We start from the raw sequence: 110,263 nt of genomic DNA, 5'->3' as shown, positions 1-110,263 counted from the left end.
TAATGCCCTCATGGTGATGGACACAAGTGAATGGAAGAGTGTGTGTTCAGTGTGGATGTTAAGTGTGGGTGTTCAGTGTGGGTGTTAAGTGTGCGTTCATTGTGGGTGTTCAGTGTGGGTGTTAAGTGTGGGTGTTAAGTGTGGGTGTTCAGTGTGGGTGTTCAGTGTGGGTGTTCAGTGTGGGTGTTAAGTGTGGGTGTTCAGTGTGGGTGTTCAGTGTGGGTGTTCAGTGTGGGTGTTAAGTGTGGGTGTTCAGTGTGGGTGTTCAGTGTGGGTGTTAAGTGTGGGTGTTCAGTGTGGGTGTGTAATGCCACATTGTGGAGAGAGTCTAAGTCTAACTTGGAAGAGTTACTATTATTTTTTCACCCTAAAGATTAAGTATAAGCTGTTTCTAAATTGTTCAATATTCATATATTCATTCCAAAAATGAATTGTGTTTTAGGTTGACTATTAAAATCTGTCCAGGGACTACAGATGAAAAATAGCCTCTTGGCTAACTCTGGCACATTTACAGAAATGTTCATTAATGTGCACTGTCCCTGTTAAATAAATAAAATAAGCACAGATGTTGTTGAAAGTAAATGTAAATAATGTAAAACTACACTTTACACAGAGGAATACCTCCTGTGACTGTTATATTATTCTACAGTTTATTATTTGATTCTAATTGTTGATTGGTTGTTTGTGAAGAGGGTCGTGATATTGTAGTTTTTCAAGATGGAGCAATTTTTCTAATGTATTTATCTGCAGTTTTTGTGTTATCTTTCATACACAACCTTCACCTGAAAAGTAGCTAGTAAAAAAATGCTACTAAATTGGTGTATTTCTGGAAAAAGTTCAAGATGTTTTTCTGAAATAGGTATTGCTAGGTTATATATATGTTGCGAACAAAGACCTAAAAGTGTACATACTTGATGAAAGTAAACATATGGGAGAAGACTGAGCTTTAGGCATTTTGTTGACAAACTAATCGATTGTCAAACACTCAATCCAATCAAACAATACAAGAAACGAGAATACATTCAGAAGAATAATGTTTAGTTGGTTGTTGCAAATGTTCAGGCTCCACCTGTCCAAGGGATACTTATCTAATGAGTACTTCCATAAATGATTACACTTTATTTACATCGTTTTTGAATGCATGCAGTTTACTTGTAATGGCTAATGGGTGTAAATGTTACAATGTGGTATTAGTGCTGTGTCTGGTTCCCAATGTGCTTTTGGCTGGTTTATCAAAGCAAAAAGGAACCCTATAATTCAATCATGTTATGATCTGTTGATTTAACAAAGTGTGTAGTTTGTTTTAGGAGACGTTAGAGCATGTAATCCCTAAATGTACATGTCATAATGCATTCATAATATTACTTTATTAACTAAACCGCACCATGCAGTTTTATTTGGAGAATATTATCTTCTCGCAATGCAAACTGCTGCTAAGTTTGCCTATATGAAAGCAAGTCCCTCTCTCTTTCAACTAGACAGTGCTATGCATTCAGTTCACCCACACTTTAAATGTTGGACCATATCTCCAACACCTATAAAAGGTGTGATTTCCGCAAGATGTCCAACTAGTTTCCTCATGTGAGCAGGGGCTATGATCACACCGGCACCACAATCTGTTTCACCGTGATGTCTTCTATTATCACTCCTCAGTAGGAAGCCAACCTGCCGCCAGCCGAGCTACAGGAGGCATGCATGCTGTGTGTCAATTGATTTAAAAACACGTCTTTATTAACTTAATATAACACGTTCTGCTCCTATAATATCCACTTCCTCTGACCATGTGTGCTACTGGTGGCAGAGGAGGGGAAAGGTGACCTGGGGGGCTATCATGAGCCACATTATGTAAATAAGGTGCAGGGGCATGTGCCAGTTAAACCGCAGTGCCGTGCGAAGTGAGACAGAAGCTTTGGACGGTAGAAGCCGGGGCCGTCGGTAGATGGCGGTAACCCAAGAAACCTGATCCACAGAGTTCTCGGGCACTCTGTCTCAGTTTGCAGCACTCGCTCTGAAGGCAGAGGAGCTGAACAGTTTGAAGGACATAATAGAAAAACGCAAAAACCCAGGAGAGCTCACGGCGGGTCCTCTCGAGCTTTGCGCGCAGCACTCCCGAGCAGGAGACGGAACGCTTTGCCAAAAAGAACAACGGGAAAACTAAAAACACCATGGAAGACAAATCGAATTCGTTCTCCAGCAACAAGGAGGAGAAGGCGGATGGGAATAATGTGTTTCAGAGGCAAGACTCGATACAGAAAAATAACACGGGGAGCCAGAACATGAAGGACCACGGCAACTCAGTGGGCTTCAAGGGGGAGCGGGAAGAGGCCATGGCCGGTTTTGACGATCTGGACGAGGAGGACAGGCAACATGGTTTTATGCAGAGGCAATTTGGGGCCATGATGCAGCCCGGAGTGAATAAGTTCTCCTTGCGTATGTTCGGCAGTCAGAAAGCCGTGGAGAAGGAGCAAGAGAGGGTGCAAACGGCCGGATACTGGATCATTCATCCATATAGCGATTTTAGGTAAGGGCTGGAAAAAACACCTGCTCACCCTCCCTCTTTTTTTCATCCACCCCTCCCGTCACCCGGGGGTCTGCAAGCTATACACTTTCACACATGACGCTCTGTCATCGGCAAAGCCTGCCCCGAAGCGCAAACGCTAATCTGTATTTAGGCAGTCAGGCTCAGGGCTTCACTGAAAAAATGTGCTCAGCGAGTGTCTGCGTTTCATTGCGGCATTTTTATTATAACAGAGAGGGACGCACTGAGGCTACAAAGGTGTATCAGTGAGATGTCCTTGGAAAAAGGATGGTGAATGTCAACACACAGGCGCACCTTCTCCTGATTGTTCCCCCGTATCACCACAGAGTCGGCTCTTCAGTGCGATATGTTCCCGTGTAGAGGTGACAGTACCTGGACACAATGTGACAGTGCCATTGCACCATCACGGTTGTAAACATTTCATTGTAGGCGGAGGTACGAGGCGACGGGCCTGTGTGCAAAAAAAATGCACAGAATGCGGTAAAATCGTGCAGGGAAACGATTAGGGAGAAAATGGCCGTTTTTGGAATTAATCAGTCTAAATTAATCTGGCTAACACTAGATAACACTTATGGATGAGTGATTTGTTTTTAGGGGGGAGTAAATGTAATGGAATGTGTTGCTCATCATGGCACACTTACTTCCTTGTCATTCATGCCACAGTGACATGGTATTTTATGGCTTGTCATTCTCAACATATAGTCCCATTGTTGTGAAGAGTGATTCTGTAAGTGGAAACTACATTTAGCCTGACTCTATTATCACACATTCATGATGAGTATAGTGTTGCAAATGAGTCTTGCCATTGTGAGTTTAGACCAACTGCTTCTAATGCGTGCTCTAATTTGTTTAAAATATATCTGGCAGAGCACAGTCAAATGGTAAACAAATGAGATCATGTACAGCCAGGACTGGTTCTCTACACGCTGCATGTTTACAGTTCACCACTCAACCAATTAAGCATCTCATCTGCGCCGGTGTCCCCTGGCACGGCTTGATGGTGACAATCATCCGCCTTTTCCATTGAAGCTAGTGACACGCAAGGGCACGTTGATCCCGCTGCCTGTAACACGGAGCTGTCCATGGTCCTGAACTCTGAGCAGGCCTGAGTATGCAGTACAATGTTTCTCTAAGCTTTAATGCATGCTCCTGGTTCTAATATAAAGATCTAAACTCTGCAAAACGTCACTTTTATGAGCGCTAAGCTTTGCCTCGCTTTTATTAGTACATTGATCTTAATGCAACAACATCACAATAGCTCTAACTGCCATTTCACTCAAAAATAATGCTAAGTCGGATGCACTGTAGCCCACACAAAGGCACACAGGCATATGCACATGCCCTTGTGCTCGCACAGATGTACGATGATGGTGGGCAAGGATTAGTAGCACAACAGTCAATGAGCTTAGCGGTCTCTGAAAACAATTATGTAAGGACATTGACCTCTCTCTACAAGATGGCTAAAAGGTTACAATTCAGTCATATGGCCCTTTTACAGCTGGCTATAAATTAGTTTTATTAAGTGTATGGCTGATCTACTGAATGCTTTTTTTGTTTAAGAGATAAAGAATTGAGGGGAAAAGTGCCGGGTAAAGGCTCCATTATGGATCATATCACTGTTGTACATATATAATTTATAACCATTGCATTGTCTTATAAATACGATACTTGTTGGGCAATCAATGGCGATTTTTGCAATTTAATCTCTGCTGAAGGAGATTTTCTTTCACTAACTCAGACTGTGAATCCCCCCCTAAGGCTCCTTCCTCATGACATTTTCCAAAGGGCATTTTTTTTATAGGATGTCCTTGTCCTCAAGCTAGTTTAAAGACAACCCCTTTTTGCAAGACAGATTGCCCCGTAGCTTGTACTTTAAGGTTAAATCCTAGTGCTTCAAGAAGCTCAAATACTGGTGCATAAATGATGGAGGTGCAAGGGTACACTTTGTTTGCCAGGTCTCCTTGTAATGTAGCTTTAAAAGTAATCTAATTCTAAACTGTAGGGCTTAACCTAGCCCCTTAATTAATTTACTTTGTTTGTACATATTAAACATTTCCTGGACCTTATTATTTTCTATACTGAGAGATATTTGTATGACCCAAAAGAGAAAACCCTGTAGGTTCTTTAATGAAAACTCTTACGTAAGTACAGTCCATGAATGACACCACTGTTCACACAGGCTTTATATTGCTTTGTGGGAGTGTTTGAAACTCAATATCCAACATATTCTTTGTACACAGTGGCTGCTTAAAGATTAATGGCAGGTTAGTAATATTCATTATTCATAGATTTTTAGAGAGGGCTCATGCATGGCATCATACACCTCAGGTTATTCTAAGGAGAGGCCTTTGTCGTTTGTTGTCTTCTTTCAGGCATTTTTAAAGAGGCCGTCTGTTTGGCCAAGACAGATGTGTGTGTTTTAGACGTTAAGTCATAGTTTATCAAAGTTTGAAAAAAAACTTGGCAATCTGTCAAAGTCATTTAACAATGACATGTTTTTCATCAGTTTGAGAATCCAGTGTAGAACATTGTAGTCGATTCAAACAAATACTACAAGTAATGCCCTCCCAGACATGGAAGGAAAGAGAATGATGTTTGGTTGTAGATCTGTACTCGTATGCTGTGTTTTTAATAACATCATCACTCACAGATGACTTTGACCGGAATGTATTTGATCTGAATCCCATTTTTTACACTCTATACATCACTCTGTACAGGCGTGTCACCTCTTGGAGCACGTTATACTCGTCACATTGCATATTGGATTGGGGCCGAAAGACTGTGCTGAGTAAGATTCTATGGGCTTCCCTCTGTTGCCTGGCAGGAGTGGTCTGACATTGATTATGATGGAGCACTTGTTGTAGGGTAGAAGAAATGAGCTGGCTTGATTTTGACCATTTTGTTAGCTCTTTGATGAACAGAGGCGGTACATTACTCTGTTCTGAGCTCAATGGGTTGTCTTTTTTGGGTTCTACAGCTCCATGCTCCTGTATTAGATAAGCCCACCTGGCTATAAAATGTCTGGCTTTTTGATTTTCTGTGATATATTTGTGGGTAAGAAATACTTATTTTTTTTAAATAGTCCTTGCAGGGTGCACACATCTGGCAGAGGAACCGATGCTGTGTCTGCAGTGTTGCTTCAAAGCCTATCTAATGTGTTTTGGAACAGTGATCCAGTGATTGCAGCTCCCACTTTAATCAATCAGAACAGCTGCCTGTTGGTGTGTTTGGGAGCATGTTGACAAATTGAGGAAGGATTCGGCATAAGAAATGACTAGCCGTAGTGCAGGGTACATCCTGATGTGAATGCATTGATGGGGAAAAACCTCAGGGAAGATATAGGCTGGAGCTGGAGGCGAGTATATGAGGAGAGCTCCATGTGGAGTTGAAGCGTCAATGGAGCTGCAGAACCTGAAGCAGGAGTGTGGCTGATAACCAAGTGCATCACTGGAGTAGGAGCTGCATTTACAGCTGTGCGCACATCCTCTTAGCTACTAGTTAAACTGGGACTGGGTGCTTTTTCCGAGTGGAGGCAATGAAGCAAGCTTTTAAGTCGATGATGTAGCAAGAGCAGGGCGCAGTCTTCGAGCTGTCGTTGGAGCTGACTGCATTGGCACACTTCGTGACTGGCTCTTTAAAGAGAGAGGGGACAACTCACTTTGCATTCAAATACCTGAAATACCCTTTGTTTTTCAAGGGTTGAGTGAACTCTGCTACATGCTCCTCTCTAATTCAGCAACATGTTTTGCTGCCTTCTGTTTTATAGTTTCAAATTCAAGAAGTGAAACACAATCTTTTATTCATTAGATAAGTGGGTGTGTGTTAGAGGTCACGTACAGTGGAAATGCCACCTACACAAGTCATGAGAGGAACAGAAATATCCTGGAGATGTGGGCACTGTGTGGGCTTTTGTTTATGTTAATGAGTGGAAAACATCATGCATTTACTTGAAATATTACAGTTTAACAGATGCTCATATTGTATTCCTGAGTGGTATAAGTATATTTCGTTTTTTACCCTTTAAATCCACATATAACAAACAAAACCCTTACATATTTTGTCGACTCGTGTCCTCAATTACATCAATGACTTTATTCTAGTTAATGAACTTGTATTTCAAACTTAGTTTCTTTTTAACTTTCTATCTGTTCTAACATTTCTCTTTTTTAATCTTAGACCAATTAAGCTATCCTAAGCTATTTCAGTTTTCCTCAGATCCATAGATTCCTAAAATAAAATAATTGTTTCATCTTTATTTTTTGTTCTTGTTCCCCTCCGATACGAATATGTTTTCATTGTGAATTGTTTTAAAGCAATTTAAAAGATGACTCATTGCAGATGTCATCACTGAAGCCTCATTTTAAACATATAGATGTTAATAAAAAGAATAACCCGTGACGCATACTGCTCTGTGTCCTTGCATGTTGGATGGAGGCAATAGACTGAATATTATACAATAGTGTCTTTAAGTATTCAACATGGCATGATAAAGGGTTTGTTTTTATATTCGCTTAGTCTATGCTCATTGAGATTGTTTCATACGTACCTACCATAAATACTTGAGGAATAAACAGCATAACATAATCCAAAGTGCATCATGTATTGTGCGTAGTTGTATCACCTAACGTATAGATTCAAGGCTCACCGTATGAAGAGTCCAATCCCTACGTCTATAGTTCAATGCCTGCTGGTGTAAAAATACCTATAGTGGATATTAAGAACCACCTGGATGACCCCCGTTTAGTTGGAGTGAAGACAATTATCGGACACATGATCTGTGGGTATTTATAAAGCCAAGGCCCTGTCTTAATTCGTTCAAACAGATCCATTACTGGGTGGCCAGCCAGACAGGCAGCCTGCCTGCCAGCCAGCCAGCCAGCCAGTCCATTTCCATCTTCAACAGCAGCAACGTACGGGCAGGCAGGCAGGCAGAGCAGAGGCAGGCAGCGATGGCGTCAGTGGAGAGTTTTTAGCACAAGATAGGATTCCTGAAAGCATCTATTTTCATTCACGGTTGCTCTGCCTTTATCGAGGCCCAGGACACTTCGTGAGAAGAGCAGGGTGCTGATGAATCACTTCTCTGTTCATCACAAGACAGAGGGCAGGGACATTATCACAGCAAGGAGGACCAAAGGGTCTCCTACTAAAGTCCTTAATACAAGGAAAGGGCCAGCAGCACATTTCATGCCCTTGAATAATAGTTGTACTACTTTCAGTAACTTTGGGACTATGAATAATAAAGATATTTAGGTAACAATATAAGCATATGGAGCTCTCAAAGCACGAGCTAATGCTACCTAATTCTCTTGTGAGGACAGCATTAGGCAAGACCTTAGAGCCTCTTCAAGTCCACAAACGATGGTGTTGAACAATTCCTCAGTGATTGTTAAGACCCATAGTCTACTCTAAATGTTAGATGGCAAACTGATAGTAAAAGTTCTAAAGTCAGACTATAAAACCACCGTCATGTTAGGCCACGTTAGCTGCAATATCTCAGCATATATCGGATGAATTGTCGTGTAAGGTTGTAAAGCAATTGAAGTTCCCCAGAGGATGAATCCTGCTAACAACCTGTTGATGTCTTGCCAACTATTATATGGATTATAATTCATTGTAATGACTTTGGCAATGCTGCTATAATCATGTCAAATGTTGTATCTGTCCAATATTTTGGTTTGTGACCAAATACCGGAAAACATTTCCATCATCCTTAACTGTACTTTATGTTTAGTGCTTATTAGACGTAGTTGAGTTAGCATGCTGATGTTAGCAATTGACTTCAAAGCGCTGCTCTCTTTAAGTTCTACCTAGACTCTATTACATCACTTTTTTTCTAGGTGTATTCTTACCCTTATAGCCTTAAGGTAGGAATATGCAACAGTTGGACGGCTTTCTACTCTTAGACAAACTCTTAGACGTGTAACCACATTATTTGGATTGAAATGCACATGTGAACACCGTCTGTCTGCCTACAACATGTTTTCATCTTTGCTTTACTAACGTATGCCTGTCTCTTTGCAGGTTCTACTGGGACTTGATAATGCTCATCATGATGATGGGGAATCTAATCATCATTCCTGTGGGAATAACCTTCTTCTCAGAGCAGACCACCACCACCTGGCTGGTCTTCAATGTGGCCTCGGACACCATCTTCCTGGTGGACCTGGTCATGAACTTCAGAACGGGGATCGTCAACGAGGAGAGCTCCGAGATCATACTCGACCCCAAGATCATCAAGATGAATTACCTGAAAAGCTGGTTTGTTGTGGACTTCCTCTCCTCCATTCCAGTGGATTATATCTTTTTAATAGTGGAGAAAGGCTTTGACTCGGAGGTTTATAAAACAGCCCGTGCCCTGCGAATCGTCCGCTTCACCAAGATCCTCAGTCTTCTGCGTCTGTTGAGACTGTCCCGACTCATCAGATACATACATCAGTGGGAGGAGGTATGTATATGTGTGTTTGTCTGTACACCTCAGAGTAGGAGATTTAAATACATGTAGAGTAGGACAACAATGCAGAGTTATGGTTGTTTAGATTTCTCTGCTGCATGGTGGTTCTCCGTGTGGGTTCTTCTCCCCGGCAACAACCTTGAAAGGTTAACCCACGGATATAATTGTGCAGGTTTAACGCTAATAGGTGCTGTCAATCACCACTGGTCAGAAGGCTTATCTGTTGATAAAAAGTAATAATGTCAGTTTCAGCTCATTGATGGGTGAAATTAATTCAGAATCCGAAATCAAAAGTAATTGCCTCCTTTTCTTTCAGGAAAAAATGCATTATAGAGTGGGTTATATGGATTTAGGGTATAATATAATGTACGCAGGAGTATAACGACGTGACTTTATAAAGGTAAGATAGATATTAAAGGCTAAATGAACTACTTGTGAATGTTTTGTTGGTGTGGCTGTACGAGATGGTGGATTTTGTGTCATCCTCAAGGTTAAACCCCAGCGGACATTACAGAGACTGATACATTATTACCCTCCATCGAGTCATTGCACTCTCTGACTCAGACTGCTTAACCGGGCTCTAGCCTTCCCGCGGTAACGATTTCATTACACACTGAAGGATTCCTCCCCTTATCCTGACTGTTCCATTCCAGCAGCTAGATACATTTTCACATCGTGACCGGGAAAAAAAAGCGCTGGCATCACGTTTGATTTAAAATGTAGTTTGAACTAAATGTAACCATAAATCTATTTAATAAGCTGGCTGCTCTTTTCTCCCCTCATCCTCAACGTCCTTGCCCTCACAGCTCCCTGTCCGCCCCTCACTGTCTGTCTCCCCTGTTGTTATAGCTGCTGTTATCCATGCTATTTGTTACAAGCAAATGGTGTCGTTGCCAGGGCTCAACCTGAGGTTGCATTCATTGGAGTGGACACACTGTATTGTGCAAGGATATATCAGTAACAAAAATGGTTTATTTACTGTATGAAGATGAAGCCATAAGCATTTATCTATAGTCATGAAGAGTATCTGGCCCGAGTTTGGCGTTAATAGTACAATTGTGCAGCGTTCCCATTTCCAAGCCCCCATAGTATGGATCAATGAACATTTCTGGAGCAGGAAAAGATCATCTTTGTGCTCGACTACCAATGAGGCAGCACACTTTTATACTGTTTATCGCTTATATTTCTCTGTCAGTTTAAAACTATCTTCTATTACCCTTAGTGCATCATGTGGCATTTGACAAACAAAAGCATTATGCATGCTTCAGCAGAGCATTATTCAACCGCCAGTCCAAATGTGGATTTACTGTATATATATACGCACAACGAAACAGACACACAAACCATATTCTGAAAGAGAGCACCATATGGATCTCAGTTGCTTGGTGTTATTGCACACAATGTGGGAAGTTGATTATTAATTTCAGATCGGGGCTGTAATGTATATAATACCGCTGTGCAGTTTGCAGAGATGTATGCAGTGGGAGGATGAGATGGTATGGGCCAGGTTAGAAACACAAATAGACGGTGCCCAAGGTTAATGAAAATCTGCAGTGAGCATACATTGAGGCAGGCAGTGCAGTATAGAGATGTGTCATAATGCTTGATACAACAGCAGAGCTCACTCCCTGCACTTCGTCTCACTAATGCTCAGTCATTCCTCTTTGTTTCCAATTGTCTCTCAGCACCATACCTTCCATTTAACCTTTGAAAATTCAGTATAGAAATGAAATAGTTATTTTGGCGTTTAACAGACACATCGAATAATTACACAACAGCGAATCAGACACATCCAAAGGAGGCGTGAGGGGAAAGAAAAGGCACTCGTGGAAACATTCCAAGCTGTCGTAACATGTTAGATGTAGGATGCAGGATTAGAGCTTTAACGGAGGGGCAAATGCAGTCCCCTGCTGCCATAGTGGGTTCCAAGCAGTAAACAATCATTACAACATCCCCGGGATGGACTCGATTAGTTATTCAGACAGCGAATCTCAACCATAAATCATCTTGCAGCCCTGCACGTCCGTCATTCCTTCATCTGTCGTGTGCCTCCCCGCCCCCCCCTTTTCACTTTGTCACCATCTCTTCCTTCCATCTGCGAAGTAAAGAGGGTTGTTATTTCATCAGCGCTGGACCCAGAACTAGGCTAAGTCAGATTTGTTGATTCGCCAACACACCATTTTTTTTGTGGTGACTTCATCTTCTTCCACTCTCAGGCCTTATACTCCAACTTATTCACTTGTACAGGAGCCACGTTTTCCTGCTTGATTGATACCAACTTATACATGTTTGAAAGATTTTAAAGATGAACCGTAACTAATTCGATAGTAAAAACATGCTTGTGCCAAATGGGAACATACTGCTATGAAGTGGCTGCTGGGTATTATATAAAAACAGCTGAAAATAATAGTATTAGTGCCCACAGAGGAACTGATGCATCTTATTTACATCTTATTCCCATTGTCACTCATTAGTAGAAGTAGATTAGTCCATCTGGCTGTGCCAATAGCAATGATGGCCAAAAGTAACCTACAGAATAGTTTCAATAAGCATTATTACCACCTCTTATTTTATTTAAAGGCCACTAGCAAGACCAGTTTTTGTTATAAAGGCTCTTACCCCAGCTTTTTTTCATTATGAACAATTATGGTAATTATCATATACATACAAAAATCCTTCATCAATTATCCAGTAGAATGCATCACAGCATTTACAGCTGCAGTTCATTTCAAATGACCTGTTTTGTGTGCTACTATTTCTATATATGTGCAGGGTTCTTTCTTTGTTTGTTCAATCATTTATTCATTTGTTTGCTCACACATAATTATTGCAATGCACGGGGCTTAGGGAAATTGCAGCAAACAGTGTGAAGGTCACGCAGGGCAGTAAATATACGCTCTGTATTCAAACACCACAATTTAAACAAGCACTGAACCAAATGGAGGCTGGAGCACGTTTCTACATCTACAAAGAAACGTAGTGACTTTTTCCTTATATTCTTGGGAACATGTGAGTGCCTAAATTAAATATTTGAAGTCTTTCTAAGTGGTGCCGACATGTTTCCACTGTACAGTTGGTGTAGCTTGACTCAAAGACATGTACAACCGGCATGTTACACAGAAAGTGTTTTAGGCACTTTGTAGTGATGCCAGAAAGGGCAACAAGGACTCTTCTGCCAAGGGAAATGCTTTTTCGAGGGCATGTTCTTTAGCCTTTTAGATATGATCTTGAGCAATTCAACTACCAATTAAACTTTTTCCTTACAAAAGTGTTTTGTAAATATTAGAATATGTTGCACAAAGTCATTTTAACCATGGTTCAATGTAACCTGAGAAGTGTTGCTTGTACTAATGGAATATCACTTGATTCTGGAGTTACCCTCACTTCTACTTTAGCATCTTTCAGCTCTTTGTTTTGGTTTTGAAGCCGCACATGTACAGTTTTTATTATCAATGATCAATCATTGGCTCTTTTACAGCATAACATCATCTAATGAAACTTCTTTATACTCCCTATATAGCACCAAACAGCAAACAGGCGAGGTTAGCAGGTGAACATGTAGCATTTATCAGCTACAACTCAAGATATCTGCCTCAAGACTCGGGAAACCGAGTGAAAAAAGAGAGTATATATTTAACTTCTATTCATCATGTATCCAGAAACTCCGAATAAAAAGAGTTCACATACATACAGTACATAAATAAATCCCTTATTAATAAGTTCCCATCTTAGAGGCCTACAGAAGACTTATTTTTAATCACTAGGGATTTAATAATTAAATCAAATAATGAAGCAGTTTTTATAATGGTCATTTTTTGCCCTTTCATCTTTAATTTCGCCGGCATTTTGAGATGTTTCAAGGGCACTTTTGCCCCCTGCTCCTATTCATTTCCAACCCTTCTTCCATCCATCCATCTTCTCCCGCTTATCCGTGGTCGGGTCGCGGGGGTAGCAGTTCCAGCAGAGAGCCCCAAACTTTCTTTTCCCTGGCGACATCAACCAGCTCTGACTGGGGGGTCCCAAGGCGCTCCCAGGCCAGCGAAGAGATATAAATGAGATATAATCCCATTCAACCCTTCTTATGTTTTAGCTAATTATCCCAACGACCTTAAAGTCACAGTTCTTTCCCCCCACTTCTGCTGCTACCTTTAGATATACATGAGCTAACGTTGGACATATTCCAGGATTTACATGTAGATACCAGTCTAATTTTGGGTAATTGTATTTAATTAAAACATGCAAAAACAAACCAAAGGGGTAGCATTTTCAAACTGCGGTAGAGAATCCCCACAGGTCCCAGTGCCACATCTGGCTCATCACAGCCACCAGGCCTCCCGCCAAATCCCAGCGCGAGCACAGGGGCTCAGGTTGGACGTGTGGCAGCAAACCAGCCCCCCCGAGGGTTGTTGCCCAACACAGACTTTTTCTGTTACTCAACAATAGTGTATACTCATCAGGAGTCTTGGTCTGTACAACACTGCATTTTGCTTACTGAAGATCAGGGATATTAGGGACTATTCATTCATCATCAAACCTGTACGTACTGAAAAAAGGAACATCGTTTTTTGTGGAAAATAAGTGCCACTCTTCTGTATAATCAGTTGCTTCTCATCAAGTCTTTTCTCTGAAGAAGAGTCATCAATGCTTCCCTGTGTGATGCTTCGTTGAAACTGCACAACCAGAGAGCTAACATCATTCTGGGATTGTACTGTTGGTCTGTTGTGACAAATGACTGATATATAGCAATATATTACAATGCATGCTTTATTCATAAACTAGCTGTAAGATCATGAGATATTCTCTCATCATTCTGAGGGAGATTCTGTCGTCTTTAACTAGGAAAGTGTTGTTCTTTGTGGCAGCTGATGCCTTACATTTGAATGATGGCACACACGTGTGTTTATTTGTTTGTGTGGGTTATTAAAATCGCACAGACTCTGCTCTATAACACACTGCAATCCTCGTTCACTCAATAATTAACAGAACATGCATAGATGCTTTTGACATATTTTGCCCCCAGTTTGGGGCTTGTTTTCCCCTTTAGTTAAACAGGTCGAGGTGTATCACATTACATGTTGACCGGTCATGTTGCTGAGTCAACTGTATTTTGATACTGTTATAACACACTGTCAGACATGGTGAGCTACACAATGGTTGCCTACTGCTTCAATTAGTGTAAACAAACTGCAGTAGCAGGACTTTTGGTTACAAGCTTCACTTTCCACCCTGCTTTATTCTAACTCTTACCCAACGTGCAAACGCCACTTCATTGATAAAACATACTGTAATTACTAAGGGCTGCACTTATTTTCTTTGCATGTCTGCGTCATCCTCTCATGCCATCATGTCATCACCATGGAATAAATATGCCCTAAAGCACCTGCCAATCATAAGCACAGTATGCAGCCTTGTGGAGTCTTCCCTGAATCCCTGATGTTGATTTGTGTCATGATCTCATGCATGCAATAAGAGCAGTATTAGATGTGCGTGACGCACGCTGCAGCTGCCTGTAGCAAGAGGCCGCTATGCTAACCTCCTATATAAGATAAGATAAGATGGACTTTTATTAGTCCCTCTTGGGGAAATTGTTTCTCTGCATTTGACCCATCCTAGTGTTAGGAGCAGTGTGCTGCCATTTTGAACGGCGCCCGGGGAGCAGTGTGGGGAACGGTGCCTTGCTCAGGGACACCTCGGTAGCACTTGGTCTTGCCGGGACTTGAACTGGTGACCTTCCAGTTGCCAAGCCAAGTCCCTATCGAACTAAAGTGCAAAAGTGACATCATGTGAGAGTCACTTCTCAAATTCAGATTGTTCTATTAACTCCTGCCTGGAAAATATACTAGTTGATGATTTGTATTTTCGTGCTGCCTTATTTTATTTCCGAGAGAGCATTAGTTTCCAATAGAGCGATCTTAAGAGTATGATGCAAAGGTCTGTTTCTTTATCGTGTCTGCAGCGAGACTCCGTTGATTCACAGCTCAGTGAGTAAATGTATCTAAAAGGGGAGAAGATGTGAGTGAACTGACCTGGGTATCTAGTTCACTGTGTGGGAGAGGAACATGAGTCCTTAAATACATCACGCTAAATAAATGAGGTCTCCACTGAAATAACCCATGTTATTGTGTGAAAGTCAACTCTTCCATCTTTAGACTCAGTATGTCAACACGCTGACAGTGGAGGTGTGAAAGTCTGCACCTCTTCACTGTGTCTTATGGTCTTTTTTAATACAGCAGGCTGAAATAAAGCCAGGACAGAAATACAAAGGTGTTTCTTGAAATACATTGTTGTAAAAATTGCTTTTCTTTACCTTATGTATACAGCTCTTGTTGTAATCTACAATGCAGATCAGATACATTTATGAAAGCAAACAGACATTTCACATCAAAGCTCAAGACAGGAATAGGTTGAAAAAGAGCTGCATTTTCTGTGTATAAATTACGTATTTGACAAACACACATGTGATGTTTTTGAGTAAGGGTTTATATTTATATAGATACAATTAACTGACAGAAAGCAGACGCATTGTAAGATGAAAAGGGAGATTACTGCGGAGGGGGCAATGCGTGCTAGTACACTTGCACCTCAGCAATAGAGTGTGGTGTCAAAGGAGATTAGTCATCTTGGTTTATAGACTCCTGTGGACCTGATTCACCTGTCCCTTAACGGGCCACGCCAAATCCTTTGTGCCTTGAGGCCTACGCCCTGGTCCCATGCAGGGCCACAGGTGCATAAACACACACACACACACACACACACACACACACACACACACACACACACACACACACACACACACACACACACACACACACACACACACACACATACACACACACACACACACACACACACACACACACACACACACACACACACACACACACACACACACACACACACACACACAGACATACACTCACAGAATGTGTGCTGAATCATGCATCAGATCTAAAGACAGATGGAAGTAGATAGAAAGGGCATACGGAGAGAGGAGGGCAGTATGTGTTACATTTATCTGTGTGTGTGTCAGCAACACTGATTCCTGTCCTAGGTTCCCCTGATTGATTTTCTATTCCGTTGAGCCTCTTTCTCTCTGTCCTTACTTCAATTACAAGCTGTAATTACAAAGGTTTTCAAAATATGACCCGGTAGTGTTTTTTGTCGGTTTGCGCATCGACCGCTGCTTTGTTTAAGCTGCACCTACCCTCGATTTATCACTGTGACCACAGCAATACATTACGCAAAGACACCATGGATCTTTATGTCTACAATGCATTATCCCAGAGAACAACACATGGCATTTATTGGAGGAGAAACTAGCCTCATTACCATGTTCTCTCAAATGGCATTTAGTTGTAGGACACATACAGTATTTAGGAGCAGGGATGAGCCGCTGGCTGATGACTGTATACAACTGTTTCCTGTTCTGTTCTGTTCTGTTCTGTGATGTGATGTGATGTGATGTGCGAGGCTGAGGATTGTTGTGGGACTGTGTCATGTCTATGTGTTGTGTGCATCCCGATATTTCATACCCTGTAGCGTAGACATGGCATCTTGCTAGCAAAGACCATCTTTTTCCTTCCTGAAATATACTGTGAATACCAACCCTGGACAAATAATGTAAATAATGAAACACATGTAGTGTTTCTGGAGCACAAATATGATCAGATAATCCTCGTTTTAAAGGTCTCCTATTATACTCTTTTTCATCAATATATTATAGGTCTCGGATACAAAACAAGTCTCTGAAGTGTTTTCCTCGAAACACCAAACAGATCATTGTAGCATTACCCATAATCCCCTCTGTTTCAGCCCTGTTTCAAAAGTGCTGATTCTCTGTCTGTCACTTCAGATGAAAATAAGGAGCCCCTCCCCACGCCCCTCTGAGAGAGATTTGATTAAAAAGAACACAATGGTGCTCTAGGAGGAGATTCAGGTGATAAGGTGGGGGGGGGGTTACCTTGGTTGGTGATTGGCTAATGGTTACACAAGCCAAAAAAAATGTATGACATCATAAAGTGGCCAAAATCTGATCAGCTCATTTTCAGACAGGTTTTTATAGAAATGGATCAGGATAAAAAGAGCGAAAATCTTTTTTCCTGGGGACACATGTTGATGTAGAAAAGACATGAACAAGTGCATTTTACACTATGATTTTACATAATGGGTGACCTTTAAGAATGTAGGAATGCGCACACACTGGAAGAGATTTATACTACCTCTGCTAGAAAAGTTGTAGAACCCTGGGTGTGTTTCGGCTTCAGAGCAGGTGTTAGTTAGCCTAGATTCTGTGTTGCACGAGGCACACGTAGTCAAGATGGCACAGCTGGTTGTTTATATTTAATGTGCCCCAACAAGATAAACTTGGGACTTTGGACATTGTTTTGTAAATCACACAGAGGTCTGGTTTGTCATTGGGCAAAAGGAGGCAGTAGCCTGTGCGTCATGGGTGGAGTTTTTTTATGCAAACGCACATTTGAAAAGCAAATCCAAGTCAGCTTTAGAGTTGAACAAAAACAAACTAGTTCAAAGGTTTGTGTAGGATTCTTATTAAGGTCCAAATGTTGCAGCTGGGATCAACTTGATCCAATGCTCAATGACATTTTGATGAGAAATGTGTAATTTGGATTTGGTTACGCACGAGTCTGGGGAGACATCAATCACTTCAGGGCCACCTCCATCCTGCGTGCAGCTGCAACCTGAGCTTCTGTCGGAGCGTGGCTCTGTCTGGGTCACCTGCCTCTGCTTTGGTGCTTCTCCACCGTTTGAAGTGACTTTGTTTATTTTTTCTTTTGTTCTGTATTTCACATAATATCCCTCCATCGGATTCAAATGTCTTTAACCCTTAAATGGGTAAGCACATATATTGGAATATTCATTGTTTTTCTAATGTATTTATAGGCACTTCAAAATATGACCTCTTTTTTCCAACTCACACTGTATCTCGTGAGATGCATTGCACATTTTCTACTATAAAATCTATATTACACCCATATTACACCACTGTTGCACACTATCTTACCCATGTTACACTTGGACAAAGCCTTTTAAAGGAATGTGTGTCCCAGGATACAGAAGCCATTAAAGGTTTACGGATCCGTTTCCATTTTACAAATCTCATAATCTAATATAGATTATCATTTTATAAAATGGATGCAAAATATGTGTTGCAGGTGTTTTTTTCAGCTCAATACTTTATGAGTAAATGATTGTTATTTTCTGATCCTGATGGTCTGATCCGGTGACTTTTAGTAGCCTAAATGCTAATTCAATAAAAGTTGCAGTGCGTGTTTAACCTGTGCTTTCCTGTCGATAATCTCACCAGAATAGAAACACCTACAAATGTAACTAAACTACAAAGGAAGAATAACAAACCTAAAATAATTAAGCTACAGCTTGTTGTTGTGCTGTGTGGTCCAGATGCCATCGACCAATAGCTCTGATTGGACAAAAACATAGTGCTGTAGAAGCACATTTGCTGTCTAGTGCTACTTAGCAGTTGGCTACGGAATAGTGACCTCACTGTTCCCTCTTCTTCACCCTTACATTTTTCATCAGTGTTCAAGCTCCATAGCGTTGTTTGTTCATGCTTTACCCCATTTGGTTGAGCAACTCTTAAAAACAGCTGCCCCCCCTTTTATGGAAAAAGGGAACATATTAGCATTTTCATGTCAACAAGGAGCATGTCTTACATCTTTCTTAATCAGATTCAGTCAAAGCTCTAAGTTCTGTCTCCAAATCATGTTGTATTCCACCTTACAAACTATGCGTAATGCTGTTGGGGGATACACAAGTGTAGTGTAGCTTTTTGTCGGTCATTTTCATAAACAGACTTGGGATCCCCGTTCATGGTGTTGCAGAGGATGAGCGGCAGGCTGTTGGAGGCGAAGCAGACCTTTGTTGTCTCCAGTGTTGGAGCTGCAGCCTGCAGGTTAAAGACCCCTGTCACATGTTTATGTGTGACAATCCGCCTGTCACATTTGACAAGTTGTCAGTGAGGAGGGGGACCTTTCCTTGTAAAGTGTCATAGCAACAGCATCATTGTAAATTACACTGGAGAGGAACAATTGTTTTCGTCTGTGTTACAATAAATAATAAAATGTAAGGAAATGTGCCCTATATTGTAATTTCTGTTACCGTAGTTGTCACTTAATTATTTGAGCTTCAGAGTGTGCATTGCATATGTTAATGGATTACAAAGGTACAAGTATCTTTCTCCCACAGATATTAATGTAGTACTATATTTAGCAGCACACAATTGTTGGGGCTGCACTTCTTACTTTTAGTGCAGCATTTAACAATTCATCATCTCCAAAACAAACATCCATCTCTATTCCTGTCCATTTCCATCTCGTCACCCTGACACACACACACACACACACACACACACACACACACACACAACACACACACACACACACACACACACACACACACACACACACACACACACACACACACACACACACACACACACACACACACACACACACACACACACACACACACACACACCACACACACACACACACACACCCCCACACACACACACACACACACACACACACATTCATTATCGTATTCATCACATTCACGCACACACAGCTTAATGGACTCCTCTAGTCCAATGTAGTTTCTCAGAAAGAAATGAAGGACACTGCTTTCCTTTCCTCTATTGCTGTCTGTGTTGTTGTCCTCTTTGTTTTAAGACACGGCTCCCTGACGATGAACATAATGTGCCTCGAATGGTGTTCTCCCTCAGCTCACTGAGGGGAAACTCACTCTTGGCCCCACGGGCTGGAAAAACCCGACCTCACCGCCTCAAAGCGAGTGTTTTCCTCCTCATCATCCCCCTGTAGATTTAACCCATTTCCCCACTGCCAAGCCACTCAGTGCTCCTTCTGCTGCTATAGTTGGTCTGGTTAACTGCAGTAGGGAGTATTAAAAGCCTCACCATCTGCTATGATTTGCTCATGTTTTGTTGAATTAGAGACTGGGAGTACTGTATACACAATTTAAATATAAGGTAATTATTGATTATATCAATAGTAATAGTAACCTTAATTCAAATGTAGCGGTTAAATTAATAGCTATTGTGTGGATTGGAGTTGGTGTGCAGGTGATGCTCTTTGTATATCAAATATTGACTGCACCACACATACAACACAAATGTGTATTCTAGATTTCTTCATTTATAGATCAAACAGGAAGACGGAGAGGGAGGCTAGAAGGCATTCAAGTGAGAGGAAATGTAGGTTTAAAATAGGCTGTATTGTCAACTCCCTTTTCTTCTAAGCCTAAAATACCAATATGTAGACATCCCTATGCTCAGTTAGGCCATTTATTTCCATTTTAGGATATGTATTGAAGTATCAGATCTATCTTAATGATATTTCTTGTTTGTTGTAGGATTAAAAATCACTAGTTTTCTTTTTATATACTAGATTAGATAAGCATTTACAACTACATTTGAATGAGTTTGTCATGTGCACAACAGCTCAATGCACAAATAGTTTAAAACAAATAATAAGATCATTAATTAGACATGCGTAACTACACTTTATACTTAATAGAAGTTGGCAGACGCTCTATCATGCTAACCTCTGTGCTGTTGTAGCTTCAATTAAAATAAACCACATGAATCTAAGAAACATGCTATTGGTGCTGTGTCTCCTCAACTAATATTCTGTCCACTGGGAAAATTGAGAAAAATCTGAGTTCATCGTGCTTTTATTAGCAACTGCTGGCTTCACAGGTCACTTTGTATCATAGTGTCACTGTAACCTGATATATGGCATTTGAAATGGTGTATACTCGTCCACTGAGTGCCTCTTGATATCTCTGTCTCTGTTTTTTCATCTTTTATTTTCACTGTCAGGCTGTCTCTCAGCTCGGCCTGTCATTTGATGTAAGATATAAACAGACGTGCATGCACAGTAAAGACGGAGAGACAGACAGGCAGTGACACCGAGAGGCAGACTGACAAAGAGAGAGGGAGAGTTTGTTCAAGCCAAATCTTATGCAATACAAAATAAAATGTGTTAAATCAGAATCAGAAACAGAAACAGGTTTATTACCAGGTAGGTTGACACGTACGCACAATTTGACTTGGTGTCATGGTGCATACATAAAAGTGAAAACAAGAATTAAAAATACAGGTAGAGAACTAGAATAAATATTAAAAATAATACAAAATATAGTCAAATATATAACGGTATTTTCATTGCAATGGAATGGAATAAAAAGGAATAAAATATGGAATAAAAATCGGCAGTAATAAAAAAAACTGTTTTCTAAAAGACAAGGGACCCAGGTTTTGCTATACAAATGACTAAATCAAGTAATACACACACTCAATGTTCTGTAACATAGCCTGGGGGTTTTAGCAGCCGCACAACAGCCAAACAAAACCAACATCTGCTTGGTCTTCTAACAGCTGTGGCTGTTTCTTTACTTTGTTTTCAAACTTAACTTTTTGACATTTATTGACAATAAGGATCATTTTCAGGATTTATATTAGAGTTCTGAATAAGAAAACCATATGGAGCTAAGATGTTGGGTCCGTCCCCGTGGGATATCCCCCTGCGTACACAAGCGTCCTCCTGCATGGTGTGCACAGTACAGTAAGCAGACAGATGACAGATATAGTCTTAGGAGGGGGCTGAAGTGATAAGTGTGGAGATTAGGCTAATCTGGGGTTATTTCTGTCTGCTGGGCTGTTGTTAGTGGTTGCTGTGTGTGTGTAGTAAGAGGTGTGTTGAGACCCTCAGTGTGGGGAGCATTGGTGATCCCTGGCTAGCTGAGAAACTAATCTAAACCAAAAAATCCACAACGTTTGCAATTTATATATATCAATATTCCAATTGCTTATATATAGACTATCAATAATAATAATAATACATTTATTTTGAGGTGCTCAAAGTCGCTTTACAGAGGTAGTTAAAAAAAAGGTCAACAATTAAATATAGTAAAAATCACATTAAAATCGAGCAATAAAACAACAATCACACATTAAAAGCCAGTTTGAAGAGGTGAGATTTTGTAAGTTGTATTCTGCACTATTTCTATTACATTCAATTTTATTGCACTGTTGGAGGAGCCTGTGACCTAAGATGTTCATCGTCATAACTACTGTACACTGTAGCTATGTACAAATGACAATAAAAGCCTTGAACCTTGAAACGCTCTTATGATCTGCGCACTCCTACAGACTGACTGATTCTCCATGATGCCTATAATGATCCCTTGGTTATTTAGAGTAGAGTCGAACAACACCACTCATGGCAGACATCCTGTAATGATGTCTTGTGCAGAATAATTAATTTGTAACTAATGAAGCATTTCGGTTTCTTCTACCCTCACTTCCCAGGAGTTAATGTTGTAGCGGATGGATTAACGCCTCTTCATCTATCTGTCGTAACGGCTGCTGTGATCATGTGGTGAAGCTGTTGTATCCCAACACAACCATTTGTATTGTCTGGTATATGAGCATCACTATAGCAATGAGCTATTATTACATCACAGAGAAGTGTTATTATGGATGTCCGTTTGTGAATACAGCGCAGATTAGATAGCGTATCATGTGTAGTTACTCCTGATGCTACAGCACAGTCAGAGGTATGCGGGACTAGATAATGTGTTGCTGCCTCTCTCCGGGTTATATGATTATAATATCATACCGTCCCCGTATGTTTATTGTATTATTGTTATGTTATACAGAACTTAATGGTTCTAACTCTGAGCCATTATTGTGTTTGCCTCAGTAAACAGAAAGTATCAATTCAATATGGATGACTCACTATTTGTATTTAACTTTGATTTAATTAGGAGATATTATGATTTTTTTCAATAGCTTCCCGGCAAAGACATGCAGCATCTTAATAACAATGTTGCAGACACAAAACACCACACAGTTTTAGAAATAATAACAGATTCAAATAATACAATATCCAAAATCATAATTCAGAAAAATAAAAGTCATTCAAATCAGATACTAATCAATTAAAAACATCCACAGCCAGATATGCCTGTCTCTAAATCATTTACATTTATTTAGTTTTGCATTTTATTTCAACCAAAAGGAGCAATATCCTTAAACACTATTTTTTTTCCTTCCGAATTCACAAATAGATATATTCGTTTTTGGAGAGATTACACACTTTTATTGAAGGATTTATATCCGTAAAAGAGATAGAAGCAGAACAAGGCCCTATAGATAGTCATATGCCAATGGTTCAGTCTATGGGTTTAGTCAGACCATGCAATCTGAGCACGAAAAGAACAACGAGTGAGGTCTGAAATCCTACAAGAGGCCGTCGTTGTTTTCCTGGAAGAGGTCGGAAGGGTCCATATTGCTGATGTTTGCATGAGCACAGCAGGTCACCCTGTGCAATCCAGTCAAATCCCTCCTGGGTTCTAATCTTCCCGACTGCCTTTTTAGCACAACCACACTTCCACTCCTCCATGACATTCACATCAAGACTGCATCTTCTTTCTTTCTCTCTTCCTGCAGAAAGATTTGGAAGAAAAAGTTAACAAATGTCGTGGTCTATACTATTCTGTATTGCCATATTGATAACAAATACAGAACTGTTCTGCAGTATATTGTATGCTTTCAAATGATAGAAATCTAATTATATTAAGTAGTGCAAACAAATCAAAATGTTTATATTTGATCTCCTCAAAGGATGTCAAACGACTCACTTAATGTCAGAGATATTTTGCAAAGAGTACGATTGGAAGATTACTACCACTCTACAAGCTAGACCCCTTAGTTCAGCATAATGTGATAGGGGTTGCTTGTAGTCATGAACAAAATAACACACATTACATTTCAACCTGAAGCTCCACTTGACTTTAGGGAGCTTGATAGTGAGTTTCAGATCAGTGCTTAACTGTCTGACCCTCGTTTTGGTTCACTCTCATTGAGTGGCTTTGGGCTAAAGCAGGCAGCAGTTTCCAGCTATAAACACTGTACACCACCTGCTCAGCACTTAACGGCAGAAAGCACAGTTAGAAATCTAGTGAGCATAGTGGAGCATATAGCTCTTTAAGAGATATTTCCCTTAATACTTGGTTCAGACCAAACACAGCGCTTAAAAGGAAAAATGGACTTCCATTCATTGGTTAACTAAAAACGCAACTCAACTAGAAAAATGATGTTTGGACGTAACTGCTGGATTTGTTTGTGAGCAAAAACAGGTGATATACTGTATGTCATGGTTGTGGCCAAAATGAACTAGCAGGAATAAATAACTCAGAGGTCATCTGAAATATTGTCTTACCTTACAAAATATATATACAGTATTATAAGACACTTAAACTGAATGTTCCATACAGGCAAGAAGTATTAAAAAGAATCATATCCAAATATATAACATCTGCAGACAAATATACTTACTGAAACCAATCATTGATAATTTTTTTATGATGTGTCTTTCTAAATATTTTAGAGTAGTTTCTTTTATAGCAGGCAGCAGCACCATTGATAGACGTAACATGCCTCTCCCTCACCTCCCTGTTATCTCTCAGCCCTGCTCTCCTCCTTTCCTCCATCATAGACTGACCAACAGCATCATTCCAGGACTTCAATCAGTGTCCTCAGCATAACTGTCCTGCTGAAACAGACTTGCATAAGCAGAGAATCGGGGTCATGTTTTCAAAACAGTTGTTCTCAAGACTACTGGCAAGTTTCTGAACAATATGTCCAAACACGTTCATTTGTTTTCCCACAAATGTTCTCATCGGACTGATGAGTTATCACTGAGGTGCTGTCTGTGTTGAAAGCACTGCTTTTGTTTGGAGATCTCAGTCGTGTGTACCTGTTTTCTTAAAGCTGAGCTGCTGTTGTTCTTTTGTAACCTCCGCTCAGGTTACAGGTACAAATCAATACCACATCAACCTCCTCCTCAAACATAAATACATTTTTATTCCCCTGACGCACTGAGCCTGTTCCTCGCATAGAGCAGACTTTTTAGAATCCTTGAAAGACATTTCTAAAAGAATATGCATAAATTAACTGCATACATTAATTGCATGCATTAATCCCCACATGGGAACATTAGGACAAAGGAAGGCTTAGCACACTTCAAAGATCACGATGTATAGACACTGATGGAAGAGGTATAGGGTTCTTCCATAAATGTATAAGTTAATGTTGATCATAAACACACAAGCCTTGAATATAATGCAACAAACATCATAAAAGTGGCCCCTGTGGCTGTGTGAGCGTCGGCCCCAGAGCAGGCAGCCTCTGCCAATGCTGCTCTGAATGGTTGAGCACAGATTAAGGCAGAACAGTAGTGTTGAGGTTATCACGCTCACACGACCAAAATAGACGCAGAGCGGGTGAGACAGCGGGCAAGGCAGCCACGCTCGCAGTACAGTGTGATGTGCTTAGTGGAAGAACCGGGGAATAGTGCTGACGGGAACAGAAGAATGGAAAACAGAGCGGATGAACTCCCGCAGGAGAGAGCCTTTCTTTTAACTCGTGATTGACACATTTCCAAGGGATTAGCTGTTAAATGAATGCATTGATTGATGGTTAGGGTATCAACATATCCTCTTTAACACAACACCTTCCATCTATGTTTATCGTACAGTTAGTGCATATAAAAGGTCTTCGATGTAAGCAGTATTTGATGATCAAGGATACGCTGAGGTGGTTATTGTGTTGGTTAGATGTATTCCTTAAGTTAAATCAAAGAAATTGCGCAGAATAAAAAAACAAGTGCAGCATAAGCAACCTGAAACATAAGGGGAGCTGGTCTATACAAAATAAAAGCCAATGTGGGTAACACTTGAATGTGTGAATTAGTTTTTGCTGTTAAGAGAGGATATCACTAAAGTTCTACACTTACAGTATAGTGGCTCATTATTAGCTCATGTATTGTCTTACCAATAAAAACCCTACATTTCTGTGCTTGACAAATGTTGTTCAGCAGCTTAAATGATGAACAAGCATGTTTTAAAATCTTTAAAGGTAAACCAAATAAACAACATGTATTATATTGATTATAGATAAATGCTTTGTATTCGTAACAACTATTGTAAATCCATATCAGGAAGGATCTATATCTCTCATTGATGGTGTACACATCTGCAATAGGGAAAAGTAACTGAGGACTGACTCAAGTGCTGAGCATTGAGGCATTTACAGGACACTTTGTTTAAGCACACCAATGCTCTATTCACTTCTAAAAAGAAATATTTTGACTCCACAATTATTGGAAAGCGTTAGTGTCTTTACACCGTCTGATTTGTCATAGAAATGATGCATTCAAAGCATGATAGATTATAAAAGAACTAGGATTTTTTTTAATATGCAGGTCTCCCTTGAAAAAGAGATCTATGATCTCAAGGGACCAATCTGATTAAATAAAGGCTTGAAATTAAATGAAATGAAAAATATTCTATCCAGCAGTAAATGAAGAAGTTAAAATAAGCTCAAGCTTGACCAGCTAATACATCTAGAGACGATGGTTACACATGATTGCATCTATATTTATAATCTAATAATATACAACTTGTATTATAATATTAGACCCTGAAAGAGGCCATTCAGCATAACGACTTTTTCTTCCATAGTATATATTTACTGGTAAAAATGATGTTCTTCCATTAAGTACTTACTAGCACTCATTCATGCTTTACTGAGCGTATCGTGGAGGACAAACAATGGCCAGTTCTTTCCAGAGTTCCCTGTGTAACATTAATATATCACTACTTGATTGCTGCCTGTGTAAAGACCCCATTGATCGCCACCTGCCTTTTAATTAAGTCTCTGTCTATGTATTACTGTTGGGCCTCATTACCTAAATGTGCTGCTGCACATCCACCGCTTTTTATTTAGAGTAACAATAACCCGCCTTGGAGAGATCCGAGTTCATTTATAACACCGCTGAAATGATTCTCCATCTTCTCGTGCCGTCTGCTCTATACTAGTTTGCATTGTAGACATAGTTGCAGGTTGATGAGCTTCTCAGAGCGTACTGTATGCTGCCTGAAGCACTAAAATAATGCCGACACTATTTATGTTCATTCATTACTGATATTATATATCAACATGATAGCGCAAAGTGCATTACAGAGAAGTAAATTGTAATTTCTTCCAGCAAACTGCATTTCTTTTGGGGCAGAATTGCACTGAAGTTGTTTACCAGTGTAAATCAAATAATTCATATCCAGGTTTTATCTGCTTAGGCAAACATTGTCTTCTTTTTGTTGCTTGAGGAAAACATGAGACTTGCTAAATCCAGCATAACATGATAATATGACTTTTTTAAATCCAAGTCCAGCCTTAATTTTGTGATTAAGCAACATCAAGGGAGATCCAAAAAGGAGATTTACAAGTTGATGTTAAGCGGGAGAATACCAGATTTTCCTGGAAGCTGTTTCTCCAGCCTTCAATGTAATAGCCAGTGGTGGCTTTAATCCCCTCAAATTAGTCCCTCGTTAATCCTCGCTAACCTCAAACAGAGGTCACTCGTGTCCAATTTGAAGATGCATAAAGAACACTTTGTAATTGCGTGTCCCACAGCTTGACGATGAGTAATTCTCCTGCATGCTCACAACAGATTCAAAAAGTCAGACAGCCGACCGCACATACATGAACCTGACAGATAGCAGTGGAGTGAACACTTTAAAAGTTGAAGTGACACTTGTTGAACACTTCTGTGAACACATGGGGTGACTTCTGCTGTCCACTGTCATATAAACCCTGTTTATTGAAGTGCATGTAAACACACAATACTTTCCAGATTGATATCCAAATCCCCATCTAGTTGATACTGGACAGATGAATATATGGGAACAAGCCAAATGGGAATGAGCCCTGTGTTGGCGGGACATGACCAGCCTGTGACCCTGTGCCGCTATCACATCAAACCTTGGCTGTTTGTCGCTCCAATATTCGAGGATTATGCTGACCTGTGCCCCTGCCCCCTGTCAAATGTAAGCTTTATTCACTTAAATCAAAGCTCATATCTTGCGTTGGCAACAGAGAGTACTGGTTGTGCTTTTGGCTCTAAGTCAAAGCTACCTATGTCCTGTTATCATGCACAATTAAACACTTCCTAAGAAAAGTTCTGGTTATTCAATTGGTAACTTTACGGATGTTGTTGAGATATATCCACTCCTGTGTGTGTGGTTACAGAACCCCTTCATGACACGCAGGCACAATCGTACACATTAAAAAACACTGCCCCAAGAACAATAGAGATGTCAAATTATACAAGCCAGGCTAGACTTTTAAAACCGCACAGAACACAAGGATATGTAGTTCAAAGTCACAGTGACAATATGCTTTAGTGTATGTAGCAAGTACATCACTAACAGCTTGCTAAGATGTCATTTCTTCTACTTGAAAAGATTTAGTAAATTGGCGCAAACATCTTCAGTAAAGGAAATGTTTTGGTTTTATTCTTCTTACATTAAAATATTATTCAAAACAATGGCAGCCCTGTATTTTAATATTCTCTATTAACATGATGTGCTGCGTAGACACACTGCCTTGACCCTCTCTGTGACTTCAGTGCAACCTTTAAACGCTCAGGAAGATTATCCCATATGTGCATGTTTGAATTTGTACAATACATTGCTATATGGAGACAAAGTGTTTATCCTAGGGGAGAATATGTCAACAGTGGTAACCACTAAAACATCTCACTGTTTCAAATATTTACAATTCATCCTCAAACAACATAGTGAAGGTTCTCCTGTGTATAATCCGTTGACCCTCGCCACTGCTCTTAATAATAATAATAATATAAATAGACCACATGTAATACCTTGTGGCAACCTTCTGCCACAAGCAGACTTTTCAAAACTGCCCCTGAAATACAATCCAAAATAAATCCTTTATTGCGTTAATGAGTTTCTACATCTTTCCTCTCCGCCCTCGGTGACTCAGCTTGACCCAAAGGTCAAGGTTCTTTCTGCAACCTTCTCACATACGTCACCTTACTTTCCCTTAAAGCCTGCGCCCCACTTTTTTCAAAATCTCTATTGTTGTGTTTTTTCGATTACGCATTAGTTGAAAGAGGAAAGTGCAGACATGCAGTCGACACTTTTTCTATTTCTGCCTGCTGTGAATAATTTGCAATTCAAAGAAGGACCAAAGTGCTACTTCCTGTTTTCCGGTCTTGTTACAATCCTCCAAGATTGTATGCCTTTATTATGCCTTGCTCTTTGTTTTCGTCGTCCCTTTGCCTCTTGGACTCTCCTCTTATGTCCCATAATTATAATGAATGTAAAGACTCACACACCCAACAGAGGGACAGAGAGCTCTGCTAGGTTAAGAATAAAGATGTAGGCAGCAGAGGAGATACTGAGTGCATTGATACAGCCATCCTGTAAGCTAGCAGCTAATTTTAGCCTGTGAGGGCAGTGCACTGTCTCCCTGTGGATGGGTTGCCCCATAGAGGGATCTGAGCATCAGCCCAGCCTCTTGTTCTCTCATCTGTTCTCTGTATGGACACTGTCCTTTGTGCAGAAAGGTTACTGGACAGCCACAATAGACCGGGGTGGAGAGATGTGGATTCAAAGAGCTTTTAAAAGCACCTGGGGTTTAGGGTGGTTTTAATGGCAGATTTTGCATACAGATGGCAAAATAGGATCAAAATTATGCCAGAATACATGTCAGCGCAATTTGAAGTCCATGTCCTGGCTGGAGTGATTGCAATTGATGAGAGGAGGAAGTAAGTATCCCTCGCAATTTGGTCAAAAGTGGTCAGTGTTTTTTCAAATTCTGAAGTATATAAACCAGAAAAAATGTAACTGGGGAGACAAATAATGTTTTTTGCCTTTTAAGATAAGATACAAGATAATATGTACCAAATTGGGATCAATAAAGTACATCTTATCTAATATCTTATCTTAAAAGGCAAGTACGACCAAGGAATGGACCTAGAGTTAAACCTGCTATATTACAGAATAAATTGTGTTCAAAACAAGAAAGTACTGCTTATTTCAAGTAAAGTATTTCATGCTGGATGTGCTGTACATATACACATAATGTGTTACTTCAACCTTCTTTGCCTGTCTTTTCATTTTAGTTTATTTATAACCTCAAGACATCGATTTGTCTTCCATTAACCACTTTGATACTCTGTTCAAACAATTATCACTAGTGTAGAAAAACACACTTGAAATAAAAAGTTTACTATTTCTCATTGGGTGTGATTTATTTGAACCTCATGATTGTGTGTGGGGCCCATACCCTGAGGCCAATTAAATTGTCATTACACTTAAATTAAGTAGAATGGGCCAATTAAAGAAAATGGAAAGCAATAAACTTAAAAATAGGTACTAATTATTTGGACTCTTCCATTCAGCAAATTAGCAAATGGCGCAGGTTTATTATGCAAAACCCACCAATCACCAATTTTTTCTTTTCCATATTTAACTTTTTTTAGCAGGATAAATTGAGCAGGATTCAGTGTGCGGTGATTATGGAATAACTAACCTGGAAAGAGGTAATGGGTTTCTAATGCTAATGAGAATTAGTGCCACAGCCACAGTGAGTCAATTCTCCTCGCCCCGATTGGATGTGAATGAAACCGCCTCACATTGCGCATAATGCTTATTCACCCTGCTGATGACTTTCTATTCTCAAATGTCCTGCTCTGATGGAAGATCCACACGGGCTCACAGAATATAAACACACGTACCGGCTGATTATTCCAGATGTGTGCACTCCCTTTATCATTCAGTGTGTTATGCACTTCACTCGCTCTGCATTACCGACTCTGTGCTGCGTGTGTAGGTCCTCCACTGGTCAGTTTGTTTTGGAAAGCAGCCATGTTGAATTATGTAGCTCACACACATGCACTTGTAGCTATGTAATTCTCTTGTGGCCAAACACGCACACCATGCCCTCCATTTCAAAGGTGACTTTGTACTTTGGGGCTCTTTTTAATCTTTTTAAAGGGAATAATAAAATGTTATACCGGAAATACCAATACATGTTTCCAATGGATAATGAATGTGTGTGTGTGTGTGTGTGTGTGTGTGTGTGTGTGTGTGTGTGTGTGTGTGTGTGTGTGTGTGTGTGTGTGTGTGTGTGTGTGTGTGTGTGTGTGTGTGTGTGTGTGTGTGTGTGTGTGTGTGTGTGTGTGTGTGTGTGTGTGTGTGTGTGTGTGTGTGTGTGTGTGTGTGTGTGTGTGTGTGTGTGTGTGTGTGTGTGTGTGTGTGTGTGTGTGTGTGTGTGTGTGTGTGTGTGTGTGTGTGTGTGTGTGTGTGTGTGTGTGTGTGTGTGTGTGTGTGTGTGTGTGTGGTGTGTGTGTGTTGCCTAACCTGATGTATGATCGGAATATCAATGCACGTTTTCACTAAACAAAAGATTCTCAAGAGGTCTAACCGAGCTCTCTTTTCTCTCCGGCAGATTTTCCATATGACCTATGACCTGGCTAGTGCAGTGGTAAGAATATTTAATTTGATAGGGATGATGCTGCTTCTGTGTCACTGGGATGGCTGCCTCCAGTATCTGGTGCCTCTCCTCCAAGACTTCCCCCCTGACTGCTGGGTGTCCCTAAACGGTATGGTTGTAAGTATTACACACTTCTTCTATTTTGTTTGTTATTTTTGGCATTTGATGTAAGTGAAAGAGTCATTGTGCAATTCATAGCTACATACATTGATATGGTGCGAAAAGACTGAGGCTACAGCTGCAGGTCTCACGGAAAATTGTGAAAAACATGTACAGTAGAAGACATGGAAATGAAGAGTTAGGATTGTTCTTGTAATGCAGTGTAAAACTATTGAGTGGTAGTGCTGCAGTACAGTGTAAGAGCAGGCAAGTATAGTATTCTAAAATAACCACATTTGGCTGCTTATCTCACACTGTTGGGAGATTAATTGGTCAAACAGTGTGTTGTCACTTTAATGGTACAAGTAAAATGTTTGAGTGCCTTTATTAGTGTAGAGACACACAGGAATGTGGGAAGTAGAGGGGTATGAAAAGAAAAGGTTTTTAGGATGAAGACTAACCGATGTGTTTGCAGATATGACACTAATACAAATATACAGTTTATTATAATGACAGGAGTACTGATCAAAACAAATGCTGCAGTTGTATAGGTTTGTTTTACTTTGTTCTCTCCTGGTGTTTTTTTATATACAGTACTGTCAGACTCATTTGGAGCTGGAGTCTATAAATAGGATTTGTAGGTACATTAGGGACATTGTTGAAAGTAAATTATTGATCTGCCAACTGGCAAGAAACAGAGCCTGAAGAGGCAGTGAGACAGATGTAACCAAATGAATCTACAGTGCATGAATACCAGTGCCACTGTTACAGTAATGTGATGCATTTTATATTTATTCATAGCTTCAAAACATGATTTGCAGAAACTTCCTAATGTATATTTGATTGGCCTTTTTGTTTAAAATATCCCACCTTTCCTAAAATATTTGTTCAAGTAACTACTGGCTCATAATCTATGTGGATATCCAAACAGAACATACTATTTGGAAGTATTTTGAGACCGCCTTTCATCGATATTTCCTCATTTATTTCACGTGTTATTCCCACCTCCATATCTCTCTCTGAGTTGGGGTCAATCGGACTGTGATAGTCGTCTCAGAGCAATGTGATAGTGAGGAAGTGTGTGTATGGGCCCCCAAGGGATATGCTGATTGTGAATGCTCACCCGGGGAAATGTTCCCCCTCTCATGTCCCTCTCTCTGACTAACATTTCTGTACTCACACACATGCACATGGACTGCTCCGAGGCTTCTGACTGGAGGTGCAAATGTCAGCTTTCCTCAACATCACAACCCATAAACAACTCATATTTGTACTTTAAGGCAATGAGTTGCCCAAGTGAGCCCAATACCACCTAGCATGTGTTACTCATCCTAAACAGATACTAGCCTTCTCTGTGTTCTTCTTCTCAGTGATACAAATTCTCACTATTCATCCTTGCCGAATGTTTTTTTTCACAAAGCAGCTACTTTTTAAACCTTTCCATGATAAACATTGCTCCTTTTTTTACCAGTGAGTTTAATTAGAAACGACTCCTTGCACTTGTGTTGCACACTGATCCCCTAGCTCAGTATGAACTCCCCTTGTTGTATGCAAATCAATACGAAATGGGAGTTGTGAGTAAGGCTTATTTGCTGCCCCCCCCCTAAATCTATAGTCATAGCTGGGGATTATGGCCTCTGAAACACAGAGCTCATACAGTAGGTGAGTTAAAATAGCTGTAACTGGTCAAATGAAACCAGAATAATTTGTGTGAAGTCTGTCGAGACTACTTTACAGAAAAGTCTCCCAGCTCCTCAGATATAAAGTCTCTAGTGACAGTTTCTCTCTGCAGCTGCAGACTAGCACACCTATATATAGCACCTCACACAGTCCCTGTGTTCAGGAGTCTGAAGGGGAAATAATGCTTTCAAATCTCAGCAGTTTCGCAACTTTTTGGATTAGGATTACCATATATTTCATGAATCTAGTCGAATCTTTTCTGCTTTTGATATTCAGGTAAAAAGATTGTGATAGTATTGACTACACAAAAGGATAAATCGATGAATTATTAGTCAATAGACAGAACATGAATCTTCTAAAGGCGAACAAAGAAAAGTTTCAGTTTTTTTCTTCACATTGAACAATATATTTTTGGTCAGTTACTCAAACAAACAATCCATTTAAATAGCTTCCTCAGACTGTAATCAAATGCAGACTGAATATAACATGATGAATAAATCATTTTGAGAGGATTACTGCCTGCACAATAAAATGCTACATCGTAAGAATATGGAGAGAAATAGGACTCAATATCGATGACAAATGCCGGTTTTGTTATTTTACATTATGCAAATAACCTAACTCTTATTGTTTTCCATATATACATATATTTTTCCATCTTTAATATTTCACTATACATACAAAAATGATTGAATTAGTAAACTAAGCTAAAACTGAATATTAAACCTAACACAAGGGTGCTTTTTAATTTAAATACTCATGGGAAATGCAGGTCACAATTGTAATTTTACACAAAAATCACACAGAAATTGAATAAAAAACTACAGAAGGCAATTACTAATTACATTGTTGTACTTATACAGTATGTTGGACTTAATTGTGCAGAACAAAATTAATTTAAAAAAAAGAATTGTGGAAAACAATCGACTGTTGCAGCCCTTAATGAGGCATATTGGAGGAAAGATCTTTTCATATGTGATTGTCAGCCGCTAACACTGACTCTGATTTGGTAGAATGAGCAATTAGTGGAATCTCTTCCCTGTGGATCCTCCCAGAAGAAGAGGCCGCTGTGCTGACTGCGGTCTGGCAAATCCAAAGTGAAAAGCCCCGTCCACATGTGGGATCCCTCTCCCCTCACCATCACAATGCATTAGAGTTCATAAGCTGGGAATCTTGATGAAATATCTCCCCTTCTGTTTGAATACACAATGACATTATTTAGGTGAACGTTGACTTCAAAAGGTCGTGTCTCATCTGCTCAAGAATGCCTGCTTGAAATTCAGATTGCATCATGTTTTGTTTCTGTCGTTGGCTTGGTACCTTCTGTCTCCAGCTGTGAGAAGGACTGCAGATACTGCTGAGTGGTGCGGCACAGAGTGTACGGCTCTTATCTCCTTTACTAATGGCCTGAGAGTAGCTGCTTACTCTTTAGAGGCTGCATTTTCTCAAACACCAGACAAGATAGTGCCGCTGTCGCTGTGTTGGCTCGTGTGATGGGATGTTACTTTTGTCTGCATGTACAGTGTAAAGATATGTGAGTAGGAACATGGGGCCACATGTGTGTGTTGTCAAGGTTTTGTGTTATAGAGACAGGGAGCTGAAAAAATAGCCTGCTAAGGATTCATTTCTCAGAGAGATTTACTGGCAGACAGACTGTAGGTTGAAGGACAAACAGAAAGTCTTGGCCTCACCGTGCGTACCACCCTCCAGTCTCTCCTCTATCCCTGCCCACCCACTGGTTTCACATCTCTTTCTTCCCAGACCTCTGTATGTGTCACTTCCAATAGTCAGGCTCAGTCAAGAGTTTATTCATTAATCAAACTTTTTCTTTTTTATACCTCTCCTCTCTCATTTCCCACACTTCCCTAGACACGATAAGATGAGGGTTTCATTGGCATTACAATTCTAAGCATATATTTCCCTAACATGGCTCCCTTGGTTTATCATTTGGTGCAGAAAACCTCTGGTTAACGGTGTCTAATGTATTATTGGCTCCCATGAAGATTAAATTAACCTCTTGCAAGGGTGGAAAGTAACTATGTATGTTTACTCAAGTACCACACTTAAGTACTATTTGACCTTATTGTACTTAAAGGTGGGGTAGGTAAGTTTGAGAAACCGGCTCGAGATACACTTTTTGTTATATTCCATGGAATGCCCTTAACATCCCGATAGCAATGAATATCTATATATTATATAAGTGCTTTGACAAAAAAACCATTAAAAAATGTCATCTGTGGAAGCCGTAGTATTGTAAAAAGCACGACCAATCATGTTAGCCGGCCCGGCTAAAATAACTGGATGGCCTACCTGCCAGTCAGCCTTCACAAACGTATCTCGTGCCCTCATTGGTCATGTGCGCGTTTGTGTGTGTTGGAGGAGGGGCTCTGTAAGGAAGTGGCAGATGTTCTCCGGTTGTGTATTTTCAAATTCTAGCGATCTCGAGCTGGTTTCTCCGAAATTACCTACCCCACCTTTAACTTGAGTATTACAGTATATGTGGGGAAAACTTCTGAAGCAATTGGAAACAGGACTCAGAGAGACACGAGGAGAGCTGGAGCTTTGATGGCAAACACTGACGGTTTATTTGGAGCTTCAGCCGGAGAATTCACAAGACATGTCACGGGCCACGAGTTGACCACAGAGTAGAGATGCCAAATCAATTATGACGAACTCTACTTCTGGTAGGAGGTTTTAACTAGTTTGCGGAGGGTAATCAACATTCTTCAATAGATAGACTAAACAGCTGGGGACACTGAATTACTTGTCGTTGTCGGTTATGGCTCGGGGTCATCTACTTCCAGAGAAGGATGTGTTCCAGGTGTCCCACAACAATGACTATCTCTGACCGAGAGTTGCCCTTTCATAAACTGGTAACAACAACAAAATTCTAGGGCAGCCCCTCCTTAAGGGAGATAGCGGCTGTCCAAGGTCAGAGGACATGCAGGGCAAATTATTCACTGACAGTATATTATGTTAATTTATACTTCTGCTCCAATACATTTCTGACATATTGTACTTTTTACTCACTACACTTATGTAACACTCGTAGTAGGCTACTAGTTACTTGTGACATATAAAAAAAACATGATACACGTGATAAGTTAATATGAAGCACTGTACTACCAATTTAAAACGACAACCCAGTATACTTATAAGTATATACAATTGGCTCCAAATTGACAACCTACAACATTAAAATGTATTTCTTAGTGATAAAAACAGGATAGTACAATGATAATCTAATACTGTGAAAAGAGCCATGCTGCAATCTGAGTACTTTCACTTTAATATTACAAGTACTTAAAGCTGATATTACTTCTGTACTTCTTGTTAAGTCACATTTTCAGAATTCTTACTTGTAATTGAGAATGTTCAGACTATAGTAATTCTCGCTGCTTGACTGTGAGTTTTGAATATTTAGAAATATGGGAGTGTTTCCACCTAAATTGTAAAGATGTCAAGCATGGCTGCTAAGAACAGTTTAAAAGGCACATTTGACAAAATCACTATTGTTATACGTGGAAGCTTTTATCATCTGGCAGCTTCTTGATACCAGACATATTACAGGCTGCTTTTGTGATCGAGGGTGTGCTAATCAGAGAAAGTGGTCCCTGCATACTTGGTTGCACATGATTGAACAGCAACAGAAAAAGAAGAAGTCACCTCACTCCTTAGAATGTCACTGTTGTTGTTGTTGTTGTTGCAGACATTTATTTATTACCCTTGAGAGAAAGCAAAAAGAAAGGGTTCAGAGCAAGGGGACAACTTGAAATTATATATTGTGAAATAAATTAAATATAAAGGGTAGTAAACACATCACGAAGCACATAATAACATGTTGGAGAGCCCCTGAATAAATACTGCCTAACCTACAAATAGAGGCGAAATGAATTGATTAAGAGATTAGTTGATCGACATACATTTAATTGGGAAGTATTTTAGGCAAGTTCATCAGTTCAAGCCTCTCAGATGTGTTGCTGTTTTTGTTTTGTGGGAAAGTTAGCAGGATAGTTTGGGATTTTGAACAAAACAAGAACTTGCTTAGGTTATTGCTTTGGTCATTTATCACTCTGCTCTGACAATTCATATACAGAAATGAATCCACATAATCCTTTAGAAATCCTAAATTGCAACACTATAACTATTACCAATCCGAACGTTCAAAGATCCCTGAATAAACAAAACAAACATAAAAAGGAAAATCTTTGGCATGCCAGAGCCCTGTACTACGAAGCTGGTTCAACCTAACCTGGATATGTTTGAGTTAGCCGGTTAGCCTAATCCAAATCATACGCGCTCTCGCTAAACAGTCCTACGACACGGGTTATCAAGTGGATCGCTCAAGCCAGCCGTGCCCTATCTAGTTAGGTGCGCGTTCACATGAAAGGGATGGTATTTGGAGCATTCGACCAATCACAAACATGGAGAAGCGTACTGACAGCGCAGCGTCATACTTCCTGAATGAAAAGTCAACTATAATATTAGACATATGAAGAAGTTAAACTTTAAACATCCATGACTTAAACACTTGATCCAGGATAAAAGCCACATAGTTGCACCTGCAAGGTGAATACAGCTGGTAAAAGAACAAGTGTTTGAATGCGTACATTAACAGGTTTATGATATCACTGCCCCGTCTAAAACACGATCTGACTTTAATTACATTTGACTCGAGTGTTTCGTCAACTTAATGTGTTGCTTAAAATAATACTTCTGCATACAGTATGTGACACTGTGAGTGTTGCACGGCCAGATACGGCTCAGCTGACTCAGATAAGGAGATATACGATACATTATGATGTGATATGCCGGGGACTGCACGTAATGTTACTCTGATCCGGTTACTTATGTTGTGGCAGATATTTAAGTAAGCTTTCTTAACGCTAATGTTATAATAGTCAGATTGCTCTGAAGATGGGAGGTGATATTCTATTAATGTTCACGTTCACAGAGTCGGTGATCTTTGCCGGCCGTCTTTCCTGCAACGGCAGCTTTTATGTATTTCCTTTCTCCTGTAATATGACTTGATCGCTTTAAACTCCGCACACTGAGCTCTGATTGGTCAGCAGATGGTGCTTTCACTGACTTGATCTCTTAGCCTGCAACCTAACCTGCTCCGGCCGCAGGTTAGCCGCACAGCATAAGTTACCATGGAGATCTAGCCTGCTAAAAAGAGAACCAGCTTCGTAGGACCGGAAACCCCGAGTTTTCCCTGAAGTTAGCCGGCTAAGCGAAAATCCTGCTTCGTAGTATACCCCCCAGGTCCAAGAAGGCTCCATCATTAGGACTACTGAGGGTCTTGAACACAAGACGAAGAGAAGAACAACCTTCACACTGAGCTGCACCACTGTGATTGTTTTCCTGCCAACGTACAGTTTGGTGCTCGCTCAGGCCAGCAGACCCCTGCACTTCCTTGCTAATGTGTTCAAAGACTGTTGCGCCTTATGTGTCCTCCCAGGGAGAACAGCTTGTAGTGTGATTACGTAATTGAAAAATGAATATTGTGCGTCACATCTTTTTTTTTTTTTCTCTCCAAAACACGGGACAGCTTGCCGAGTTATGTGATTGAGTAATTAGGACCAGTTAATGCGGATGTTTGCGCACGCTTGTTCTTTCTAAGTAAGGATTTAAAAATACACGCGAGGGGGGCATTTACCTGGAATCACACAGGAAAACACATTAAAGGAAATGTAATTTATTTAGCTTTTAATGACAAGTTAAGCTGCAGAGGAACTAGGATAGCTAATAAACAAATGTGCATCTGTCCTTAATCTCTAATCGTTGTAATTTTCCCTGTGAGCACTGGTGCTGATGAGATGTTGAATCCTGTCCTTAGCCGCTTTACTTCCTGTTGGGCTCATAGTTACTTGTTGTATCAATAACAATCACTGCTGTGGGTGACGCAACACTGGGACGATGATGAAGCATTGATTGCCTTCCCCGTCACATAACTGGTCACATCCTTTTTGACGGGACTGTTGGAGCCACCATGTTGTGACGAAATGCTCCCAAGTTGTAAAACCCAACAAGCACAGTCAAACACGGTCTAACTATTGAGATGTTTATAATACTTATGATCAGTTTAAAAAAATGCATGTGATAATAAAGTCTGAACTCACTCTAAGGGTGTACTTCTAAACATGAGATGAATATGCAGTATTTGATGTCACTCGTTTTGCTACGTCCAGAGTCTAATTATATTTAGAAACTCTGATAAACTGAATACATCTTCTGTTAGCCACATTTATTTAACTCCTGGGGATTGTAGAGAATAGGAAAAAAGTAGAAGCTGCATTTGCTGGTGTTAATACTGCAAAGACTCACTCTTCTCAAAGAACAGAGGCCAGCAAGAAATAACAGTTAGACAATGTGTGTACAGTATCTGGGAGAGTTCTTCACACGTTAAACATACTGTGAGAAATGACATGTTTATGTCAGTCTGTTGAAGAACTCCATAAACCAATGAAAGAAATAAAGTACTGTACTCTGCTGCTAAAATCATGATGCAGTGCACCAGACCTGGGGGGTATACTACGAAGCAGGATTTTCGCTTAGCCGGCTAAATTCAGGGAAAACTCCGGCTTTCCGGTCCTACGAAGCTGGTTCTCTTTTTAGCAGGCTAGATCTCCATGGTAACTTATGCTTAGCGGCTAACCTGGTACGGAGCAGGTTAGGTTGCAGGCTAAGAGCTCAACTCAGTGAAAGCACTGCCTGCTGAACAATCAGAGCTCAGTGTGCGGAGTTTAAAGCGATCAAGTCATATTACAGGAGAAAGGAAATACAGAAAAACTGCCGTTGCAGGAAAGACGGCCGGCAAAAATCACCGACTATGTGAACGTGAACATTAATAGAATATCACCTCCCATCTTCAGAGCAATCTGACTATTATAACATTAGCGTTAAGAAAGCTTACTTAAATATCTGCCACAACATAAGTAACCGGATCAGAGTAACATTAAGTACAGTCCGCGGCATATCACTTCATAATGTATCATATATCTCCTTATCTGAGTCAGCTGAGCCCTATCTGGCCGTGCAACACTCACAGTGTCACATACTGTATGCAGAAGTATTATTTTAAGCAACACATTAAGTTGACGAAACACTCGAGACAAATGTAATTAAAGTCAGATCGTGTTTTAGACGGGGCAGTGATATCATAAACCTGTTAATGTACGCATTCAAACACGTTTTCTTTTGCCAGCTGTATTCACCTTGCAGGTGCAGCTCTGTGGCTTTGATTCTGGATCAAGTGTTTAAGTCATGGATGTTTAAAGTTTAACTTCTTCATTTTTGACTAGTATTATAGTTGACTTTTCATTCAGGAAGTATGACGCTGCGCTGTCAGTGCGCTTCTCCATGTTTGTGATTGGTCGAATGCTCCAAATACCACCCCTTTCATGTGAACGCGCACCTAACTAGATAGGACACGGCTGGCTTGAGCGATCCACTTGATAACCAGCGTCGTAGTACAGTTTAGTGAGAGCGCGTATGTTTTTGGATTAGGCCAACCGGCTAATTCAAACATATCCAGGTTAGGTTGAACCAGCTTCGTAGTATAGGCCCCTGCTCTTAGTCACTTTCTGTAATTGAAGGAAAAATACAAACTCAAGGATTCAAACTAGTAATAATGCGGACGTCATTGCTGCATCATTCTTCGTCACTAAAGATCTCTTTGGTTCTCTCTCTCTGTCTGATAACAAAACCTGCTTGGGAAATGTTAGGACATGTAACACCTGCTTCCTCGATATATTGAATCACAGACAGGATTTATTTTGAGTTCAATTGGCTTTGATTCAGCAACCATTTGATACAATTTCTAGTCTTATACAAACCCTTTACAATGTCTCCTGTGTTAACAATGCTGCCTTACTATCATTTTGACAACATATTCCTCATGCTCCATTTTGAATGAATACCTTCTGAATCAATAACCTCGTAAAAACTAATAACCATGTTTTTTAGGAAACTACAATATCAACCAACAATTTGTATCCGTTTATTTCTAAATTGACACAGCATCAATGTCTCACCTGTTGAAATATAAGCTAATATAATTGTGGTATTAAATGTTATTTTTGTGTTGAATTTGAAAAGATTGCCATTTTCAAATAGCAAGAGCTACACTTTGTAGATGTAACTTTTACAATTGCTTTTAATGTATCGCACCACTAAATGTATTGATACATTTGACCTCAAGCAGTTCATTTCAGAACTGCTGACAGTATCATACGGTTTGGTCTGTTAAGATATCAAAACGTGTTTATTTTCAGACATCACTTAGCAGATCTTGTCTAATCAAATTTCATCCAGACACTTCATCTTTCACAACACTATGAACTACTGACACCAACACCTCCCTGTTATCAATTGCTCACAACTAATTCATAATAGGTAGTGACTCCTTATCAATTCACATATATATCCATTCTTTAAACAAGCAGGCAAGTAACTGTGGCAGATGGAAAACATGGTTGACATTTCACTGGGAGATTTCACCTGCTCCTTTTAGATTTCCTTAAAAAAAAGATGTGCTGTAATGTGTCCCACAATAGCGCTTTCATCTTATGCTCTATATAAGCAAACACCAGAAATGTGACACACAGAGCAACAAGATGTAACCTCAATTCCCAAGCCCTATATACACTATACTACGATGGGATTATATGACACGCTCATGCCGGGTTGACAATCACCCAACACATAGAAGGACACATAGGTCAAACGTGAAGTGAGTCACCTGGGCTTATCCGTTTTCATCTGGGAAAAACTATAATTCTCTGCTTTTCCATATGCCAACACAGACATCCTGCTGTGTTGCCCACCATCTCAACCACATGCTAAATGTACACATGAAAGACACCTAAGGCTCATGGCCGCACACATGGCATTTGTGCCCCTTACAAGGTTGGGTGGGTTTGTCCTTTGTGTGTAAATAGATTGTTCAGTGTGTTGTGTGCCAGTAAAACACAACACTCGCTACAATACTCCTCCTTTCGGTTTATATTGTGAAAAAAAAAACTGTGGATATTTTTATAGAGATAGTAGTTTGAACCCTACAGTGTTAATAAAATTGCCAACCGGACTGTTTGTTATTAAAGCTGGCAAGTGTAATTATCACATATTTTGTAATCAGTCTTTGGAAGAATAAACTAATCAGCATAGAGATGAGAATTGGTGAGTCATCCAGGCCAGATGATTAGCTGTAAATGTTCTCATTCATCCCAGTTGATGAACAGCGTGGAGTCGAGCAGAAATGCCGTGACAAAAGGAGGCACCAGCGTGTGCTATATTACAGTGTGGCATGTGGAACTATGTCAGCCAGCGAAAAAAGACGGGGATTAGTTCCTTTTTTCTCGAGGTTTCATATTTCTTTCACTGTTTTGGGTGAGATATGACTTCTGTACGGAGCGCCTCCTCAGCATCATTTTGTTCACAGGAGGTGAGGTTATTGGAGGAGTCAGCATCTTGTCTGAGAGAGGTGTCACATTTGTCTCCAGATAGGAAGTCACAGGGATTACAAATGTAACCTCGATAGGCCTGTTTTGGTTGCTAACGATGTCTCCGGGAAAAGAAAAAGGCATACGTTTGACGTGTACTGTATTAATGAGGAGTCTAAATCCTGCTCTGACTCCGAGACAATACTTTTCCTGAGGCTAAGACTAAGAAAAAGTCTGGAAAACAAAAAGCAATGAATTATTTATGTACTATTTGAAGTACATACAAAGCACCTCAGTTGGAAATCAGGGTTCATTATATTTTCATTGCATAGTAAAGAAGCAAAAGTCCTCTTTTCAATTCTCACATACTTACACAAAGACCAGGTACGCTCACTTAGTACATGTCCATCCCTCATAATAAATACTTCACTCTCCGTCTAGCATTTCGTCAAAAACTAATGAGCGATAAGTGGAGTCATAGAAGCTGATCTCGAGCGGCAGAATAGCACTTTTATCCGGCTGCGTCTCGGCGTGTTTCCCAGTCGGTAGCGACCGATCAGGTTCTTTTCAAACATCTTACTCTGAGTAATGAGACAAGTCCACGAAGAATTGGCTTCTGATAAACACAGCTGGACACATTATTGGATAGAGGCCTCATGAACCGACTGGAGATGAAGACTACTCGTCAAAGCCGCACAAGACGACGTTCTCACTTTGAGCGGGGAACACATGCGGTGAACGTTAAGAGGAATCACCCTCACCCAGCAATTCCCTTCGTTTGTAGTAAAGAGTATTAGTGACTCACTACTATGCATTTTCCTCTAGGAAGACAGTTGTTACATGACTGTCTGCTTCATGTGTGTGTGGTACTGTACCTTATTATTTCTGTTCCCCTGCCTCCAATGAACTGAATCCTCCTTACAACACTTATAAATATCAAACCTGAGAGCGAAAGAGGGGGAACAACGATATTTTTCGGAGTCCCTCGCTGTGGTGGTTGCCCAGAGCTTTAAGGGAAACAATTTCTCCGACATGTGTAAATAATGCAAGTTATTTTGGAGTACTTGCAAACATGAGCTGTTTCGCTCCCTTTGGCAAATGGGAAACAAATAAAGCCAGGTCCAGGCAAAGAGGGTATTGAAAGAAGAGAGGAAGAAAAAAGACAGGTAGAAAGTTCAGCCACCCAGCGAGGGCATTAGCTGTGAGGCATGAAGAGTGTGTATGGCACAGTGTTTGATAGAGATTCAGTGATACATCAAAGGAAAGTCGATCCATTCTTCCTGCTGGAGAGCCTTCCTCCCCTGCCTTGCCTTGCAGTAACTCCCCCACCCCCCTCTCTGTCTCTCCCTTTCTCCCCCCTTTTTGCCTCTGTCTCTTTCTTCGACCTTGCAGAACGTTTCCTGGGGTAAGCAGTACTCTTATGCCCTCTTCAAAGCCATGAGCCACATGCTGTGCATCGGGTATGGCGCCCGGGCCCCGGTCAGCATGTCCGACCTGTGGATCACCATGCTGAGTATGATCGTAGGAGCCACGTGCTACGCCATGTTTGTGGGCCACGCCACAGCTCTGATTCAATCACTGGACTCATCGCGCAGGCAATACCAGGAGAAGGTAAGCACCAAACAGTCATGTTATACCATGAAACACCTGATATGTGAACAAGATTGGGTTTATATGATATTGGATGTACTCGGAGGCGGTACGGTAAGTGTGTCACTTCCAGGTCTCCTGTTTGTCTGTGCTGCTGCATGTTTGTGCTGTTTATAGCTTACAGTATATTAGCCTAACTAAAGTTGACATTGCCCTTGGTCATGGCAGGAACTTCACCTTGTACATCCAATCACACATTTCTAAAGTTCAAGCACTCATAAATCTCCTTCTCTTAGCGGCTCTGGATAAATCCACAGTTGTTAACTCTCTTTTTGGTTTTGCTAATGGTAGCTAACGTAGCATCTCTGTATATATCCAATCTTTATTCCAGACTCAAGGTCCATATCACATAAAAAAGACAAAACACACATCAATAAATAAGATAAAAAGCTAAACACAAAACAGATAAAAACAAACAAATAAAAACATAAAATCAGTCCAATCACAGCGAGCCACAAATGCTCACTGTCTAGGCTGTTGCGCCAATGTCTCCAAATCATGGAAGAGAACCGAGTAGAACTCTTCACAGGGTTAATTAAAATCGAGATAACATGATTGTCCGAGTCTTCTAGGCGACACATGAATTTGTACATTAACTTTCTTTAAGGGCTTGACAAGTAGGTACCCCCAAGTTAACAAACAGCTGGCTGGCACTGTGCCATCTTGGTACCCTCAGCAGCAACCGTAAAGCATCAATGTATGCAACTTTTAGTTTGTGCATGCTTCTAGCCGTGTAGTTACTCCACAGGTGAGCCTTGTAGTTACTCCACAGCTGAGCCGTGTAGTTACTCCACAGGTGAGCCTTGTAGTTACTCCACAGGTGAGCCGTGTACAATGGTGTACAGAAAGCTTTAAAAAGTGATACCTTGACATCCATAGAGCACTTGTGAAACTTCCGCATTAATATGTTTGCCTGGGCATACAGTTTGCAGCGTTGTCTATGGATGTCTTTGTCATCTGTGAGATCATCAGAGATATAATGACCAAGGTACTTCATCTCACTGCACACAAGTAGAATGTTGCTACTGAGAATCAAATTAGGAAATACAGCCTTTTTATCCTCTTTACTTCGCACAATCATGATGCTACCCTTCTTGGCGTTATACTTAATATTAAAATCAATGCCATACTGGGAACAAGTCCTCAGAAGCTGTTGTAAGCCAGCACTGCATGGGGAGAAGATGATTAAATCATCTGCGTACATAAGGTGGTTGACAACAGTAGCTCCGATGACACAGCCAGTTTTACACAAGTTCAGTTTCCTCGACAGATCGTCCATGTACAGATTAAACAACAAAGGAGATCAAATCCCACCTTGCTTGACCCCATTACCAACATAAAAATGTTCAGAAATTGCCCCACTTCACCTGCATAGTCTGATGTGCATACCAAAAGGCTAAGATCCTTATTATGTACTTGGGTACCACTCTTTGGCACATTTTGTCAAATAATTTGTAATGATTCAGTCTATCAAATGCCCTGGAAGCATCAATAAAACACAGAAACATGGTGGAATTATGGCTTCTATATTTTGCTATAATGTCTTTTAAAGCAAAAATACACATATCTGTGCCATGTTTTCTTTTAAAACCGAACTGGTTGTCAGCTGTGGTAATATACCTTTCCAGCCTATCCAACAGAATTTTCTCCAACACTTTGGAGAGAATGCTAGCTAAAGCAATGGGTCTGTAATTATCAATGCCATTAATCTTCCCAGCTTTATCCTTGATGACTGGCACAAGTAGCACAGATAACATGGAATCTGGTAAGACACCATGATTAAGGAAACCAGTAAGACACAGAGCAAGAAGAGGAGCAAGCTTAAGACTGGCATGTTGTAAGTGTTCAGCTGAGATGAGATCCGGGCCACAAGCTTTGTTATTTTCTAGATTCATTATAGTGTTGTAGACTTCCTCTGATCTAACTGTAACATTTTCAGTGGAGTCAACCTTTTCAACCACAAATGCATCACTCTTAACACCGTTGAACAACTCATAATAGTGTTGTCGCCACAGTTCAGCGATGCTGCCTGACCCACACACTCCTTCAATGGAAGACGGTAAGGGAGTCTTACAGCTGTTTATGACTTTGACCTCTTTCCAGAAATCATAGCAACTATTGTTGCGCAGCTTTCTGGCAAGTGAGTCAGCCCTCATTGTGTCCTCATTTTTTTTAATGAACCGGACAGCATACTTATACTTGGCATTCGTGGCCTGTATAAACAAAGACCCCTGTCTCGGCCTTCCTGATTCGGCCCACAATTTAAAAGCATCTCTAGCAGCAGTGTGTAGCTCAGACACATGTTCATTCCATCCAGGTTTTATACTATGCTCCTTTTTCTTACTGTTGTAAAAACCCTTACTTGAGGCATTTAACACATCAATAATAAGATCATATGTAAAACATAGATCACTACCATGCTGCGCATTTTTACAGTTGGTGTCACTGCACAGCATTGCTTCTCTAGGAATTACAACCAAGTCTAATGATTTGTCAGTGAGTGAGGTATAGTGATTAATATCCTTCTCACTTAACTTTGACCAATCCAGCCTCCCTGTGTATGTTTTATTGTCATCAACAGATAGCACCGGAATATTTTCAACATTTAGGGTCAATACAAAAGGAATGTGATCTGTGGTGGCCAACTCATAACAAATGTCAATGTTGTCCAGAGAAGCATGTGCATCAGCTGTGCATATACAGTGATCTAGCCATGACATAGTATGCCATGCTTCACTAATATATGTAAAGCTTTTCTCAGGTAGAAGAGATTTACTTGACAGTATGAGATTATTATCATTACAAAAATGCAGTAAACATTTGCCAAACAGAGATTTATCATCTGAAATGTCAGCATTCAAGTCCCCCACTACTCACTACTTGATCTCTATCAGTGTTTCTCACAGATATGAAATATACTTGGGCGGGTGGTGGCAGCGGGCGGGGGGGGGGGGGGGGGGGGGGGGGGGGTGCGTGAAAAAAACAAAGGTTTTAACAACATGCTTATTTATTGACTTTTCATTCTCCAACGCCTGTGTGTATGGGAACGCCTCTGGTGCTGGTCCATTAACTGCCAGTGTTTCCCACAGAATCTGAAATATACCTTGGGGGGGTGGTGGTAGCGGGGGGGGGGGGGGGGGGGGTTGAGGTGACGTGCAACAACATTAACATTAACCTTTCTGTTGGTCGCTTGTTAGCAGACCCTTCACGCGATGGCAGAGCGAACAGGTACAGGCAGGGCCCATAATGATAGCCCTATAGTTTAAAATCTAACTACCCCGCACATGAACATATGGAAATGGGTTACTATTTTAAAAAAATTATGTATTTATTAATGTATTTAGGAACCTATCCATGTGATTTTTAGTGGGGGTGGACCTCAAATCCTCTAGGGGGGTCCAGGGGCATGCCCCCCCGGTAAGATTTTATTTTTTATTTTGGAGTTAAATGCATCAATCTGGTGCATTTTGAGGGGAAAATAAAGAGACTAGATCTATGGAAACACCTATATTAAACAGAACTGTATACATTTCAATAATCATAAAATCAAGGCCATAACCAATAACATACCTTTTCCAATATGAAAAAAACACTGAAACTTGTTAATTTATTTTTGGTTCATTTATAGTTGTGAGTGTGTCTGAGCTCCTGAATCAGCCTCTCCTGTCTCCCTCCTCTCCCCCCTCTCCATCCTCTCCCCCTGCTCCTCTTTGAGGCAGCAGCAAAGACTAGTTTTCTCTCAACAAGTTTTAAAAGTGTATCTTACCTTTTTTCACCTAGTTAACTTTTTATTTATTTATTCATGCATATTTTACTAATCACATTACATTTCATTTAGCTGACGCTTTTATCCAAAGCGACTTATAATGACCGATTACAGGACATTCTCCCTGGAGTAACTAAGGGCTAAGTGCCTTACTCAAGGGCACACTAGTGGTGGTGTTCCTGGCGGGATTTGAACTCACAGCCTTCCGATCTTCAGCCCACCTCACTATCATTAGACCAATCACTACCCTCTCAAATGGAAATATGTGTTTACATAAATGGTGACCACACCATTTGAGACCCACTGAGAACTTAGACTAAGTTAACTATCTAAACACTCAGAGAGTGCTTTACCTCACCTGAGCTGAGGTTATCCCGAGCTTGAATGACACACAGAGACCAATCAAGGGCTTTGATTTATGATCTGTATGACAGTGGCCATGTCGGCAGGCCACATCATGTGGACAGCCAGTCACCCTGTGTGAGGCAGGCCACTTAACAGGCCAGAAGGAGGCGAGATCAGAGCAAGGGAGCGAGGTATCATTGTCTACAAGTTAATCGATCGCAGATGGCGTGGACAAATACAAAATATATATTTATTTTTTTTAAATAGAAAAAGAAAAAAAAAAAACCTAAATGGGTCGCGAAATATACTTGGGCGGCCGTTAATATACCTGGGCGGGCGGCCCGCCCAAGTATAGTCTATGTGTGGGAAACCCTGTATATACCAATGGCCCAGTCGACGTCCAATCTTACCACTGTAACCAAAGGATCATATTTACTGTTCCAGAGAATCGCCACACCACCAGGTATCCTGCCATGGGCAATTTTATCACAGAGATCAGTATTTGACTCTCCAACTCCATGAAAATTAGCATGTAATGTATTCAGCCTTTCCAGATCTTGCTTAGGTAACCATGTCTCTTGTAAGCACAGAATATCACATTCCTCCAACAGTTTATCAACAACCAGCCGCCTCGCTTTATCACCAGCACTGTGCCCCACACGTAGGCCACGTGTTTTATATGACACCACCCGCATCCTATTGTTTATGTACTATAGTCATTTACATCAGCAGATGCATGATTCCCGTGTAGCTTGATAGCTAGCAAAGGTTTTCCTCCCACCCTCTGGTGCTCTCTCCTGTTCTACCTGTCTCATGTTCGTTTTTTTCGTCTTTTTCTAATAACGGTACATGTGTTAAATGTAGTATAGTTGCTTGGTTGGAGGCAGGAATTGAAAGCGATAGAAGTTTTGGCTTCCGCGCCTTATAAAGTAAATCGTTAGCTACAGTTAGCAAGCCCCCAGTAGCCGGTGTGGAGATAGAGCTAGTGTATCTAATGTAGAAGAACATATCTTTAATGTTTTCTTGTTTCAAGGTAAGCAACACTAATAACAAGTGTGATGGTCTTAAAGCAGTGGTTCTCAAACATTTTTCAATAATGTACCCCCTTTGAAAAAAATATTCCGCCAAGTACCTCCTGATCAGCGCAAAAACAATTTGTTAGGGACAAAATGCCTATAGGCTATAAAGAGGTACAGTCAGTACAGCGCTGCACTATCAGTGTCTGATTTATTAAAACAACAACATTGTAACTGAGAAAAACGTAAGCTACATTTCAAATGTTTACAATCCATCACTAAATTCATGGCAAACCAATTTTAACATCATGCAATAACACTAAGACGACATAAGTTGCATTGAACTGATCTTTTTGATAAGTTGTACTTACAATGTAGTGAAACATGGGCTTCACTGAGGAACTTTGTCATTCTCAGTGACAGGGAGGCAAACTGCAGTTATTACACTTTGCGTTTTGAAATATGTGTAACTCTGTTCATATAATACCCACACTGCTCTAATTTCGATACTTTTCCTAAAATTGGTATATTTATTTATTTTGGGGCGTGGGGAATGAAGAGAAACAAATATATGAGCATTTTATGAGCATGGGATTTTGACCCCTCATATAAACATTATGCATAATGCTGCGCTATACTTTGCGGCCACACGCCGTTGCCAAGCAACGCTTATTGTTTAGGTCCTTCGATAAGCAGGCAGTCATATCATTAGCTTGAACTAGCTAGATCTGATAGATTTGGACAAAAACGCGAGTGAAGTATAACCGGACGCGAGAGAGAGATCAGAGATCAGATCAGCTGAGCACTGCTGACGGAGAACACGCAGCTCTGCATGATCACAGCTCCGCCGCTGTGACGGACCGGTGAGCGGACCAAAATACACTAAGAGTTAGACCTAACATACTTAGCTGCTAAATCTACTCTTGAACTAGCTAAACTAGTTATAAATATATTTTTTCTTTACTGTCGGGTCACTTATTACAGGTTCAGCGAGTTGCACGAGACTGACGGGCTGTCAGGAGAGGGAGAGGAAAAGAGATCGCCCTGTTTATTTTTCCAATTTTATTATCCAGAGTTACTGTATACATTTGAATAAAGTAGTTCATCTACTATTAGTATTTTGTTTAAATGCATTAATTATGTTTTTTCATTAACATAAAATACATCTCACGTACCCCCTGCAGTACTCCAATGTACCCCTAGGGGTCCGCGTACCCCCATTTGAGAAACACTGTCTTAAAGTATCTGAGAGTTTTGATCTTTTGGGCTGAATTTCCTGCTCATTAGATCTCAATTTAGCTAAATTAGGTATTCTCTCAGTGCCCTCATGGACCAATGGGCTCTCACAGATCACAATTGTTAGGGCCATGACAAGGAAAAAGGATTTTCTTTCCCAAACCGATCCCATAAGGCCAATGGGGTGAGGAGGTCCGTGGCCTGACTTGCCACCTCATCGTCCCTCCGCTGCCAACGAACACATTGTATTCTTCTGTTTCATTGCAGTCCCAACTACATTAGTTGTTTTGCTATTTTCTTTTTCCACACGAAAAAGAAAATAGCACTACGAAGGTGATTATCCAGCATTTTATCCGAGCCACCATCTGTGATCCCGCTGAGGGGCCTGGGCAATTCCCAGAACACACGGCCATGACTGATGCGCTCTGTGTTCGCTCGCACGCAAGAACATCACTTTAACTCACAAAAGTTTTCCTTCGCTTACTCTGCAGAACTCAATGTACGTACAGCATTGTAGTTCGGGGGATTAAAGTCTTCTATTTTCTTGATCCACTTAAGGACATAACTCTTCATTTCAATCATATCTGACCTTGAATGTCTTTGTTGAACTAGATTATGTAAACAGACAGACGGATTAATATGCGATGTATGCTGATATTTCTATTACATATGAATAATATGTCAACAGAAACAGTATTTCATGTCATTTACTGTAAGTGAAAATGCAATAAACAGAAATTGGGAATGCACTGGAGATGCAAAAAGAGTCATACAATTATTATTTATACAATGTGCATTAGAGTTTAAAGGACAATTACATTTTTACGGAAGTAAACCTTCTACTGTTTTCCAATTAATAACAAATTAACTGTAAGTGTCTTTTAAAGCAACAATACAAAACTCACTCTCATAATTTTTCAGATTTGCTGATATTTTCTTTGTTGTGTTAAAGTAAAGCTAATATTTGGTGGTTTTGGACTATTTGTACAGAAAACAAAATTGTGATTTTTAACAATTGTCTGACATAGGCCGATTTCATATCAAGGAAATGCAAATTAGTGCGAACTAACTATTATTTTCATTATCCAATTATTTGCTGACTATTTTCTCAGTTTAAAGTGTTGGCTGTAAAATGGTTATCATTACTCCTAGGAGTTGTACTGGAAATGACAGGAAAACAGCAGCATTTCAGTGAATGTTAAAAACAAATTCTTGAAAAATGATTTTAAAATGTTTCTGTTAACCACCTTATCGATGAATCAACCATATTTCTCAGCTTTTAAGCAATTTAAATGATACGTAAAGAATAATTGTTAGTTGAAGGCCAATTGCTTTTATTAAAGTACTGTATGTTCACAGACACACCTAAAGGCAGGAAAGTACTCATCAATTATTCTGCAGGATGTTGTAGCCATGATTCTTATCAGTGCATCAGCAGAGTCACCTTGGCTGTGACTACAACAGGACATGCTAAAATACCTTTTCATTACCGCGCACATAAAAGCATTTAGCCGTTATCTATTCATTCTAAAAGGATGGCCTGACCTTGCCATCTGCTTCCATGGTCAATGAAAATCCAGAGAAACAACGGCTCTGTGATTGCTCTGACGTTTTTGGTGCAGTGTTGCAGTGTTGTTATACATGGCACTTAAAATTCATCATTAGGTGCACAAGCTTTTATTCCTTTATGTAAAACACAATACTAATTGCTGCAGTGTCATTATAATACAAAGCCACAGACAACCAAAAACAAAAGAAAGGAAAAGGTGGAAATTCCACATAAGGAGAGTCAACATCACGCTAAAGAAGTTAAATTAAATGGGATCATGAGTCCTAATTATTCAGTGTCATCATCCTTTAAAAGATAGCAATAAGGAAAAAGGCCATCCTTACACTAATAATCTGCATGTCTTTTTTTATTCAGGTATAGATTGACAGCAGAACTGATATCAGATCAGAAAATAAAAAGCCCTTTTCTGTAAAACACCACTATCTAACACCAGCATGGAGCCAATTTCCTTATAAGCGGGAATTTATCATAATTGAAAACGTGGTTATATGTTGGATCGTTGCAAGATTAACCGATGTCAGAGCACATTTATACAAAAATTAATGGCTGAGGGTCGCCGGCAGCAAACAAGTCAGCGGTTGGAAGTCACTGTTTGAGTTAGTGACATGTGTCTTTCTCAGTATGTGATGTACATCTGCTTCACAGAAAATCGGCTTAATCTACATCCCACTTTGGCCTTTCGACTTCCCCCAGGGCATCAAACTGACAACATGGAAGCTGCGAATGCCATGTTTGCAGTATCAGAGCCCCAGTGTGTAGCCAGAGTCTGCTCGGGCTGATTTGCTGCATGGCTGTGCATAGCAGTGGAGCAGGCTGAGGAGCAGCAGGGATGGGTTCAGGGGACTCAGCCTGTAGACGTTACATCTATCGCTGCCACAGCCGGGGGGGAGGTAACACGCAGAGAGGGGTGTTGGTGTGAGTTTAGACATCAGCTAAGGACATATGAGGTTTATGAGAAGGGAGGGGAAAGACTCATGTAAGTTATTATTCCAATCAGGAGAGACTTTTTTCTGATTTAAGAATATGTATTGACCCGAGCAAGATGATCGAATTAGGAAGTGTCTGGCATTTAGACCCCATCGTAATATGATGTATCTTTACAGGGAGGTGCAGCCGTAGGTAGAATATCCCCCCTGGGGTCCAGACATGGGTGGTGATCAGATGTTGATAGGATAAAGAGTATAGATACAGATTTGGTGGACTTGTGATGAGCTTTACCTGGGCACTGGAGGTGGAGGGGATGGATGAGGGTCGCAGCCATGTCGCCTGAAATGACAGCTGATCACAGAGAGGAGAAGAAGATATTTAAGGTTTAACTGCAGCACAATGATTGGCTATTCGTGGCAAAAGGTTAACGCCAATACAGGCCTATTAGAGGCAGCTGGGGAATTGGGAGAAAGAATGAGTAACGTCTTCCTGATTGAACTTGCACAAAGCTTGATTATTGTCGACACGATGAACTACAATAAAAACGACTTCATGATGAAAGAAAGGAAGGCTTTCATTGAAAAGATGTAAGGAAACAAAATGAGAGAAACTGTGAGAAAGATACAGGGGGACCAGAGGAATGGTGGGGAGGGTGGAAGGAAATGCAATATAAAGCAAGACATGCCTGCTGTGAGTCTTCAGAGCTGAGTCACTGTAAGCCTGCAGACATCAGCTGTAGGGCTTTGTGTGAAGACATATATAATCACTGCCTTATTTCACGATGAGTGTAATACAAACTATATTTCCTGTCTGCACTAAGGTTTTTAAAACAATAGCCTGCCATTCAACAAGTTAAATGTGCAGCCGTTTATGTCATTAATATTTCAAAAAGGCACTTACGTATGAAACAGTAAATACTACTGTATACTATAAGCATTTGCATTGTAGAGAAGCAAAAATGCTGTCTGGGATTAGTTCAACATTTTTGGGGGATTTGCTTGTTCACTGTCTTGCCGACAGTTAGATGAAAAGATACATATTTACCGCCCAGACATGAGGACCATCAATTTCTCATTACCACTCGTCAAGATTTCCGTTTATTTCTTCCTCATTATTTCTTACAATAATGGTTTTTGAAATTGGACTACTGTTAAATTAAGTGTCATGACATTTCTGCAAACATTTAATTAATTATTTTAACAGGAAATGGCTATTTTCTAAGCCAGAGATACAAACACATTTGGTTGTTCCCTAGATGACATAAATAGGTTATAAAATAAAATTCTCACTAGGTCTCTTTAAAAACACATTTATCAAGATGCACTCTTTGCAGAACAGATGACAAGTGATATTTCATATTTCCATGGATATTATATCTTGCAGATAGAAAAAGTGTCCCTCTGACTGTATTATATCAACAGGAAGGCTGACAGTGCCACTGGCAAGAACAGAAGTGGGTTAATTTGGTACTAAATGGTTCACCCCATTGTGAGTGTAGTACTGACTATCTCTAGAGAGAGAGAGAATATGAGGCACAGTGAGAGACATAGAGAGGAGGAATGTAGTCAGCATTTATCTAAATTACTCCATTAAAACGTATGACTGGATAATTAACCAATACAATTACAAATTTGGGAATATATCAAACCAGCTTCTCCAGTTCCTCTGGAGCAGGGCTGACAAACTCAATTTCATCACGGTCCACATTAGCATTATGGTTGCACTTAAAGGGCCTGTTGTAACTTTAAGACTATATAAATATACATATATAAAATGATGTAATATATTACATTATTTCCTCTGCATTGGATTATTATCGGATAGGGTAATAACTTCATAATTAACTACGTCTGAAAGCAGAAGTCTAGGGCAAATAATTGACAATAATTGCAAGTCTCTTCAATGTGCATGTCACAAAATGAGATGCATTGTGGGACATGTAGTTTATGGGCAACAGGCATCTGTACAGCGGTATGTAACCGTATAATAAACATTATATTCTTTCAGAGCTCTTGCAGGCCACATACAATGAGGTTGTGGGCTGGATTTACCCGCAGGCCTTGAATTTGACACCCCTGCTCTGGAGGGATTTAAGCCTGTGCAGACCATTTACATGCCCAAAATACTATACAACACACTACAGGCAAGAGATAACCCAAAGAAGCATAATAGGGCCCCTTTAAAGAGATAAGAAGCGTCGTCTCCATCACGGAAAAATCATATATTGTGCAGCATTTCTGCACCACCGTGGCCATAGAGCCTGACACTGGACTAGACTACCATCCTCTCTGCTACTGCTGGTTCTCACCCACTGCTCCACTGTGATTACAAGAGGCAGTGTGAGAGACGGTGTTTATTTTCAATGTGTCAGGGCCTTGGACCGAGACAGAGACTGATGAAAATAGATGAGCTGTATGAGCATTTTATCTTTATTTTCTCTCATTTGGGTCAATACTCACCTTCAGGTTAATGTGGACGGATTTTGATTTCCCAAACTAATTACCAGAACAGGACGTTCTTACATCTTTGTTACTGGCAGAATTGCACAAATGGAAAAGTCATGCGTCCAGCCATGCATGTGCAGCAAGAAAAAAAAGAAGTAGAGTCACAGGCCATCTGGCTCTCTGATAGAGAGGACACAAAGTATCTCATCCTTTCTTTCATCTGTGTCATCCATCCCTCTGCCTTTCTTCTTCTGGCCTGTGTAGTGTACTGTGAGTAACAACAATAACAGCAACGGTTTTGATATCATTATACATTTTATTTATTTATTATTTGAATCCAATCTTTTGAGATTCAACCTCTAAATCCGGAGAACTGAAACTCATTGCAGTGACATTTGTTTCTAAAGCACAACTAGCAACTAACTAACCACAACATTATTTAACCAGGGATTTAAATTAAATTAAATACTCTTTAATAGGAAAATCATAACAACTGCTAATTTTGCATAAATAGTTACATTGTTATAATGTAGAAAATACTGCTTTGATTCATTTTGATATCTTACCTTGCAGTATGAATTAGTACAGGAAACTACAAAAAACATACGAATATTTAAGAATCATAACTAAAATGGTGTATTAATTATTTCAAGCCAGAAATTGCTACAATTATTTCATATTATTTTATTATCATTTTGAAATGTAATTTTGATGTTGATTTTTGTTTTAAATAATTATTGTGAATACATGAAGTTAGCTAACACATTTATAATCAATAAACTGTCATGAAAAGCTATTTACATATTGTAGGGAAGGCAAGTTAAAAGGTGCTTTCAATACATTTTAACTTAAAAAGAAAAATGATTTACAGACAATAAAGAGAGAGAATCTCTTTGGCGTCACCTTGGCAGATGCAAAACATCAGTACTCTAATCTGTGCTACTCAAATGCTCAGAATTAAACATCTTACAACAAAAACATTGAAGAAAAATCATGCAAAAATGATCAGTCCTACATTCTGTGCTGCTGGTTTGCGGTCTATGCAGCTCTAAATCTCTCAGGATATCAGGTATGCCTTGCTAGTTCACATCAGATCATAGCTCGGCTGCCTATTGGGACCCGGCTTCCTGCATGGGGGAGATAATAGGAAGTGCTCTGACAAAGCCCCGGGTCTGTACTTGTTCTTACCTTCATTCACCACCTGCCTCCCTCGTTCTGTCTGCCTCCCCCCACACAGAACCAGGACATGGCACTGTGAGAGCATGGCTTGTCCTCAATACCGAGACACAAATACACACTCTGTGACAACCACACTCTTGTAGACTTTGTTGTTTATCCAAGGTGTTCTCTGCTTGTTTGTATTGCTTATTAGCACTAGGATATTTGGTGTACATATTTATGCAGCAACTGATTTCCATCTGCTTTTCTTTATCTCCCCAGTACAAACAAGTGGAGCAATACATGTCCTTCCACAAGCTTCCAGCAGACATGCGGCAGAAAATCCACGACTACTATGAGCATCGCTACCAAGGCAAAATCTTTGATGAGGACAACATCCTGAGTGAACTCAACGACCCTCTGAAGGAGGTGAGACATCTTCTCTCTTAAGACCCCAAACTGAATGGATTCATTAGTTTTCTTCCTTAGCAACATGCTTTTAAGAGTGGCCATTTGATGGCTTTATTTTTGGAACACACACTTCAAAATTCAAATAATAAAACACAATCTTGACAGGTGAGCTGTCACAGTGGTTTCTGTTTAGCAACATGAATGAGTTTATTCCCTGAAGATGAAGAGTACATTTTCATTTGGAGATGAAACTGAAATACCTGTCATCTCATTTTACAAGGTCAAAGGAGGAAAAAAAGAAGCAAAACAGATTTTCCTAAGCATCCTGGGTGAACCCACACTGAGCATTTGTCAACATGATGAAAAAAATCTGCATAGAAACATTACCTAGATACACAGCTTGAATTAACTGAGGATATTATTCACAAAAAAGCAGCCATTAGAAAGAATGGTGCTCTTTATTACAGAGTCTGTGTTAAGTTTTAAGTTTCTGTCTGACCTCCTCGTATCAGCAGATTACACGGGTAATTACACAGAGGCATATGGGAGAGGAGAAGACTAAAAACCAAAGCAAGCGTAGGAGTCGTGACCATCTTTTATGTAGCCCCATTAAAGTCAGAGCGTAGTAGTGTGGAGAGCTGCTGCACGACCCCAGACACTCACAGGGAGGTGCAGGGATTTAAAGGTATGACTCTCTAGACCAAAACGTCCACAGTGCATAGCAGACGAAACCTGCCTAGAGACAGTATCACACAATTAAAAGTTATGCTTATGACACAGACAAGGAAAATCGAACTGATTAAAAACAGAGCAAATAAACTAGTTTACATTATGATGCAGGTGACAGTAAGGATACAGAGGATACACATACAACTTTATAGAGTGAGCATTTTTTATATTGTGCAAAGTTTTATATTTTTTCAAGAAACCCAATTCAAAACAAAATGATAGAGGCACTTGAAGAGTGGACTCAGTTACCAAGGCAGTTAGGACTAATAATGTGTGTATATATCAACCACGTGATTTGTGTTTGTATTTATTTATTTAAGAAAGGACAATGCACATTCATTAACATGAGCACTTGAGTCCATCATGTAAACATGCCAGATTTAGCCATTGAGGCTAATTTCCATCTGCAGGTTGATGTCATTAAAATAAAACACATGTGAGCAAAAATAAGCACAGAAAGACATGATTTGGATCCTCTCTAAAATGAAATGGTTTATTCTTGGCCCAGTCAAAACAGTTCCACTGAGTTTCTTGAAAATTGGACCAGTCGTTTTTCTGTAATCCTGCTGACAAACAGTCAAACTCCTTGGCGGAGGTAATCAAAAGCGGCTTACAACAAGTGTGGCTTAGAGCATGTCAGAACAGTGAGTGAAACAAAGAAAGGAAAACACTCAATTACTTAATTTTGCAAACACCCTGTGTTACAGCCAGGCTTCACCTTGATCACTTTATTCTCTACCTACACACCTCCCTTCACCTCTTGCTCTCTTCTCATCCTTTTGAAAGGAAGTTGAGTAATGCCAACCTTCAAGAGAGTGCCAATGCCACCTTTCATAATGAGCTTGTTTTTGCCAAGTCCTATTTAAATCATATTACTCTAAAAGCCGTTGTACACTTTACAAACAGTAACAAATTATAGCTTACTCTGTTAGATGCATCTTAATTTGTCAGTGCTGCACCTCTCTGTTTTGCAGGGCTCTACCCACTTAGCCTCTGTAGTAAAGTGGCTAAAAGGAAAGGAGCAGTTATGTTTGTTTTTCAGTCTCTGCATCCCTTTTCTGGATCCCAGTCCCCAACCATTTAGCAGCTAGAAATCAATCAATGCAGCTCAGTGCCAGGCCCTTTCCAGGTAGACCCACTGGGGTTAGGGTTAGGGGCTTGCTGAGTCGGGCTGATTGCCGGCACCATTTTGGGGGAGCTGACTTATGGGTCAATTTGGGATTAGAATCATCTCCACTTACCAGCACTCAGACTCGCTTTGGACCAAAAAGGAGGGCCCATGAAATCAACCTGAGTGTACTTTAACTGATTCTGGCATGTCATTTATCACACGTCCTGCACGAGGAAACCAGGTGCGCAGGATTGAGACTGCTCGAGCAATTATGAGTACCTGATATTCCTGTGACAACTCTGCTTCAGTGGATAAAACCGCTCTGGGTTTGGTGTGTAGGTCACAGGTAATGAGTCATCAGTGAATCATGCTGGTCTAACGCTATGGACAAGGGTAGGAATAATTTAGAATGTGTCTGCTGAGACGTGAGTCTTAACATGAGTGGGGTTCTTTTATTATATATTTAGGTCCATTACCGTACCTATAAATTCCTTCCAAGAACACTTTACTTGTTGTATTCGTTTGGTAATGAAAATCAATTCACACTTGTTTGCCCCAGGTTATCCATCACATTGAGCAGTTGGTTGCTTTGCTGCAGCTGTGAGCTGAAACCACTTAGAAAAGTCTCCTTGGTGTTGCATTCAAGGTCGCTCCTGCATCCAATAAGTGATTGTTTGCTGCCAAAAAGCGTTTAATTGATAGTCTCTAGTATCGAATAATCTGGTCAACAGTGACGCACCAGCAGACAAAAACTCAAAGAAAAGGAAATAAAGATGTCTTTGCATTAAATGGTTTGCAATTCAATCGCTATTTCTCAGATATTAATGTCCATTTCTGCAGGAAAAAGGTCCTGCTCACAACTGTATTACCACAAAACGTTATAATTTTCTGCTAGAGCATTATCAGAGTAACAAAACAAATTTAATAAAATCATGTTTATACTGTAGTGTTAAACCATCTGAAAATAAGTGCAGTTTTTCATCAAAGACTGTAATATAATATAACAGGCTAACTGTTTTGCTGTTCTCCCCACCTTCGCTGCTTTTCTTTTCCAGTGTCTCACTTTCTTTTATTCTCTGCCATATGACACATCTTTAAATAGGCATAACCAAATATTGTTTCCCCAAGAGGACTCCTGGTTAGGCATGAAAATTGCTTACAATCTAATTCATTAGTTCTGGTGCATGATTGAGGTCAGAGCCCCCTGGCATTAGCCGACACCGGCATCTGAGGCTGAGCTAACATCTCTTTTGCGAACGTCCCAGAGATTGGTTATCCCTCTGTTAGTGTCCTGTTGTCACTGGAGGAGAGCTATCCCTCATGGGGGGTCAACCAACACACCAACGCATATGCCAAGTGCCCCGACTTTCCATCTGCACAGCAACAGAGATGTGTGGGTAAACAGACAACAAGCTCCTAATCTCCTGCTGGGTCCGAGGGGACAGGATGAGACCGGAGAGATGGCCTGCAGCCGACACCAGAGGGCAAACTCATCAGGATATCTCACGCGTGCCAAAAAGTTTCTTCTCAAGAGGGATGGGGAGTGCTTTTGGAGTATTAGGGATAAAGCAGCAATATGCATCCAAATTATGCCGGCAGAGATGAAGGATTTGTGCTGGGTTTTTGTATAAGACTAACAAGTTGTACGAGGAATCTATTGAAATATATTTCTTTGTTTTTTTCTCCTCCAGGAAATTGTTAACTTTAACTGCCGTAAGCTCGTGGCCACCATGCCTTTGTTTGCCAACGCGGACCCCAACTTCGTGACGGGGATGCTGAGCAAGTTAAAGTTCGAAGTCTTTCAACCAAACGACTACATCATCCGGGAAGGCACGGTGGGGAAGAAGATGTACTTCATTCAACATGGTGTTGCGAGTGTCATCACCAAGTTCAGCAAGGAGATGAAGCTGACGGATGGATCCTACTTTGGAGGTCAGATCAAAAACTTAACAATTTGGAATTACATTTGAATTATTTATTTTTCACAGATTTCCACATGAAAATGCAAATATGAATTATATATGTGGGTCCTGCCATGCAAGAGCGCCATACTTACACAGTCACGCATGCATTCCCACAGTGTACGGTTATATATTGAGACACGAGTCTAGCCTGAGGTCTTGCGTTTGATGCTGTTCGAAGTTCACTTATTGTAGATGTAGATTCTCATTAACCAGTGTTGGACGTTAGTCAGCTTCTGCCGTTACGTAACCACTCATCTGGTCGATGGAATAGGCCAAGGCGTGGATCAGGCATCCCTTTAGGACATACAGAAGATCCTCCCCCATCCTCACACACAAACACACACACACTACCAAACACACACACATGCACATGGATGAACTCTTCTACCCCTCCTTAGGTTCCTGCTGCGTACACTTGGCACTGAAAAGAGCAGCCAGTCGTTTCCTTTGTGTTAAACTCAGCAGCTATTCCCTCGTTCTGTTCTCCTTTCTCTTTCTCTGGGTGCCACTCCCATTTGCTCTCAAAAACATCACAGATATCATAAAATGTTTTATTTCAAATAATGTAATCGCATTGCACGTTGTTTACTCAGACACGACAATGTCTGCCTGCAGGTTTTGTCAATGTGAAAGCAAAGCAAAGTTTCCTATTTTAGAGGTTCTTGCATATTTTATCTCTTGAGTTCATTCCCACTATGGAAAGAGGCTGAGGAGTCTAAGAATACCTTCGCTTTGGTGTGTCTTGCTCCATTCAGTTCATGTCTCACAGGCGAGCTAAGGAAGGCAGTGAGTCAAGAAAAAAATCAGTCGTCCTTTTTTCTGCTTGTTCAAATTGCTGTCATGCTACTAAGTGTAGAAAGCTACTTGCTTTAAATATGAGGTTGCCGGGGGAGTGGGTGCTTTTTGAATTCTACATGAAGTGGACATGTCATATGGGAAGATATGTGGCAGTGTTGTTCAAACAATTAATCCTCTGGGGCTGCAGCTCAAGAGATATCCTGCTAAAGAATCATGGTGGCACAGAACAAGTAGATCTTGTTTAAGAAACTAAGCTGAGATGTCAGGAAAAAACCTTCGGCCTAAAAGGCTCTGACAAATAGATCCTAATGGCAGTGAGTGTGAACGCATTTATCAAACAGTTCAGACACAAAGAAAAGAAACCACAGCAGTGTAATGGCCTATTCAGAACAGTGGTAGGCAAAGCTATATTTTGATAGTTAGATGCTTGTAATCAACAGTAACTGTTCAAGATCTATGGTATAACAACTATACTGTTTGTGACAATGAAAACGTATTTGGACCAAGCACATACAAAAATATCAAATGTTTTAGGAAGCGAAATCTTTTAACATTGTATATCAAATGGTGGCTCTTAAGCAGCTATAATGAAAAGCTTTTGAATCTTGTGTAGCATTTCCCATCAAAAGAGCCAGATATGTCCTTTAGAAGCTGGAGGAGACCACAAACAGAGCTAAAAGAGAATGTTTGGATTTACATTAACTAGGTGGCCTTTACAATTTCAGAATAATGATAATGTTCATCCGTGTGCACTGAATGTTCAAAGGAGCAACTGCTGTTTGCCATAGCAACTTGAGAAATAATGATATTTCAATCTTCTGCTTCACCAACGTGGCAAAACATAATCCAGTTTAAAGACTGCAATAAAGCTCTAACCAAACATTCTTTTTACGGTACATTAATACGCTGATTATTTTCTCAGTTAACCGAGAAACCTTTTTAAAAAGCTCAAACCCCCACACATTTATTTTAGTTTACCATATAAACCAAAAAGCAGCAAATCCTCACACTTTTGACGCTAGAAACAAAGAACAATGTAAGTTGTCAAAAGATTTTCTGTCAATCAAATTATTGATTCAGTGAGTAATCATTTCAGATCTCATCCTCAGTATAAAGTTAGAAATGAACAATTACCTGGCCTCCTATAGGACTTATTGTGCTGGACTGTTCACCAACAGGAGTCCCAACCAACTGCTCCAATGAAGATGAACCTCTTCAGACCAAATTGATAAATCCAGGAAACGTGTTGAGGCAGCTTTACTGTTTGCTTTATCTAAAACAGTTTGAAGGTTATTCTGTACCACACAAATATTAGGTTTAGTTTGTTGTATTTGATTCATTCATTTGATTAATTCTGTGCAGAGATGTACATATACCAGCCCAGTAAGCTATCTGACAGTTCGCAGTATAAGATTATTATCTGTAATATGTTCAATAACAAGGGAATAACATACAGATAAAACAGTGAACATATATTAGTTGTTCTCATTTCATCTTCTAATTAAAGGACTTGTGTTATATCCGCCCAAATAATAAAGGTTGCACTGTTCATATCGCTGTGTCTGTGCCGGGCCACCTGCTGTTGCCTTCTGCCCAGCTGGTCTTCTTACCCGTTTGCACAGCATTAGTAGATGAGTTGGGAGCAGCTGGCTGTACCAGGCATCTCACTCTTGCCCCTTTTTCCCGATGATTCACACTCCCCTTACAACCAGGCCAAACCGTGGCCAGAATGAGAAATCGGTGCGGGGGACTGAGACAGACACAGAGGGAAGCAGAGCAACAAAACGGAGCCCAGCCACATGAAACTATTAGCATAGTGATGAGCAGGACATCTATGAGGACAGTAGGTCACACTGCGCCTTCAGAAACGGTAAATGCCGCACCTGCATGCTGTTAAGGTATCATAGTAGTCTGGTATTACATATTGGTGCCATAGCTCTGTAGTGAAGTCACTGTGAGGCTAAGGGACTAATCGAGTGTAATGCTAAGATAATGACATACAGAGCATGGATATCCCCATTGGGCTTGAATGCCTCAGTCACCCGGGACTCTGAGTCTCTCCTCAGTCACAACCATGTAAGGAGTAAGGGAGCAGTTGCCATGAGAGTATGTGACACAGGAAGTGATAGCAAGTTTCCATAAATGCTCCTGGGGTCAAGTGTGATGCTTTGTGGCTATGGCAACAGACACGTGTCAATTGAATCTCTTGAAGTGTTAACATGGCCTTGCCTTATACACACGCACACACAAATGAACACATGCACAATTATGGACACACAAAAAGGCTTTTTAGATGAAATTGCTAATGTTCAGTGGCTGAAAAAGTAGTAATACCTTATGCATTGATGTATTCATCACTTTAATGCTGCAGATGTTATACTATATACTGCCAGGAAGCTTGTTGGTTTCACCAAGAAATCAATAAAGTGTATCTACCTTTCATAATATGTTTTAAAGTATTTGTTGTATTATTATTGTATTATTATCTCAATCTTAATCTTCAAATTAAATAAAGCTGTCAGATAACAGAAAGGCATTTAAAAGTACAATATTTGAATATCAGTAGCAGTAAAGTAGAAGTATTAAGTAGCAGGAAATAGAAGTAAAAGTCCCTCCAAATTATACCTGAGAACACTAGTTGAGATAATGTACTAACTGTCTACCACTCTTTTTCATATGGAATAGTGTTGAGTAAAATAAGTAATTTAACATGGTTTAGTAACATTGAGTTCTTGACTACTTGAATTAGGTCCCTCCTAATTCCTAAATAATAGACATAGCCCACACATATGGATATTTACATTTTTAGAGAAAGCAGAAGTATAGCTTCCCATTTTGCTGTGATAAATGTGTATATCAGAATCAGAATCAGAATACCTTTATTAGTCCCACAGAGGGGAAATGTACTTTGTTACAGCAGAAAAAGAGCCAAAGACAGCTTAATAGTATAGTGTTAAAACGGTGAACATAAGTGGCTTACAAAAATATATGTCAGTTCGATGTCTCCCTTCATGTTCTCAAACAATCATTGACAACTGGAGCTCAGTCTAGACGGACAAAATGAATAAGTTCAGTTTAAAAAAAGGCTATCCCAAAAAAAGAAAGTGAGAAAAGAGATCATGTTTTTTTTTTGCTTGCTCCATTATTTTACAGCTGGTCCAATTCGGGTTGGGGATGAAGTGTGTTGGGTATCGGTTTAACAGCTTTGTAATGTGTGTACTACATTCAAGGCAATCTAATAGCAGTTTTCATCTTTGTTGCTTTATTAGTGACTCCTACTGGTAGTAAACTAAAACATCATGCATGTCTTACTAGAAACTCCCAATATATAATATTCCAAGAACTGATATATTTGGAAACACACTTATTTCCTTTCATGATGAGATTCTGATGAAAAGATTGATTCTCGTGTCTGTTGCTAGAGCTTTAAGGCAGCTTAGCTTAGCATTAAGACTGTAAGCAAGGGAAATGGGTTAAATAATCAGTCTAACAGCCCCTGTGAAGCTCATTAAGTACATGAAAAAAACACATTTACCTCTGATTGTAACTCACAGCACCATACAGCTTCGGATCAACCCTTCACTATCTGTCTTTGTGTTTGCCTCTTTTGTAAAACGACATATAACAAGACACATTTTTCTTTCCGTTTGTCATTTTTTCTCTGCTTTAACAGAGGTACAACTTAAGGGAGCTTTTTCATCATTACAGCACTAACACCTATTCACACCCACAGCTTGAGGCTGTTGCTCTCACACTCTGTGCTCTATTTTCATGACAGCTCATGGTGTGGCCAAGTCATCACGACAAGTTAACATTTAAGGATTTAATGAAGATGGGAATTGTGCTTTAGGTTCAACAGAAGTGCAAATGTGGGTGGAGGTTGAGTGGTGTTGGTGGTTGAACAGAAGCCAAAGGAAGATGATATTTAGAAGAAGGGTAGTGTTTTTCCACCTTATAAAGAGAAGAAAAAGTGTAGGATGAAAGAATGATGGGCGGATAGAAAGATATTTAGCCCTCTGCCTCGTATCACTGATTCATGAAAACACAGGGGAGATCAGGCGCAGTGAATGGCAGGCGTTAACACTTTATATCATCTACAGCAGTGCTTCTCAAACTTTTTTCAGTAATGTACCCCCTTTGAACATTTTCTCAGCCAAGTACCCCCTGACCGATCCCGAAAATGTTTGATCGAAAAAGCATATATAAATAATTACAATATAGTGATGTTCCCTCAGTGTGTGATGTATTAACTCCTTCGTGGTATGCATTACAACAAACTAAGGATATTTTCATTTTATGCATGAAAAAAAATAACATAACACTTTTATAAAACAGATCTTTCCAAGGAGTTTTTCAATTTAAGTAATATTTTATTGTGAAAAACTATAAAATACAATACACACATTTGACATGTTTATATGAGGAGCCCCTTGGTGGTTCTAGGAATGTTTTATATACAATTGTGTTTTCTATTTAACTTATTTTACTAAGATTATTTTTTTAATTAACCTTTTTTTAAATGTGTTTAAGTCTCACGTACCCCCTGCAGTACCCCAACGTACCCCCAGGGGTCCACGTACCCCCATTTGAGAATCACTGATCTACAGCAACACATTATTGACTGTGCACTAAACTAGATGCTCAAGTGAGGATATTCAGATTGGTCTGCATGTCTATAAAAGCAGCTAAAAGTCGTGATAATACTAAGATAAGGTTTCATTATCAGATGTTTTATGAAATCATCTTATTGTATCGTAGAAACTGGGTTTTAGTCTATTTTTTTGTAGTTTAGGTCATTAAAATTCATTAAAAATCACTTTCTTAATCAACAGCATAACCTTTTAAAGTCACCATGAGCCATCTAATCATCCTATTAATCTTGTAAAGATTTGTTAGCACTTAGTTTCACTAAAAGGCCAAATTAAAATGTATTCCATTACAACCCTTTGGAGGGGTCCATACCCTAAAGTGGGAAGCACTCTGCTAATCAATGTAATTAGTTAACAATTTGCTTCATCTAGACTAGCAACAACTTTAAACATATACATATGCTGATATAGAGGTCCCAGAAGGAGTATAATTTCAAGTCAATTAGTACATTTTCCTGTTGATATTTTCCTATCCGTCATTTGTAATCTCAAGTGTTTATCTTACATTTGATTTTAGAGGAAATGTAGCTAACACCAACAGGAAATAAGATTAATGCCATGTTATAATCTGATGCCAAGGGTCAAGTGTTTTGATGAATGTGTTCACTTTACATCTTTGAGAAACAGTGGCTGATCAGGCATACAGGAATGCTGCGTAAACATACCTCTGCTTAGTTATCCATTACATTTCTTTTTTGTATAGCTGACTACTGTATCACATTATGGGACCATTAGCTCTCTGCAGGATGATGAATTATCTCAGTATAATGCAAGTGACAGCCACGCTGATGGGCTTCTCGTTTTATTTACATTCGCATTAGCCTCTGCTTCTGTACCTTTTGTAGTAGAGGTTCATCTGTAAGGTAATCTGTATTGCAATTACTGGGGTGATTTCCTTAATGTCCTTCTGCACTCTCCACTTCAGTTGGTGCTTCTTTATGTGTCAAATGTTTTATGCTCTCACTCTTTGTCCTCCTTTGTCTCCCTGTGTTTTCCGCCTTGCAGAGATCTGTCTGCTCACCAAGGGCAGACGAACAGCGAGTGTGCGTGCAGACACCTACTGCCGACTCTTCTCCCTCTCTGTTGATCATTTCAATGAGGTGCTTGAAGAGTACCCCATGATGCGACGCGCTTTCGAAACTGTCGCCATTGACCGTTTGGACCGCATTGGTAAGAACTGCCTACATCTAACCTATGTCCTGTCTGACTGGTCGAATCTCCTGCCTGTCATCGTGCCTTGTTGTCTTGTCTTTATCAGTATTTGTTTGCCTTCTTTCTTCATAAAAGCATTGTCTGCCATCTTGTGCTGCATGACCTGTATGCACTGTTTGTTTTTTTGTTGATTTTCTTTTTACTTCCGTCTTTCTTTGTATTAAATAACCTTAAAGATAAAATTGTTGGAACCAGCATTAATCCTTCTAAAGAACCAAAGTAGCGTTTTGTGGTTGGATTATCTGGAAGGCAGTGCATGTCGCTGTCCGGGAGGGAGTCAGTTCGCCCCCTCGTTGGTTTGGTGTTGACCCCCCCACTGGATGTCAGCGAGTGGATGGAAGCTAACCTCACATGCATGTGTGTCTGGCCCTCTTTCCACTCATCTGCACTCCTGGGTATGAGCTAACCCAGTCTCAACGCATTTCTTGTTATAGTCACAAAATGAATTTAATCTATTGATTTTGTGTCACACAGAACGATTTTAAAAGCAATGTATTTGTATTGGTAGTATGTTTTGTGCCTGCACAACGTATTTTTGTCCGGTCGGGTCTTGGAAGACCGGAAGCTGTGTGGCTCATAAAAACATTTTCTTACTCAATATCTTACCCTAAGCCTAACCCTATTCCTTTTATTTTAAATTGTGTAATGTCGGAGTTTTTTTGCCGTCCGTGAGGAAAATAAATGGGGCAAAGAGCCTCAGAATACTGAAATCTGTATTTTTTGTCATCTTTTTTTCCTTCTAATTTGTTAATATTTGGTGCAGGCACGAAACATACTACCAATAGAAATACATTGCTTCTAAAATTGTTCTGTGTCAGAATACTGAAATCTGTATATTTTTAAATCTGTTTTTCCTTCTAATTTGTTATTATTTACATTTACATCGTTCTATGTGACACGAAAAAAATTGCCAAATTGTGTTGATGAACACGAATCAATAGATTAATTTCGTGACTTTAACACGAAATGCCGTGAGACTGTGTTGTATGAGCAGCACCCCACCCAATATCAGAGTTCTCAAAATCAACCAGAAAAAAAGAAACAAAGAGCAGGGCCAGGTGACACCAGGAAGCTGTTTCAGGCATGAATGCTGTGTCTCAATTCACATACATAAGTACATCACGTACTTACACTTGCTATTTTGAGTGTGTAACTGCGTTCACACTGTTAAGTATGGCAAAATGCAATGCACTGAAAGTACGGTCAAAAAGTTAAGAGCCGAACACTGAACACTGAACACCCCCAACAATTGCCATCTTGGCTCTGTAACAAAAAGCTCCAGTGAACACAACACTGTATAAATACAAGTAATACATTGGGGGGTTTTGGGGGGTCTTTTCATAAACATAAAACTACTCTGTTCTGAATGATTTGGTACCGCATATGCTAACATTGCTGTTAGTTAGTTAGCTAGCTAGCTAACGGCTAAGAGCAGTGGAAGTAGCTAGCTAGCTAACAGCAGCAGCACTAGCTAGCTAGCTAACAGAGGTGGAGCTAGCTAGCAAGTCAACAGTGGCGGAAGGGCACAGCAGCTGTGTGCGATTTGGGACAAGCTACTCAGTTGTAATTCACACACTGACCAATTGTTCACAGTGTACAACGTGGTTGTGTACTAAGGGAAATACCGAATTGAGAAACAGCATAGCTCTGTGGTCCAGCCAAAAGGCAGGACCCTGTTTAGTTTTATTCAGCTCCTCAACAACCTTCCTTATTTTTAACGTCTGATTCAAAGAAGAACCCTGGCCATGTGAGATTGTAGTTGAAATACAATAATATATAATGGTTCAGAAAGATATATTTGTAACAGGTAAAAAGGGGCACATGTATGTAATACAAACAGGGCAATAATTGTTTTCCACATTCTCCCACCCATTCAAATGTGTTCAGTCTGCTCTAATAGCCTACTTTGATTGGAAATAAAACTAATTAATTAATATATTAAAAATTATAATTTGAAAGTGTTGTGCAGCAGGATAGTTTCTTGACTGACGGAAGTAGAACATATGTCTTTGGTTTTGCTTTTATTTTTGCTGCATTAGAAATACAATAGGTTTTCTTTTGTAATGATAATTTTCTCCTTTTTTACTTGTTATACATAAATTACTTGATAGTAATAGTACCTTTTAGTGTCAAGCAACAAGAAGGATTTAGCTAGTATATGTTCAGTGTATATTGAGGATTATTTTCATCATGTGTTTATATCTTAGATACTACTGAATGTATCTTAAGATCTGGTACCCATCCCTTTTTATAAGACAACAAAATGACAATTTGTAGGTACAGATTAAAGGGCTCAGTTATGTATGGACAAGTGTGAACAGCACATGTTTACTTTTTACAGTATAATATTGTTTTCTTTGTAGCTCAGCTACTATACGATGTCAGTAAGGCACTACAGCAGGATCTTAAGCTTACGCCTTACCACTGCAACTTATGTGGCAGTCGTAATGTTGGTGTGTAATATTCTGACAACATTATACAAGTTTGAATAGTGTTTTCCTCCTTAGAGAATAAGCACAAACAGAATTTAGCAAAAGGATGCTCACCAACTAAATTAGCTATTAAGGCGACCGGTTACTGGTGATTACAAAATTACATTTTTATTGTTTTGTTTTGGCTCCTTACTCCTTTGTAACACAGAAAACGAAAAATGTACAGTGACTTTTACAGCTAATTAATTATTTATTGTGCAGGAAGAAATCGAGCAGCCTATCATCATAAATGATCAAACAACCATCAAACGTATAAGCCTGTTGACAACGCGAGAGGCCATAATGTTTGGTGATTTGTTTCCCTATTTATTAACGGGAAAAATAATATCACTTGAATGCAAAACTGAAGTTAAATTTGCATAATAACAATGTGCCAATGTTGTCTGATATCAGTGGTTAAGCTTGCAGTCTGTATCTACTTTTCTATCTGTTATCGTTGTTTTTATTTGTCATGGCTTTGTATTTGTGTATTATTTCGCCTGACACAGGCACATCAATATTGAATTGCTTTGCAACCCAAGTGTTGACTCAACATTGAAATACTGTAGTGTCAGGCAAGTCAGCAACAAGCAATGACCAATAGATTTGGAACAAGACCGCTCAGAGCCAATCAGAATTCAATGTCAATGTTGAGGCAACCTTTTCTCCTCAGAATTACGTTCAATATTTATTTTTTGTGGGGGGGACATAATGGTGGCTGGATGACTGGGCTATATCACAATATCTGACATATCTGCTAAATATCCTCACCAAAATCCATACAAACCATGTCTTCTAAATGTATATGGGATAAAATAATATAATCATGATCCCATAGCCATCCAAGAAATAAGTTAAACTGAGCAGGTAAACTAATCGGGAGTGTGAGGGGGGACGACTTTTTCCAAATGTTGTATGACGGAAGGCCCACATTTTCAGACTTTGAAAACATTTTGGTTTGTACTAAACAGATAAACACAATGAAATATGCTCATGACTTATGCACTAATTAATAGTCATTATGGCAAATACAACTACTCTAGGGAAAAACTGTGGTCAGTGTTTAAATTCAACAAATGACAATACTGTTTTTGTTGTTTAAGATGCAACAAAAACCCATAGGTCTGTCCTTGACTAAAATAATTATTAGTCAACAAACGTTTGGTCCAATAATCAATGAGTTTATTTTGTTGATAGGTATTTTTTATTTCTCCAAAAAAAGTCTTGCAAAAGCAACACTTTAAATCTTGTGTGAACGAGAGATGTGATCATACGTTTTTGAGTAAATCATTAAGTATAAAAACAAAATGTAAACACACTAATTGACTGAAGAATTATTATTCATCTTAGACCATAAATTAATGACCTTTTCATCTGAGGGGCAGCCCTGCACAACTCCATCTCTAGCTTTCGCCTTTTATCCAGCCAAATGTCCACACACTCACTTTCCCCTGTGATAGACGAATCCCCCCCCCCCCCTTTTTGCGTTATAACTGAACGCTAATTGTCAAGTATCTGCCCTTGAACATAATTCACAGGAGACAAGGTTGCATTTTCTTGGAGTAGCATAAATCAAATACAAATCTTCACTTGCCCTAACATAATGTTTGCCGTTTGGCCTCAACAGTCCAAATCTACATTTGCCCTTTTTATGAGATCTACCAGCTGATTCATTCGATCCATCCTCAGACTAACCATGAAGGGGGTTTTGTCTCATACGAGGGAAGATACTCTGTCATGATCCGTGCTGGTTGTATCTTTTCTATATATGAACTGCATTTGGTTACATGCTTGTCTTGCTCTAAAAAAGGAAAGAAGAAAAGTATCCATGCTTTGAAACCAATAACGTGTTGCACATTTGACATTATCTTCTATCTAAAAATTATTTGACCAGGAGTCCGTCTTGAGACGAGCACATCTCGTTTTCAAGAGTGTCCTGGCCGACGAGTAGGCATCAGGTAAACACTTTATTCCAATTCCAATATGCGAACAGGGACAAATTGACCTATAGAGGCTTGCTAAATGGATTCGGTCTCAAATTCATCCTCCAAGAGTTTGACCTCTTGCTAGAGCTTACATTAACTGTTTGATTCCTGCATCAGTGACACATAACTCAAGTCACCCACAACCAAGTCCTGCAGATGTTTTGATGGGCACACTCAAAATGTCAACGACAAAGACAATCAAAGAAACAAAAGTTATTCAGTGTCACATGCCATGTTGATTTTGTAAGAGGCTATTACAGAATAATTCACTGGATTTCGAACACACATGTTATTTAATCTTTGAACCCTTTGTTCAAAGTGTATTCACAAACTAAATCATGCCTTCAGATTAGTAAACACTTTACTAATGCAATGCCACACACCGTTTTTTTACATGCAGGAATCCCATGTCATCATTTATTCATGTTTTCACCAATTTAAAAAAAAAAGGTTTGTTTCTGATTGTCTGGCTTGAAATATGAGGGTTTTTTTGTGTGAAACAATTTGGTAGAAAAATTCTCTGACATTAATCAAAGACAGTCTTAAACTGCTTTAAGATACATAATGTCACGTTGATTACATGTGGAGGTCAGACGTTTATTTAATTAATTAGGAATCATTTTCTCACACACATTTTCACCAGTTATCCTCTCTAAATATATGTTCTTATGATAACCTTCAACAAGAAGAAACTGAAGGGAAAAAAACATGTCTTGCAGGGACTCAAAACAAAAACAATTGATAACAAATCTTTGGTGAAATTATATATCAAATTTCATTGCGAGTCAGAATAAAAAATGTGTCTCTGTAAGGCCTTGAATGCATCTCTAAATGTGTGTTTACTTATTATTTACCAAATACTTTATAAGTTATATGATGTTTGTGAACATTATGATGTTTGTCTTTTGATTGTTTGTTTGGTGTGTTAACTGGCTTTTAGATAGTTTCACAAAAGTTATGTTTTAAATGTCAGATATGGGTTAATTACAGTACTGTAATCATATTTGAAATCAAATTCATTTTAATATTGAACTAATCTTACTGTTACTATTGTGCCAGTTTATGAAATTACTAACACAATCCTGCAGTTGTCTGATTTGACCCATAGCTGATACATTTTATTTCTATTCAACACGATTTGTATGTAAAAATCAAACATTTATTTACCCATGAGTGGTGTTTACATTTTGTTAATGTTTTTGTTTGTTTGTTTTCATTTTGTTTTAGGTGATAATAGTTTATTCCCTTGATAATGTTTAAAAAAATGTCAATATATGGATCAGGAATGCTTAATCAGCAAACATGTTCAGAGCTGGTATTCAATCAGGAACAGTCCAGGATGTATGGAACATATAATATACAAATAGGATTTTAAAGTGTCAGTCTTTATTATTTACAGAGTTGCATATATATATATAAATGGATTGCCTAAAGCAGGCTAGTGTTTCTATAAGAACAAGGTGCCCAAACGGGCGTGTTATCGTAAGTGTGTCTGTGTGTGTGTGCGTGGGGGTATGACAGTTACTGTTATGTAGTTTAAGTAACACTAACATGTTTCCAGCCTGGTACTTGGTTAGTTTTCTTAGCTTATCGTGACTATGAATTTTTACAGTACATATACTCATTATACTCATGATTTTTTAAGTAGCGGTTTTTAAGAAAAATATGTAAAGTAAAACAATTTGCTTCCTAAAATAACTTAAATGTAAGTATGTATATATAGTTTTAAAAGTCAGTTTTTTTTACAAGTGTGTTTTTATCTTGTTATTTATCTTTTGCTTTAACAGATAAAGAAGAAAAAGACAATAAAATGTCAAAGATAGATTAGGAGAGAAATTAGAAGAGGCAGCTCTGATGAAATCTTAAGATATAGTTTCTAACCAGCAAACATTCAAATCCTCACAGGCTTCATTTGGAGAAATAATGTGTTGTCCTTCCAATCTACAGAGTGTTACCCTGTCACCTTTACAAATGCAATGAGAGCATTATTGTAAGTCAACAGTATAGTCTTATAGTGAGTATGTGGTGCTAGTTTTAGCTTGTTTTAGCTGTAGTGTGAGTTTTGGACAAAATATCTGCAAAACATAACATCAATCCTGTGTTAAAGCTGAATGCACGGCTTGTTGGCAGCCTTGAGGGGAGAAAGCCGTCCAGAAAATGCAGCTCAACTGTAAACCTGGCGCAGAAATCTCCTGCCCTCAAGGACGGGGCTTAATGATTGACTGAGGCTAAAGCCTTCAGCTCACTAAAAGTCAACTCTGTCTTCTTTACCGACGAGTAATGCTTCACAGCCTGTCGATACACAAGGTCAACAGTAATAACAGGAAACACATCCCTAAATATATTTAAACAGTCAGTGAAAGTAAATATGTTAAATAGATAACATTCTTTATGGTTATTGTAAATTGTGGAATTTTAAGACATATGTCATGCTAAACATTTTACCACAATTATGCTCGCAAACTCCCAAAACCACAGAAGTGGTCGATGTTTGAAGAAAGCATCTGTCAAGCTGTTATTATCACGCTCTGTAACAGGCGGGGAAAGATGTACAGCTCTCTGGGCCCAAATGCCCTTTATAGGTCAGATATAAACCACTTAAAAAACGATTTCTTCACAGTATTAGAGAAAACAAGTTCCAAAATAAAACAACACGTTGCATTTTGAACATTTTATTTATCATCAGACAATTCCATTTCAATGAAAAAACAGCATTATGTGGAGTAAAGATTAGTTTTTCATAAAGGTGTTTCATGTATAATTATATAACCAACCTGTGTGTTAGAGTAAGTCTTTGTTTTCTTGTTTTTATTGTCATATCTTTTTTACAAGGTTCTGTAATTGTCCTTGTGATGTGTTTTAGTAGACTTGTGTTTGTGATTTAAGTAAAATGTAGCTCTAAATATTCTTAGAGTTTAGACTTTTTCTAATAACTTCAAGTAAATCTGTCCAGTAACGTGATGTGTGGGTTCAACTCATCAGTATTCTTCTGTGTTCCATCGTCCACATTAGCACCTTCACTGTCTACCATGTCATACGTTAGTCATCTTTGTCTCCTTATGTGTCTCAAACCGTACATTTCCCATAGTCATTACCATTCAATGTCCTTCACAATTTATATTCAATATGATAAATATTAGTGGACATGAAAGGATGCAGCTTGTAAATACTAAATATAGTTGAATCAAGAGAATGAAGTTCATCTACTGAAGATGCAGTGACAAAACGTCTTCCTACAAAAACGTACAAGCTGCATCTTTATTATTATTGTCCTGTATCCTGCCCTTTTCCTGTGGTTAAGGGCAACCAAAGTTTGCCATTGCTTTCTGTGCTCACTTCTCTTGACTGCACCCATACAGGGAAGAAGAACTCCTTGCTGCTGCAGAAGTTCCAGAAGGATCTGAACGCCGGCGTCTTCAACACGCAGGAGAACGAGATACTGAAGCAGATAATCCGTCAGGACAGGGAGATGGTAATGATGGTGGACCGCAAGCAGTCAGTCACCGGGATGAACTTAACTCCAGTGTCAGGAAACTCCATCATTAACTCACCGGCTCAGCCTCCCTTCCCCACTGCCTTCGGCACCAATCAGTTTCAGCAGTCTTCTGTTCCCATGACCTTCAGTGCTTCAGCTATAGCCAATGCCTCTGCTGCCCGCATGCTGCCAGCCGCCGCTGCGGTGCAGGGGGTCTATCCGGCCCCCAGCATGTCCCACGGCAGCCTGAATTCCTCCTCCATGAACCCACAAGGAGCGATCATGTCGCCCTGCTCCTTCACGGCTGCCATGTGCAGTCCCTCCGTGCAGACCCCTCTGGCGGGCCGGAGCTTCCAGTATGGCTCTCGCACAGGCTCCCAGCTGTCGCTCCTCCAGCAGCCCATCGCTCAAGCGGCTCTATCCGCTCAGCTCGCCCAGCTCGCCCAGCAGCCCGCTGTGTCTCCTGCAGCCTCCTCCTCCTCCCAGCAGCCCTCGCCTCAGCAGCAGCAGCAGCAGGTCCCCTCGCCTCAGCGGGTGGACATCCACAAGAGCACACAGGCTCTGCAGTCGGGCAGCTTGAGTCGAGATGTGAGACATTTATCGGCCTCCCAACCATCACTGCCACATGACACGTCTCTCGGCCCCAGAGTGCACCCGGCCCCAGGAGACTCTCTGGCCTCCATCGCTCCTCCAGCGGCGGCGGCAGCAGCGATCCAGGGAATGAGTCTGCAGAGCGGCATCCGCACCACAGTGCCCCAGCGTGTCAATCTATTCCGGCAGATGTCGTCCGGAGCTCTGCCCCCGGTGCGCTCGGCGGCGGCGGCGGCAGCAGCTGCGGCGGCGGCGGCAGCTTCATCTTCTTCATCCTCGACCCAGCACAGGGAGTCCCCCGGATCTAGGAGAGATTCTGTCCTGAGCAGTACGGAGACTGAGCAAGACAAGATGCGTTTTGCATCAAATTTATGATCCCATTTTTTTCCCTTTTCATTTTTTAAACTTGTTTCAACTCATTTTTAAAGTGGAGATGTAACAAAAGAGATAAAGATGAGGGACTTCAGCATTTTTGTTTCTCTCCAGTTTTTCTTCTAAAATAGCCTCATAGAAATCCTGTACATACAAGCCCTTGTATTATATTTTAGACACATTGTCTCCCTAAACTTAAGAATGTATATTATACAGATACATCTCTTTTCTTTGACGCCATATATATATACATATGTATATATATACTGCTGTATGTATGGGTGTGTGAGAGTGTGCGAGCATGTGACCGCGTGTGTAAAATCCAACTAGAATATTTGGCAATGGCAATTTAAAAGCTGTAGTATAAACATGAGTCTTCCTTTCTGAGAAATATAAAGAATTATATACAATGTATGAAGTTTATTTCTTTCTTTTTGCTTTTTTTTTTTTTTTTAACTGGAATGCATTCTGACAATGAATATTTCCTCCTTTTTTTTTACCATTGAGGAAGAGAAAAATGATCTTCTCCTATTAAGCAGCTTTAGGCACCACTGTGGAATAATACATGCAAGCAACTCTGACAAATAATCTCAAAAAGCACACACTCGTGAAATGAATCTCGTATCAGTTTCCTGAACCCTCATTTCAGAAACCAACACAGAAACTGAAACTAAGTGTTATGTTGCTCTCGGCGACAGAATACCGTATGCTGGGCCACTATATCCCCACAGCGGCTCACATACAAACCATGACAGTGTTATGGGTCCAAAGGGAATAGATAATAGAAATGCTGCTTTCTTTGTTTATTTTCAAGGAGAATGGAGTGTGGAGACAGACGGATGGATGCTATTGTTTTTCTATTTCTAATTTCAGATGGCTGAGATGTTACGTAATGTTGCTTAAAAATTCTGTGTATATTTATAATATTTATAAACTAAAGATTATCACCATTATGCAATAGACTGTGACATAAAGATTACCTATATGTGTGCTGTAAATAGTTTTGTAGATCTAGTATTTACAGATACTGTGTGGTGCATTCTCTATCATAACAATGTCTTACTTCTATCAGGAACCTGGATATCATCTATACGCGAAAAAGGTTTAGTGACGAAATACATGATGTTCCATAAGAGATAAACGAACCTTAATGCAATAGCTAGCACTACTTGATGCTGAGGAACGCCTGATTGGAAGACATTTAAGAATCCCTCTCTATGTATACTATCCCTAGCCCTAGTGTAGTTTTTAATTTCACATCAGGTGAACATATACAATATAATACACAATTTGTTTTCAAAATCATCCTATTGAAAGTAAATGTGTCTTTTTGACTCGCCTCATTCCCTAAAAACTGCCCAGAATCGTTTTTTGTTCAAAGATGGAAATTAGGCTTTTTCTGTTTTTCTTTTTTTTAAAAAGCTGCTTCTTGAGTATAACTGTACTGTACGCTGTCACATCACAATTATTGTAGTTGAAGAGCCTGCCTCGACGTTTTCCAACTCATTTGTTTGAGGTTAAAGGCGTCATGTATGCAGTCGCTCAAGTGTGAAGAGGGGACATTTTCACGAGCGGTGTTTTTGCGTCGGAAAAAGAAATGCTGGTTTGCATTAAGGTTTCTGTCTCGTGTAAATCCATTTTGTGGGCTTAGGCACTCTAAACTGACCTAGACTGATGTCGAGGCAAAGGGAAGCAAGGTCAAGCCAGAATATTGTGCCTCAATCAAAAAAGGATAAAAGCTAAATTGGAGCATTTTAATCCTACAATAATAAAAGTAGTTGATTCAACTAAAATAAGCCAGCCGCGACGGCTTACAGGCCATTTCCCTGCAGATAGAGTGGATTGGCGAGCATGAGGCCTTTCCTGCAATCTTCATATAAAGCCAGTGACAGAAGTATTCTGCTGTCATGATGGATTTTCTTATTCCAGTCACAGTTTTCATGGCCCATCAGTTCAGAGTGACTAAGCCCTCTGAGATAGCGTTTTTTTAAAAGATTACAAGTCTTCGCTACAGATTGTGTCGATAGTGTACCAATACAGTCAACCCATCAATGTCATGAAAGCATGCACTTGTCACAAATACTTAAAAAAATGATACTATCTCAAAGATGTTGACGTTAAATGTAATGTTAGATTATGTTTTGTTCATTGTCTGTCTGCCTAGACGTTATCTGTGTGTGAACAGAAGCATTGACTTTTCACATGGACATTCTTAAGTATTTGTGCCTAAACTATAGCCATGTTCCATCCTTTTGTTTTGAGTGTGAGCTTGGTGCGTAAGGGGAGGGGGGGGCACTTCTGCACACTCATTCTTACTATACTCAATGTGTTCTATGTCTCAGTGTTTTTAGACAGGAAAGGAATAAGCAATGATGGCCAAATGTCTCAGTTTATCTAATTGGTATCTTTAATTGCAATGTGAACTTCTAGATGCAGGATTTTTTTTGTTTTACATTTTCGGTCAAGCTATATAGCATATTTAATGAGGTTATGTACAGTTAAAAAGAAAAAAAGTGCAATCTTTAGCAGTAATATCACGCTCGATGAGACATTGTACAAATTCGGAGCACCTTTATACATTTGTTTGTAGCTAGCCACTGATGTTTGGGTTGTATATTGATGTGTGGAAGGAAACTGGCCAAAGCGAAACATTCATTGTTATTGTTTTAAATTGCACTTTCTGATTTACTAGTAATAAATAAAAAGGTACAGATTACTTTGGCTAGGTTAGATGTTGAATGAGTAAGTAAGGGAGCAATATCCCAGAGAATTCGTGCTGCCCTGATCCTGAATGGGGTTCAAAATGAAGGGGGAAATGTTCTATATAAAACGAAGAGCGCTTAATCGTGAATATGCCATAGTGTATAGGAACTAGTTCAGTCAAGATGGATAGCAGCACTGTTGCTTTGTGCTGTTTTTGATACTTGCCTTTGGAGGGAGAGCTTCCCAACTATGTGCTTTTTTCACTATACCAATCACAATTAACATACTGGAATGGGCATTAATGGTGACACTAAAATAACGAGCTTACGTATTAGCAGTATAGAGACTCTCAACAAACCAGCACATATATTTGTATATTTCTTTTTGTTTGTTCTTTTGTTGGTTTGAGAAAAAAAAAAAAGAAGAGAGGACGAACCAAATGTTGATTTGGGTTTGATGACCACAGGTTTCATATGTTTACTGATGATGTGCGCAGTGGAGAGAGGGGCGGAGCTCTTTAAACCCCACTCACATGGTCATTGTTCAGCTCATTTATGTAATCCAAGGCTTAGAGGAAAATAACTATCAGTCGGTTACTTGATACGGAAGAAAGAAAGATAAATGTAAACTTTCTTACAACAATATGCAGACAAACAGTGTTTGTCAAAAAATCTTTTTGATTTTTTGTTTTGTTTATTTTGTTTGTAAATAATAAACCTTTAAAATATAGAAAATAAAAGACATATTGTCATTTAAAAAAAAAAAACGAGTATGTGTCTTTCTATTGTGGAGCAGTGAGGGGTCCATGGAGACCTCTTTTAGAATGTAATGGAGTGAGAAAATGGAGAAAGGGTTTCAGAGATGAAGCAGTGATGGAGAGGGTCATCGAGTATTTAGGAACAGTGTCTGTCAGCAGATACAGCCGAGGTGAAAAATCGCTCCATGTGGTCACCGGGGATTTCCATTCATTACCTTCAAATCCAGTTATCAGTCAACGTCGTCACAGCGAAGACGGATTCCTCTGCATGAATGTACTCAAAGATGGGACGGGTTACTCATCGCTAATGTGATCCTTTTATAGGAGAACTAGCTCTTATGAAAGATACATTGGTTTAGTTGCATTTCCAGCTGTAACAATGAGTCAATTATTGGAGCGACAGAAAACGATTCTGCAACTATATTAGAAATCATATTTCAATGATTTTACAGCTTCTCAAATATCTGTTGATTTTTTATGTTTTCTTGAGCTTTTTGGACAAAACAAGACATCTTCCAACGTCACCTTAACTCGAAAGTTACAACAGCCATTTCTTACTATTTTCTAACATTTAATAGACATAACGACTAGTTGATTAATTGAGAAAATAATCTTTAAATCAATTTTATAATGAAAGGAATTAATACTTTTTATTTCAGGGAGTTTAAAGCTTATAATGAATTTCTTGAATGAGCGGAGTCCTTTTCACTGCGAGGTTGGATGTTTCCTCCCTCCCCAATTAAAAACTGAGCACAGCTCATATTGCACAGGTGGTTTGCGGTTACCTTTTGAAAGCCGTCTCTCACAGGGTTACATCAGGGTGGCGCATGCTTCAGTCGCTCTGTATCTCAGTTATCAGACACACTGCCCTCTATTACACATTCATGCCTCATTAAATGTGAGTAATTGTATTCAGGGGAAATAAATGTTTCAGTTTGTTTGATGTGACTTAAGATGACAACGAATATTTGTTTACTAAAGCCTCACAGGAGCAGACTTACCTGCCACATGAGCTCCAGAGCTATTACATCCACGATGATGCTAAATGACTAGTCCCTTAAAATATACTAAAATAAATAATCACAAGGTAGTATTTGTTCGTTTAAAATAATGAGATATATATATACTATTTTATAAATAGTTGAGATAAGGTCAATTATATATCTTAAGTGGAATTAGATTTCCACCTTTTTATAGCCATTGGAGGTTCCTTAGTCATCACTGCATGGAACTAAAGTCTTAAACTTGAATATTGCACATTATTTAGGTCTTATGAAAGGTGGTCTGATGGGATGTTGTTGATAAAGATGTGCTGCAGCTTTCTGAGTCAGTGTTACCGATCTGCAAGGTTACAGTGCGCTAAAGCAACAAAGCACATCCATTCATCTTCAGCTGGTGAATTATAGAGAAGGCCAGGCCTAATGGGGCGAATGAATGGCATGCTTAAATACTGGTAATGAAACCACATCAACATAAAAACACACTTAAAATCCTTTATTCAAAAAATAGTTTATACTGTCAGAATGTGTTTTTGTTGAATAGACATGAATCATGATGCATCTTTTTCTAAAGCTTTCCCCCACATCCTATCAGACCATCTTGTTCTGAATGAAATGGGCAGAGGGGTTAGGAGGGGGCTGTGAAGGAAACATCCAGAATGTCCTCTGCCAGAACAGAGCAAGCTGCCCATGTCGCCCTGAGGGGGGGGGGGTGACATGCCGACCAGAGTGAGTGACATCCATAACACTCTCACAGTAATTAGTTTTTAAATAATGAACACTTATCTGGTTACAAAACAGCCTCAAAGTAATATTGATGCCTCCATATGACATGCATAAGTAAAGAAGACCATCAGCTAAGTGTGGCTAATGCTCTTTAGTACTGATGCTTATAATCAGGGTCCGATTTCCTGCCAAATAAGAAAAGAAGAAACATATTTACCAGGAACTCCAGGAAAAGAGCTTCACCTCACTGCTCTTACGATCTAACACCGACAGCACACTTTTCGAGGCAGGGGCCATATTGATGTGCCAGCTGAAGAGAAGGAAGGAACAAGGGAAGGCACAGGAGACCGTGCTGCAGGAAAATGAGAAGAACTCAGGTGACCGGGAAAACACCTGTTCTCCCCAGAGACTGCCAAAATCAAGTAGTAGTATCTTTTCGTATTTATTCTTAATGAGAGAAAAACAAGCTGCCAATTGTGAGTTTCCAGTAACTTGACTGATATTTTAGCGACAGTGAAATAATGTTGTTTATTGCCCCAGGGTGCCAGGCAGGTCCTGGCTTGATTGGGTTGTTTCCAGGGAACTGTCAAAGCAGCTTGTTATGAATACATTAGGAGGAGGAACTCCCAGGGTGCACCTGTCAACATTGTTAAAAATAAAAGCCTCATCCAATTCTCCTTACTGTGCCCTCTCTTCCAGGCCTGGATGTATACGATAAGGATTAGTTGGGTTGAAAAACTCATAAGGTTGCAGGCTTATGCTTGACCCTCAATGAGCCAGTAGGAACTCAAGGTTGACAAATGTGTGAGAGAAGGCATTACATTTGGAGTCAATGTTGTCATAATTAGCTAGAATATGTGAAGGAGAGTTACCCATCAATTTGACATCACATGTTTGTAATGTATCCAGTTATCTAAGTCATTCCAATAGCCATAGAGGGAGCAGTGATGTGTAAATTGACCGCTGAAATGTAGTCTTTGAGGTCCTGCGTGATGATACCTGTGAGGTAATCATGTGGTGTTTTCATTTTAGCATTACACGGACAGAACATGCGGTTTAACCTTAGCATGACCATGAAATGACTTGTGACCTACGACTTCATTAGCTTGTCCTTTAGAAAGATGTTATCCCATGCTGTGGTTTCAATTATTATGGATTGCATATCAAAGCATTTTGATTTAACCTGCAGCACTGAGGTCAACAATCATGTAAGATAAATCATACCAAGGACAGTATGAAACAATATAGACCATATGTGTGTGCTAATATATTTCATTGTGGACCAACAGCCATATAGTCGGTTTTGGATATTGCAAATGGAAAGAGGATTCTCCTAAAGAATAATGGATTTGATACTAAATGACTTTCCCATTCAGATATAATTTAATGAATCTGCAGAACAAATGGTCATAATCCATGATTTATGTGTTTAACATTTATTAAGGGCTTAATTAGCTGTCCCACACCAAATGGGTTTCTTGGCATCTCTGTGCTGTGCTCTGGGATATATTTTTTCAAAAATATATTTACAAAAAAGACATCATAAAATCCTAGAAATATCAAAGATACAGTGAGAGTTTTACTGGCATACAGCAGTAACAGCTGTTGCAGTAAGTGATACAGTAGCATATTCTCTAACAGCTCCTTCAAGGGATGTATTGAAACCATGACATGTACACAAATACACATATTATTTAACAGCTAGAAAGAAACTAAATGCCTTGATGATCATTTGATCAAATGATCATTTGAGTCCTATGCCACAAACTTCAGCCTCTTGTTTGGTATTTATGCAAGCTTTTAGATCCCTTTTTTTCTACTAATTCATCCAAAAAACAAAAGAAAGTATAATTCATACACACAAAGATGAACAAAATGTGTAGAAGCGGGAGGGCTGAAGCATAGCTTGGGAAGTAGCCCTCCGTGCATCATCCTAATACAACATCAGCATTATTGCGTCAAAAAAGTATAGAAATTAAGGAGTACACAGAAATAAAGAAAACTGGAGGGAAAAAAAGTTAGGGCAAGGCAAAAATAAATTAAAATATAAGAAAACTAGATATAGGGTCATTTTCTGCACATGTCAATAGCAGTTTCAACTATCTTTTTTGGAAATGAAAATACTATATATATAAACATATGTACACATGTACTTGGCAAATTAATAATAATAATATAAACATTGTGAACACTTATATCTCCACTAGAAATGAAAAGGGGCCCTATTATGCTTTTGGGGGGTGTTCCTGTCCTGTAGTGCATGTGTAATATAGATGTGTGTGCATGTAAATGGTCTGCAAAGGCTAAAATCCCTGTGTTCCGATTAGAGGGAGTTTCTCTCCCACACACCCCAACATGCTAAAACACCTCATTTGGACCGCTTTGTTGTCTTCTGGAAAATAGTGACTATAACAATCGCCATTCCATTGGCTAGCGCTTCAGCACATTGTATGTGATAGGCGGTATATCCCTGAGCGGTTGACCAATCACAGCAGAGCCAGATAGCTAACCAATCAGAGCAGACTGGGCTCTGGTTTCAGACAGAGGGTGAAAAGAAGTGCTGCAACACAGGCAGTATGAGAAAAATAAAGAGCTTTTTGAACATTAAAGCATGGAGACATGTCACAGAGGCACAAAATACAAATATGAACCTATATAATACTGTGGATGTGGGCTGAATATTTCTGGTATTTCCAGAAGAGGCTTACTGAATCTAACGTTACAAACTGCACATATGCTTTTATTTCATTCTTGTCTGAAACTGTGTTTATGCTATTAAATACTGCATTCAAAGCCATATGTGTCAGTTCAAAAATGCAGCCCTTCCAGTTTTGTCCTGTTTGTCCCTTTAATCGAATTTCATCAGGCCAGTCGAATCAATGTCAGCTGTACTTCCTTCCCACTATACATTTCATTTCAAACAATCACCTGAAGGCATTTGTAGCATAAAAAACCGGAGCCACTGTCCTCAGGTGCTCATGTAAGGTCACCCCCACCCACAGAGACAGCCGTGGTAATCCACAAGGTGATTTCTGACGGAGTCTGATCTGGAATGAGTCATATTTATGCAGCTTTTTACTCCGACAGCAGTCCAGAGATTGAAGTCACTGTTTAGAGGGGTCACCTCATTTTCTATTTTGTCCCAGTCTCCCGCCTCCTTTCACATCAGATATGCATCCTCACAGTAAAAGTCAGACTTGGTCAATGTGTGTGTGGGTTTGTGTTTACTTGGTCTCTGTGTAAGCACTGATGAGATGCACATGTCCTGGTCTGTTGGGCGAAAGCTTCCTGGGAATGAAAACAGAGGACTGATTAGAATTCAAGAGCAGCCTTCCTCCACTGCCCACTCTATTTGTCTAGATCCACACACACTCACTCACCCAGCCACACACATCAGTCTGTCGTTTTGATGTCCGCTTTACCACCCTTTAAACCTCAGACATATAGGTGGGAATATAAGCAATTTTCTAGTATGTTTTAGGGAACATGCCTTCTCAAAAGCATGCTTTATATGTAGCAACATGTCCATAGACCAGAATATATATATGTATACTGTACATATAATTATTTAGCTAAAATTGCATGCATGAGTATACATAGTACTAGTAACATACTTCTTTTTAACATGAATCGCCTGGCAGAATAACAGAATATTCTCTAAAGGCATACTGGACTCGATATAGAGGCTGCAGTCATGACACATCTTTTTCAAAGAGAACACAGCAGGAGCGCTGCCTGTGTGATCTGAACTCAATATTGAACCGTGGTGCAACAGAAAAGTCAATCAAGATTAGCTCTGGGAGGTCTATCTTTCTGTCCAAAATGGCAAACTAACCTTGTATTCATACTAAGTATGATGTTAAATTTAGATTTTACAGCAGTGCATTCCAACTGCATATGTGCATTTTCTGTACATGATATGTCCGGATGTATAATAGATAAGCAATAATTTGAGAACAAGATGTGAGCTTTTAGGACATACATGGACTAGCAGGCTCCCAATGGCGGTCCAATGGCAGACTGCGAGGCAGACTTGATTAAAATAACTCTTAGATAAAATAATAACAAATGATGAAGATAAAGGAACAGTTTATAGGCCAAACATGGGAACAAACCAATAATGTAGACAGGTTTAGTGGCATTCAGCCCCTTTACTCACCCTCATGCTACAAGTGTGTTGAAGAACAAAGGGTAAGCTTAAAGGAAATGTAAACATGACAAAGGTCTGTTGACTGTCTGTTATAATGAGAACTTTAATGTAGACATAAAGGTCACTACAATTCTTTGTTTCAGGTGATTATACACAATGTTAGTTACGAATACAAACACTACATCCTACACACTGGACCTTTAACACTAAGATATTCCATACTATTCATTTGCCCTACAGTTTTCATTCAACAACTAGCCTTGGTCATGCGATGCAGACAGTGCAATATATTTGAATAAACTTCAGTGTCTGCTGGTAATATCACCAAATCATAAATCATTAGGCAGTACATTCTGATTGTGGTATTAATTACATTCTGCTGTTCAGATCACAGTCCTCTCTGATCCCACAGGAGTAACTCTAAAGACAAGTGACATTTCCTCCATCCAGCAGGACATTTTTTTCGTATTCTTTTTTCTGTTTTGATACTGCGCTGTGAGTCACTTTAACCTTTACCGAGCACCTTGCCATCACATAGCATTTAACCTCGGATATGACTGCTGGACTTCTCAGATGACCTCCCAGCAGAGGTTAGAGGCTTCTTGTTATCTTGTTACTCACACGCTCTCTCACACACAAGCGTGACTAGAAAAAAGAGGGGGACAGAAACACAAAAAGAGAAAGATAGAATGTATGTGCAGCGACAGAATTAAATGAATGTATATATTAGCCACTGTGGCTCTTTGTCTATCACTCACACACACACACACACACACACACACACACACACACACACACACACACACACACACACACACACACACACACACTCACACACACACACACACACACACACACACACACACACACACACACACACACACACACACACACACACACACACCTACAGTATGGATTACCTGTCAGTAGATGGTGTTCCTTTAGGGAGCACCTCTTTCCCATCAGATTCACTGAGAAAAAAAAATCCCTTTCCATCATTTGTATTCTTATCTCCTCCCAAAGTGCCATCAAACAGGGGAAAATATATTTAAAATGTGTAGTTAAGCTGCATGTGTTTGAGCAAAAGTGCATTAAGTTAATTGATGACAGTCCACGACAAATAACATCAACTTTGCACATTCAGAAATGACCTTCATAAAGACCAAATCATGTTTAATTCAATATAGTTGTTTGATAATCTTGAGAGAAAAATGTATGTAAACCGTAGAGGGACTATTTGAATGACAATAATTATTTTTTAAATGACTTCACAGCCATGATTCCTTTATCTTGTCCTTTGCATTCCTAGTCTACACATGGACAAATAATACCTCCAACATCTGCCCAATGTAAAGAGTCAGTACGCACACTTTAGGGGACTGCAATGATTAGAAAGGCACAGAGCAATGCAGGTTTGCCTCAATCCTAGTTGAGCTTCACAATCTAGAGATAATAGCTGTTTAAGCAGCTGAATTACTTCAGGGGGAAGGACATTAGATCATACAGTAAATGGGGGATGTTATTACATTTATTGTAAAAAGTTCATTTTGTGCCCTCAATAATCATTTATCTTCATTTGCAGGCACAGATGTGATCTTCCTCTGCAGGATTTTTGACAAAAGATTCAATCAAACACATGACACACACATATCTTCAGTCTCTCATCTGGACCCCTTTCTTCTACCGACTCAGGCTTTGATCCCACCCAGACACACATGCAGCGGGGGTCCTCTTAAGGGGTCTCGATCAGCAGATTATTTTATAAGTACATACGACACACAATATCCCGTTACCAGAACCCCCCACTCTCCAGCGTTAATCTGCCTGGCCGAGTGAGGATTAATACTTTCCCAGAAATGCCAGCCCACAATATGAACAAGAGAAGGGTCAAAGGGTAACCTGACATCCGTCGACTGATCCACTTAAGGTCAAGGCCTTGTACACAACAGATTTTGTTGACAAATGTTCTTTTTTTCTGATACAGCAGAGCCTAGTCTAAATCAACAGGTTTTTATGTGAAAGTAATATCATGAGTCAGCATCTTTTCTAGCATTTCTGGTATCTGTCTTTTAAAAGGATGTATCAAATATGTGTAATCCTTTTTTTTCTGTAATATTTGGTGATGGAATATAAATTACAAGTCACTGGAAGGGTTTATTGCAAATAGAAATAATGGACCTGAAAACATTTGGAAAGGAGAGCAACGTTCATTGAAGCTAAAGGATGGTGAGATGTTTGTATTTAGTTAAAAACAACATTACACATATGATATTATTTAAAATAGTTGTGTTGCTGTTATAACCTGAATACCCTGCCCTGCAAAAAAGGGGAAATTATTGTAGCTCGAGCTCCTTTAATAGGAACCATTTCTTCCTGACTAACATCATAATACACTGAATATATATATATATTGTTATAACATATGTTACCCTGGGCTTTAGGGGATTTTAAGGATCTATTTTTAGTTGTAATGTTTTATAAACTAAAAGATCATCGATAAATTAAAGATAGGCTATTATTCTTAAGCATCAGAGTTGGGATAATGACTTGTTTTCAATGCCCCATAGTGGCCACAAAAATCATATATTACAGGTTTTGCAAGGAGACATTGGCACTCCTTAATTTTGTTCTTAACTACACTGAAAATATGATCATAATAAACTCTTGAATCCATCCCATCAAAGTAAAGATTGTTCAGTTTCCTTCAGTTGGATAGATGATGCATGGAGAACATGTGGTGACAGTGTTTACCAATCACCATTTTTGGAAGGGCCAGAAAAACCTCAGTTCCCTGAAGCCATAATGCAATATTAACCTCTACTGTTTGCATTTGAACCACCAGGAACAACATGATCTCATGGGAAATATGCTACAAAATCCATTACGTTCATATCACAAACAATATTAAGCTATATGAGCAGGAGTTATATGTCACCAACACTATCCAAACCAGCATCATGGAATCCTCATTTTTATCTACTGACTTTTACAAAAAATAATAGCAGCCTAGAGATCATCAGCATGGCAAGAAAACACCCAGCAGGAGGTCTGCCGCTTCGTGGTCTTCAAGCACGACTGAACAAACACAGCCAAGCAGTGATCATGAACCTCTGAAAACAACCGGAAGGATCAAGGAAGTCCGAGCGGAAGACAGACAGCAGCAGGACTTCGTCTAACTTTTAAAAAAGAGGTAAGCTAGTTTAAGTGCTGGAAGGACAATGCATGCAGCTAGCGTTAACAAAAAACAAAAACAAACATGAGGTCCGCATGTGGAGCACACAGTTACCTTCTACCCGGAGTCACATGATTTAACTGTTGACAGGTGAGCTTGCTAGTGAACATGCTAAGTGCTACAGCAGAGTCCAGAGCCCAGCATGGTTTGCAGGTAAGCTAGCTAACTTAATGCTTTAATTAAATGCATTGTGATTACATTATTTAGTTTTCTAGGTGTACAAACTATTTACATGACAGTGTCATTTAAACATTGCATGTACACTGAACAAAAATATAAATGCAACACTTTTGTTTTTGCTCCCATTTTTCAAGAGATGAACTCAAAGATCTAAAACATTTTCTATATACACAAAATAACCATTTCTCTCAAATATTGTTCACAAATCTGAAAACATCTGTGATAGTGAGCACTTCTCCTTTGCCGAGATAATCCATCCCACCTCACAGGTGTGGCATATCAAGATGCTGATTAGACAGGTGTGCCTTAGGCTGGCCACAATAAAAGGCCACTCTGAAACTCGCATTTTTGCTTTATTGGGGGGGTCTGGGGGGTCCGAAAACCAGTCAGTATCTGATGTGAGGGGTAGGGTTAGGGTTAGGGTAATGTTGTGAATCGAGTGGCCCGTGGTAGTGGGGTTATGGTATGGGCAGGCGTATGTTATGGACAACGAAGACAGGCCACTCGATTCACAACATTACCCTAACCCTAACCCAACCCTCACACCAGATACTGACTGGTTTTCGGACCCCCCGGATTATGTTTGATCTGAGGGAGTGACGTTTGCATTGTTTTCGAGCATGACTGAACTGATTATGGTCTGACAAATTCCACATGGGAGGGCTTCCAATTTTAATACAATATGCCGATGAAAGGTCACATTTGTTTTACAAAAAGTTAAATATTTCAGTCTTGTTTTCCTGAGGTGGCACAACATTTTTTTTATTAGAGCCTGAATCTGTAGCAAGTCTCCCCCATAAAATGACACAATTGCTCACAATACTCTACGGACCTTATTTTGGACCTTTTGTTCCACAGGAGTACGCTGAACTGCTCGACTTATTTCCATACAGACAGCAGTGTCATTATAGCACAGTGATGTTCCATTAGAAAAATGTGTCCGCATTGTGTACCTGCTTATAGATGGATACTCTGGCAGGGCTGCTGTTGGTTTTAAAGAACACATTGTGGTTATGCACTTTGTTTCTGCGGACTAAAATCCTGATTCCGTATCAGTTAGTCATCACTAGAGTAAACTGTAATCTCGTCAGTTGGAGGGCAAAAGGATGTAAGAGGTTTCCCTCTGATGTAGAGCCCTATCCTAGACTCCAGGGACATGTGACACCTAATGCCTCCTCCGTAACAGTCAATAATCCCGCCATCGTTAAACCCAACCAGATTAAAGCAAATCCCTTTATGAATAGATTTTTTTGTTTGTAGTTTTTATAACCACATTAATGATGATATTATGATTCTCCTTTTGGTTTTCTCTTCTGCGTATCTTTTGGTCAAGTATGTGAGCAGATTGCAGTCGGTACATGCAGAGAAGAGTCAGGCATACACTTGTGAGGGAAACAACAGTGTATGGAACTGACTAACCTAGCATGAAAACATGTAATTGTAATTTAATGGAGTGAGTGACCTCTGCAGCCCGCTAAGCTGTGGAATCCTGAACCTTCTGTTACACGACATAAGCTTTTATTTTTCCACCATAAAAATGAATATGAAAGAGATCTGATGTAATTCTATTATGGCACTGCTACTGCTGCTAGGTCCTCCTGTAGTGTTATTACAATTACTATTTCTAATGACAAAAAACGACCCCTTGTTCTATTTTATCATGTTTTTTTTTGGATGTTCTGGCATATGTGTATACTAAATTCTCTTTTTCTCCTCTGTCTTCAGGGAGGTTTGTCCAGGCTGAACTACAGAACAAAACTGCTGCAGAGAGGAAGACTTCACTGGGTGTGCAGGTGCTCCATGATTTCCTCACAAACTGTGTCTTTAATAATGTCACACATTGGATGGACTGTGAGCTTTCGTTCAATGTACAGTTTCCTTTTCCAACTAGAAATTCCCAAAATACTAGTTTTATAACCAGAATCAGAATACCTTTATTATCGAAATGCATATAAAAACCCTAATTATAGCATTCTTTTTTAATCAGAAGTGTTAATTGCAATGTATACACTAACTCCTTTTTAATTGTTGTTGCCGTGTGTCGTCACATCTGGAACTCTCTCCATCTCCAAGGTCAAAAGATTATTTTTACCATCTGTGGCATCCGTAAATCATATTGTGCCGTTTACTCAGCTCCATACATGACGGATGTTTTATGCAATCCTTATATAATCTGGCATTAAGGTTGGACCAGTAGAGACTTTGTGAATCCTTCTCTTTCTGCCATCAGTCGTAGATATCTGTAGGCTCTTTTGCATGCAAGCCCTATACTGTGAGATTGTTGCAGATTTGTGCAACAATTCCTGAGAAAGCCTATGAAGATACTAAAGTCGTGTTTACCAGTCCCTAAGCAGCATGTTATGAATTCATGAGCTGTCTGACTGCCCAAATCAAATAGACCATTTTCAAGCAAGTACTAAACATAAAACAAGTTGTGTTCTTAAGAGTATAATTTCATTTTTGAGCAATGCAGCCAAACTAGAGAAAACTTTGAAGAAAAAAGAAAAGAAAAAAAAGCCATCTGCGTGACCGGATAGCCCTCATGTCGCACAACCTGACCCCGCTGCTCTGACAGAAGCTTTGCGGTTATCAAATGGATTCCCGTATCTGCCTGAAGTAGTAATGGGCGTGCTGACTGACCATGTGGCTGTTACGCAGTCAGTCAAATCACATCAGCAAGGTTGAACAATTATGACCCCATAGGTGCATTAACTAATACATTAAGCTGCAGCATAATATGATCATAAATGTATACGACCTATATCTAATCTCAAGAGGGCTGTGACAGGTTGTTGGCATCACGCAATCTATGCAATATCTCTACACGTATTAGATAGATTACTCTGACATGTTGTACCGACATTCATGAACCCCAAACATTGTATCCTAATTACTTTGGTGACCTTGGGACCTTTCCTCTAGCACCACCATCTTTCAAATGTTTCCCAGGTGTTACAGACCTTCTCCCCCTGTAATGACTTCAGGTATCCCCTTAAATTCTATCTGACACCATCATTAGGTCATATTTGAATTTTCGTTACTGTTTATGATGTAATACCTGCAAAACTAACTTTAGGTTTTTACTGCTAGTTAGCTATTTTACACATGCAATTAGGTTGATTAACATTAACTAAATATCTGCTTAACATCAGCTTGTTAACACTTTCATTGTGAGCATGTTAGCAAGCTAAAATGAGCATTTAGTTCAAAGCACTGCAGTACCTTAGCTGCTATCATGCCTGTAGCCCTTTTAGACTTTTTGTGAAGTGCTTTGTTTAGCCAAACTGAACATACTAAATCATCTTAAGATTTACATAATTCAGTATTTTTTTTTGTATCAGGAATCAACCATTTAAATGTTAAGATTCTTCAGGAGTAATTCTGTGAAGTAGAAAGGCAGGTTATTCATGTGTTGGTGCTTCAGAGCTCCTTTTAGATTCAGAAGTGTGAGCCCAGAGCCCTCGTTTCCGTGTGTAGTCATCCTCTAACTCACACCCTGTCCATTCGTATGCAACCGAGCATGCCGTGACGATTTACGTAGCTGACGCGTGGCAGCCATTAATCAGGTGCTCGCCTGTGTCTGGGAGTGGTGATAAGACCGATGGTTGAGGGTGAATGCTGGTGGAGATGACAAAGCATTGATTTTTTTCCCCTTTACAGTTCATTTGTCATATTGATTCGCATAACAAAGAGGCCAGGTGAGCCGGCTCTCTGTCTCTCTGTCTCTCTCTTTCTCATTGTGAGTGTGTGTATGCATGTATTCTGTGCTCAGATGTTTCACTGGAAAGTTTCTGTTTGTCATCCTGACGTTGGAGAAAAGCTATTTCTGGATCAGTTGTTTGCTTCTGACTCTGATGTAGGCTCCTAGAGGTTTTATTGATGAAAAGGTAACTGTTGTTATTTGACATATCGAACCGGCCAAACTTCAGATGATGTGAACAAAATGACCTCATAGGAAAAATCAATGATTATTATCAGACAAGTGAGTCATTCATGGATGTTAATTCTTATGTTTGTGTTGTAGACAGAGAGTATACTATTGTTCATCATATATTGTTTTCTCTCATTCAATTTCTGCTTTAACTGAAGCCAGCATTTACATAGTGCTCAGTTAGTTGTTTGTTTTTGTAAGGAAGAAATCCAGATAAAGCTCTGAGGTGACTTTATAGAGGACTGACCTCTGTGTGGATAGTGCACATTTCAAACCGCGCCACTTCAATCAATGACAATCACTGTCTTTGCCTCTTTGTTGATTCTCTGTCGTAGCAAGTGGTGCTTATAACAAGTTTTGAGTTCAGGTCTTCCATCTCCTGCAAGAGGAAAGTCTTTCTGCTGCCTAAAACACATCACAAGCACAATACAACTCTAAGAGAATAGAAAAAACCAAAGAGGCAGGTTATGGTGTATCAGAGTGTTTGTTGCACATGGGATAAATGGTACCTAATTTCATGCAACCGTAATCTCTAACCATATAGGAAGGGATGTTCAATTCCTAAAAGAGAGGAATGTATGGATTTGCTATGATGCTATTTAGCTTGTTGTTTTATTAGCCGCCTAAAAATCTCTTAACACCACGGATTCTTCTGAATTTCCATACCGACAAATCGGTGATAAGGGCAGGATTGATCTATGTTGGATCCATAAAAATAATAAATAAACAATGACTTGACCTTTTCAGAAAACAGTGTTTGTTGCCGTTGCATACTCAGTGAATACAACGAGGCTCAATCACTTCAATCAATAGTCAATATATATATACTGTAACAATAGTCTGAGGAGGCGGAAGTGGTTCTTGTGTTCAGTCAATACCCGTGTCTTGGCCAGTGATCACCACTTCACTTTAAAATGCCACTGATCAAAGGTCCATTTATTGACTCATTTTTTGGAACGCAGTCCAACACCTACTCATTTACGAATCTAAGAAATTGCCAGCCATTTTGCAAATATCTGCGGAATAGAGAGTAGTGACACATCCCTGTGGGGAGCAGCTGCAGGAGAGAATGTCATTTAACAAACTCTGAGGTCTACAGTGAGGGAGTCAAAAATCTTTATATAAAAATTGAAATGATGCAACAGATTAAAGTTGCATTACATAAATACTTGTTTTTGCGCCATTAAGATGCTTTTAGAGATAATTTAAGATACACAAGCTGTGGTTGAGTCATCCACCCATTTTTTTTGTGACAGTAAACTGATTCGTCCGAAAATATGCTGCTTCATCATGAAATGTAGGACTACAGATGATACTGACATTACCTATAAGGCTAGTCTAGCATCTGTGTTACATGTTCTGTTGTGACACACTTTGCACATTGCTCAACAAACGATTGTCTCATCTCAAGGGACAGAAAAACATGCATTTTGTTTGTGTCATCTTGGCATTAGAGAGAATAGGCAAGTACTTTTAGAACGGGAAAGTGTTATGATGAAGGCATAATTGGACCCGTTTAGTTTTGTATTGTATCTCAGACAGAGCATGAGTGAACCGACAGTGTTTCAGTCAGGTGACTCAGTGTCGCTCAGTGTTTATAATGCCTCTTATCCATGTAATTCCAACAATAAATCACTTAAGGTCGTTTTGAGTAACTTTTCACAGTTTATTTTTAAATCTCTCGTGATTGATCATAATGGATAGACAAATAAAATAATTGTATTCAAAGCGTCTTTGAGCATTAGGAAAAGCGCTATACATATATTATTTATTATTATTATTATTATAATCATCCTTATAATAGCCACTTATATAGAGACAATCACCAGCATCAATTATATAACGTATTCATCCTAAAATCACTGGATTGACAGATCTGGGCAACGGAAAATGCGTGTCTAAAATTGGTTCCAAATTTCATTTCAAGTGGCATAAAAAGAGCTTTCAATCAATCAATGTTTATTTATATAGCCCAATATCACAAATGTTACATTTGTCTCAGTGGACTTCACAGTTTGTACAGAATATCAGTATGACAATACGACACCCTCTGTCCTTAGACCCTCACATCGTACAAGGAGAAACTTCCACAGAAACCCCACAGTTTAAAGGGAACATGGGAGAAACTTCAGGGAGAGCATCAGAGGAGGGATCCCTCTCCCAGGACGGACAGACGTGCAATAGATGCCGTGTGTAAATTGAAAAGATAATACATTTACAACATAGGTAGACCAAATGTTTGGAAATGCATGTGTCTATAATAAGAAGATGAATCCACGAGGATGTCAACAATCCTGTGGGAGTCATCAGGGAAGTAGTATGATGAGAGTCAGGTAGGACCGCAGAGACAGGATCAGCCACGACTCAGGATGCAGGACTCAGGATCCAGGACTCAGGATCCAGGACTCAGGACCACAGCAATAGGCACCACGTCGACTCAGGATCCAGGTCTCTCGACCGCAGTGACAGGATCAGCCACGACTCAGGATCCTGGCGTAGACCGACACCAAAAATACATTTGGGGGAAGCTGGGTTATTCGGAACATGAGAGTACCCAGGTACAGACAGAGAGAAGGAAGAAGTAAGTTGTCCCCCGACAGTCTAAGCCATATACTGTAGCAGCAAAACTAGGGGCTGAATCTAATCAGGCCTAATATATAAGCTTTTTTAAAAGACTTGCATGTATTCCGCCTTTAGCTATAGGAACCCTGACATACTGTAGGTACGTTTAATCATGTCTTCTGTTCCTTTCCCTGATTTTGCTTTGAGTTACATATTAACTGGAAACCTTGTGTTGGTGTGTCTTAATTAGAACATATGTAAATGCAGAGTTAATTTGGGCATCAGGCTCAATCTCCCTGCTAACAAAGCATGCAGAAATCAGCATTACGTGACTGGGGATGCATCCACAGGTGGACGGCAGCAAGCTGTTGCAGTGTGATTGCACAGGAAGCGACAGCAGCAGAGATTGAGTTTAAATAGACTTTTCGGTTTGTAATGGCACTGCAAAAATTCAGACGAGACATGAGCAGGTCAGAACACAGCTCCACTTAAGTTGTCAGGCTGGAGATGCTCCTCTGGCGTGTTTAGTCTCAGCACTTAAATGCTCTGGAAGCTTCTGAGGACTGTTCAGTCACGCTGAACACTGTCGGCATAATATTTGAAGCACCCAACACAGGGTATCTTTTATTTAAAATATTATGTAATCCAGGCATGTCATGCCAGGCCATTGATACAACAATAAAAAAGAGGCAAACCAGAACCTGAATCCGACAGTCTTGTATAACTAAAACTAAATAATTTCCACTGTTCACTTTGTTCTTATGATTCATAGTAATGTTCTGCTGTCCACCAGATTTGTGCCTCCTGCTCTGGACTCACAGGAGGCTTGTTCTCCCAAATGACCTGTAAACACTCTTTCAACTCACCCTGAACACCACCGTTTCAAGCAAGGACGATTCATACACACATAAAACAAAAACAAAAACGCTTCTTCGACAAACCAACACAATTGTTGAATATAACCTGAACTCCCACCCCAAATCCATACACTACATACTTTAACACAAATGCACACATGTACCATGTTCCCCCAATAAATAAACTCAAATTCCATATGTTCATAGGGCTTCTTTTTGTTAACGCTTTTGTCACACCACTTCAGATGTTTTTGTTCTTGTTATGTGTAACAGCACTTTCAATACTGCTAGTCTGCTAATACCTTTTTTGTAATATCAGAAGTGCAATAAAAACACATTTTGTTTTGCACAGCAGTAAAGTGACCATAACGTGTCTAGTCTAATCTTATGTGTGAAATTATTATTTGGCGAAGGTCTTGGTTGAAAAAGTCATGCATTGACTGTACACTAGAATGTCAAGAAATATACAATTTGTATTATAAAAATGGTTTCTTTCTTTTTATGTATAATTGAATCAAAAGAACAGTTTCTATATTCTAAGAAAAAATCCGTACTGAGATACCCCCCAGGCTGGATGCTGTGGACCATAAACTTTCGTACTTCCGACATCAGTCATCCGTAGTACCATGAAGAGAGAATGTGCCCTCAGTCCATCCCCGCCATAAGTCAACTTATGATGCCAAATTAAATTCTGACGAACAGATGAAAGGAGTCTTTTTGCTGACCTGGTGAAAGTCATTCATGCATCTATCTCCTAGTGGCTGATTTAGTGCAACAGTCTCTACCATTGCCTCAATCTAAATCAAGTTGCAGCTTTACAGTTTGTGCGAAATCCTTTTGCAATTTTTTATTTTTGCACTCCTATTATTTATCTTATCTTGTTTTATCAAATAACCTGAAACACTGAGAATTATGGATGTTCAGGCATTCCTTGGAATGTGCTCCTTCTTTTGATTTCTCCCCCCCTCCTCTCCTCTCTATCATGTAATGAATTTCATCACCATCCTGTGTCCTTGAGCCTAGCTCACCTGTAATTGAATTAGCTTAAGGAAAGGTGCAGGTACTAAAAAACAATTCATATATTTCCTGAGATAATGGTCCTCAGGTTGACCGACAGACCGTCATGTCTCTGTGGCGATGTCCTGTTTACTGTCTGTGAGGTAAAGAGATGAACATTATAGATTGATTTTAATTTATTTACACTTTATTTGACCAGGATTATTCCCAATATAATTAAGAATCAAATTTTACCTACAGCTTACAAAGCCACAAATAAAAGTTAAACATGACTGAACGAACAACAGACTGCAAAAAAATCAGTACAAAATAAGATAAGTCAAAACTTGTATTCTTTGTCTTTGTTTTTGTGTGACCTTATTTGTTTTCAATTGCTCATTCATCTTGCTTGAGCCTTTGGGTTGTTCAACCTCGTTCGATGCATATACAGTAAAGGAAAGAAAACCCTGTACTTAACTAGCTCAGAAATTCAGTTAGGTCCATTTCCTGGTCCATCTCAGCATATCACCTGAATTATTACTGTCCACAGAGCACAGCAAATTACGCCACTGAAAGATGCATTAATAAATGATAAAGCAGCAGATGTGAGCGTCAGTGTTATGCAATCTCGCCCTACCAGTAATGTGTGTGTGTGTGTGTGTGTGTGTGTGTGTGTGTGTGTGTGTGTGTGTGTGTGTGTGTGTGTGTGTGTGTGTGTGTGTGTGTGTGTGTGTGTGTGTGTGTGAGTGTGTGTGTACAGTGAGTGAGATGACCATGTGGCTGAGGTGAGAGCGAGGGAGCGAAGAGGCAGAGACTCCAATGACGAGACTTATCCATATTGATGGTGAATTTACCGCCACCGTCTCTCCGCATTGACCTGAAAGTTACTGTTTAATGCATAATTAAAATGCTTCAGGGCTTCAAGTGGTCTGAACAATATATACGGTATGAGTTTGATATGTGATGCATACAGTCAATGCATATATAATTACTGCCTAGTTAACACTGGCACTTTTTAAAGGCGCTCATGCAGTAGAGAGGCAGAAACAGCATGTATTGCACTAAACAAGTATCTATGGAGAGCCATGTGTTCGTGTGAAAATGCTTTCTGAATGTTGTTTATGCACATCAAGTAAGCAGCCAGTTAGTTAACCATGTCTCACGTCTCCTCAGGACCATAATGCATCACTACACATCCGAGTTAGAAGGCAATTATTACTTTTGTGGCCAGTCATTTGTACAAGAGCAGTTGGAGTGTAAAGCAACGCATGAGCGGAGGAAGAACTATTGACAGTAATTGTATACAATGCCGTGGGGTGAAACTCTGACAATGTACAGTCGATCCAGGTCACTTTGCACTCTTCCTGCTCTGAGAGTAAGAATATTGCTCTTTGTCATTATGCTCAAGTTGTTGTAACAAAGTATTAGTTGATGAGAGGTGGGCCCTAACTCTAATGCAACTAATTCATTTGAAAGTAGTTGTTATTTTAGCCAAATCATTTTATCACACATCTTTGTGGAATAATACACTGTGATTTTTCAGTTATGGTATTTGATGGTTGCTATATACACAGTTCGATCTCAACACAGCAAGTGGACTATTGGTTTCCGAGAAAGAAATGCAATATTCAGGTTAAGAGTCTGGGTGTCATCCTCGACGGCATACTTTCATTCAAATCTCACATCAACTCGGTCTGCCTATTTCCATCTACGCAACATCAACCGCCTCCGCCCGTCCCTTAACCCTAAGAACACCGGCATTCTTGTTCACACCCTGGTCACTTCCCGCATCGACTACTGCAACTCCCTTCTCTTTGGTCTCCCTCTCAAATCCATCCACAGACTTCAACTGGTTCAGAACTCTGCCGCCCGCATCGTCACCAGAACCCCCTCCATTAACCACATCACTCCTGTTCTTCAGCAGCTTCACTGGCTCCCCGTCAAATCCCGTATCGTTTTTAAGATTCTGCTCCTCGCCTTTAAGGCCATCCATAACCTCACTCCTCTGTACCTCTCCGACCTCCTGCACATCAACACACCCATCCGCACACTTAGCTCTTCTGCTTCCCTCAGCCTCACTGCACCCCCCTTCCGTTTAACCACCATGGGGTCTAGAGCCTTCAGCCGCTCTGCACCCCGCCTCTGGAACTCCCTCCCACCTGACATCCGCAACACTGACTCTCTCCTCATTTTCAAATCACGCCTCAAAACATATCTCTTCACACTCGCATATCCACCCTGATCATTATCCATCACACATCCTCTGTTTTTTATTGATTTTGTTATTTGATTGATTTATATACTGCATTGTCTTGTTTATGTCTCTTATGCTAGTGTTATGTATTGTGTATCTTGTTTTTTATGTGTTTGTACGGCGACCTTGAGAGCCTTGAAAGGCGCCTATATAAAATAAATGAATTATTATTATTATTATTATTAATATTTAAATGAATAAAATAATTGAAATTGGATTAAGAACTTTAAATTACATTAAAATGTGCATTGTGCAGATTAGCCCCATATGAGGTTATACTACAGTTAACAATATATTATATGTAAAAGGGCCCCAACCAGCTGACGGAGGCATTTGTCCCCATATAACTCTTTCCAATCATAGGGATCTGCAGTAACTGCAAGTAAACTTGTCCCCAAAAGCAGAGAAAAGCTGATTCCAGGGTTTTCCATAAACGACACAACACTTTTTCACAAATTGATTCCAACTTGTAAATGCAGTAGACTATACGCTCCTTGGCCAGGGGACCTCATTGACATTGCAACAGGATATGCAGCGAGTCAACTTTGATGTTCTGGCACTCGCTTGTCATTATTTTATAATGGGCGTTGTTGTTCAGGTTCAAAGCTTTATTCCTTGAGGTATTCTTGCCTGTTTCCTGGCTGTCTTGATTAGGAATCAACAACATGGTAAAACAGAAAGCTTGTTTATCAGGGTTTGAATCGAAGGGAATCATTTGATGCATTCACATAACAAAAAGTGTTAGCAAATAATGAATAAACACAATATAGGGAGAGAAGGGATTTCAACAAAATACATTTTGTGTGAGTTGAAGCAAGTTTTCCTGTTTTCAATCTGTTTCTCCTCTTTGTGTGACAGGGATTGTAAAGCTGCACTAGGGCCACATATAATCACTGATGAAAGTCAGTTTGCTGTGAATTGACTAAAATTCGAGTAGATTCCAGAGATTATTTACAGTTAAGATATCCTCAAGGATGGATATAATCATGCATTACATTTTTTATTTAGAGCACTTTTACAGGTGCTCAAAGCGCTTTACAATTACACATTACACATATTAGACATGTAAATGTCATTACTGTGGACATTACCCACAGGAGCAAATGCGGGTAAAGTGTCTTGCCCAAGGACACAACGGCCTGACGCAGTGGCGGCCGAGGCGGGTTTCGAACTGGAGTTCACCCTTGATCCCCTTGATCTGATGATCAACGCTCTAACCACTGCGCCAAAACCGCCAGATATGTGCCAGATATGTGCATCCCAAAGGAGTGAGTGAGAGTGCTGTGGCTGCAGCTGGCTGATGGGAAAACCTTATCAGTATGCCACAGGTGTGTGTGTGTGTGTGTGTGTGTGTGTGTGTGTGTGTGTGTGTGTGTGTGTGTGTGTGTGTGTGTGTGTGTGTGTGTGTGTGTGTGTGTGTGTGTGTGTGTGTGTGTGTGTGTGTGTGTGTGTGTGTGTGTGTGTGTGTGTGTGTGTGTGTGTGTGTGTGCGTGCCGTGCGTGCGTGCGTGCGTGCGTACAGGAAAGCAGGTAGATCATCTTCATCACAACTGAATTAAGCTATTTGTTGCAGCATACAACACATAGCCTACATTTGTATTTGATGGTAAAAGGGTGCTATGCTCATACTCAAAGTGAGCAGATTTTGTACAGATCCCAAAGACTGGCACAGCTGGACATAAACACACAGTGTGAGACCAATCATAATTTAGAGCTGTAGCCAACACCTACGCAGTCAGATTGACTTTCTAATTCCTTCTCTCCCAACTGTTGCCACCATTCTGACATTTAAAATGTATGACTAACCAATAAGTGACATTTCTGAAGGGTAAATCAATCAAATAAGCTTGCTGGCTGTGGTCTATGATTGACACCTTGGCCAGCAAACATAAAATACAATCTAATGAGCTCTCGGACTGGTCAGTCGGACAGCAGTCTGCATCTGAAGAGTGTTTCATTACGCCAAATGAGAAGAGTAAATAATGTTGATCAAGTAGACGAATATCCGATGAGGAAAGATCTGATTCAGTAGATGTTGTTAAGTGCAACCTGTCTTGGTTTTGGCAGTAATTATATTATCGGGTGTTTGGAAGTGTTATTGATGAAAGCTGCCAGTTACTGCTGGGATTTCAAGCGTTCTATAAAAGAAGTGCGGTGATGGATTTAGACACATCTCTCCCACAAACATGTCATGGGCACAAGGGTAAACTCAAAGAACCTCAATATTAAAACCTAAAATGAAATCTAGATTTAAAATAAGGTGGTTTATCATTTTAAAACAGATTGAAATAAACAAGAAATTAAGAGTAATGTAGAATTGCCTGCAGTCATATGCAGGTACAGTAAGCCAAACCTAAATTACGGACGATATAATATGTTGATGGATCCTGACTAATTTCCTTAGGCAAGGCAAAGCAAGTTTATTTATATAGTACCTTTCAACACAAGGCAATTCAAAGTGCTTTACACAAATGAAAGACATTAAGAGCAATAGTGCAGCAGAAACATATTGTAAAATGGCATTTTAAAACACTCATTTAAAAGCAAGATAATAAAACATGAATAACACAAGCACATGAATAAAAGTTACAGTGCAGTGTGAGATATGATAAGATTGTTTAATTGGCTTTATAGTTCATGACTTTTTATAATTTTTTGAGGATTGCTTATAAATTATGAAAACACCTCTGTGTAGGGTGTCAGTGACCCTGGCTGTAAAACTTAAACTCATACAATGGATTCCCTTATGCTCTATATGTTTAATTGGTTTTCAGAACATATCATCCAGCACCAAACCTACCCAGTAAGTAAGGAGTTTGACCTGTTATAAGTAGGCCAAAGAATTGTATTTACCCCAAATAAGTAACATCACTGTCTAATAACATGCTAGTTATTTAGTTGTGAATAACTTATTACGAATTTACATATATAAATGTAAATATATATGACGGGAGAAATGTATTCCTATTCAGAGGAGCACATTTTCTTTTTAAGTTGCTTTAATCATTATGACACATACAGAAATGGGGTCTATGGCACCTCAAACAAGTAAGAAGTTAAAAGAAAGGTCAAATTGAGGGCATACTTAAACACACAGACTCTCATTACACTCCTTGGTACCAAATGTATCTTAACAACACTGAGTGAACATCAGGAGATGCACAAAGAAATATAAAGATACAATCAGCCCCTCCGGCAGAATATGATTTGTAAAATATACAATGTAGGAGTAAAATGCAGTATAAGAGAAAAAGGCAGACAGGGAAGTAATCTATCCCGAGGTGATATCCTCACCCTTTTGTTTACAGGTTGCCAGGAGTGATCAGTGTTACAGTGAAAGGTGCACCTCTGCATTGAGTCTACACTCAACTGTACTTACATGTCAACCTGGACTCACCTGACACCAGTGTGAACAAATCTAAAATAACAGGTGTGTTAGCTCGGTTCACACAAAACGTCCTGAATGGATATCTTCAGTTAAAGGCTGCTCAGTGGAAAATCAATGATGACTGTCACTGCTGAAAATTCTACTTTCCTGTGACAGTGAAAGGAAACTAATAGGTATGAAAATAGCCTCCAAGCTATACACAATATGACTCGGTTTACTGGGGCATGTTACCCCGACCGGCCTATAAATTCACTGATACCCAGGGCCAATTCTGCCTAATGCTTCAAAACTAATGTAAATGATGATGAGCCGTATTACCAGGCTCATCCTGCGCTAGTCCTGATTACCTCAGCCCAGGGAAGCTATTATCTGGAGATGGCAAATGGTGGAAAAATTTGAAGAGGATATGAGGAAGATATCATATTTGTCATCATCATTGGTAAAAAAAAGATCTGTTTGAAACAAGTGTAACTATATATTTTGTGAAATCCTTAATTTTCGGACTGCAAATGGCAGTCTGAATAGAAATCATCCCATTTCTATTTCCGTTTTTCCTGGACGCGTTGCCTACGGACTAACCATCTGTTCCAATGCTGTATGTTTCAGTGCATCCAGATCAAGAAATATGCTGCAAATTCCCAATGTGAAAGAACATTAAGTCAACTGTCCTGTCATGCATTATACTGAAGGTTATCTAATCAGCCATGTCCACTTAACTCCTGCTTTGACATAGAGGTTATGCTTTGGTTTGGTTTGTTTGCTTTTTATGTTTTTCAGAAGGATTATGGAAAAACTACAGGCCTGATTGACATAAGATTTGGTTGAAGGATGTATGTTCAGGAACGAATCAGACTTGAGAGCAGATTTCAATCACAGGGCTTAAACATGCAATATTATCCTCATATGGAAACGGCCATGTCTGCGTTCTCTGCGTTGCCATCGAGTTTAATAACAATGTTTTTGCTACCAACAAACACTTTATCACAGAGGGCAGTCGCCTTATTCCACTAATATTCCTGTTATCATGTAGCTGTAGCTAATTCTACAAGGTACCTTAGTTCTGACTCCCACTCTAATTAATTTCAACCATTTGAAGAAGACCCAATGTTCTCGCTGGAGGCAGAGAAAACTTGAGCGAGGGTCTATTAAAGAATGAATTACAACGTGCTTTCCATCCAAATTACATCTCACCAGTCCACTACAGACTTGATTTCCCAATATAATACACTTTAACACCTTATCACACATTAAATATTACACGTTTAAAAACATGTTGCAATCCAAACCTGGTCAGTTTCACGGCATCATGCCAACATACAATCAAAAATAACTTGTTGGTTTGTGTACAACACTCAGAAAAAAAGGCTCTACACAGCGGTAGAAACCCTCATTGAGACATATATTCCTAATGTGCGAAATACATTTTCAAAGAATGCTTCTGAAACCTGAATAATACTGGCATATCCCACAAGTATGTGTCTGAAAATTCCACAGTCTACAAGGCCTTATTCAGAATATCAGTTCAGATTTTATTATATTGTTCATGTAAATCAGAATATTATGATATTCAGAAAAACAGTGGAATATTAGTCTGCATGTTAACATGGTCTGTGATTATCTGAATCGGTTAGGAGGATGGAGAGGAAAGACAAATTCTGAGGCAGTGGTCTGTACATGTATGTGTGTGTTTGCGTGTGTGTGTTTCAGGACCCGGCAGTAAAAATGAGCCTGGAGACGGAGAGGAGGGGGTGAGACATAATGGCGGGAGGGGCAGTGAAATGTGGCCGTCCCAAGGACACTGCACTGAGGTCAGATTTATTGATCGCAGCACTGCCAAGGAGGCACGTGACACGTACTGTATCAGAAAGAAATTCCAATCCCACCATAACTATTAGTTGTTCTGTATAGTAATCTACGCTGGGGTGCTTTCTGTTGGCTTAGTACAGATTTTATTTCCACAGTAAATCTGCAGGATTGAACTTGAAGGATTATAATAGATATAACTAAATACAAATAATATTTTTAATATGTATTTTGGGACCTCTTATTGAAGATGTTCTTTTGGCTGCGGGCAAACCAACCTCGTATGAATAAGTAGAGCACCCGGGATCACTGCTGTGAGTAGATGGGCATGTTTACAGCCGCTGAAGAGCAAGACTTCCTCACACATCACATTACACCTTATGTGACTCACCAGTGAACCTTTGAGCAGCTGGCGCATGTGAAGAAAGAGAGGAGAGAGAGAGGGAGAGTCACAGTGAAATGTGGTTGGGGAAAATCGTTCTCACTGAGATGACAGGAATAAATCTCTGTATTAACCTGCTGCCACAACAGTGGAGGAGTGAGAGCCAAAGTGATGATGGCTGTGCTCCATTTGCTCTGCTTTGCTTTCCTGATTGGCTTGCTGTAGAACATCTACCCATGATACTTTTGTAAAACCCCAAAAAAGAAAACAAATATAAGATGTGAACAGCTACATTATGTATTATAATAGGTTTTCCTTGTATTATAAACTGGGTTATACATCATTGTCTATGGGTTTGGTTGTTTCAAGTACAACCCATCTTATTTTGAAATTGCACTGGGAAGGGATCTCTCCATGGTCATTATGGAGGGAGGATCAGCAGCCAAAACACAAACAAACACAGTTTCATTGCCCTTAAGAATGTGTGAATGTTTTCTTTTAAATGTCAACCTTTCTTTGAATTATAACAATATGAACAGTAATAATTATCATGTTCTTTAATTATTACTTTTTCAAGCTTAAGCACAACATGCTTTAAAGGTAAACGATTTACAGAATAAATACAAAAGCAGAAAACCTGTGTGAAGAAAAACACAAAATGTAGGAACATGAGGGCGCATATATCAAGCAGTCCATACATAAAGAGATGGAGGTGCAAAATAAATCAGTAAGTTATATCTAGCCTTAAGAAGGGTGTGGGTAATAGAGATAGGTGTGTATAAAGCAGGTACAGTAGTATTGAAGTTAAGGCAATAACAAAATATACAAACAAACAAATGTAACGGCGGTCTTATTTATTGTACATCTGATATTAAATATAATTTACGGATGATTTATCTTCCCCATATAAGTATGTATATGTATGAGAGATCTCCCTACTTTTCAGACCTACCAACACACCCATTTGTCGCTTCTAAAATGAAATGTCTCCTATTGTCTTTTCGATTTTGTCATTTGGTGAGTAGTGATTTTGAATGACAATTTTGTATCCTCCTTGATTGCATGGTTTGTCATAGTTGTTTCAACAAGCAAAATGAATCATATTCTTTTGCCATGGCAAACAAGCAAAAAAGAGTATTAATCCACCAGGATTACTCTAAATGAAAAACAACAAAAAACTGTTTTAAAATTAGGTAACCAGCTACATTTATTCTCATTTTGTATTAGTAATAGTTTCATGTAACTTGGTATTGCATTATTGTATACATTATAAAGATAGTTAAATAGAGTGAACAATGTAATCAGTGGCGGACTGGCCATCCGGACGAATCCCGATGGGCCCGTACCGAAGTGGGCCGGTAGAGCCACTCCGATCGGCCCACTTCGGTACCGGCAGGGGCGGACTGGCCATCTGAAGTTCTGCTGACAGAGGACAGAGGTCCACCCGTTGACTTGAGAGAGGTAGTTTGAGACTATTAAAGCGTCAACAACCTATGACAGTTTTTGTAAAAAGCATGTGGGAGGCAGAGTGACCTTGACACAAAGGAAAGCCCTGCAAATAAAAAGTCACAGGTTTGATTCTGTGTCGCCCTTGATGCATATTAACATCTCAAAATTACCATTGAATAATTCATTGTCAGGTTCATTAAACAATACTTTTGCTTAGAATGCATGCACAGCTTGAAAGAGTACATGAATGTGTCTGTGATGCAGCCTGTTAATATTTCTAGTGAGCTCAAACTTGCTGTGGCTCTCTCTCAGTCTGTCTGGGCATGTGCAGAGAGGCACTGCAGTGCTGCACTGTGAAAAGAGAGAAAGACAGAGAGAGGGGAGTTATGACAGGGTGCTCGTGTCCTGCAATATTCTCGTTGTCACCCCATGTGTTGAGAGAGCATTAAGAGGATAACACAGGCTATATTCGTGAATATTCCACTGCTGCAGAATGAAGCATCCATTCCAAAGGTTAATGACAATGTCAGTGTCAGCGACCTACAAGGCACTGAATTGAGCAAGCATACACATTTCACAGCACATATTCTCATCAGGCAGCTAGCTATTCAGTGTACTATAACGTCTTTCTGGATTTTCTCTTACCCAAAAACAAACTGAGTCCATTTGGTGGAATACAACCCCAAAACTATCACATCCAATGTTAGCAATGTTCTGCTCCACCCTCAACCTTTTTAACCTCTTGTAGAGATCTCAGAAGACAGCTCCTTAATCAAAAGAAACAACCAAGTTCCATCACAGACAGTTTTATTGGCTTGTTTTTCTTCCCAACAAACCTCTACCAACTGTGTCCATTCTCCCATGATCACTTTTTCATCCATCTGATCTCCTTTCAGGTCCATTTGTTTTCCCTAACACGGCAGTAGATAGGGCAAGAGTTTTACTTGATGTGACTTTGTTAAGTGAAAAATAAATAGTCCACGTGTGCTCTAACGAATCCTTCTAGGTCAGGGAAACAACACTAATGCTGGTTTGGTAAACAATGAGAACAGAAAAAGAATGTAGTGAGATCATGGTGTTTGATTGAAATGTCCTTAAAGTTTATTATGCGGAAACCAGATGCACAAAAACAAAGGACCAATTAAAGCAAATAAACATTCCCAGTCCTAGCAAACCATCTTTAACCACTTAAACCCAGAAACTAAGACAGCATAATACAACTAATTAATCTAAAACAGACAATAAAGTGCATGAACACAGTAAGGGGTAAAAAGGCTTCCTTTGTTCTGTGTTGCTTCCAGGAAATTGATGATCATTATTTGATATCCATAAGGCAGAGGATGTTTCCAGACATTGTTTTGAGGTTATTAGCCCTGCAGCTTTGACACAGTATCAGCCTGCGACATTAATTGTGCTGTTGAAGGCATGATCATTCTCTGCCTCTCGGCTGCTGAGGCATCAAACAGGTGGAACATAAATGGCACAGCATGTGCACCTCAGAGTCGTGACGCACCCTGGTATTTCTAAAAGCTGTCATCCATTTTGTGGGCAATGATGACGGTGGTGGCGAAAGAGGTGGGGGTGCTATCTCTTGGTTGAAAGGGCCATCAAGTGGCCAGGAACTGAACTGCAACCTCAGACGGTGGCTGAGGCTTAGAGGCTCTGATGTAATGAAGCAGGTGGATCGGTGAAACACTGCTTTCCCTTCCACTGAAATGGTCATGCTTGAGCAGGCCCTTTGAAGCAAGCTCAAGGTGCTATTTTTCTGGTAATTGATATTGTAAGAGGTACAATTCCCTTTTCAATGGAAAAGTAAACCATTAATGTGAGAGGAAATTCTGTATTACGTTTCACCTGATTAGACAATTCTGACCAGTGTTATATTCTGAATAAAGGTAAATCATACCTGAATGACCTCACAGTTTGAAAAGATACCATAGTGGCTGTAAGTGACACCGCAGTCCTCCTGTTTCACTGGGATATCCTTTACAGGCTCTCCAGTTATCTGCTTTCCAGCTCCCTGTAATGTCATACTGCATTCCTGAGAAACTGAAGAACTTTTAGATTCTGCAAGTTTTATCTTCAGGAGGAAGGTATACATTGCATGCCCATGATGTGGACGTTAAAAGGCTTTACATAATGTATCCATCACAGCATTCAACTGCCTAACAAGCTCTGATCAGAGAGTCTGCATGTGGCACCTTCTTCAACACACACCTGATTAGCCTTTATCAATATACTAATATATGCTTGTTATGATGTGTTTATGATTGTTTTTATTTTATAGCATATGGTTTCCTGTATGCTTGTTGATGTTCTTTTGATCATCTTTCATGCTATTGTTGTAAAGCAAATGTATTTAAGGTCAATAAAGTTTTCCTTCATTCATTCAGTCATTCATTATTTGATTTTGTTCCTTTCATTCAGTAAACAGTTTTTCACTGCAGATCAGGCTTACTGTTAGAGGTCACACAAAGGTCATGGGCAATTCAAAATGATAGTCAACAACATATTGGGGGGGAAATCTTTCTTATCTACAGTATACCTTTCAAAAAGCTTGATTTAAATGAGCAAGTTAGTATGGTGAGTTTGGGTTTACAGAGCATGTAAGTTACTGCTTAGTACTTAGTTCCTGCTGATGCTCTTGCATTGTGTCTGATTATTTTTAGCTTGTTTAAAATGTCAAATTTGCTTTTTAAATGAATGACAACATTTCCCATAGGGGCCCAATTTGGCCAGGGGCAGCACTGGATGGAATATAACCACTTGGAGTAAAAACACATTCATACTTGAAACCAAAGCTAACCTGATATCGTTTATTATGGATTAAGCTCCAAAGTTATATATAGTATCCTTAACTTTTCACAATTGAACTCAGTATTTCAACTTTGGGAAAGCCACTGTTAAAATGAAACAGTTTTCTCCTCTTGAGAAGTTATTCTCTAAATGTCAGGTGCCCCTTTAATATTTTATTAAATCTTGTTAAATCAATTTATGAATAATGTGTGCTTACAACTTCAAACAGAGGTACAATAAATGAATGACTTAAAATGAGCTCATATTAGACCACCAATGCATTTTTAATGTGTTGGTTTAGTCAGATGTATTTAACTGAAACACGGGAATGAATAGAGTTGTATCCAAATCATGACTTCTCACATTATTATCATAGTAGAGAAGGTAAGCACTTGTTCTTGTAGTTATTTTAATATGTATCTATTTTTATTATTGAGGAGTTATTTCAGTAACAGCCACGCGGTGGTAGCAGAGAGCAGACGTCATGACGCACAGAGAGCTCGTGGGGTGAAAGATGGGGTAAAAGTAACTGCTCCGTTCCTGTCACTTTCACCGGTTTAACGAAGAAAATAAAAGATATGT

General features: G+C 39.6%; 1 protein-coding gene across 1 annotated transcript; it reads left to right on the top strand.

Moving 5' to 3' along the window:
* Nucleotides 1-2,165: 2,165 nt before the first annotated feature.
* On the top strand, nucleotides 2,166-79,987 carry LOC117551303 (potassium/sodium hyperpolarization-activated cyclic nucleotide-gated channel 1). Its single transcript, XM_034224131.1, has 8 exons — nucleotides 2,166-2,521; nucleotides 8,561-8,984; nucleotides 31,372-31,533; nucleotides 44,031-44,249; nucleotides 57,033-57,179; nucleotides 60,693-60,933; nucleotides 67,418-67,582; nucleotides 75,440-79,987. The coding sequence occupies exons 1-8, from the start codon at nucleotides 2,166-2,168 to the stop codon at nucleotides 76,519-76,521; spliced, it is 2,796 nt and encodes a 931-aa protein (XP_034080022.1). The 3' UTR covers nucleotides 76,522-79,987.
* The last annotated feature ends 30,276 nt before the right edge of the window (nucleotides 79,988-110,263 follow it).

Source organism: Gymnodraco acuticeps, unplaced genomic scaffold, assembly GCF_902827175.1.
Source record: "Gymnodraco acuticeps unplaced genomic scaffold, fGymAcu1.1, whole genome shotgun sequence".
NCBI classification, from domain to species: Eukaryota; Metazoa; Chordata; class Actinopteri; order Perciformes; family Bathydraconidae; genus Gymnodraco; species Gymnodraco acuticeps.
The sequence above is the reverse complement of the archived record's forward strand: the minus strand, read 5'-3'. Positions and strand labels throughout refer to the sequence as shown.

Coding starts and splice junctions, on each gene's coding strand:
- LOC117551303 (XM_034224131.1), top strand. CDS start 2,166: ATGGAAGACAAATCGAATTCGTTCTCCAGCAACAAGGAGGAGAAGGCG. Junction 57,180..60,692: donor TCAACGACCCTCTGAAGGAG/GTGAGACATCTT, acceptor TTTCTCCTCCAG/GAAATTGTTAACTTTAACTG. Junction 67,583..75,439: donor TGACCGTTTGGACCGCATTG/GTAAGAACTGCC, acceptor GCACCCATACAG/GGAAGAAGAACTCCTTGCTG.